Genomic DNA, 144,179 nt, shown 5'->3' on the forward strand with positions numbered 1-144,179 from the left:
CTGGGGAGCTACATTTTCTGCAAAGGCTCCCTGATCTTCCTCAGTCCTGCAAATATTTTGTCATAATACCTGAGGTGATCAGATACACAAAGAGTCTGAAAATGTTGTGTTTGTCCAGGAACAAACTTAACACCTCCCAGAGGTAATCCTGGTCTATTTTTTAAAGCTTTTTAAAATTTTCTTTTTCCTTTTGAAGACTAATGCTTTCTTATGAAAATATTTTAGCAAGATATGTTTTTTAAAAAAAGTTATTACGGAGACCATGAAGATGCACTTTAATAATTGCATTCTGGAAGGTATTTGAATACTCTTTTAAGGAAGCTAAGGATGTGGAGACTTAAATTGACATATGCATCCTATAAAACTCAAAATATGAATAAAACCTCAGCAGTATAAATAGGTAATAGTTCATTGTTACATCCTAATAAGGCTCCATTGAGCTGGGAAAGAGCAGGGGAAAAAACTTCTCAGTAAGGGTGACAGACACTGGAACAGGCTGCCCAGGGAGGTTGTGGAGTCTCCTTCTCTGGAGACACTCAAAACCCACCTGGACATGTTCCTGTGCGACCTCCCCTAGGCGTTCCTGCTCCAGCAGGGGGATTGGACTAGATGATCTTTTGAGGTCCCTTCCAATCCCAAACATACTGTGATACTGTGATACTGTGAAGGGACAAAAGATGGCATATCTAATGAAGAACCATTTAGTGTTGGAACACTAAAATCCAAAAGCAAAATAGGGAATGTTATTGCTGACTGGGGATACCTGAATAAAATGCACTAAAATATCCAGGCTAAGAACAGTGAGTCGAGAGAGAATACAAGTGTGAGGTCTGGAATAGCTATAGAAGCAGCCAAACAGAGAGGTGGCAAACTAAGCTAGTAGCCTGTTTTCCAGAGACAAAACACAGCTGGATTGTGTGTGACTCCGTGGGGTCTGTTGTTATGCTAAAACATGTTTCTGAAAGGGGGAAGAAAGGAAGGCAGGTATTTGCTACTTTTTCTAGCTCATAATTTACTTAGCAATATGAAAAATATCAATATGCATTTTTGTCTTATTTCTGTGTGTCTTTACACCTCATGTGCTTCTGAAGAATTATGCTGTACAACAAGCTGCCTCACATGTTTGGGGTTTGATGAGCTCCTGGGAGGAGAGAGCTGCTTTGTAGTTTCACTGGGAGCCTTCGTTGCACCTTCATCACTCATTGGCAGAACTGCAGGTTACATTAATGGATTTTAAAAACTTCATTTACTCTCTGATACATTTATCAGTATTTGACACTGGTTTATGCCACTGGTTTAGTTATAGTATTTGCTGTCTGCTTGATCTGCTGCTTGAGTAGGTTATCCATCTGCTTCTGAACATTTTACCACAGTTTTTGCAGACAGCTGCAGACTGGAAGTCAACATGGGGATCTCTGAGAAACCTAACATGGGACAAGAAGCTTGAGAACATAATGAAAGAATACTTTAAATCCAACTTAAACTGTGTAAAAACAATAATGGAACGATTCTTAAGGAAAATTACTGTGCTGATATTCCAAACCTTTATATTTTAGTTTCTATGTTTTAGTTGTGACAATCAAGTAAAAGTTTTGTTTGTTTGTTTTTAGTAGAGAAGAAACTGGATTTCACACTTCTGATAGTTCATTTAGGTTTTGCAGATTCTGTTATTTCTAAAAGAACAGTAGCTTTCCACCACATAACAAATGGTATTTCCCCTCTAGTGCAAGGACACACTACAAAAATTATGATAAAGTTCTTTTTCTAGTTTTATCATTTGGAGTTTCTAATATATTTTGTGAAATATCCTTGATGCTGTGTGTAGGAGTAGAGCTGTTTGTTTTATTTAATTTTTAAAAGTGCCTTTAATGATGGGGCTCTTGAGGGAGGATAGGAAGGATACAGATTGCTTTCCTGAATTAGGTAAAAATTGAACTGAGACATCTGGGCACTATGTGGGTGTATTCAAAAAACTGTATTTAAAATCTGCATATGAATATGTCTTCTACGTTGTAGGGTATGCGCTGATTTGACCCTCATGACAGCCCATTTGAAAAAAACTACTTAGCTACAGAGTTTCTGCACTGGAGCTGAAAGTTTGTGGACTGTTGCAGACCTAGGACATCACTGGACATAAAAAGAAATGTGGAATAGCTTGTGTGACTGGAGTGATGCACTGGTTGGATAGAGGCTCTTTAAGAAGGAGAGGCTGGGAAGGTGAGGAGGAGAGGTCTAGCTTGGCTGTGGGACAGGTGACAGATCAAAGGGGTGGCCTGTGTGGGGCACACTGTGGTGGGTGCCTGCCCCACCAATTGACATATTTTTACTGATTTTAATAATAGTTGAGCTTTTGCATAGTTTGAGTTCCATGGCCAACTCCAGAGACTTAATCTAAAAGTAAGACAAAGCAGGCTAAATTTGAAAACTGTTGCTTAGTTAGTACACTTGATTATGTAGTCTCCATTAAAACCTGTGTATTGAACTTAGCATCTTTTCCATGTAAGGTTTGCTTATGTATTTTAAGGACACACAAGGTAGACTATTTGTACAACATGTTTACTGGAGAGCTAGAAATTGTCAAACTCAGCCCATGTAAAACCCAAAAGACAATCAGAATATCTGAGATTAACATGCCTCACCGCGATATGTATCATATCACAAAGCAAAGATGTTTAATGCTTTATTTGCCTCTATCTTCAACACTGGAGATGGGCTCTGGGACCTTCACAGCCCTGGGTTGGAGAACCATGGCTGTGAGAATGATAAACTCCTAATCAACCCTGAACTTGTGTGGGATTTGCTAATCCAGCTAGATCCCAATAAGCTAATGTGGCCTGATGGGATTTATCGAAGGGTACTGTCTGATGTCATAGCAAGACCACTTTCTGTGATTTTTCAATGCTCTTGAGAATCTGGAGAGGTCCCAGTTGATTCGGAGCTGGTAAACGTTGTCCCGATCTTCAAGAAGAGCAACAGAGATGACCCTGATAATGACAGGCCTATCAGCCTCACTTCTGTGCCTGGCAAAATTATGGAGAAGATTATTCTGGGAGTTATTGAAAAACACCTGAATGACAATGCAGTCATTGGTCCCATCCAGCACAGGTTCATGAGGGGAAAGTCCTGCTTAACAAACGTAACTTTTTTCTATGACAAGGTTCCCCACCTAGCTGACCAAGGGAAGCCTGTCGATGTGATCTTTTTGGATTTCAGCAAAGCTTTTGAGACTGTCTCCCACAGTATTCTCCTGGACAAGATGTCCAGCACACAGCTGGGTAAACACACAATGCAGTGGGTGAGCAAATGGCTGATGGGCCGGGCTCAAAGGGTTCTAGTAAAAGGGCTAATGTTGGACTGGCAACCAGGCACTAGTGGGTTCTGCAGGGATCTATCTTAGGGCCAGCTCTCTTCAATGTCTTCATAAAAGACCTGGACACAAGACTTGAGGTAATACTAAATAAGTTCGCCAATGACACAAAACTGGGAGGAGCTGTCGACACTCCTGAGGGCAGAGAGGCCCTGCAGAGGGATCTAGACAAACTGGAGAACTGAACAATCACCAACCTCATGAAGTTCAACAAGGGCAAGTGCTGGATTTTGCACCTGGGACACAGCAACCCTGGCTGTACATACAGACTGGGGAAAGAGATGCTAGAAAGCAGCTCTGCGAAGAGGGATCTGGGGGTTCTGGTTGACGGCAAGTTGAACATGAGCCAACAGTGTCCCTGGCAGCCAAGAGGGCAACCATGTCCTGGGTGCATCCAGCACAGCATTGCCAGCCGGGCAGGGAGGTGATTGTCCCACCCTGCTCTGCACTGGTGCGGCCTCACCTGGAGCACTGGGTCCAGTTCTGGGCACCACAGGATAAAAAAGATATAAAGCTACTGGAGAATGTCCGGAAGAGGGCTATGGAGTTGGTGAAGGGTTTAGAGGAGAAGCCGTATGAGGAATGGCTAAAGTCACTTAGCTTGTTCAGCCTGGAAGAGACTGAGAGGAGACCTCATCATGGTCTACAGCTTCCTCACAAGGGGAGGAGGAGGGGCAGGCGCTGAACTCTTCAGTGACCAATGACTGAACCTGAGGGAATGTCAGGAAGATGTGCCAGGGGAGGTTCAGGTTGGACATTAGGAAAAGGTTCTTCACCCAGAGGGTGGTGGAGCACTGGAACAGGCTCCTCAGGGAGGTGTCACGGCCCCAAGCCTGACAGTGTTCAAGAAGAGACTGGACAACGCCCTCAGACGTATGGTGTGAACTGTGGGGTTGTCACATGCAGGGACAGGAGTTGGACTTGATGTTCCTTGTGGGTCCCTTCCGACTCAGGGCATTCTATGGTTCCTATGAAACTATGATTATGTATGTCACTCATCTGCTCATGGGTATATTAAAAATATATATATATTCCACATATTTTGTACTTCTTTCTTTTCATTTTATTTTCTAAAGTAAAACAGTAGTTAATAAAATTTCTGGAGTCAGTGCTGAACATACCACTAGCACACAAAGCACATGACATTCTGTTTGTTCAATTAATGACTTCAAAGGTAGTTTAACCAAGTGTTTGAAGTACGGTATACTGTACACCAAGATTAGATATATGTATTAAATATACTTTACTTTTTAACTCTTAAGTATAATAACTTGTTTTTAAAATAGGACAAGGTGGTGTAAAGTGGGGTTGGAATGTGAGTCTGCAAGTTGGGCAAAAAATCTTGACAAGGTTATCAGTGGCCTTGAAAACATGCATTGTTATAAAACTGACCAGGTACCTTCCAACAGCTGATTTGCAAAATGTCAAAATTTAATCACACTTTTCTAAAATTCAGTGCAAAACAGATGAGTAAATACAAAGCATGTTTTTCTTAAAATATTTTAGTTTTGAAGGGATCTCTGATGGTCTTCATGACTGACATCCAGCTCAAAGTAGCATTAACTCCAGATCAGATTATTTTATCTTTCACTTTATGTGTATAGTTCTTCTTTATCTGAAAAAAGGGGAGGAAAGGCTGCAGAGAACTCTGGAGATGGGGACAAGAGAGAAATGCTTGTCGTGTCTGTCTGCTTCCAGCTGCAGTTCCCTTGTTCCCGTGAGCTGACTGGTCAAAGGGGCCACACTTATCAAAAGTCCTCTAGCTGAGGGTTTCCTCAGGTTGAGCTGAGTTTTGCGGCTTCTTCAGGTTCAGCCTCCTAGGTCATAGCGACAGAGATGTTTGTTTGGGGTTTTCTGCCAGCTGACAGATGACAACAGCATTAAAGGTATTTCTGGTCATTCAGCCTATTTACAATTTGGTGTGTTGTATTCAGTATGATTAACTTACTTCATGTTTATTCCATTAGATAAGTCTTCCATTCTTATCCTTAGCTGTGCATTTCTCATATGAGCTATCATACTTAGGGCTTTTCAGGCAGATTGTCTTATTGGAAAATAGTTCAGTATCGCTGTGCCCAACTGCAGTCTCTTTTCTGCTGAGGCTGGGAACTGTTGGAGTTGTTACTGAAGAACTTCACCTGTTTGTCCTGAGTTCTTGCTGGAGACTCCTGGAGCTCTCACCTGTATACCACAGAAGTTTTGAACACAGCCCATGCAAAGAGGTCTTCTTAACACATTTGGGCAGACGGTGAGCAAGACACCTTTCATTTTCCACTTGAAGTTCAGTTTATTATTTTTTGTTGTGTTTCCAATGATCTTCTTATGATTGTACCTCCCTCCAATTTAGTGGCAACCACACATCTCATTAAAGCATTTTTTACTTCTTGCATCTCATTAAATGAATGTTGTGTAAGACTGGCCTGGACAGCAGTAATGGACTGTGTCACACAGCATTAGCTGTCTCACTCAGCAGATGCCTTGTCCTTTTGTAATTCACCCTGAGTCCATCTACGCCACAGAGCACCAGTCCCAACAAGTATGGAGTGTTCCTGGTGGACTGTGTTATGTGGCATCAAATACTTTGTTGATTGGACATAAACTACCCCAATTATTACAGAGAAGTAAATAATTTCATAAAGCCTTTCACCTCTTTCAAAAGTACTTTTCCATCTCAGAGTAAGTAATGTTTTCTCTGCACGTGCAGTTCTTAACTGCCCCTGCTGTGACTGCCAGTAAGAGTCACAAGCATATGATGATTTCTTTCAAAATCTGGAATCCATCCATGAGTATCTGGACTCAGGCCAGGGAGCTAATGTCAAATGGTTTGCAGTAACAACTCTCAATTATTACTCATAGAATACATAATGAAAAGAGTGACTTGGAAATGGAAGGTCCTAAATTCCGTTGCCATCTCCCTCAGCCATCCAGTCCTCAAGACACGCTTTTCATATATATTTACTTTCTGATAATCCTAGATTTTCCCTAGATCCTCTTAAAGTTATAGAGTTTTGGGAGTAAACGATTCGTGTGTTGGATAATGAACTTTCAACCCTATATTAAATGATGTAATGCAGTTAAAAACTGCTCTTGAAAGGGACTGCAGTGGATATGCCTCATTCCAAATGTGTGTGACTTAAAAGATCCCATTATGAAAAAATAAATGCAGCTTCATAGCCATAATTACTTTAGCTGGCATGTTTAGCTGAGTGGCAATAAAACGTACATCATCTTAATATGTATTGTTAATCTTGCCAATGATTTATACCATGCAAGCTAAAATTACCTCACCAGGTTAGATAGAATGAAGCCAGTGAAAAGCAGCTAAGCTTGATAATTAAGTGAAACAAATTGGCAAGTAGTTTTTTTTACTGCTTAATATATGTTATTGTAATTTTTTAAGTACTAAAACACAACATGAAATTCCTTTCTTTTAGCTATTATTTGTCCTTATCCTGCAGATGTGTTCAAAAACCCAGATATTTCAGATATTTCATAACAGTAAATACACAAGGTTTTAATTCATTTGGAAAGCTGCATTGGAATGTACTGAGATTTTAGGTTAAGAAATACCTCCAGCCTTGAAATTCTTCTGATAGCTCATGGAAACAAAGCAACAAACAAGATAACTTGACTGTTTGTCAGGAGGGTTTTTTAATACCTTTCTATCTGTACTGCTTGGAAGAGGACTTTTTTGTTTAGGCATATTTCTTGCTACCTTTTCTCATCAGAGGAAAGTCGGTGTGGTGGTGACAGGAACCTACAAATCTTTGTAATAACAGAAAAATAAAATTGTGTGTTCATCTATCTTTTCCGTTTGAAAAATATTATTTAGATAAGACGTACAGCACTTGTACTTATATACTTTCAGTCACATTAACATAAAATGAGATAATTATATTTCATTAGCCAACAATAGCTTTCTTTTCAATTTGGCCTTCAAGATATTTTTTGTAGCATCATTGTGCAAGACGAGCTTGTCAGTTAGTTAATTTTTTTTAAAGCATTCTATAATGGAAATCAGATGAGCAATTTAATTTAAAAAATAGCAGCAGTAATTCAAACCTAAAATTTGGAGAAAAATTAAATCTACATGTTTTTAAATTTTTTGTCATTGTTGTTTGACATTCTGTAACAACTTGGAGCAGTATCTTAGTCCAAGATTCCGAACAGAACACTGATTTTTAGTCATGGCTATGCATTCACTTAAGGGCACTAGCACTTAAGTTTGGTATGCCAGTGAATACAGGAAAAGACAAATGTCTTCAAAATAAAGGCCTGATTTGATAACCTATTTGAAATTACTCTTGGTTTTTGTTTATGACTGAGTTGTAAAGGATGTGCTCTTATGCAAGCCAAATTTTTATGAGGGGTTGTGAATTAATGGTTGTTCTTTCTATGCTGTTAGTTGAACACAGGTGCACCTTTGTGCTTGTTATACAGGCCACTGATTTGCTATGGTAGATGAGATCATAGAGGTTAAATGTTTTGTCTGTAATGTTATGAATCATACAACAGGGAAGAGGATTGTGTTACGTGTGGATGTGGGATGAGAAATTGAGATGGAATTGTAAATCTCCAGGAAGCATTTGGATGTGCAACACTGAGAAACAGCAAATCCTGGACATGTACTGCTCAGCATGAACATACATTTCTATGGAAGTAAATGACTTTTAAAGTGGCCAAAGTATTTGGACTTAAAGCTCTGTTATTTTTCTGGTTCTGGATGATCCTAGATAAGAGCACTTACAGTACTTTTTGTTGAAGAACTTAATATTTGGTTGCTTTCTTACACAGTTGCCTAATCAAAGGCCTTGTTCTGTTTCATGATTCGTACATTCATAAAGCATTTTTAAGACACTAGATATGATTTAAGTCTCAATGTAGGCGATGGAAATGAATGCTGGACATGGTCAACACTTTGGAAAACCAAATCTCTTAAGAGGCATTTGGAGTGGAACCGTTCCCAGCCAACAGTAATAGTTGGATTTCACAACAGCTTAAACAGAATCCCAGCTGGATGTTGCTTCTGCTCCTATTTCTGTAGGCACAGTTAACATTACAAACAAAGAGTGAGAAACTTGAGGATCATTTTACTCCACCTCTATAGTGCTTACCTCATTGTTGCCTGCAAGTAATCAATTTCATGGAGCTGGAGAATCACAGGATGGGAGGGATGTCCTGAGATGATCCAGTGTAACCCCCTCCACAGGCAATCGAAATCTCTTGATATGTTAGCTATGGATAGAAATTGAATTAGGTTTTTAAAGATGTTAAACTGAATGCTGAATTGGGAGTAGTATTAGCAGTATATTGAATTTTGAAGTGAGGAGTTACTAGTCTGCTGGATGCGTTGCACAGCTGGACCTTGATGGGGAAAGCAGGCTGCCCACTGCCAGGAGTCACGGTCATCTTTTTCTGTTCCCACTCCGTCTGTTTGTCTGTCTGTCCTGTCTCTGCAGTGTTAGACTGTTCAGGACTGAAACTGCATCTAGTTATTGTGGCAGTCAGTCCTTGGCTGTGAGGCCAAGTGGCTCAGACTGGCTGCTGTCTGTGTTGCTCTTCACAGCAGCCTGTCTGACATGGTGTGGCACAGAGTTGGCTTTGGCGCTTTGCTGGACCCTGTGTGGTGTGCCCATGGCTCTAAGAAACAGCCATTATTTTTCGTGTGCACCTCTCTTTTTAAAGTCTCTGAAAGAAACGGAGGGCAGTTTGTCCAGCTCAGCAGGGCAACATTTTTATAGAATGGAAGTGAGGGTATGTATGCACATGCTAGAGGGCAGCATGAGGATTTTTAGGGGTTTGTGAAGATGGATATGGTATTGAAGGACTAGGTATGCAGAAAAAGACAGAACTGATGTAATCTTATCCATAACGCCTTTTGGATGTGTGTTTTTTGAGCAAACCCTCCTCTGAATTTTGCTCAGTTACTTGGAGCAGCTCAAAAGATCCAAGGAGGATGCAAAAAATGAAGCAGAGTGGACACTGAAGAGTTCAATGCATATATTCATTTTCTGTCCCTCAGTTACTTATTGGTGTGGATGTTTTCTGTGAAGTCCAATATTAGTACTTTAGTGCTGTACTAATAATAAACTAATTCTTTTTTCCTAAATTGAAAATAATCTAAGTTGCTTTTGTTGTCTCAGAAAATTTTTGTTTTCTGCAACAGTATTACTGTCTTCTCTCTCTGTTTTGCATATGACACAGAAGATAACAGTGGTCCCCTTTAAATCTAAATATTATTCTTGAAGACAAAATCTGAGTTTGAATTGTGCCCTTAGAAGCCTTTGTGCCTTTTAAACCAGGTCTTTACAAGATGTTTGACAAAAGAGGAGTTCACCAGTATTCGTGGTACAGATTTGTGGAAAGTGATTTTGAAATATTTGTGTTACAGGTTCAATAAAGTATGTACGAGAAGTATGCACAGCATCTCTTGTTTTCAGAAGAAAATGAAAATAATGTACATTTGCTCCCTGTAGGGATGTTGCTGAGCTACTGTGCAGGGTAGTGATGGACTGGTTGCTGGTTGCTGTGCCACAGAGCAAGCAAGGAATGCACTCAGTAGATCAATCAGATTGCTCTCTTTGGTATTGTTTACAATAATTGTTAACTAGTTTCCTAGCATAGTACCTCATTTGTGGTCAAAATAAAATGTACACCAGATGGAGAGAAAATTAATTCCGAAGTAGTAATCTGCTCGTATACATATTCCTAGTAACACTCTAATGGTGGTGTTTTTGGCTGTTTAAACTCCAGCAAGACATGGATCAAGCAGATGACATCGCTTAAGCATTATTCACGGTTTTATTGGGTAAACCATAAACAATTGATATTGTGATTACTTTTTGAACGGCTTCTTCCACGTGTTGTAATTTGATATTGTGACTAACAATTTTTTTGTTTAGAGACTTTGAGTTCAAGTTTTAAAGTTGCAGAAAATGTTTGGCTGTGCATAAACTGTTACTTCTAATATGTTTCAGCATTTTCATTCTATGTCCTATTTTTCCTAAGTTTTGAAATTGGCTTTTAATATTTGGTGTATAGATATTGTAATATAGAAATATAAATATCTTAAAAATGAAAATATCAGATTTGAAGTGTTTGGAGTTACAGTTTGTTGTTGTTGTTTTTTTAGAACGACTTTAAACTTAAATATGTTCTTATACCTCATGGAAAACATTGAGAAAGCATGACTTTATCTTTAGAAATTCTGTATTTATACTCTGCCTTTGTTTTTATTCCTATGGATGATTTCATGTGGAAGCAAGATTATTGTTACTTTATTTTATGCTAAGAATCTGATTATTCATGCCATTCCTCTCTCTCCTGAAATTACAGTTGTTTGTTATTTCTCACCCTTTTGAAATGATCATGATGTTACAAAGACAAAGCTGATTCAGGAAACATATTCCTAAACATAAGTACAGAATTAGTCAGTAATTTCAGTGGGATTCTCAATGTGCTTGAATTTAAGGATGTGCTTACTGAGATTCTTCCGGTGATCCCAAGTTACTTCTTTTGAAATAATTCTACGAAATCTGCTACTCCTATAGTAGCTACTTGTAAAGCTTAAGAATAAGTAAATAAAAGCTCCTCAAAGAGGTGTAGATTTTTTCTCCAGGTTTTCTGTTTAGAATAAAGAATCATTGGAATGCAAATATTTCTGGAGACTTTTGGCTTTGTGACAGAGTCGATGGTGACTTTTGACATGATCTTTTCACTTTGAAAAATTAAAATGGCTGAGATGATGAACAACTTCTATGGTGCTGTGCAAAACGTGAGGGGTATTTCGGTGGTACTCTAAATATTCTGACACCTTCCTGAATTGAACATTTCTGCAAGAGGGTAGTTTAAAAGCACTTTGTTCTTTTCTGATTTTGAAGTAGAATAAATGTGTACACAGGTCATACTAAATTAATAGCCTTATTACATTAAAAGGATATTAAGAAGGCTATGGGACATGCGTAAATGTATGGAAATGGCAAAACCAAAGTGGGTCACGGGACACCTTAGTTGTGCTTTCCCCTCAAAGTTTTTAGAGAGCAATGTTTTATGCGCAATCAGATCAAATTTCCAAATACAAGAAGACCACAGTCAGACTATTTTGATATCTTACTAGTCTAAGAGAAAACTTTATCTATTATATAAAAATCAATTATTTCAAAAGTTTAAAGAAAAACTATAGATATATATCTATTTTTTTTTCAACTAAATTATAGAATGTATGCAGTGCCTTTCCTTTGGGTAGGGAATAAATCAAAATCCAGTTATGATGAGGAGAAAAATATATTACTGAAGTTTACACAAGTGCTGTCACAGAGCAAATGTCTGTGTGGGCACTTGCACAATATGTCTTCATTTAGGGAGACATCCATACATACAGAAACCTTTGGAAAAATATATATACATAGAGACTTTTGTAGAACTTTTAGAATTCCGTGTTGTTTTTATTAAAAAAAAAAAAAAAAAAAAAGCCCTATCTTGTACAGGCTTTATTGTTAAACGTAGATTTCTAATTCACACAGAAATGTTTGTCCCATTTTCTTTTCCAAAACCAGCTTCCTGATAGCATCAAGTTTCAGTGTTTCCTGTATGATGCTACACTGACATTGTTTAAAGCTGTTGTCTCGTTAAATAACACACTTTACAAATAAACATACAAATTCAAATAAGGTAATATCAAAATGGTAGGTATTAATTATACATGCAGATAAAACAAGTATTTTATGGCAGACAGGGCCCTCATTTATCAGACACCAGGGTCTGAGATAGTTGGAGGCAGCAAGAGGTGAAAGTACAACTGAAAAATGAAGTTGTGGTGTAGTAATGTGGGTACCAGCTCTAACAGCTGCCCAAACCTTAAGTTTCTGAGTGTCGGTCCCCTTCACTTCTTTTCAGTTCTTTCCAACCTGTGTAAAGGAAGGTCGCTGGACTTCTTTCTGCTTTCCCTTCTTGACACCTTCTCTGTACCTGGTAACTAGGTTTTCTGTAGAAATTTTCCTTAAATGTGTTTTAAAGAGAGATATTTTTTATAATTATTGTCTCTTGAAGAAAGCTTCCCCTTTCTCTAGTGAAATCCTATTCCAATTTCAGCTTTGGCAAAGTTAACTCAAAGTCATTACAGCTTGAAAGAGCAAATCTGTGCTGTATATGCCTTATTTTATACACTGTTCTGCCTAATATCTAACTTACAAATATTGCAAATTATTGAATGAAAGCTTCATTTGAGGGAAGTAATTCTAAACTAGGAAAGTGCAAAAGCGATCTGTGATAGAAAAAAATCAGTAAATAATTGCATCAATGCATTTAAGCACACGGGACAAATTTTAATGGCATAAATGTAAAATGCCGGCATGGAATGTGAGAGTCAGAACACAAAAATCTTGCATAAAAGGAGGAAAATGAATTGTAAACAAGTGGAAAGAAGGCAAAATCAACACTAAAAAGTCTAAATTTCAAAAGTCGCAAGAGAAAAGGAATTATGAGTGGAAAATGCAAAAGAAAACAGTTTGTGTCATTTGCAAAAATAAGGAACTAAACAAAAGCAACTGCTAAACACCTGAATCAGCAAACTATTCAGCCATATGCTCAAGTGCATTTTTATTTAACAAAGCACTCCATAGTCAATTAAGCAATCAGTGGGGTCAGGAGAAATCTTTCCATAGCTGCTGTGAGAATTAAATTAATCTCTTAGGCTTTTTTAAAAAAAAATAATTCAGTGAGACATAGGTTTTGTGTTTCCATTGTTTATGGGATTACAGAAAAAGATAAAAAAGGATGTTTATATGTAAAATTTTAAATGCATATACAATGAAAACCACAATTTGAACAATTTGCATATAAAAAATCAATGGTATATTGTTTTGGCAATACATCTTAAAAATACAGGTTTAAAATGATGTAGGAGGGAGAACTGGCATGGGGTGATCTCTGTTGTCTGTGCTCCCTCAGCATGACAAAGGAGAGTGACCATTTCATTTGAGCTGCAGCTGTCTAGGGTAGATAGTGATTATTTTGGAAAACAACTGAAGTTCTGCAACGGTTGTCCAGAAACAGTGATGTATTTCTCTTCCCCTGATGAGCATGTTTCAAACAAACTTTTCAACCATCTTCAAAGTGTGATTTAATTAAAGTTTGCACAATTCAGTCATGATAATGAAATAACCATTTATTTTTAGTGGAGTATGGGTGAAGGGCTTCTCCTTTCTCCTGACTCACTCAAGCAGGACAGAACCTTGTACACCTCAGCAATGCTGAGCACATTTTCTCATCTTTGTTGGTAGTTCTCCACCCTCTGGTTGGTGCCATTATCATATTCCTAGGAAAAATGACACATACTTTTTTATGTGATGTAGATAATTTCCCTAGAATCCCAGGAAAGGAATAATATTTCAAAGCCATTAAGCGTTAGTAAGACTACCTAATTTACTACTATTTAATTTTCAATTTTCTAATCTGAGTAATAGACAATACTTAAGAAAGTATCAAAACTACAGCCTTTTGTTAACCTATGAGGTCACTAGCAATTGAGTATATCTTAATAAGCATGTGAAGAAGAGGTACAAAGACAAAATGCATTGCTCAAGACCACCTAAACCAGATTTTTCTGCAGTAATTATAGACCAGTAACAACTGGGGCAAAAATGCCCAAATGATGGATTCCAGGCCATGCAAGTCTCATTATACATGGAATTACTTTTCCACATAATCTGCTGTATGAAAAGTATATGGTTGCATAAAATGCACAAGTAGCTGCATTTGGCTGGGTTGTTACCTCACTTATTCTGCATTTTTAATGCAAATTAAAAAGGACTGTGCCTTGGGAATAGGGGAACATGCACCTGTGTAGTGGGAGCTTTGAATAAAATATATGGACTTGTCTGGATGGTGCCTCTAAAGGACCAATCTCTTTTTTTAAAAAAAAATACATATTTTCATGGTTACTTAAGGACCTGGCATGCTGTGTCACTGTGTTCTGAGTTACTGTACACAGACTGGTTGTTTTTGTTGCTGACACTTTGGAAGAAAGTGCTGTAGAGGTAACAACAAGGTTCCTGATTTCAGAGCAGTTGGCAAGTATACCCAGAGGTCTAGTTTGACTCATTTCTAAACTGTTAGAATTTGGACTTTTTTTTTTTTTTTTTTTTTTTTTAATAAGCTGTGGATGCATGTGTGGGGTAGTTTAAAACACTTTCTTTCAAACTTAAACATTTTGTGTGTGTCTAGTTCACTAAGTCTTAAGGAAGGCTGAGATTTTTAATTGTAGTAAGCAAGATAGTTCAGTGCAACTGTTTGTTGTGTCAGATTTCTGAGGTTACTGTATTTTTTGGGTGGTAAAGTTGTTTAGAAAAGTAGTGTTCTTATACACCTCTATAGACCTTTCAGGCTTATTTCTGGAACCACTAAAAATTGATGTTACAGTTCAGACAACTATACACATAGAAGTTTTTGTCTTCTCTCTAACTTCCTAGCTATGAAGGTAGCTTTGTGTACGATCCATTGGATTTTCATGGTTACTTTCCAATGATTACTGAGTCAGTTTGGCAAACAACTATTTGGGGGAGGGAAAGTATTTAAGTCTTTTTGGACTCATGTTTGAAAGGTAACTCCTTTTCATTTAGTACACAGCGTACATTCCTCATGTGAAACTTTCAGTAAAGTATGTGCACAACAAGGTAGTAGTCTCATGAAATATCTTTTCAGATATTTTAAATTAAAATGAAGGAACAAAGGACCATGTGAATTTGTTAATGTGTTTAGATGGGATTTTTCAAGAACTGTTTCAGCTTTCCCACAGACTTGCTTGGCTATGGCCCTGGAATTCCATCAATTAGCTGTCTCTGAGGGCAGCAAGATACTAACTATTTAAATACTAAACTGTAATTATTACTTTTCATAGCCTTTCCTTTTTGAATGACCATATTTTCTGTCATGTGTCATAAAATCTGTTACCACTGTAATTTGTATTATGACAGCCTACAGATCTGGATGAATATGTTGGTTTATAAATACACTTTTAACTTGGTTTCCTCAGTAAGGTGATTAAGTATCCATTTCAGCTGGTTGACATTAAGCCTGTGAGTAAAGTATATGGACACTCTAAAATTGCAGGTTTTTCTAACCAACACTTGCACTGAATGATGTGTGTCTATAAAAGAGCAGCAACACAGTGCACAGTAAGAGTGGGTAGAAACAAGAAACAAGAGGCTTTCACACAGAGCAAAAGGAGTGTGATTACATTATCAAGGGATTTTATCTGCTGAAGGACCTGAAGGCAAGGTTTTGCTGATTATTCATATAGTGGTATCTTTTCTCTGTAAGAGTGTCAGAACAGAAACTTATTATTGAAGGAAGACCATGTAAATTTGGATAATCTCCAATTTAGCATACATTCCTCTGCCATAAGATGATGTAGTGCTCAAGAGAGAGAACGTGAAAAACTTTCTGCATTGCCCACAGTGTTTAATGTAGTATATGTTTTTGGGAAGAAATGGTAACTCAGAAGATGCTGCAAGAATGTGATTATTTCTGCGCCACTTTCAAAGCAAAAGAATAGTGATATCACACTTCAGCATCCTTTTCCTCCTACTTGAAATTTGTTTTATTGATCTATTATATGGCTATTAAAACTATTATTTTTCATGATCCTGATGGTAGCTAAGTTTTCCTGTTTTCAACATACAGGCAGTAGAGTTACTGAGGCACAGGGGTGGCTTTCTTTTTCATTACACATTGCTACTGCTCCAATAGAGTGAAGTTTGTTTCACTTACCTTTAATATACTTTTTGTGTCTGAAGGCTTGGAATCAACTTATGTTGTCTACCAATAAAATTTTCTAATAAGACTGCCTTATTTTATCAGTCCACTTGAAAGTGCAGTTAACTGAAGCATGGGACACTTGTGTCTGAGGAAGAATAGGAAGGAAGGTAATAGAGAAAACTGAACCAGCCTGTTGTCAGAGCTGTGTAGAAGGACGAGGGCAGTGCTCATGAGCAGTAGAAGGGACATTCTAATTGAATACATAGCGGGGGGAAAATGCAATGAGGGGAAGTAAGCGCAAGAACAGTTTGTCCCCAGAGATCTCCATCCTTGGAGATTTGCAAAATGCCCCTGTGCAAGGTCCTGAGCAATGTGATCTGGCTTTGAAGTTATCCCTTCTTTGAGGAACTGTTTGGATGAGTTGAACTTTAGAGATTCCTCCGCTCTTAAATTATTCTATGATTCTAAGGTTATCTGGAGATAAAATTATTCAGGAATGCTTGTTTCATGATAGTTGTTCCCAAATCTTTCTCTCATTAGATAAACTAGATAAATTAGATAATCAGTGAGCACCTAAATGTTCTGTAGTTAATGAGAACATTGTGTTTATTCAGGTAAAAAGTAACTTGACATATGAACACTTCGGTGGCTTGGGAACAGCAGGTTGCACTTTTTGAACATAGTTACATTTTAGACCTACCTGCTGTTTGTCTAACTTGCCAAACAGTTGCACCTGAATTCCAGGAAAAATGAGACTCTGTCATGGGAGCTGAGGTTTGGTCTTCACAGCTGCATTAAGGCCTCAGTGTCCCACAGCATTTGGTGGGCCAGGTCTCAGCACTATTGTCCACATATTGGGTCTCAGATGCAAGGATGGATACTTCTTCCAGGTGTGTTTAAATGCTCAGCGCCCACTGATTTGAAATGATGGAGATTTGGTGTGAGCAGAGGTTCTGAACAGGTTCTGAAACTCGTTCTCTGGTGGTCGAGGCTAGAATCAAAACTGGTTTCAGCTCTCCCATAGGCTTCATGGAATTTGCTTGGCTACGGCCCTGGAATTCCATCGATTAGCTGTCTCTGACGGCAGCAAGATACTAGCTATTTAAATACTAAATTGTAATTATTACTTTTCATAGCCTTTCCTTTTTGAAGCAACTACAGTTGCTTCTGCTGTGCAGCTGCTCCACATGTGCTGAACGCCCACCAGCCCATAAGGAACGCAAGGGAAGGGGATCACTTGAGTTTGGATCTGTTGGTTTCTGAAGTTAAAATGGTCTCCTTTCACTGAATGACTTACAGGCTGGTTTGCGCACTCAGTGGTCAGAAAATCTGGTTTATGCACTCTGCCTTAACATTTGGATAAGCAAAATAATAAAAAGAAACAGATGCTTATTGTTTAGATGTTTTTTCAACATACATTTTTGATGTTGGGACCTTAAACAGTATCTCTCTTGAACACATGAATCTGTCAAGGCTAAGGTTTATCACAAAATATTTCTGCATTTAATGTCAGTGTATATGCATTTATGTATTTTGTCTATGAAGATGTGTTCTGAAGTGTACAAATTCATTAATCTGATTTTCCAGCCCATTCTGTGACACTTATCTCTAGTTTATAAAAAAAAAAACATAAACATTTTTTTTACTAATTTGAAGGTAAGCTGACCTTCGAACAGCTGTTAGAAACAATCTTTAAAAAGAATGAAAATATGAGATTTTCTTTACACATTTTTCCCTAGGAAAAGGACACTGTTAGGTTTCTTATGGTCATTTTTGGTGTGCTGAAATAATGTTATATGATTTCCCAATAATTTTAATTTTTTTGTGTGTTTATTAATTACCAACTGCATGATGATTTATTAGCAGGCACCTGTAAATATCATAACAAGAACAGAATTTGAGAGGATGGTTGCATGATCAGATTTTTTTTGTCTGTACTGCACTTATATTTCTTATTCATTAGATGAACTGAGAACACACTGTACTGGAGTGTTAGCCTCCTATGGTTTAGTACATTGTTAATCTATCAGTCAACCTCCTGTCTTGAATTTCTGACCACTAAATACATTTGAAATGTAGCGAATAAACCTTTTACTGATGCTACACATCTCTGACTTTTTAACATACTGTGTTATTAAACGATGCAGTTAACATTAGCCAGTTCAAAACCCATCATGTCACGGGGCAGTGGCAGACCCAGAAAGTGCTCTCGGACCCTGCAATAGCAGAAGAAAAATACCAAGTGAAGCCACTGGATGCCAGTGTTGCCTCACACAGTTTGGTGCAGCTCAGCATCAGCGACGGTGCTGAAACCCCCATTTGAGGAGAAGATGTTAAAGATGAGCCCAAGCAATTTGAGTCAGGGTCCGACTTCTGTGTTGCCTGGATTTTCACCTTTATTTTGTGATAATTCTGGTTACTCTATGGTAAAGGAGGTATTAGTATCAAGCCATAGTGGCTTCTGAACATCCTGTATGATGAAAAGATTGAGATTTTAGCTTAATCTGTTTTGTGAAAGGCAAGAATCACATATTTTTCAATTTAAGTCCACATTTAAGTATTTTATGACTGAAATTGGGAGTGCTTTTAAAGTTAGGTGTTACTGAAAATAAATACGTTGCATCCAGTTTTGAAAGATGTATTGGAAAGTTTCAGAGTTTGTGACTTATGTTTGATTTTGGTGTACCAGAATTTCAGAGGGGAAAGTTCCTTCAATTTCAGTAACAAATAATTTGCATACATGAAAGTATGCAGATTCTGTGGCCTAGTTTAATATTTTATGTAATAGATATGATCAATAACTTAGTTTTATACAAATTCTCAAAGTTCAGTAATGTTTTGTGGAAAAGTGGATTTCTGTCACTGCTTTTGTGTTGTTCTATTTTTTGTCACCCTCTTATCAATTCAGTACCTTGTATAATATTCTCATGTGCTGTGTTCTGTGATGTGTGAACAACACAGATTGGTCTGTTTCTAGTAGTACCTTTCAATCTGACTTTTATTCCCATCCAACTGTGTTTTGTCAAACATACATGGAATTATTAATATGATTTCTCTTGGAACTTTAACCGTCTTTATAAAGACACAATCTTTGTGTGACCAAGGTTTTTGCCTGTCTTTTTTCTCAAGTCTTTCATCTAGTATCCTCTGAATCTTTTAGCCATTTTTATCTGTATTTGGAAGAAAGATAGCAGTAACAAAACTGAGTTCATAGAAATCATTGGTCAGGACAGCGGACAAGGATGAATGGAAATTTGTTGCACCAAAGGCTTAGGAGAGCTCAGTCATTATAATATATTCAGTTGGACAGCCACCAGCCAGCCAGGAAGATTCATGTAGCTTTGGATTAGTGACAGCATGTACTTTCATTTGCCCCATCAGGGTTTATGAGGGAACATGGAGAGCTGACTTGGATGAACTGGATGTTCTTCTGGAACAAATGATATAAATCTGTAGGAATACAGCAACGTGAAACCAAGCTCTCTGGTGCAGTCATCACACTGGAGGGAAGAGATACCATCCAGAGGGACACTGACAGGCTTGAGACATGGGCCCATGTGAGCATCATGAAGTTCAACAAGGCCAAGTGCAAGGTCCTGCACGCGGGTCGGGGCAATCACAAACATTGATTGGATTGAGAGCAGCCCCAAGGAGAGGGACTTGGGGGACTTGGGGTGGATGAAAACCTGGGCAATGTGCTCTTGCAACCCAGATAGCCAGCCATATCCTGGACCACATCAAAAGAAGCATGGCCAGCAGGCTAAGGGAGGTTATTCTCCTGCTCTGCTCTGTGTTGCTGAGGCCCTACCGGGAGTTCTGCATCCAGCTCTGGAGCTCTCAGTACAGGGAAGACATGGACCTGTTGGAGAGGGTCCAGAGGAGGCCATAAAAATGATCAGGGGCTGTAGCAACTCTCCTGTGAGGAAAGGATGAAGTAGTTTGCGTTGTTTAGCTAAGAGAGGAGAAAGCTCTGGCGAGACCTTATAGTGGCCTTCCAGTACCTAAAAGGGGCCTACAAGAAAGTTGGAAAGGGGCTTTTTACAAGGGCATACAGTGACAGGAGAAGGGGTAATGGCTTTAAACTGAAAGAGGGTAGATTTAGATTAGATATAAGGAAAAAATTTTTCACCATGAGGGTGGTGAGACACTGGAAGAGGCTGCCCAGAGATGTTGTGGATATTCCATCCCTGGAAGAGTTCCAAGTCAGGCTGAACGGGGCTTTGAGCAACCTGTTCTAGTGGAAGGTGTTCCCGCCCATGGCAGAGGGGTTGGAGCTAGATGACCTATAAAGGTCCCTTCCAACCCAAATTATTCTGTGGTTCTATGGATCTATGAATACAGATTTAGTTAGTCCAAATGGGTTTAGTATTGGATGTTTGCAGATACTTAATAAGAAATCAGTTTTCCTGAGGAAAATTGCAAAGAAAATGTTATATTATTTCCATCATGGCATCCATGTCTGCCTAAGGTATGAATAACTTCAATTAACTGTAACCGTGAACATATGTAAACATAATCATTGTTCTTGAAGTCTAGTGAAGTGGGCATTAGGACTTTTATCACAGAGTTTGCCAGAAAATTTTCTTTTTGAGGACTAGGTTGGTTTAATGCTTTTGTTTTGTTTTGTTTTGTTTTGTTTTAAATTTTAATCTTTTGAGGCCAGAGAAGAAAATCAAACCTCCTAATTCTACGTAACCCCCAGGTATACAAATATCCAATGTATGTAAATATTAGAGGAGCTGATGAAAATATAGACTCTCCTCACAGAGGTTACCTCATTTTTCAGTGAACATATTATAAACCAAGTCTGAAAAACGCACCAGATCTGATCTATGGCGCAATAATTCTTTCCTTTGATGTACTTTCTGTATTCTAAATTTTGACTTATGGCAGTTACCTTTTTAGCATTGTACTTATGTACACTTTTAGAGTCATACTATTGGGTATTTTCCAGGAAAAAAACACAAAGGCTTTACTTATATAAGTGCATCAAAAGAGCTAATTGTAATCTATCTACCTTACAACTGTTTGTGTGAGAATACACTGACTTAAATGCATAAAACCAGAGGTTCCTCATGCTTATCCTATGCTGTTCCAGAAAGCTAAGTTTCATACACCTGTGTCATACACTTGCACATCATGATACAGTTTGAAGTGTGACAAGCTTGCATAGTTTAGGGAGTTTATAAATTGTAGGTTTATAGGTTAATGAAAGCCACCTGATGGGAGAGTGTTTAAACATCACGTGTAGGATATGGTATGTGTTTCAGTTAGGATACTGTGTTTTAGGAAAGTGTTTTCTGATTTATTTTTAAGATTCAAATGTTGGACTACTGTGTATTGAGATGTAGGTTTCCCTAAAAAATGTTTATTTCTTTGTCTGGGGGGTTGTAAATGATATGGTGTTTGTGTCATTGTTAACTAAGAGCACTTTATTATTTTCAAAGTTACAACAAGCAACAATTTTTTTCGAGACTAGTAACGACGTTTATCAACTCCAGATTTAAGGATGATGCAATATCTTTACTCATCAAAGTAATTGTTGGAGCAAAACAAAATTTCCACGCAAATCCCACATCAGCACAGACATCCCAAACACTTTGCATGTGTAATTCTGTCTGTGTCTAACCAGTAGGGCTTATTTTAAAGTATTAGTTGTAGGATGTTTACACTCATGCATACACATACAAACCCACAGAGAGAAACCGTCTGTTGTTACTGGTGATAGACAAAAGTATGTTGATATGGCTAATCCTAGGAGTTCAGATATTAATCTAGGATTGATGAAAACTGTCCAGATTTACTGACTCTGCAAATATAAGGTAGGAAAATCTCAATTACAGACTATTTCAAACAGTTCCAGCATTTCGATGTGAGAAGTTTGAAGAATCAAGAGTATGTCCTTGTGTGTTTACTGATGGTTCTTTGGTTTCATAATTTTTTGACTGTTTCAGTATATCCAGAGCTTCTAGTGAACCATGACCTTTTTTTTTTTTTTTTTTTTTTAATTGACTTAGTCTCTATTACACATGTACCTGAATTTGGGTACATTTATACATACATATTTATGTGTAGAAATGTATTTTGATTTTTTTCCCCAGTAAATGCTATTTAAGTTAGATGCACTTAACATTTTATCAAAACTAAGCAACCCCTAACAGCTGAGTAGCTCTCACTGTAGCTTGAAGGATTCCTGTCCACTTCTGACCACTGAAAGTAGGGAAAGGTCTGCGTTGTGAAGCACTCGGCAGCCTTAAAAGCCTTGATGATGAAGTCCTTGAACTGTACTTTCAAGCTAAAAGCAGGGACACACACACACACACACACACACACACACACACACACACAAAACCCAAACACAAAAATAAAAACCAAAATGAAACCAAACTAAGCCAAACAAACAAAAAAAAGTTGTTGCTAGAAGGTTTATTCTGGTGAACAGAAATAAGGTAAACATGCCTTGTACATTTTCTCTGTTCTTTAGAAGTTGTACATGGTTAAAGGATGGGCAGGACAAAGAATAAGTATGCCTGGAATAGTTAAGAATGAAGATCTGTCTGAAGCAGTCTTTTCCTGCTATTTCTTTTTTTCTTTTTTTCCCTTTGCACTTCTAAGGGACACAGCAGTGGACACCACCTGAATGTCACTCACTAGAATGAACTGTGGTGCATTTGGTCTTGTGCATTTCCTTCCTATTGCATTTGGAAAAAAAGTCTCATTTTCCTAAAGCTGTTTTGAGAGGACAACACTTCAGTTTTATTCATCTTAATCTAAACAATAAAATGCAAATAAATTTATATAAATGAAATTGAAATATTTAAAAATACTTTTATTTTTATTGCCTACTGCATAGTGATTGGGAATACTCTCACCCATGTGATGGATCTCACACTTTAACTTCAATTTCTTTGCCATCCAGGGATATAAAAAACTTAAAGAAGTGCCACTATGTCTTTGCTCCATATTGGGCAAGGCATTTAAATATTTTGACATTTAAGCCTCTTCTATGGTCTTGTCACTTTTTTTATCTGAGCACTTTGCATCATGCGCAAGGTGCATGAAATTATTGCAAGATCAGAAGTTACTTGGTGAACTGTTTTCACAAAGAGAGCCTTTACTGGGCAGACTCCCAAAAGCAGAAAGGGGTAGCTTTGGAGAATAATAATCATCACAAGCATTTTCAGCACATGCCACATGGATCTGATAGCTTGCAGTCCTTCACTGCACTTTGAACTTTCAACATTTTAGTCTGAGACTTCAGCCTCCAGAGAGAACCTGCGCATATTTTCAGCAGGACTTATTGCTACCTGATGTTCTGAACTTTCTACATAAATTAGCTTTTTAGTGTCATTTAGAAGACAAAACAGTGATACAGCAAAAATGAGTTGCTGGCACCAAGGTTACTGAGGACTTCATGCCCTTTGACCGCAGCCAGCAAAGCTCCCCCGGCAGAGCCAAGGCTGCTCTCCCAGGCTTGGCAGGGAGATGCTGGCTCTGCCGGGCACGTCCTGCTCAGATTAGCATAGCCCAGCCCGAGTCCCTCACACACCCACTAATACCTCATTTTGCCACGGGACTGAGGCCAAAAGCACAAGCATTACAGGGAATATAAAGCAGGAGCTTACTGGAAAGAATCACAAACTAACGTGAGACTAGACCAAATTTTTGCAAAGAGTAGAAAATGTAATCATTGGTATAAACAGTTCTTGCATTTCATGTAGCTGTTTATATAATTGAAGCATTTAATAAGTGGTTTTATTTAGTATCGTTAGAGAGCAGCTGCAGAAATCTTAATTGCTTCTGTTCATTTTCTTTTTTTTTTCTGTCTGTTATTTTGGAACTGCAAAATCTCAGAAGAAAACTGGAGACTGAAACAGACCAGGGTGATTCCTCAACTGTTCGCTTTTCTGAAAGAGGAACTGCTTTTGGGAGGTGGGAATGATGACAGGAGCAAAAAGGAAAAGAAGTGCAGTCTGGAGGAAGATCCAGGCTGTTCGCTCTGAAGATATCAAAGTCTGGTGTATGAGAAGGCTGCCCATCTTGAAATGGGCACCTGTCTACAACTGGAAGGAAAATTTGCTTCCTGACACGGTTTCTGGGGTGATGCTAGCCATTCAACAGGTGACTCAAGGTACAGTTAACTCATTTCAGATTCATATTTTGAAACCTAGTCATGCTGGATTGGTCTTCCTCCCGCTTCTTTTTAGTATTATCTTAAAGCTTTGCTAAAAAAAATATACATGCTTATATATCTAATGTTGATTTAATCAAAATAAAAATATAAGGAAAAAGTGTATAGTCTTAACTCATATAGTTAGTCTTAACTCTTATATGTATATAGTGGATGTGTAAATGTGGATAGATATGCTTTGTGTTATTGTAGCTAATCTCTGTGAGCTGCAAATCTACTATATACTCCATGCCTTTGACAATTTTTCAAAGGCTTAGTGTATGAGATAAGAAAGCAGTATCCCTATTCATGCTGCATTTCATTATGTTTTCTCAGTTGAATGACCACTTTTTCTTGTTTCAAAAGGAAAACAGTATATAATCCACATGATAATTATATTGTAAGACATTGTTCTGGAATAAACATTGGCATTATACTGTTACCTGTGGAAGCCCAGAGTGTAGCAGGAAAAATTAAAACTTTCTTTGCTTAAAGGGTGCTTCTGCCAGAGACATTACCCATGGAAAGTATCTGCCTGCATCCATGGCTTGCGTACTTCAGCTTCTGTGCTGATTTAATGCTGTGTTAAATTACCTACCATGTCTCTTTTCAGCATTACACAGCAGGGGTGGAGCTGGACTCCATTTGGCAGCTTAAAAAAAAAAAAAAAGAAGAAAAACAAGGAGAAAAAGAAAAAGGAAAAATTGCCCAACCCAAAAGCCTTCACAATGATGTGAAGAAACCTGAAGTCCCAGTTATCCAGGTTTATAGCATGATTGCTACTGAGAAATAAATGCTTTTGTCAGTTTTTGATGTGTCTTTGATAGTATCACCTTCTTTTGGCAATATTTTATACTCGTCTCAGGCAAATCACAGCTTCTTATCTGTCTCAGATGGACTTTAACTCCTTCCCTTACGTGAACTATATATACTCCTCAACAATTTTCCATATTAGCTATGCTTAGCTATCATTCATGTTGTTAAATTATAAGCACTCCTTTAACTGAATTATGCTGGAGCTGGAAACAACCAGTTCATATAAGTATTTATGCTTTTAAAGTAATTAGGAACATCTGCATTGGCATGATTTAACTTTAAGAATCTTAATACCATAACACTGTAAAGTATCTAATTTCATTGGTATGTGTGTATACAACAATTATAATTAAAATGCTGCTAGCAATTTCAATATGTTGAAATTCATCAAAAATATTAAGGTAAACAGCAGGTCAGCACTGCTGCAAGTTTTAGCTAGGATTTTCTTATTTTCTTGTTTGAGTCTTGCAGCAAGAAGTAATTTAATGTAACAGATAAATCTAAGAAGAACCAGTAAAGACAGAAAATATTTGTTTGCGTGTTTGTTTTTTTTTCACAGATTATTTTTATGTAATTTAGAAATAATTTTATCGTTATTTTATGCTGTTTAAAAACTGATCGTCTGTTTTTCCTTTCACTCTCCTCTCTGCTTCTCAAGATTTCAAAACAATTTTAGGGGATGGAAAAGGAGGAAAGTTAGATACCAAAGCATTTAATCACATTTGTGGTGCTTTAAGTTGAACACAGTGCATTTCTTTAGACCCTGCTTGCATTAGCTCTTTTCCTAGTGTTGTAAGCCTTCCAGTTACCTGGACTATCCTTCAAAGCTTTTATAGAGAGGGTTACATAAGAAAATTTGAAGTCCTACTTGCTATGTGGCATGAAGGGAAACGACCCCAAATTTTGAGAGGTCTTATTGTGTCTGTTTCCTTCTACCCACAAAATAAAACAGTAAGTTCTTTAATAAAATGAAAGACAGAATCACAGAATCACTGAATCACAGAATGTCAGGGATTGGAAGTGACCTCAAAAGATCATCTAGTCCAATGCCCCTGCTGGAGCAGGAACACCTAGATGAGGTTACACAGGAATGTGTCCAGATCGGTTTTGAATGTCTCCAGAGAAGGAGACTCCACAACCTCCCTGGCAGCCTGTTCCAGTGTTCTGTTGCCCTTACTGAGAAGAAGTTTCTTCTCAAACTTAAGTGGAACCTCTTGTGTTCCAGTTTGAACCCATTACCCCTTGTCCTATCATTGGTTGTCACTGAGAAGAGCCTGGCTCCATCCTCGTGACACTCACCCTTCATATATTTGTAAACATTAATGAGGTCACCCCTCAGTCTCCTCTTCTCCAAGCTAAAGACACCCAGCTCCCTCAGCATTTCCTGATAAGGGAGATGCTCCACTCCCTTAATCATCTTGGTTGTCCTGCGCTGGACTCTCTCCAGCAGTTCCCTGTCCTTCTGGAACTGAGGGGCCCAGAACTGGACACAATATTCCTGATGTGGTCTCACCAGGGCAGAGTAGAGGGGAAGGAGAACCTCTCTCGACCTACTAACCACTCCCCTTCTAATACACCCCAGGATGCCATTGGCCTTCCTGGCCACATGGGCACAGTGCTGGTTCATGGTCATCCTGCTGTCCACCAGGACCCCTAGGTCCCTTTCCCCTACACTGCTCTCTAATAGGTCATTCCCCAACTTATACTGGAACCTGGGGTTGTTCCTACCCAGATGCAAGAGTCTATACTTTCCCTTGTTATATTTCATTAAATTTTTCCCAGCCCAACTCTCCAGCCTGTCCAGGTCCCGCTGGATGGCAGCACAGCCTTCTGGCGTGTCATCCACTCCCCCCAGCTTGGTGTCATCAGCAAACTTGCTGATAGTACACTCTATTCCTTCGTCCAAATCATTGATGAATATATTGAATAATATAGGCCCCAGTACTGACCCCTGAGGCACTCCACTAGATACAGGCCTCCAACTGGACTCCGTCCCATTGACCACAACTCTCTGTTTTTTTTCCTTCAGCCAGTTCACAGTCCACCTCACTACCTGATCCTCCAGACCGCACTCTCTCGGTTTAGCTGTAAGGATGCTGTGGGAGACTCTGTCAAATGCCTTACTCAAGTCAAGGTAGACCACGTCCACTGCTCGGCCATCATCCATCCATCTTGTTATGTCCTCATAAAAGTCAGTGAGGTTGGTCAAGCATCACTTCCCCTTGGTGAAGCCATGTTGACTGCCCCTAATGACCCTCTTATCCTTGATACGCCTTGAGATGGCACCAAGGATAAGTCATTCCATTGCTTTCCCAGGGATGGAGGTGAGGCTGACCGGTCTATAGTTACCCGGGTCTTCCTTCTTGCCCTTTTTGAAGACTGAGGTGACATTAGCTTTCCTCCAGTCCTCAGAAAGGCAAACTCCTCCATTGTCCTGGCTTCCTCTGGGGCCTCAGCAGTACGGGGCTCCTCAGGACATCCTCCGGCAGAGTAGACAGAGACAAAGAAGGCACTCAGTAACTCTGCCTTCTCTGTATCTTCTGTCACCAGGGCATCCACCCCGTTCATCAGTGGGCCTACATTGCCTCTGGTGTTAGTTTTATCTGCCATGTATTTGAAAAAGCTCTTCCTGTTGTCCTTGACCCCTCTCACCAGGTTTAATTCTAAGGAGGTGTTAGCTTTCCTAGTTGCCTCCCTGCACCCTCTGACAACAACCTTATATTCTCCCCAAGTGGCCAGCCCCTCCTTCCATGATCTATAAACTCTCCTCTTCCACTTGAGGATACCCAGCAGTTCCTCATTTAACCACGCAGGTCTCCTGGCTCCCTTCCTTGACTTCCTATGTGTTGGGATGCTCTGATCTTGTGCCCGGTAGAAGCAGTCCTTGAACACTAACCAACTGTCTTGGGCCCCTTTGCCTTCAAGCAGCCTTGCCCACGGGATTTCCCCTAGCAATTGCCTGAAAAGGCTAAAGTTTGCCCTGCTGAAATCCAGGGTTGCAATTCTGCTTGCTATCCTGTTCCTGCCACATGAGATCCTGAACTCTACCATGTCACGGTCACTGCAACCAAGGCAGCCCTCAACCTTTACTGCTTCAACCAGATCCTCCTCGTTAGTGAGAATGAGGTCCACCAGTGCTCCTCTTCTAGTTGGCTCCTTCACCCTTTGCATCATAAAGTTATCGTCAAGGCACTGGAGGAACCTCCTAGACTGTGGCTGGCTGGTCAAGTAGTCCTTCTAACAAACATCAGGGTAGTTAAAATCCCTCACCGCAACCAGGTCCTGTGATTGTGATGGCAGGAAATAATTAGTAACCAGTGATAAGTGATGTGCAGAGCACAGTGTCATTTGGTGTTACGGCAGCATGTTTATGTAAATTCAAGCATATGGAAATAAACTTGAGTTATTGAAGTGTATGGAAAAATATGAAGTTGTATTTGTACACAACAGTTTTTCGAGTGATGAAGGCTGCGTGCTCCAGGGTAGAGTGCAGTCCAGTAGCTTGAGAATAATTAAGAAAAACCTTCCAACTGAGCTGTGTTTTTCATAATTTCCTACTGTGGGATTTCTCCCTCATCTGGCATTGGGCATGTCCAAGCTATTCAGGTTGGCAGATGCTCTGATCTGGGGAAATGTGTCCATGTTCCAACTTCTAACCTAAATTTTAGATGATATAGCTGGCTTTCCTGTGTAAAGGAAGGAAGGAAAGAAGAAAGTCTCTGTCAGTGTGTCATAGTGAATGCAACAAAGATAATGCTCATAACTGCTCCTCGCAGAATTTTCAGAATTTTTTTCACCTTCTGATTTTCAGGGTCCAAATGATTAGTTACTAAACGTGACTCAAGCCTTCAAACTCCTGTAAGAAACCTTCAACTCAGCTACTGGAAAACTGGAACACTTGAGCTCATCTATCTGTTTAGGTTTAAATTTCTTCCCACATTACACTCTTAAACTAGAAGTTATGTCCTGTGGTGGCAGAGTCCAGGAATGACGTACAAGAAAGGCATGCTATTTAATAGTTAAATTTAATTATTTTAATTAATTTAATAATTAAAGACTATTTCATAGTCTTTACTTGCATGTACAGTGTGGAAGAAATGGATCTTTAAGGCAAGGTGTCATCTTGCCTAACACTGAGCTAAGGTAAAACCGTATACCACTATGCCTAAGGTGTTATCCTTACTTTCTCACAGTGTTAATCAATAAAGCATATAATAATTATCAAAGAATCCATAAGAAATTATGTAATAATTTCCTGTAGAGAGTATATCTTCTGACATTGCTTTTCAAATACTTTTGAAATCTGTTTAAAACATGCCCAAGTCATATTTGACCATTGATCAGTAGCATTCAGTACAATGAATGGATCCAATACTGGGGTGAGGGAGAGGACACTGAGGAGCACAGGGAGATGGGAAGGAGAGGCCGGGGATTGTCATGATGTGCTGCTTGGCATTTATGATGAAAGAGTCATTGTTGAAACCAAGCAGGTATTCTCAAAGTGTTCCTATAGTTGTTTCATTGTCTGCTTAAAAACAGCAAGATAATCTGAATGGGTGCCAAGATTCACTGCTGAACTCTTCTGCTTCTGTCCTATTTACCTATTGAGACAACACGTGGATGGTATCTGTGTATGTCCTCTAATTTTAGAGTCCATTAGCTAATTCCACAGAAGATGGAAAAAGAAGTGTCAAAGATAATTATATTTCTACAAATCTTATGAGAATAGCCAGTGGAAACAGATCCTACAGGTTCTAAAATGTGATAATAGAAGCTCATACCTTGTTAAGCACTAGATAATGCGTTTCAAAAAAAAACCCCAAAACATCACTTTCAAATGCACCAATTGCTGGAAAGATTCACTTGGAGCTTGCACTGTCTCAGACTGCAAACTCAGTCAACCATGAGCAAAAACCAGCAAAAGAAACTAGACTTCATTAGTTCCAGCTATCATTTAAAATTAGTTCCAACTATCATTTAATAACACAAAGGCCAACACCTTATTTTTCAGACACAGAATCCTTATTCTTACTCTGATACCTAAGGTTGATAAATAACCTTGGAGTCTAAAATGAACTTCGTCATCCAGTCTTGAAGTTTGCTATATGCTTGCACAGACAGTTAAGAAATTTGAGCTTTCATCATTCGGTAAATGCTACCTAATTTGTCCATGTTTCTCAAAAACATTTTGTTATTGATAGACTAGAGCAAGACATCTATAATTTAACAAATAAATCCTTAATTTGCTTCCAGGACTAGCACTTAATTGCTCTCTTCCCTTTCCCTTTCAAACTTCTTAATACTCCATCAACAGTCTTCACATGAATATATTTCTGTCTGTTTCATTCTTTGTTACTTACCCATACACACAAATTTAAATACTAGGTCCGTGTAGATGTCTCATAAGTGCCTAATCTGTTTTTTTCTCTCTACATTGAAACTGTACTATTAAAACAAAGGTATCTATTATACTTTTCAGCAAACCACTCTTGCATTCTTTACTAGTCAATGGAGATCTATTATAGTTGATAATAGTTAGTGAAATTTATGGTGTTCAATCTGCCTGTGGGAGGTGGTGGATGACTGCCTTTACATTGTTTTTTTTTCATTTTCTTTTGTTCACTTACTAAACTGTCTTTACCTTGACCCACAAGTTTTCTCACTTTTGGTCTTCTGATTCTGTCCCCCATCCTTTCAGGGGGAGTGAGGGAGTGACTGGGTGGGTTCTTAGCTGCTGGCCAGGATCAGCTTATCATAGGTGTGATTCATCTGAATAAACCTAATAATCTACTTTTAAAAAGTTGATTGATTATATTGGTAAGATTTCCACTGAGTGTAACAGGAGACTGGCTCAGGTGGAAACACTGATGATGTAGACATCAAAATGTAGGTGAGATGTATCTCAGCCATTCTATCTGTGGCACTGTGGGTAATAAATGTCTCATGTGCAATATAGTTAAAGGCAGATCTTACTGTCTTTCCTGTAACTCATCCATTTACCTGTCCATAATACAAAAAATTTGTGTTGTTTTCACGTGACCTGGACACCACATACTTGTATGAAAAGTATACTTTGATCAAGCTGCATCTGATTTTTTGTTTCCTTGCATGACACTATTAAGATGCATTGTGATGTAATATTTCTGTGTAGCTAAATCTCATAAAGCTGTCATAATGCTTTGTTTGTTTGTTTCTCTGTATCCTGCTGAACGCATGTTATAGCCCCTTCATTTCTCTTCAGAATGTGGCTGCTTAGCTCATTTTCATAGTCTGTGTTAACTTTTTACTGCACCAAGTGTATTGTTCATCTTTATTTTCAAGGCCTTTCATAGCTGATCTTTCCTGGCAGCATTTATTAATTATGAAGCTGTTGATCCACCTCTCATTAATCCATTTTGGTAGCCTTCTTCATCTGATCTTGTCTTTTCAAACAAATAGCTTTGTGCCTTCTCTCAGGATTTAAATTACTCAACATACACTGGTCGGTACATCATGTCTCAGTATTTACTTTTTGATTGTTATTTAGAATGTGTTTCTTTGTTTGTTTGTTTGTTTGGGTGTTTTTTTTCTGGGTAAAACTATGCATACTGTCCACAAAGACTAGCATCTAGAAGCCCGGTATGTAATCCTGCAACCCATCAGTAAGATTCTCTGACTGTCATTGACTGTAAAAAAAGTAAGTCTCACTTTGTTTGAAAAAGTCTATAGAAATATACACTCTGTTGTGCAGCTGAGTTCTTCTCCAGAGAAATTATCCACAAAGTTGGTCTGCTTGAATGTGTATAGTTATGTAACACAAATGTACCTGAAATATTTTGGTTAGGTCATTCTATAATGGGAAAATTAAGTGCTCTGCTTAACACCTGAAGTTGCTTTACTCTTTCTGGATGTAAATTCCTAATGTAGGCACCTAACTTCAGACAATGTCAACCCTCCTATTCAAGCTTCTTGTAAGACCTTGCTTGAGGTTTTGATAATCATAATCCTCTTCTGTAAGCCGTTAATGACCAGAGAGGCTACTTCTTAGACAAATACATGATTTAATTTCTGTTTTGTGATTCACTAAGTGATAATAACACTTGCATCATGCACTTTTCGTTATAGCATCTTAGAGGTATTTACACTGTCCAGTAACAGGAAAGTATATGGGGAGGGAAATCAGAAACACAGAAGTGGTTTTGCTTGAAGCACAGAAATGACTCATGCAATACGTATTGACAGTTTATGGTGCAAAGAGTACAGGTTTCAATTGTTTGAGACTAATATGAATGTCCAACATCACAATTGAGTTAGACCCTTCAAAAAAACCCAAACCTACATGTTTTTTTTCAGCCTTAGCAAAAAAGGACAAAACAAAGACATGGTACTTTCTGCTTGAGTATTTGGTCTAAACTGAAACCTCAGGACAAAATTAGTACTTTGTCTCAGTTTTCCTGAAGGATAATGACTTTGCCCATGTGGGAAATGGTCAAGTGCTTGGTTATGTAACTGACATTAAAGACAAAAAATAAAACACTCTCAGATCAAGGTCTGAGATGGGTAATCATCATCTCAGAAGTGTGAAAGAATAGGTAAGTGATGTTGAAGATCCAGTAGCAAGTACCCTTGATGTTTCTCTCAAATTTGGAACGGTATTCTATGATGGTAGCATACTGAGTGTAGTGTTGTATCCAAGATACAAGTCTGCATTGCAGGTGAAAGACTGGACCAGATGTAAGCAATGGAAGTGGATTTTGCTTTAATTATAATAAAATAATATTTGCATGTTTAGCAATAAAGGATACCAGAAAGATTGATTCTGCTACCCAATTCTGAAGCAAGGCTCTAGGTCAGCTAGTAGGTTTTGCTTCAGTTATGTATGCATTCTAAAGATAAATCTGCTGATGCTTTCGGTTGGGGTAGTTTTAATGATCTGCTGAAAAACAATTAGCCAATTTGAAAAAAATGGATTGTTAGGTGAGTCAGGAGCTGCAGTGAAGCTGATGACCACAGGTAATGCTGACTGTTGATGCATTGTCTGGAATATAGTGTGTCATCTTGGTTGCCTCAGTTCATGGAAGATTATTTCAAACTTCAGTAGGAGAAGAAAAGGCTAGGAGAAGGATCAGAAAAACAAAGATTCTATTTGGGGGAAGACTTAAATGGCTTGGACAGGCTAATTAAAACCTAAGAAGGATTTTCCCTTCTCAGGAAAGACATTAAGTAAAAGACAGTTGCAGCACATGAACAAATTAGTATAGAGTAGCATGATTCTGTTCAGACTTAAAATTGGATCCAGTTCTAAAAATATTCCATTATAATATTGGGATGAGAAGATGTAACTCCTCACATAATTCCATTCATGGATATACTAAATTACATGTTTGCCTGTCATACGAGGGAACGGAACACAGGGCACAAGTGGTTTCCTTCACAAGTTGATGTTTCCTTTCAATATCTGCTGTTGCTCAAAAGAAAATGGGAAGTTTTCAGCTAAGGTGTATCTATTAATAAGTTAAGACAAATACGTGGGGTTTTTTAAAACTAAAATACTGTCATTGTATTTCTGGATTCAATCTTATCTTGCAAAGTTCCTGGTATTTGGCTGGATTAATTAACATTATGCTGTTTGTTTTGAAACAAATATCTGTTCCTGTGCTATACTGCATATACTCCAAAGTTGCCCATGTGGAAGCATGATGGTATAAGATTTGGACTTTCAAATTTATCAGATTTGGGACTATGGTAGTGTTCTTTTATTTTTTTTTTGTTTTAATATTTTTTTGTAGTCAGCTAGCACATGGATATACTTCATATAGAATTTATATGTAGTGTTATATATTTGGTGCCTTTTCTATGACCTATCATGAACAAGAAATGCTTTGGCTCAAGCAGGTTTTGGTGGGCTGATTTTTAGGGGGTGGAGGGCCCTTGAGATGTAGATGGCATCTGATGAAATCAGTATTGTTATTCTTGCCAACTTCTTTTTCATTCTGCAAGCCAAATAATAACTCATTGATAATTGGTCTGTTTTGTATGTTTTAATTAAAGTTAATTTAATCTTGAGCTGGATTTATTATTGAACAACTAATTCCTTAATACTGGCTGGAGACCTTGCTATTAAAAATATGAACTATACTGCCTTTATGCATTCCAGAACTGGTGCCCAGTGTTTCGGAAGGCATGATGCCAAGAACGTACATATATATATATGTATATATATATTTAGCTTTTCATGGAGGAACTCCAACTGTATCTTCTCAAGAGTGATGGTTGCCAAGGATTTTTTTCAGGCTCTGACCATAAATGTAGACATAAATATACTCTCAGCAGACTTACTGGAGCTAATAATTTTATTAAGGGGTAGAGCTGTCTTGTAAATATACATCTGGCATACAAATAGCATGTGTAGATGAAATTGAATAAGCATATTCAGAAACAGAGCCAGAAAAATCTCTTAGAGAATGCATTGGAGAATCCATGTAATTCATAAATGTTTTGTAGAAGAGAGTGTCCAGCTGAGCTCTGTTATAGATTTCCCATATAAAGAATAATGATGTAAGCTGATCATGAAAGGTAACATGTTAGTGAGTAAATGTGGGGCAATGTTTAATATTTATACAGCTTTGTGTCAGAGGAGAAAGGCACTGATGCTGCTGTCCATGCAATATTTCATTTCTTATATCTATTGAAATTCTTTCAAGTTACACGTGCTCTAATACAGACCTGTCTGACAGACTGCTAGAAATGTGAATTCAGCTTCTGGACCACCTCTGGATCCTTTGGAGCCTCATGTCCAGGTATGCTTGTCTTAGCGTGACCAGATGAGCTTCACAGATGAGTGACCCCGTGCCTGGGACTACCTGAGCACCATGGACAGAGCCCAGCAAGCCTGGGAAATCTGGATTCCCTCCAGATGAAGAAATGACTTCACTGATAGTCTTACAGGTTCAGAGAGATCAGCAAAACTCGCAGTACTGAGATTCTTGGCCAGTGGTCTGTCAAAATGGGTGTCCTTTTCATAGATTTCAAAAAGTCTAGTTCATATTGGTTAAGGGCTGTCATCAGTGTGTCCAGTTCTGGGCTCCCCAGTTCAAGGAAGACAAGAAACTATTGGAGAGTTCAGCAGAGGGCTACAAACAAGATGAGGGGACCAGAGCATCTTTCTTATGAGGCTGAGAGACCTGAGTCTGTTTTGCCTTGAGAAGATAAGATTGAGAGGGGATATTATCAATGTTTACAAATATTTTAAGGATGAGTGCCAAGAGGATGGGATCAGACTCTTTTCAGTGGTGCCTAATGACAGGACAAAGGCAAAAGGGTGCAAACTGAACACAAGAAGTTCCATCTGAATATGAGGAGAAACTATTCACTTTGAGGGTGACAGAGCACTGGAACAGGCTGTCCAGAGAGGTTGTGGAGTCTCCTTCTCTGGAGATAGTAAAAACTGACCTGGATGTGCTTCTCTGCAACCTGCTCTAGGTGAACCTTCTTTAGCAAAAGGGTTGGACTAGATGATCTCCAGAGGTCCTTTCCAATCCCAACCATTCTGTGATTCTGAGATTCTGTGATCAGTCATGACTGGTCTTTGTTTCTCCACAGAGTTGATGCTTCTCAAAAGACTACCTCACAATTGCCTGCTTGCCAGAAGTCATTATGGCTTTCATTCTCTGTTTGTTCTTACTAACATGCAGAGGAATTTCCCTAAAGAGGTCTAAATATTTAATCTCTGATTGTCTGTCAGGAGTCATAGCTTTTTTTGAAGGAGCTCCATTAAAAGAAAAGAAAGTACCAGATTTTTTTTTTTTTGTCTGTTTTTGGGTGCATTTAAGTTTGTTTTTATATACAGATGGTACAGTGGGAGAGCTGCATTTCAGATACTGTGAAATACTGTGAATTCAAGTACTATGACTAATACAGCTGAGGTGCTTCATTCTCACCAAACTGAAGGAGACAGTTGCATGGGAAAGAACTGCACAGAAGCATCCTTCAAAAAAGAAGGAGTGGTTGCTAACTGAACATTGTGTGGGATCTGAAAGATTTATGGTACATTTTTCAGAATCTCCCATCTTGCATTTACATTCTTCATTTCTCTCAGGCTTTGAATGACAGAAGAACTAACGTATTTTTTTAAGTTCTTGGTACTTTATCTTTAAATAAGTCAGAAGGTACAATCCAATTGTGTAGCCCCAGCAAACAGTGCCATTAGAAAAGAGAGATCTTGCAAGCATAAGATGTATATGTGTGTACCATTGAGAGAAATGATACTGAGCTTTCCAGTTTTGGAGGTAAATGACGATATTTCCAAAGGATCTTTTTGCGTTAATAGTTTTTTACAAGTTGGTGTCAAAGAATCTGACAGAACTGTAGGTTTGTATAGGAAAATTGTTATGAAATATAACATTAAAAATGTTTTCATGTTTTTTTTTCCTTCAGTAAAATGTACCTATCCTGAAGTTAGAAATTAAAGCCCGTGATAGGAATCATTAAGTGTTTGATTTGTTGTTTTCCCAAGAAGGATTGATATGTGTTAACTCTACATTTTAGGGCATCTACAGGGAATATCTTACTACATAATTCCGATTGTGAACAAAGGGTGAAGTTGTCTTATTGAAGCATCAGAGAGTGACCACAACTACAGGTAGCATTTTTAGTGAGATAAGATATATTAGTGTCAGTTTGAGTTCTCTAAACTTGGGGTCTGACCATCTTAATATAGTCACATTTAAGACTAAAAGGTTAAAATAACAAAAAGTTGTTTGAATACATGCACTACCAGAAAAACTTTTAAATTTATAGCTTGTCACAGTAAGTAGTAAATGATACAAATTTTGAAACTCCTCAAATTAATTATAGGCTTACTACTTTTCCTGCCTCTTCAAATAAATTTTTGGTTTTGATATCATATTTCGAAAGGACGTTGTGTAGCTTTCCTCAGAACATGTGTATGTATCATGAGAATATTTCCAGATGCAGAAAACTGTTAACTAGATGACCACACTCTGACAATTCATAGCTTTTTATATGGAAAATATTTTTATTGCCATAGTTTTGGCACTAACCTAATTAGCAGAAACTATAAATTTAGACTAAGACCTTTCTCCTGTGGTAGGACATGGGCTTGTTTCTATTAGTATCAAGCCTGTTATTTTGTACTTATCTGCATTTGACATTTACCAACAGTGATGCAACATCTCTTTCTTTTCAGTGTGGTGTGCAAGAGGGTTGTTATGCATCTGGTGCTAGTCAGAGAGCACAGTTTTCAGTGAAACTGTGTCGCACAATGTTATCTTATGATAAGGAGTTAGTTAAAACAAAGAACAGTATTAATGTACTGTATCTGAACTTACTGTTCATTCTTTGTTTGCATTTCTTTCCATGGAATTTATATTCTTATTTGAAAACTGTAATGTCACTGCCACAGAGGCTTCTGTGTATTACCAGTGAAGATAATGGGGGATGCTTGTTTTATGATCTATTTGAGTAGTATTACTGTTTGGAATGAAAAAAAAAAAAAAATCCTGCCTTTTGACTAGTTCTTGGGCATATGGAATGCATTGTAGCAAAGCTTAATACAAAAATTAATGAAGTGAGCTGAGACCTATTACTGTTTGTATCTTTTAAAGTCTTGGGATCTTTGAACACTCTATGCCTAATCAGAAAGCCTGAAGCCCTTACTCATTCCGTTTTATAATGCCCCTCTGCTCTTGCACACAATTGACATACTTCAGTCATGGGGGCAAAAAGCTAACAAACAGAGCCAGGACTAGACTTGAACGCTGGTAATTTTAGTTCTGTCCTGACTGCCATGACCTCACCATGAAAATAATGAGACACTGCTTCTAGAAATTTAATGCAAAAAGATTTTGAACGGGAAAAAAACAAGGGCTGGATTTACATTTAGATTATCTGCTCGTAAACAACAGACATTTCTCAGTGGCAAGTCTGTAAGTAAAGCAAAATTTGTGATTGATGCTGGGGGTTTGCTGGGCTACTTTGCCCAGCTTGCACCTTTTCCACAGTTTAACAAGACTGATGTCAGATTTCTGTCAGCCAGTTCTTCTGGCCATAAGGGTTCATTCAGGTTGTGCCTCTCTGTTCCCCTCAGTCCTGTTCAGAGAGCTGAACTGAAATCTTAACAGGGTTTCTGTTTGTGTGATCTAGGGGCTGGGTTGAGCTTTTTGTGCTGTGCCCACAACATGTACAGTTTATGCTGGATCAAACACAGTTTTGCCATAATTGTTAAATGTTTCAGATTGGGAAGGTTTTAGGAAACATAATAAACCAAAGTAAACACATGCTGAGACGAGATAATCGGATTTTACAACTAGATGGTGACAGATTATTTTGTGGTAGCTAAACCATTGTTTTCCTTGTAAATGTTTAGAGGAAAGAACAATGTATACTGCTCTTAATCCTGAATTTATTGGACATATTGAATAATAAAAGAGTTAGTAGCCCCTATTCTGGAAACATTTTAGCTTGTCCTGCAGTGTATTACTGCACTCTTAAGTTTTGTTTTGTTTAGCTTCTAAACTAATCTCCTCTTGAAATAAGTGATAAAGTTACTCAGGGTGAAAAACCTATTCAAAGTGAACCATGTAGATTTTAGAAGGAAAACATCCAGATCCAAAATTAACACTATTGAAGCACAGACTTAAAAATTACATTAACATAATCTGTTTTCTGCAAAATGAGCTTAATATTTCAAAATATATCTTTCAACTTTGCTAACCTTTCCTAGCAAAAAGGGATTTTTTGTGCTTCCCATATAATAACCGATGGAGTCCAAATATTTGGAAAAAAAATGTGAGAGAGAGAGCATGCAAAGGAACTCACTGAGGCAAGTTCTCTATGCATAATGCAGCTGTTCTGCAGCATTTGAATAGGAATTTTTTGAAATAAGAATGTTTTCAGATGAAAATGTTCTTTATTTGTAATTCTTTGGTTCAATGTTAAATAATTCCTTTCTTTTAATGAGTGAGTAACTTAAACATAGAGTATTTTGCAGGTCATCTTAAGCAGGATTTATAGACCTCTTCCCAATAGTACCTGTGAAGTACATACCTGGCTCAGCATTCAGTATAAAGTCTTGTGTATTTCTCTTATGTTTGTCCACACAGAGAGGTCACTTAATTTCAGTTATGTTGCTATAATTGAAGTGTGGCTCAAGTTATACTGATTTTTCTGATTCCTTTACTTTTTGGAGAGTAAAATAAATTAGCCTTGCATAACGCTTTTTTTTTTGCAAAACTTGGAATGTCTGTATTTTTGATTTTGTTCATAAAATGGTTATAATGGAAGAGTTTTCCAGTGTTGATCAACCATTTAAAAGTATCTTTCTCCTTTTCTCTATTTTTTTTCCCCCATGCTTACTTTTGTCTGTAATAGGGTCATGCAGTTCTGCCTTGTACTGCTGTTATTCTGCCCAGGCACACCCCTCTGTGTTGCTCTGGGCCGGAATCTTCTTCCCCATCTATTGATCATGTGAACACGGATGTAGAACTACAATTTCAGTGATCTTTCTGGTTCATGATTGTGGTGTCCTAAGAGAAAAAAGCAGAAGTGATGACTGGCAGATGTGCTAATTAAAAGGCAAAAGAGCTATGAAATCCTTTTCTGTTTAAAAGAAGGCATCAATATCTCCTCTTCCAAGTCTTAACTGATAGTGTTACTTGGTTGAGCACAGTGTGTATGAAGGTGATCCCTGTAAGATGCATGTTAGCAAAATCTTCACCTTGATGTTTTTCTAAGAACAGGTGAACTGCTAGGCTGCATGTGCTTCACGAGAAACTTGACACTTCTGGCATTTTGGCATTTTATTGTCTCCCCACACCATGTGTTCTTTTTAACAGACTCAAATGCAAATTCAAGAAAGGAGCTCTTGATTCAAAATGTTATGAATTCCCACTGAAAGCCTATAAACAAAGGTACTCTTGGTACTCTCTACATTATTTAAACCCCCTACAACAACGTTTCAGGTAAAAATGCTTTCTGGAAGAGCCAGGAAAGCTATGTGAAAACAATTAAGCCTAAACATTTAATTTTCCTTGGAGTTTTCAAAAGTACACAGAAGGCAACTCCATTTCATAGATCTGAATCACCTCTGTCACAGATCGTGCACGGTCATTCTGGCAATACAAACACATATACACAAGCTTAGACTGGTCACTCAGGTCAAAGGTGGACTTCAGAAAGGCACCTTGTGTTTTACACAAGCCATTCCCATCTTCCCTACTGCACAACAAGGTATTCACCAAGATTTACAGAGTAACTCTGCCAGGCAATTTCTCCTATTCTTAGTTTCTAGGAGTAAAAACTGTGAAATGGTGGTAGAGGCTGATGATCAGAAGCATCATCTGGGGAGTTTCTCTTTTTGCTGACTTGCAAGAAGTCGATGCAGACTTGCTTACTCTCTTAGGTATCTAAAGATGAACATCAACCAAAGCTGCTGCCTTGCAGGAATATCTCTGTTAAAAGATGATTTCTTGGCATATTCTGAGTCTTTCTAAGAAAAAGATGGATGCTATCCTCTATAGCTAAGCAAATAAGTTAACTAGTAATCCTGCAAAGTTAAATCCTAACCAATTCAGTTCATTCTCCACCTCAACATAAAAGTCAAATACTTTCTGTTTCTGGACTGACAGATTTATATAATGAAAAAAAGTGTTCATATCTAAAGGACTAAAATACCCAGGCACCTAAAGACAATGAACTCTGGACTATTTTATTTTTTTCAAGAAATTAGAAGAAAGCAGACTGAAGGGGCTCTATCCAAACCAAAATTATAGGTTTTGAGCTGTTTCTAAGAAATAACCATCTGACTGCCTGGAGCCTTGGCAGTCTCAAACCCACATTTGTGAGGGTGGGGGTGAGACAATGCTGCCTCCTCCTGAGAGGATTGTCTATTAAAAAAATATTTGGAACCACTGATGGAGACAACCTGGAAAGATGGTAGCTGGGGCCATAGGTTGTATCTGTAATCCATTTGTTTCTGCTGGTGACCAAGAATCAGAAGAAAGTGTGAGGATTCTGATGACAGGCAATAAATGAAAGACCTTCCACAGTTCTTCCTGATTCTCATTGTGCCCTGGCTGGCTTATGGTCTAGGTTTTTGTAAATGAAAGTGGTTTTTTTCCTGCTCTTAATAAAGACTTAAATGTTTCCTCATTTAAAAAAAAAAAAAGATTGCAGAACAGTTTTATCTTCATATAGTGAAGTAATTCCTTTTAACTTTCTATAGGTTTGGCCTTTGCAGTTTTGTCTTCAGTCCATCCAGTTTTTGGTTTATATGGCTCTTTTTTCCCTGTCATTATTTATGCCATATTTGGAATGGGACGTCATGTTGTGACAGGTAAGTGTCTATTTGTAAAAACATTTTCAGAAATAAAGAATGGGAAACTGAACTTTTTTGTTGTTGTTGTAAGATCAATGGAAGGAAAATTATCCAAGACTAAACAGAAAAAAGATGTTTTTGTGCTTCTTTTTACAACTATTTTTTTTGCCAGATTAAGTACTTTAAAGAGCCTCATTAAGAATATATTGGAGTTACTCCTGCCATTATAATTTTATATTGTATTGACACTTCCTTTATAAACATAGTTTAGGGCTTTTGCATTTTCAATCTACTTTAGAAATCTGCTTCAGGCTAAGATTTTAACAAAGGGCTCAGCTAATAAGATATGTGCAAACAGGAATGAAAAAGGCTCTACTGCTTCTTAAACGATGGAAAGCATACATTACTTCCCACCTGTCTAAAACATAAACCCTGCATTTCTCAGAAAAACAGCTTTCTGTGCCTATTACCTGATATTGTATCAAAGCTAGAGATTCTCTGAATAAGTTCAGTTTGACTCCTGTCCATTTACAGAGTAATTAGGTAGGCAGCGAAAGGTGTTCCCTGGGTACTCTGCTAGTAGTTATGAGTTACTTGTTTACCCTCAGCAGAGCCAACAACAGCTGCAGGAGTTTAAGGTCTTTAATCTCCTAACAGGTTGGTAAATACTTTGTTTTTAACTCCAAAGAAACCAAATTATGGTTTTTGGAAATACTACTCATGAGATTGAACCACAAATTCTTTGGTGCGCAGAAGTGGGAACTTGGTGTCCTCTGAAGTTTGCAGGAAGGATGAGACAGGTGCATTGGTAAAGCACAGTAGGGCTGGGTAGAGGGAAGCAGCCTCTGTGGTTGTCAGAAATGTTAAGCGGGGAGGAATATGTTTTTCTTGTAGAGGAGAAAAACTCCTGAAAGGAGGAAAGATGGTTCTCGGTAATCACACAGAAAATGAACTCTGAAGAATCTAATTGTGCGCATATATGTACCTGTGTGCAATCTCTTAGTTAGAAGTTAGCCACATATTTTAAGCACCTTTTTTGTTCAAAAATAGTCAGTTAAATTATTAAAAATTGCTGAAGAGTTGTAAATTGTCTTAGAGCAAAAGGAAAGCCAAAAGAAAGATCTGTGGATGCTGTTAGTAACCTTATGCTGTAATAAGTGATAGAATGTACTCAGCTCACGTTAAAAACCAGAAGATTTGAAAAAAAGTGAAAATTTAGAATTAAGAAAATAATTTTGAATCTTGAGTATAGATTGAGATAGATTAGTACACTTATTAAAACATTAATCTTTATTTAAAAACTGTTTCAAAATGGAGTAATTTAGCAGTATATTGTCAGCAGTTTATTGCTGTAAGATTATTAGAAAGATAAGAATCTATCATAGGATCATGTGTAGGAAAGTAGATAAATAAGTATCTGGCTGACATAAATTCTAGTAAGGAAAACAGATGATAAAATAAGTAAGTATAAGCTGTTAAATCTGATGTTTTATCCTTGGGAAGTATACTGTACAGAGAATGATTTACTCAGTCCCACAGCTCCATGGCTGTGGATTCCAGCACAGTCCTTGGCATGAAAACCTATTCCTTTCACAGGTGTCTGTTCCAGAACTTAATCTTGAGAAAAAAAGGCAACAAAACAGTGCTCTTGCAGTCATGAAGATTTTTGTTTCAATAAGTGTGTGTGACATATGCTGTTGATCCTTTCAGTAGAAACATCTCATGCACTCATCCCACCAGCCTGGGTTAAGACGTTATGGCGTGCAGCCTGAACTGGAGCTGTACTGCCTGCCTCATGTCCCCAAATGCTCTGTAATTCCTCATGTACGTCAGTGACAATCTCTTCACCTACCAGCATTTTCTGTAAGGTCAGCAGGGCTCTCCATACGTATACGGGTTATAAAGGTGCCCTTTGTTAGTGAAGTCAGTCATGTCATCATGAAATGGAAAATTCATCAATGGCCAGTTCTGTCAACTTTTACTCATTTTGAAATGTCTCTTCCATGAGACAGTTAATCTACTTTAAAAGATTATTTACCTGAACAACTAAATGCTATACTTTTTTCTTGTCTGTTTTTGGTATATGTTATCTTGGAGAATCCCCTGAGACAGCTTCATCTGTCATAATACCACATATAGATCCTTCATTTCAGATAAAATTTTACATAAACTGTTTTCAAATCCAATTTTAAGGCTCTTGTTTTGTTTTGTTTTTATTTTGTTTGATTTTTAAACAAAAATGAGAGAACAGATTTAAAAGAAAAAAGAACAATCTGAAAAGCAAAATGCCTACAACTATCCTGAGCATTGCTTGAAAAGAAAGTATTACAGGCCCAGATAAAAGGAGTAACATGTTTCAAAAAACAAAATGTGATTAAAAAACCCCTTCATGACTCAACAGGACAATGAAGAGGACTGTCATAGGGAAGAGTTTGCACTTGTAAAATGGGAAACTTGGCAGAATAAGGTGAGCAGGAATACTATGAAGTGTGGCAGGTCAAACGTGCAGGAAGTTTAGAAGGCTAAAAGAAGGAATTTGAAGAATGCCATGGAAAGGATAATCAATCTGGTAGTTAAATGTTCTTTAAACACATCAGAATCAGGATGCCAGGAAGGAAACTGGTGGGACACCGTTCTGACAAAGATGTAACAGGACATTCTGTGACAAAGGCCACAGGATTGTCAAGTTACCAATGTGAGTAATTTCACTGTCAGAAAGGCTCTGGAGGGAATCCTAGGAAATGCAGACCTGTCTATAATAAAAATAAGAATACTGAAAGATATGTATAATCAGAGTTTGTTGGAGAGGAGTTAATATGACTCCTGCAAAGGAAAATCCTACCTCATTAACCTCCTAGAGTACTGTGTGAGTGTTAGTTAGCACATGGAAAAAGGAAACTCTTTGAATATGAGATATCAGAGTGGTCAAACAGCTACTGATAAGGTTCCACACCAAAGAGTACTAAAGAAAATAGGTTGCCCTTGTGATAGAAGAAAAGGCCTTCTATTAATTATTAGTGGGTTAAAGGATAAGAAGCAAAAGGTCAGACTTAGTGGCCGTTTCTCAATGTCCCTGGTAAGTTCCTAAAGAATTCAAGTTGCAAGGTTTAATTTATGAAGGCCAAGATGAAGGTAGAACTCTGTTCACCAGGTTCTACAACAGTAGAAATAAAGGCACATCAGTGAAACTGGTGAGAGATCAATTTAAAATACTTTAAAAATATAGATTAAAGAAAATACTACAGCAAATGGTGAAGTTCTGGAACCTGCTCCCAGACGATATTGTGGAGGCAGAAAATACAAGCAGGTACAAACAAGGCTTTGACAAATTCATCAGTACTAGTCCATAAACAAAATCTAGAAGGGCCAGATAAAGATGTACTTCCCTAACACAACAGGTATGGATGCTGGCAGATTATGAGAGGAATGGCCGGGCTTGTGTGCTTTCCCTGGGTAACAATGTCGATTGCCACAGCTGGAAGAAAAGTACTGTGCAAGACAGACTGACAGATTAGACCATCTCTTATGCTCTTAGAGCTCTGCATGAATGTTCATGTGCTTTTTAAAACTGGATTATCATCCTTATTTGTGTGTCATTAAAATTGTTTTACCTCTCAGCAAATAAATATTTATCTCTTAATCTGCCTGCATTTATTAGAGCATAAATTGTTGAGGTTTTGCATCTACACATCTGCTAACTACAATGGGCTAGGAACTGTATACATAGCTTGAATTAATTGCCCTAGAAATTTGAATGGTGAACATTTGGGATTCCCAAACAAAAAGCTGTTTCGTCACATCCAGGGTGACTTAAAAACACTTCTGATAACTTGATATCATCATTGTGAATTGTTGTGTTTGAACCTCTTTTGTTAACATGCTAAATGAATATGTTCACACAAAAATTACATTTTATCTGCCTGTACAAATGGTATTTTACTTGAAGAAATGTGTGTTACATAAAAAGTTCACCTTAAAAATTGTTCTTATCATGACAGGAATGCACAAAATAGCACTTTTACTCCTAAGGGACAAATTTTGAAAAAGAGACTATGAGTGATGAGTACAGTCAGATATAGAATTATTGGTGACTAATATGTGGCTCTTTTTATAGGAACTTTTGCTTTAACTTCTTTAATATCTGCCAACGCAGTCGAGCGACTTGTTCCTTCAGCCAGTGCTAATTTCACTACAAACAATAATTCTGGAATTTTGAGCCTGTCAGAATTTGAAATGCAGCGAATTGGAGTTGCAGCAGCAGTTTCATTTCTAGGTGGAATCATTCAGGTCAGTGGTGAACACATACTCTGTATGCTACAAATGCATTGCGTTTGTGACAGCTACGACTTTTGTAATACACTTCTTTTTTTTTTCCACTTCTCTGAGGAAAACTGACCATGTGTCTGGTCTGATGTTCATGTATGATGAAATTTATGTGTTTTAAGAATTTGCTGCTCCTTTGCTGAGATGTAATAATTGTCTACACGTGCCCCTAGGGTCTTCAAATATGAAGTAAATCCAGCTGCTGTTGGTGCTCTCTTTCATTCTCTTTCAGAAAAAACAAACTAACAAAAACCAAAACAAAACAAATGAAAACATCCCCCCCCCCCAAAAAAAAAACCTACCAAACAAAACCCCAAACAAACAAACAAACAAACAAAAAGTTGTATTTTCTTCAGAACCACAGTACTACAGACTTTAGTTGTGCTGCTCTCCTCTAAATGAGAAATGGCTGTTTATTGAATTCCACTCTTCTACATTTTTACTGGTAAGTTTTTCAGCTACTGTATTTTAAATAATTACATGTAAGTAGCTGCTGATGTATAGTACTGGAAAGAAAAAATGTTTCTTGTTATCTGATGAACAAATTCACATGGTCTATTATTAGTTTGCTTAATAATGAAGGAGCACATTTGAATAAAAAGTGTATTTTTGTAAGGCTAGTATTCTTGTCCAAAGCTTTGTTTCCCTGTGGGGAAAATTGTGGTGCCTTATTCTATGCTATACATAGCTATTAATGAAGTATAAACATGAGTCTTTATTACACAGTGGCAATTGGGAAAAGAGTTCCTTTTTCTTTCACAGTAGAAATAACTTCTGCAGGCTCATGTTCGACATTTTGAAAATGAAAACTAGGCTGGGTGGGAGTCCTGGTTCTCGCTTTTACAGTACATCATGCTATGTATTAGTCCAGAAGGACCCCAGAAAGATGTATTTTGCAGGTCCTGGAGTGAGGAAAGCTCACTCCATACACCATTAGAAGCTACAAAACACTCTCAAAACACCCACTATGAACTTAAGAGCTGGACATTATAATGTCCATTGAAATAGGCCAAGTAGAGTTTTGAGTTGATGACTCAGTCAATCTGAACTGTCCGTGTCTGTTTTCTCCAGATGGTCCATAGATGCCTTCAGTTTTGCAGCCTCTGATTTTGATATAATCAACACAACATACTAAATGAGAGGCTCACAGTCTGTACTGTTTCCTTCCAAGAGATATTCCCTGTGGCTGACCTTATCTTCTTAGCCCATGCAACAAATGATCAGAAAGAGCACCACCACTTCTTGTTTGGTTTAATGGTGAAAAAAAGCTGCACTTTCCAGAACATGGAGTTTTGGGTGGTTTAAAATTCATTCTCAGAAACTGTATTCATGCATCAGGTAACATGATATCAGCCTTTTGATTACTGTGGAGAGAAATATTGAGATTAATGATTTCCAAAGTTCTGGTTATGTGATAAAAATTTTTACTGGCCATAAAGTTAGATTGACTACACAGTGAGAGTGGAATTTTAACAATAGTACACTGAGCACGTTGTCATGGGAAGAAAGTATTGAAAGTGGACAAGAACCAAAAGGGTTTGAATTAATGAAATTGAGAGCTTTACTTTTTGCAGTTACGCATTTCTCTTCTTTTGGCTAAATCCCCATTCTCCTGTACTACATGTCAGGGTAAAACTGTGGAGCAGTAAAGACAGCTGCAAGGTAAGGTTCCCATTGCATTATCATTCTTGTATCCTCAATTTTAGTTTTAATTTTTTCTATTTTTTTTTTTCACAAGTCCCACTTTCCATCTCTTCCATCTCATCACTTGTTTTTATAATTTGTTTCTATGATCTCTTCTCCTTTACTGTGCATTAGCTCAAGGCTGCTTTCCCCCACTTTCCCCTGTGTTGTTTTTTTTTTCCTTTCTCTGACAGCTCCTAATTTCATTCATATGAATTTAATCAAGACTGTATAACTGGTGAAAGCAAAATTTATTTCAAGAAAGTTACTCTTTAAGGAACCTTTTAACATAGTATGGTGTACTGAAATAGCTGCACAAAGAAACTATAGCCATGTACCTCTTAAACCACATTTTCTAGTGTGATCTTACTCTCTCTAAAATATTCTTCCAGGCCCTAGGACCTAAATATTGATAATTCTGGAGACAATCCTAAAATATGTGAAAATTCTGTTCCTTTTACAGTGTAGGAAAAACCTGGTATTAGTACAAATAATCAAAAGTTATTTACCTTTGGCATTTTTTTTGTACTTTATGTTTTTTGCTGTTCTGACTTCAGTTTTCCCTGTAGTTTTTCTACGTCAAGAAGGAAGAAAAATAATACAATAAATAAAAAAACAACATGGGAAATCTACATTATGACCACAGCAAGAAAATTACACCCACCTTCCTGATGTTTTCTGTTCTGGTTGCTTCATTGTTAGATCTTCACCATGGAAGATATATAGCTGCACATTATATTTATTTAGCTACGATGCCAATAAAGAGTAGGATGTACATGCTGATGTAGCATTGCCATTGTTTCTGGAAGTCCTGAGCTCCCTTCTGCAGTGAGTGATGGGGGACCAGCACAGGCTGCTGCTTGTTTACCTGAGTGGCTGCAGAAATTGTCTACCCCAAACCATACTCATGGTTTGGATGTATTTTACATAAACAGTAAAAAGTATGTTTGAAATGTGACCTTTTAGTTACTACCTGTGAAGTAAGGTCACAACCTCCACAAACACAAGATTTAAAGTAAAAAAAATTGCAGTTAAAAAAAAAAAGCAAATATGAGAGCAATGCTGAAGTTGCTAAGTTCTGCAGTCGTGACACCATTTCCCCATAATCCACCATAATAACTTTCTTTGAAATGCTAATATTAACTGGTGTTGCTCTGTGATATTATGTACTTCACACTATTGTCTCTGTGGTTTTGAATCCACAGCTAAATAAACATTCATCTAATTCTCTGGAAACTCAGCTATTACACAGTTAGAAATTTCATATCCATACAATAGAAACGGATCTTAGAAGACAAACCAGAATTCTCCAGGGAATGGAGAATTTGTTTCCTATTGAACTTTACTACTGTGAACATTGTTTAAATACATGAATAGGCACACTGTTAGAACAAACAGCTAAACAAAATATCTGAAGTTAGTAATTATTGATTTTAGGCCTGACTAAATAAATTACTGCTCACTGAGGGTATAACGGTAATTATCATTACTGGGGTCTAATATTGAATGGCAATCAATATGCTGATTGTAGTGCAGAGCCATTCACATGCTATTAGTGGGAAATTGAGAAAAAAATCTCAGATTTAATCTCTCAAATGGAAGAGGGAATTGCTCACTAGAGGTTTCTGCGGTAAATTAAAAGCCACTCACTTGGGTATTTTTGTTTCTTTTGTGCTATTGAACCTGTAGCTTGCTGAATATAGGTCAGATTTATGCTGAAAAAATAAATGGTGTTTAGGCATAAAGGTTGATAACATTTGAAAATTATTCTTTTAGCTTCAGAACAAAACAAAATAAAGCAAAAGAGACTGTGAGATATTCAGGATGGATGATATTCAGTATGGTAAACACAAAATAGTCCTCTTAGAAAGTATTATAACAAACAACTCTGTGCCAAGAGCATGTAACTTTTTCAGGCAGTAGAATAACAAATGCAAAAGATTATAGAAGTAAGGAACTGCTTTTTTATCTATTGAATCTTCAGAATTTATTGTAAGGGGATATAATTTAAATGTAACTTAATATCTTAATGTGGATCAGAAAAGGATTAAGTGTTATGCTAACCACAGTAGTATCTATAGGTGTATAACAAACTTGTCCAAAGAACTAAAGGCTGTCAAATCTCTTTCTTTAGAGGAAAAGTGTGATTGCAGTCTGGGATAAGGGGAGAAAACACAGTAGTAGAGAATAGTACTTTGAATACTTGTCCTATATTCCTATGAAGTATCTACAATATTGGTAGATTCAGATGTAGTCCAGATTCCTTGATTAGAGAGAAATATTATTTTTTCATTATATGTCTATAGACTGAAATAAGTTCTGTAAAAATTGCAAAAAAGCTGAAATAGTCTTCAAGGTCAAATATAGCTGAGCCAAAGTCTACTCTATCTTCTAGCAGAGAAATCCAGCTTGTATACGGAATTGTGTTTATGAAATTAGGTGTTGAATTTCTCTTCCTGTTTTAGAATTTCTGATTATATACACATATTCTACTTTAAGTTAGTTCAAGTATTTCTCAGATACACAGAATGCAGATTTTAAATGTCCTTGAAATGGTTTCCTTTTAATATAAGTTTATGAAGTTTGTTCAAACAGAACACATAACTGCACAAACATCCTTGTTTCTCTGTAAAGAACATCAGTATTTTTATATCCTCCATCATCTGAGGCAACCTCTGGAGCTCCCTTACTGGAATACCTGAAAACCAGAGACCTCAGTGTATGAAGCTGATGTACTATAACTAGAGGTAGTGGACTGGCAATACTTGATGTATTTGCTGTTACAATAATGTAGCATGAAAGCACCAAGTATCATGGTATATTGAAACATATGCATGGGGTCACTGGGATATCAGGAGGCAAAGGGTCCACGGGAGGAGCAAAGCAGTTGTGTGACTGGGTGGGAAGGGAAAACTGATGGCACAGAAACTTGGAGCAGGACAGGGCTGGGCTGCACAGGATGATGGGGCTTTCACCATGAGACTCATATCCTCGTAGCTTAGCACCTAATAAATTTGGTAACTGTTGAAATCACTAAGGTTGGAATCCTGATATAATCAAATTGGCAATCGGTAAGCTGGACCAAGATACAGCCCTTTTACTCAGGGAGAATATCAGTGGAGTAGGAAGGAGTTTTAGTACCACCCTCGCTGTCTGATTTAATTTACTTCATGTTGCTATGTTGAACTTTTATGGTTTTTATTGTGCTCATGTATTTGAGCAGGAGAGAATAATAAGCATTGCATGCAGACAGTTTCCCTGAGCCTGCTTTTCTTACTAAAATAATATTAGAGTCTGGTGAACTAGTGATGGGAGTAAAACAATGCAGGTAAACCCACATGGCTTCAGTGGGTTCCACTTTCAGCTAGACACATCCTTCATAGAATCATAGAATCATTTCAGTTGGAAGAGACCCTCAGGATCATCAAGTCCAACCATAACATAACCTAACTCTAGCAGCAAACCATGTCGCTAAGAACCTCATCTAAACACCTTTTAAACACCTCCAGGGATGGTGACTCCACCACTGCCCTAGGCAACCTGTTCCAATGCCTGACAACCCTTTCTGTTAAAGTTTTTTTCCTAATATCCAATCTGAACCTTCCCTGGCACAACTTGAGGCCATTTCCTCTTGTCCTATCACTTGTTACCTGGGAGAAGAGACCAACACCCTGCAACCTACAACCTGCTTTCAGGTAGTTGTAGACGGTGATAAGGTCTCCCCTCAGCCTCCTTTTCTCCAGGATAAACAGCGCCAGTTCCCTCAGCCATTCCTTGTAAGACTTGTGCTACGGGCCCAAAGGACTTCTGCTTTTCATCTTTGTCTCACTTATCTTACAGTTTATTAAAAGGACCCTGGCTCATTGTCATATCATCAGGAACCTGCATAATTGCTGATACACATACCTTTGTCTTTTAGGTAGCAATGTTTATGCTGCAATTGGGTAGTGCCACCTTCTTGTTAACAGAACCAGTGATAAGTGCGATGACAACAGGAGCAGCTACACACGTTGTGACTTCCCAAGTGAAGTATCTGCTGGGAATGAAAATGCCATATATATCGGGACCACTTGGCTTTTTTCATGTGAGTTCAATAAAAGAGATGGTTTATTCCACTAGCCAACATTTTCTTAAATAATTGCACTATTTGGCTATATATAAGTGTAAGAAATTTCTTATGGATGCGTGTAAGTGAACCAAAGATGTACTACCAAAACCTTCATCTTGCTCTGTCTGTTTATAAGAAGAGGTTAGGAAAACCTGATGAAGGATCAGCAGGAATGTGTCTTATTTTGAAAGAATACAGTAATCAATTTAAGATATGTGCATTACACCATCAGTAATTCCATTCCTTAACCTGAGCAATTACACACTTGTACAGGGGGGGTTAACTCTTTCTGTACCAGCATGTGGGAAGGATATAGCATTATATATTCCAAATCTCATTCTCAACATATTTTCTTCATATCTTGCTGAACAAAACCTGATGATCGTTGTGGTAAAAGGAACATGACCCATGGTTTGTGGATCTGCCATGTCAAAATTACTCTACTGCTTTATGATGTGGTCTTACTTTGCCATAAACACAGCAAGTATATAACTTTAAGGTAATTTTTATCAAATGCACACAGCTTTTTCATATAGTGTCATGGTCATTCCCTTTGGAAAGTAGATATTGTTGGCTGAAACCTTAAAGGACAAAGTTGTATAATCTTATTGCATAAAAGAGAGAAGAACATATTATTTAAGGTAACTTATTCCAGCAAACCCTTAGTTCAGGTGCTTTGAGCATAATCTCTTGGCAGAAACATTAATAGTATTACTAGAGTATCTGTCAAAATTATATTTTGCTCATAATAAAGCTTAATTTACTTACTGAGGTGATATTTACATTGCACTGATAGCAGTTAATGAATTGATTACCAGATGAAGTTAGGCTTCATCTGGTTCGCCACTATACTTTCTTGCTCTGTTTTGCTCTTTATTTTTTCTCATTATTTTGGGAAATGTGTTGTTGTGAACTTTGTGATAAGATGATGTCACTTTTTAGAATGTTATTTCATATTATTTTATAAATTTGACAAAATTTCATATGGATAAACCATAGGTAAGTTTTTTTTACAGGACCAATTTATTAATGAGAATTAGGGGCATGTAATAAACATGAGTAGTTTGCCTTGTAAATATGTAACTAAAAGTGTCATAGCCAGTTGTGAGACTGTTACAAATGATTCATCGTATATTAAAATGTTTTTTAATTCTTTAAAAACATTTTCATAAATACCACTTAATATAAAATGTGACTAGCCTCTTTTTCATGGTGTTTCCATGGAGACTATACTTACACATAGGAATTCTGTCAAGTTGTAGAGACGACTGGTCTTAAATACCAGAGCCAAGGCATAATCAGAACATACATTATGAGCAATAATAAAGAACAGCAGTGACACGAAGAAATGTTTCCATGGTGGTGTGCTGATGATATCATAAATGAGGTCACTCAAATGCTTTGAAAGAAATTCAATTCCCTTATCCCTTGTATTTTTTAATGTATCTGAAACAAGTTCCTTGCCCTTCATTTCACTTTTGAAATCAACCCCCTTTTTACATCTTCCAAATGAAAATTTTCTTCTTTTTTTTTTTTTTGAGGTTCTGAATTGTGTGTAGAATTGTGTGAAAACAAATGAACAAACAAAAAAATTCTCTATACAACTTAATAGAAAAATAAAATGTCTCCATATTTAGAATGGACAATTTTACCATACAAGTAAGTTTCTGATAGCTGTTCAGACTTATGGATTACTTTAAGAAGGTCCAGTATCTCAGTCATAACCACAGATTTAGATTTTAACAAATTTTTTTTTTTAATGTGGTGGTAGTTTTATATTAAAATTATACTAATTAGATATATGTTAGTGTGCACATGTAACCAGAGAGTGAAAGGCAAATTTGTCATGTGTCTCCAGACGTGCGCTCTTTACTGCAAATGCTTGAGACCTAACAACGGGTATTTTTGCTTATATTCTTTTTCTTTTTCCATTCCAAAACACCTCCCACTCACAAAGCCAATTGCTTTGCTTCAGGCAGCCTCTGGATTCGCAAAACAAGAATAGGAATGTTTAGTAAAGTGTGATAGGAGGATTGAAAGTAAAGAAGGCCAGTGAAATGGATTCTTTATAGCAAGTGAGATCATGATTAAATGTGTAAAAATGAATTTTGCATATGGAGAACAAATCTGCTACAGTGGTGTTGAGCCTATGGGAGTTTTGTGTTTACACATAGTTTATGTAATTTATTAAATTTCGTTTTCCCTGTACATGGTTTGTAACACTTCAATTGAGCTGCACATTGGAGCATTGATTTGTATTGTATAAATGGAAATGGTAAGATGAAAGTGAAGAAGAAAAATAGTGAGGAAGGACTACCTGTAAAGAACTAATTTTTACAAGGGACGAAAAAAGTGTCATCAAGTTTTATGTAGTATCTGAAAACATAAAAACATATACATATTTGCCCTTTATCCATGTGTAGATATATTTATCCTTCCACAAGTTTCTGAGAAAATGCAGCACTGCAAAATATACTCCTGCAACAGAACAAACCTACTTTGCAAAATGGGGTCTTTTGTGGTTGTGTGGTTGTGTTGCAAGTCTGTCGCAAAATCCTTGTGGTGCTGCTGCACCTAGCTGAAGAAAACATACAGATTCCCACTATCAGACCTTTTCCCCCCCCCGCCTCCAGTTTGTTCCCTATACAGTTCACTATAGTTGTCTGTACGTTTTTCCTACAGTGTATTGTCTTTGTCTAGCAAAAATCAGAATGGAATATTTTTGAAAATGTAATTAGGTCATCTATTGTTAAGCTGTATTAAGTGTTTTAACTAATATGCTCTTGTTTTGTTCGCTTCAGCCTCTATACTAATTTTAAAATTAATCTTTTGGGTTTTCATGTGTACCTTAAAAAAAAAAAAAAGAGCTCAGAGGATTTCATTGTTACATCAGAATACAAGTTATTTCTAGAAGGTAAACCATTACAATGTCCATTATTACCCTATGGAAGTATGCAAAAATATAATGGACATCAAAGCCATTCATTTTCCATGAGAACAGGGACATTCAGTGTCTATTTATATGTATGTGCAACATTAGAATATTGTTTTTTCACTTATGTGCAAATTTACATTGCCAAAATATTCATTGATTCCTCATAATATTGTCAGATCATTTCCATTAAAAAGATTTATGCAAAACTTACAATAAAAATAGAAAACAAGAGGCAAACAGCTCAATTAATATATGATTGCTGTATTTTAAAATTTTGTTAAATATATAATAACACAAAAAATTTCTTCATACACTCCAATATCAATCTAAATTGTGCTACAGAATTTTTAAATTATTTCAGTAAGTGCAGCATCAAACTACGTAAAATACTGGATTCATAATTATGTTTGTGATGAAAATATTTATGAATATTTCTTTTAAATAAAATGTCAGCGTTATTACAAGTTTGAGCTTTAGGTGCTTACATTTAGGATTTACGCTTTCCCCTCAGATGAGTACAGTGACTGATTGGACAGTATAACTTGTGTACTGTAGAGTGTAGAGAGATAGTTGTAGTATATGTTAAGCGCATTCATGTTAGGAGCCACATGCTCTTTTTTTTCCCTGAAAAGCCTGTGAGTGCTTTGTGTAATGGTCTCCTGGCTTTGTCAGTCTATCATGAAATGGGTGTTTTTAGTTTTTCAGAGAACGAGTATCTGGGAACAGATTGGTCAACGGAAGCTCTTTAGTCTGATGTAGTAATTGATTTAATATTTATGTATTACTGTGCAATTATTTCAGTGTACTACAGACACTTTTGACACAGGACTGTCAGTGCTATTGAACTACTACAAATTATGAAGCATTGGTAATCCTATTCTTTTTCATTTATTGGCTGATATAGACAACATACTGAAGGCTACAATTTGAAGAGAAACAGCAAAGAGTACACTAGGTGGTTCATACAAACTGTTTGTCACAAATTCTGAAAAAGTTGTGACAAAGGTCGACAATATTTGGCTATGTATTTAAAGATTAAATGGAAGCTTTTTAGCCAGTTTGTAAAGACAGAAATTCTAAAAGCTTATGCATATTTATTTGTAATCCTTCATTAAAATTATATTTATTCATCCAATCTTACGTCTCACTTTGGCTAGGAAAATGAAGTTAAACACCATTAATACAAGTAGCTAATGCTGACTCTTCAGTAGACACTTCAGAACAATCCCACACCTCTTTACCTTTGACAATTAGGAATCAATCAATTTCTTCCCTTCTCAGCCTTTGCTGAGTTTGTGGGTACAGTTTGCAACAGAGTTTTCCAGATTGCCTCCTTTTGTCCTAATTAATCACAGGTTCTGCTTAGGCGCTGAACCAAGTCCAGTGCTCTCTTGAAAACGCATTCTAGGAAAATTCTGGGTACAGAGACTAGTCCCAAGCCACACAAGACACAATCCACATATTGTCTGATTACTGTGGGGCAATAAGTGTTTAAAAACTGTGGTTTGATTAACATTCTTTAGATTTATGACATATGTAGATCATATTATTTAACAAGTTGATTTTAAAATGTTTTCCTGACTTTTGACAAACATTTGTGTTGAGTTATGCTGTGCATCCTTAACCAAAAGACCAAGGGCTAAATTTCAAAGGACTGGACTATTTTTTCCTTTTTGTGAGGAAAATTACATTTTGTCTCTTTTTCTGTAACTATTTTTTTCCCCCTTATAGATTATGAAAATATTATTAGAAAAGATGAGAGGGGAAAAAATGGGACGGTATTTTAATTTACTCATTCTTCAAGATGAATATAATCTCTTCAAGGAGTGACAGAATCAGAACAGTGGCAAAAAATGTTATCATCATCTTGACCACCTTTCTGCTGGAACAGGGTTCTTTCCTAAGAAAATTTTTTCTAGTACTTTTCCCTGTCCAGTATAAATATATGTATTTAAGCTCCAAATTGTCAAACCTTGTTAGCATTATGTTAGCATTATGTTATTGTCAAACCATGTTAGCATCTCTGAGGCAGAAAATTACTAATATTTTTTTTGATAAAACTGCAAAACTACAAGTGTCACTTTTCATTTATTTTAGTGGTCTTCTTTGATGTTGCCAGAGAAAATCATTTATTTGCTTGTATTATTAGTGCATTGTTTGATTTTATTATTCTTAATGTTGTGGTTTAAAAAGAAGTTGTGATGCAGTCTTAATCTACATCCTGGATTTTAACTTTTTGTTCTCTCTGTGGTTTACGTTTCAGCTACACAATAGTTCACAGAATATAAATGCAGAATCCAAGGGACTGAACCAGACCTGTTTTTCTGCCCCCTCTGCAGCTGTAATAAGCATGTGTATTATATTCATTTGCATTCGTCTTGTTGATCCAGTCAATAGACTATTGCTTTTATTTATGAGGCCTGAAAATAACTTGCGATAAGGATCGGATTATTTCTTTGTTTATTGGGACAGAAGTTCCCTCTAACTTTCTTCAGCGCTTCTAACCATTCCAGTAAACTTGTAAAATTTTTCACTACTTTCTGTTAATCTGTTATCATACTGATTTATGTCTCATTTTCTGGACCCTTAAATTCAGAGTGGAACTGACATTACAGTTCACTGTGTCATCTGTGCTGGTATGAAGACAAGTGCATTCTTTTGAGTCTGTTACTTACAACATTGTATTCATCACCAGAGATCCCTGCTGATCATCACCACTGGTCATTCTAGGCCTATTCCACATTTCTGTTCTATTTGTTCCTTATATTTAGCACCATATTGCCTTTCTTCATCATAGACCCAACTATATTTTTCTAACCATGTTTTAGAGCATGGTGCACACCTTAACATTTGGAAAGCCGAGTGCCTCCCATTTGCAGCTCCATAGCACTGTTCTGGTCTTCTTTTTCTAACACTGCAGTCTGACTCTCACTTGCAGTGACATAGCCAGAGCCTGCTGTGGCAGGACTTTGAACCTCATGGTCCAGTGCATCCCATCCCTTACAGCCTTGCATCAGCAATTTCTATACCCTGCCATGCAGAGTTTTCCCTGGAAAGCACTTGCCACTAATGTGTGAATCACCCCATCTTGCCCTTCCCTCTTTTTACATCTTGCTTTGCAGCTTTTAACTTGTAAGTTTATGCTAGGGAAAGAAACAGGACTTAGGAGATAATTTTAGTTATTTAAATAGCCAATAACATGTGTACACAAAGCCTGACAGCTAATTAGTGTTTGCAGTGTCTGGACCTGATCAAATTGCGTTCCATGGAGCACTCTGTAATGGGAAAGAGCAACCAACAACAAGACTGAGTGCACCCTGCTGAAGAAATGCAGCTACTCTGGAAAAATATTTGGATGGATCACCTTGTGCACTGGAGAGGATGTCCTGAAGAACATGTGCAGCTAGGAAGATTCCTGTTGTCCTCTCCTCTCCTCTCCTCTCCTCTCCTCTCCTCTCCTCTCCTCTCCTCTCCTCTCCTCTCCTCTCCTCTCCTCTCCTCTCCTCTCCTCTCCTCTCCTCTCCTCTCCTCTCCTCTCCTCTCCTCTCCTCTCCTCTCCTCTCCTCTCCTCTCCTCTCCTCTCCTCTCCTCTCCTCTCCTCTCCTCTTTCTCATCCAGCCACTACTGTATTTTCTTTCCCTTTTTGTTCTTCCTCTGTCTCCTCCTCTTTCCCTCCCCTTCCCCCTTTCTGATTTTTAAAATTCTTCCTCAGAAATAACTTTTACTATTAGAATTGATGGATGTTATGAACTGAGGACACTGAAAATAAATCTTTGTACATGTAAGCATCTCTCAACATTTTTGTGCAACACTCATTTATCTCACTGAATTTAATGAGACTGAATATGAAAAGCATACATATTGTATTTGCTGGAATTTTCTTGTTTGCTTCTAACAAAAGAAATATGTGAATACATCTATATAAATATTTTCCACATATTTTTGAGTTTTCAAATGCCCATTATATTTTAGCAATCATAAATTGATGATATTCTTCCTTGCAAAAGCTTAAATTAAGGCCAGCTTGTCAGGTGGCTCATCTCCTGCAGTATTGATTCAGCTCTTGTGGATACTTTGAATTGTTTGAAGTTGCAGAGAATATGTGACCCAGAATGACATATATTTTAATCTGTGATTTTTATTTGTTGCCCACTGTAGATTTATGCCTACATATTTGAGAATATTGGATCAGTTCAGCTGGAGACTTTACTCCTCTCCTTGCTGAGCATTGTGGTGCTTGTTCTTGTTAAAGAACTGAATGAGAAATTTCAGAGAAACATTAAAGTTGTTCTTCCCGTTGATCTACTTTTGGTAAGTACAAAATCAGACTTTTTGCTTTACAAAGCTTTCAGTGGTACAACTAATCTGTTACAGTTTACTGTGTTGTCTATAGTTACCCACAGCCACACCTGCCACCTATTATATGAATAGCTGTTTTTCATGGCTGTATGTTGAATGTAAGAACAGGAAACAGTCTGGCTAAACAATTAAGAAAGAAATGACATATGCTCCCAATTTGTATAATATTTTTCATGTGTTTACAAGTTTTTACACAATCACAAGAAAATGAACTCTAGAATGTTAAAGTGTAAGAAGTTTGATATGGAAAATGAAACGTAGCTTGCACATTGAAACTCCAGGCAAGTCTTATGCTAGGGAGTTGTGGCTCAGATGTTGTTTGTTATTTATGTACTACAAAGTTAAATATCTATGCTATTGCTTTCTGTAATTTTCCTTACAGTTTTCCTTTCACATGGCATGGACTAAATTGAAATTAGCTATTGCATTATAAATCCCTACTTTAAGGTTTAAGCAAATAAGCAGATCTTAGTTTATTTTGCCGCTCCTTCACATTTGCAAAAATTTGTGGAATATACTTCCCTGTCTTACTGGATTGACGTATGAAGAAATTGTATGAACACTGTCATGTGTTTATGTATGGCAATAATAGGGACCATGTGAGAAGCTAAAAGCAACAGAAATATAACATTTTATTCTGTATTGAATCAACAGATAATTGCTACATCCGTTGCCTGCTACTATGCTGACATGGAATACGTCTATGGGCTAGAAGTTGTGGGACATATTCCTGATGGGTAATGTGTTTTTTATTAGCTTGTGGCTTTTAAATATGTTTACTTCCGAGAACAGTCTCTGAAGAGGACAAAGTAGTTTTCTGAAATAAGAAATGGCAAAAATCTATTATGTTCATTTCCAACCTCCTCAAATACTCTCTCACAATTCAACCCCATGTTAACAAGCTATATCTGTATGCAGATTTTCTTGTACATTTTCATAGCTTTTTTTTACTTTATGGAATAAAAAGCAGGTACTAAGTACGTGGTGATGGCTAATGGATCTATATAGCAGGAGGGCAGAGCATTCTCGATGAGATTGTTGCAACCTGCTTTTGAGGGTTGCCGTGGGTTATTGTAGCAGAAAGGACTTGCCATGAGATAAGGTTTGTAGATTACTACACTTCGTTCTTCTCCACTCACTTATGTAGTAATTTTAGAAACTGTGACTTCTGAGGAAAAGTGGAGGATTTAGATATGCTTAATCTAGAAAAGAACACTCTGACTGCAGATAGAGATACCTTTTTCTCCATGGCCTTGGAGATAAGGAAAACATGTATTCACTATAATCAGATGGAAAGAGAAGTTAGATTAGATATTGGAAGGTATGTTGAAACTCTAAGGGTTGTTAAGGAATACCGTGTATAAGAAAACTAGGGAATGCTTGCTAATTATCTTTCAGTGTGAGAGTTATTTTGTAAGGATCCCTTCATAATTTCTCCAATTGAAGTTTGCAAATGGAAGACTCCATCTGAAATAGTTTCATATTCCCATACAAATTCTCCCCTGCACTTCCCCACAGACTGAGATTTTATTAATCTAGAATATTGAAAAAATGTCACTTCACAAGTATTTAAAAAATTAGCAGTACTTGGAAAGATTGTTTCTCTTTTATTTTCATAAATTGCAGGTATATCAAGGCTATGTACCAGGCTTTGCAAAAAGGACTGTCTTTATTTTTTGTAGGATACCATCACCAAAAGCACCACCCATTAATGTCCTGCCTGAAGTAGTCACTGAAGCTTTTGGAGTAGCACTGGTGGGTTATGTAGCATCATTAGCTCTAGCCCAAGGCTCTGCTAAAAAGTTCAAATACACTGTGGATGACAACCAGGTAAAACTCTTTCTCCTTAGCCTCAGTAATCCTTGAAATTGTTTCGCCATTCTGGAAATATAGATGAATATCCATTAGGAAAGGGTAAGTTCTATATGCATTCTGAGACCTTTGAGTGATTACAGTAAAACCCGAATCTAGTTCGCATCAGCTCTGCAGAATGCCCCACTTGGTTAAGTTGCTCCTTTTGGGGAAGCACGTCCTTCAGGATAATCTTATAATTTGGTGCATTTGGGTGTTAATGTGTTTTCTAGTGCTCTAAGACGGGACAGCTTCTCCTCTGGCAGCTGAGCTCTCGAAGACCAGTTAAGATGTTAAATCAACCATTGACTAAAGAAACAAAGTAGTTCTAAAAATAAACCAGATACTTATAGCATCAGGACATACCTGATTTTATAAAATGAAGTTATGCAAAGTAGAAATCTCATTTGAAATAAAGGTTTATTTGTACAAAAGGAGCAGGGTGAGTTCAGAAAGTGCTGCCAAATTTGCAGCCGTAGGAGAGTGCAGAGTTCCACATTACAGTGGACATGCTGGAACAAAAGTGGTATGTTACTTTCTGTACTACCCCACCACTGGTCATGGCGGGTGGGTGGGTAACACCAAGCTAACTGGAAATCCATTGAGTCAATAATTTAAGCACTGTTGTAAGAAATGCTCAATTTTAGATAACTGGCAATAGTGCTGTGTGATGAAAATGCTGTCCCTGCCTTTGTCTTAAGTGATTTGGAATAAATGATGTAAGGTTGAAAGAAGAACAGTTAGTTTTGCAGCTGGAGGTCTCTGAACACCCTAGCTAGACAGGTCAGTCTTGCTACCTCAGTTTACAACTCTTATGTCATTGGAAAATATGGTGGTAATGTTCTTGTCTACTCAAGTCTCTCAGATACTTTTCAGAATGAATATATTTGGTCATGAATTTCTGTTGACGCTTCAGAGTCATGTTTTCTATGTAGCAGAGGGAAAATGTTTTGAGCTTAATACAGGCCAGGCTTTAGGGCAAAATGTTGCATTGTCTCAAGGGTGCTAAATGCAGCACCGCAACCTGCATGTCTTTCTGCACCTTTGGAAAACTTATAGCCTGCACAGCTTAATTACCAAGGTGTTGGAAACTACATGTATGCCTGCATCATATAATGGAGCAAAAGAGCAAAACCTCCATGACAACAGAGGGCAGTGGTCTGGTGCAGCTGTGTTGCATTCAGGGGCCAGGCACAGGAATCTGCCTGGTGGCATGTGGATGTGCAGCGATATCTGGGGAGCTTTAAGGTGGTGCTCTCCTGTGCTCTGAAGCCAATGTTATAATGAGGTGTTGCCCTGGCTGGATACAATGCCGTTTGTGTCCTAAGCACTTCTAGCAGTACTGACGTCTTGTCTTGGACGTTGCCCTCAGCAGATGAATGAACTCCTTGTATTTTGGGCAGCCAGGTTAGGGCGCTTGCTTAGAAAATGCTGTTCAGCTCAGGCTGCAGATACAAGGTGGCTTCCCCACTTTTTCTTCTTTTCCTTTCTGTTCAGACATGACTGCATTTTGACTCTGGATAAACACCAAATATATTTGTAAGGAAAGACAGCATACCGATAGTATTGCCACCATACTTCACTTTCACTAAAGCATGCTCAAAAGAAAAAAAAATCACTGGCTGTCTTTTTCCAATAGAGTCGTAAGCCAGAAACAACCTGGGCACTGTCCAGATCCCACTACTTGAGACTCTGGCCTGTTAAAAAGCAGATGTGGATCAAGATGTAGATATTTTGGCTGAATTTCATCTTCAAAACTTAGCAATACCATTTATTCTGTGAACAAAATGTGCCTCTTCCTTTTGATGAATCTGGTTCAGCAGCTCTATCATTCAACTTGGTTCCGATATGTTAGAAGATATATTATGTTGGGACATCTTTTATCATGTATATATATGTGATTTTTTTCCCCTGAAAAATATGGCCATCCATTGTCATCGTTAATATTTACATTGGGGACTCCTTTGTTGGCAAGAAGGGTTGAAATGACAGAACAATAGGAAAAAAACCCATATTTTATTTAACAACTTTGCAGGAATTTTTGGCTCATGGCCTCAGCAACGTGATTCCTTCATTTTTCTTTTGCATACCAAGTGCTGCAGCGATGGGACGGACGGCACTTTTATACAGTACTGGTGCCAAAACACAGGTAATGGGTTAAAGTATGTAGTGGAATTAAGGCTAAGATACTTCTCACTGGAACTTCTACTGACTTATCCATTGTATTTTCCTATTCTCCCTTTTCCTCTGTCCTGGGAAATGACTCTGATCTGTCATTTTTAACAATCTGCATGGAATTGCATTTGACAAGCAACTGTCTTATGAGAAAAGCTAATGGTTCCACTTGTTCATTTTTGCCTATTTGATTCAATATAAACTCTAAAGTCTGTGCCAGTTAGGAGGTTAGGAATTGTGTTTTCAGACTGTCGGAAACTACATACAAGACCCTTCAGATTTATGTGAATTTGTCAGCACTGTAACAAAACTGCCCTCTAATGGTGTTTAATAGATTTAATGGTACAGGTGAAATGGAAGTTTTAGCAAAACTCAGATTTAATTTAGTGCTTCTATCTGATTTTCAAAATAAAGTGAAAGTAACCCTAAGAGCTGCTTTTCAGGAAAACAAACAAACAAAAAAAGCAAAACAAAATTAAAAACAGGCTCCCAACTTCTGCCTTGCGACATGGTATACTTGTCCTGTCCCACGGTATACCTTGAGCCCATAGAGATGACACTGTGTTTTTTTTAGGAGTTTTTGGGCTGTTTCCTACTTTTGGAAATGAAGCCCACAAGTTCTCCTTGCAGTAGGTCAGAAAACAGGGAACTGCAACTGATGAAAATTATAATTGGGACCTTGTGAGTCTGTTACCTGTCAAAATCATGCCCATGAACAAGAGATGTAGCAAACTCCTCTTCTGTGACCCTTGTATATGGTGGCACCTCATGGGCCATGGAAACAGGGACATTAGTGGGGCATCCCCCTAAGCACTGCATCTCCCTCTTTCCTCTGAAACTCAAGTGTCCATTGGTGGCATCCTGCCATATAAATGTTGTGTCCTTTGGAGTTTGTTGTTTGTTTGTCTTTTTATAACTGTTGCTCTTCCCTATGTAAAGGTCATTAATTATGAGGAAAAGCGTAATGAGGTACAACTGACATGCCTAAGTACAGCTAAGAGGTGCTGTTTCTTCTTGACCATGTCCTGCAATTATTTCTCATGCAGACACCACAATACTTAGAAATGATACAGGGCTTTGTTTCAAAACTTTACATATTAATTACCTGCTAATTAGGCTAATTACTCTGAACTTGATTAATCATACTGAATAATTTATCCAATAATGATCTTTAAAAAACATTTATATGCAAATAGCTTAGCTACCAGTTTGCTATTAGCTATTTCGTATCTTTGACTTGGATTCAATGTCATACCAGGTGTCCTCGTCCTCACAGGCATCCTCTTCTGTTACTTGTTTACATATTGTCTGTACAATTTGCAGTTATACTGCATCATGGCTTTTCCAAGGAAGATGTAAGGTAACCTCAAGACCTATACTTGAAGGCCTATAACGTGAAGGCATGTAGGATATCTGAGCACTTTGGCTCTGGTACATGTAGGTAAAGGCCCCAGTAGAAGGTTATTAAATACATGAAATGGAAAAAGAAACCACCATAGTTTGATTTCAAGTTAGGAAGTACGTGTTAAAAATAACAAGGCTCTGCTTGGTTTTATCCATTGGTTTTACAGTGTAGCAGAGCCTTAATTCAAAAGAGTATGTCCACATGTTATCATTATGAGAGTATTTTAATAAACATAAAACTCTCTCTCCTACCTTTTTTGGGGCTGTCTGAGTAGAATGAAGACATGAGAACACCACTAATAAATGTTGGTCAGATCATAGGCAAAAAGAAGAGCAAGGGGTTGCTTTGACTACATAAAGAGAAGTCAGTTTACTCTGGCACATGTAATGGAAGAAATGCAAGGAGCATTTCAGGGGCTCAAAGCAGCCCCTTTTTCTCCAACAGTTATACCTGGGATTCAGTGATGTCATTTGTTCTTCAGTGTTGTCATTTATTCTTCAGTGTTATCTTGTTCTGGGAGAAAACAGAAGCGAGGGACTGTATCATGAGCTAGAAGTGTCCTTGTGTCCTTCAAGCATAATCAACACCTTTTTCACCTTTTTATTATTTTTTTTTTCCTTTTTGGGAAGGCAGAAAGAGGGAAAAGTTCCCTGTGGCTTTACCAGCAGATTTGGTGTCTCTTTTCCTGTAAACACTCTGTCTGTGCTTCTTGATGGTATTTTTAAGTACGCCATGGCTTTAATTTTCTAGTGTTTTAACAACTTGTCTGGTTTTGTTTTTAACAACTTGTCTCTTAAAATGATACCTAATTATTTTAGTAAAGAAACATATTATCAATATAAAAATAAAGCAAGCATCTGTCTACTTATCGTCAAAAACCTTCTGTGAATCTGGACTGTATCTTAATGAAAGCAGAAGTACTCTGCTTTTTGAGCAGCCAGAGTGGAGTAGGAGGCTGCAATTTTATTGTAGTTTTCCATCAGATTAATACTACACAATACTAATTTTTAGACCATATATTTGTCTGGATTCATGTCACCTGCATTAATTATAATTTTTAATATACTAAAAAAAAATGTTCCTACATTTTCTAAAGTAAAGCTCACTGATATTAACATGAAATCATTGGTGGTTTCTGACTTAACATAATAATTTCCTTTTAGTGTTGATCCCAATAAAAGAAGTTAGAAATCTTCTCTTGCGCAAAAATGATGACACAGTTCTCTGTATATAATTTTGGTCAGTGCTATGGCAGATCTGTTATTTGGTGCAATATAGGGCGCATGACCATAAATATGACACAGAATGACAGTGGGTGCTGTGAAACTTCTGGGATGAGATATTGCACACACGCTCCATTGAACAGCTGAGAGTGTAAGTGATGCCGTGGTTGGTGTCTGTGTGTGTCAGCAGGGTCTAGCATGGGTGTTGAGATCCCTTACTGATGAGTAAGCCTTTTCATAGGTTTTAATATTGTTTTATTGTTAGACTGAATGATCCGCTTTTTTATTGTTTTAGGTGGCTTGCCTTATCTCTTGTGTATTAATTCTTGTGGTGATCTATGCCATTGGACCTATGCTGTACTGGCTGCCTATGGTACAGTACTTATCTTCTTTTTTAAAGATTATATTAAATGTTTTCTAATTACTTAATTTTTTTCAGTGAAAAACAGTACTACTTTTAAATGAGTTCTGTTTAATTTCAATGGGAGAAAGAATAGTAAGGGCATAGCAAGTCTCAAAATCATAAAATACAGAGGTGACAGTATAATATATGTAGATTTTACACATATGTATTTGCATATATAGGCTATCACATAAGTATATAAGAAAGCATTTCTCTTCGACGTAATTTTGGCACATAGTTTATGAAAAGAATACATGCAGATTGCTGTGGATTTGTAAATTGACAAAATGCAGTAGAAATTAAAAAAGATCCACAATTTTTCTCTAGTTATGTATATGATGTATACTTCGCTTTTCAAATAGATGTGACACAAATTTTTGTAGATAGTGATCTAACCTGAATTGCAGAAAGATTATGAGATATTCTTTTATCTCTGTCATGGAATACATCTTCAACACTAAGACTCTGTAAAGCGACATGGTGTGTTTTCACATAAGCTATATCTAGCTTTTGGTATTACAAATTAATATTTAATTTTAATTAGAGGCATGCCAAAGATATAAAATATAGCTCCAAAGTTATCCATAATTCTTTCATGTTTGTATATGAAATTTTTGCTCAACTGTATTTTACATTTACTTTGTGCTATTGTTTACAATATCAAATGAAGTTTTTCACTTTTCAAAACCACAGATCCTTTTATAGCTTATTTTAACCATGCAAAGTAAGGGCACTTAAAGAGTGATGAACAATATGCCATTTTTTTCATCATACTGCTTTCTTCCCTTCATTTTTTTTGTATGAATTATATGTAAATTTTGACTGGTTTCCTATAGGCTTTTTTGCCTAAATTAAAAAAAAAAAAATCATATGTTTTTTATATTTTATTTCTTTTCTATGATTTTTTTTCAGCCTCCCTCTCCACCTGTGCACTGCAAGTCCTTTGCTTTTTACTCCATATTTTTTGGCTTCAAATGATTTCTTCAACCATTTCCTCCCGCTTTCTGATTTAGAGAATAATATATTATTTTGTTTGCCTCAAAGTTAATGGATTTTTTGCTCTAGAGACCTTGTCTAGGTGATGAAGAAGGGGAATTGAAATTCTTCACTGTGTAAAAGTTGAGTACTGATTTGCTTCTGAGTTCTCCAGACTCATTGGTCTGCTGACACATAGAGAGTCTAGGGACATCCTGAAGTTTCTGACATTTTCCTCACAGTCAGGTGGCCTATAGATTGCCTGCAGGACAGAAAAAATAGGCTTGATACTGTTACATTTATGCCACAAAGAAAGCAGTGCTTATCCTGTTTTTGAAACACTAACTTCATTTTTTTTTATATAATTTAATCATGATATTGACTGCTAAATTGAAGAAAGAACATTTGTTTTCATTATGAATTCTGCAAAAGTCTTTTGTTTCTTATTTCATTGCAGTGTGTACTAGCAAGCATTATTGTTGTGGGCTTGAAGGGAATGCTAATGCAGTTCCGTGACTTAAAAAAATATTGGAATGTGGATAAAATAGACTGGGTAAGTGAAACAATCTAAGGAGGTTTTTCTGAGAACCTTTAACTAATATCTAACCAAACTTTAATAATTCTGTTGCCTTAGAAGAGACAAGTGCAAGCTATTATTATTAGGGTTTTTGTGTGCTGTTGGTGTATTTTCTATCTCAGAATCACAGCATCTGTAATGTTAGTTGTATTTAAAAGAATCAGAATTTTAGTAAATGATAAAGAATCATTCCTAATTTAATGCTAAAGATAAGTATACAGACAGATCAGGTTAAACTGAGGAGAAGTGTGTCTAATTTTCTGTGCCCTCTCAAGCTGGTTAGCTTGCTTTTGTTATTGTAGTATTATCAAAGAGATCTCAGTATCTTTGTCCTCTGGGGATATGGAATGACTGTACAGGACAAACAGAACCATAAACACTAGAGATGCAGAAAGATATATGTCCTAGAGTTCTGTAGGTAAATTGCCTTAACTCTTTCAGATTTTGCAAAGAGGATATCTATTGTTTGATCATAATGAAAGACTCTAGTATGAGAGGAGGAACACATCAGAAAAAGCAGATAGATGGAAAGAGACATAGTATGAAAATCCAGTTTAATACAAAGTCTGAATAGTCTGACTTACATTTGCACAGAATTCCTAGCAAGCACTAATTATGAGTCCCTGTTTAGAAGACTCCTAGTTTTCTCTTCTGTGGAAGTTTTTGAATGTATTGGGCAATTAGTGGAACCAAGAGCACCAACCACTTACATAAATACATATTGACATTCCATAAAGCTTTTGGAATTTCTGTTTATGCAGCTTCAGTTAACAAATATTCAGAAAGGTATTTTGGTCATATTGTCCTCCACTGTGGTGGGAGATATAGGTTACTGGAGGTAATATCTGATTTAATATTCTACAGCAGTAATGGTAAGTCTAGACTGAATAAAACATATTTTATAGAACACTTGATTTCAGTATGGAAAGCAGAACTGAGTAAATAACATCATTTGGCTATGTGAGATTTTTCACATTTTGTCACAAAAGTCTGGGATTTTGATTTTATTTAATCATTCAAAAGAAGAGCTCTATCTTTCATGACATCTTATGTTCCTCAAGTAGTAAAATTCCGAAAATATTTTCTACCACCTGTAGTGTATATGGTTTTCATCATAACCTAGATTTCCGGGGTCCCAAGGGGTAGATGATGTGAATCAAGAATTATTTTGGAGACAGCCAGCTCAAGAAAATTGGTAGTTATGGGAGAGAGATATGGCTTCTCTATCAGTGCATTGAGGTAGAAAGTATTTAAGTTTTCCAGTAGGATATTCTGGAAGCTCTTTAAAGTTGATGAATCTTGATAGATAGACTAGCCTGACTGATTTTGCTTTAGTGTTTTTGGCAGAAAGGATGGATAAGGAGTTGATTATTATACCTCTGACATCTGTCATTATTTCTAAGGATGGTTATAGAGAAGAAGAAAGGTTGTAGAGAGAGAGAGTTTGCTGGGCTTATCTGTTTAACTGGACGTACTTGAACGATGATTTATTTTCAAATAGTTGTACCATCAGTCCTTAGTCTGACAGGGTAAATCATCTTGCTTTAAATGCCACAATCTGAAGTAAGGCTATAAACGTTCATCTTACATTGCTGCCTGGTCTGAGGAGCCTCACCAAGCCCAGTGGTTTGAATAAACACAATACTGTCGACTTTGACCTGAAAAAATTCACCCCAGCAACTGACGACACATTAGAAATGAATCAGTCCCATTACCCAGGTTATCCAAAGTGTTTTGAAGATAGAAACTCTTAAAAAAAACCATTTTGAAATAATTAGCAGCTGTCCTTTCTGGAACTGGTTCTTTGAAGGGCGTGTGTCATGTAACATAGAAGTCAGGTTTGTTATGCTCACAGGTCTGACAAAACTTTTTGTGCGTAGAAACAGGATATTATGGCTTTTGTTACCTTGTTCCTTTGCATTTCTTTAAGATTCTCATTGAATACAAATAAGAAGAGTAATATTTATCTGTTGATTAGTTCTTTATAAAACATAATTCCGTTAAATGTAAAAGGTACAGCCTGAAAGGTACAGCTCAGGAGTTTAACTCCTCATGGGTCCCTTCCAACTGAAGGTATTCTGTGAGTCCATGAAATCTCTCCTTTCAGCCGTGGATTGCTTTTTCTTGAAGATTTAATGTTTAGGAACAGCTGAGTCCAAAGTAACAGATAGGCTGACAGACCTGGGTAGCTAATACTCAATATTATTAGCTGAATATTATTATGTATATTTGTTTAAATTTTCTTTCAACTTGTTCTTTATTAGCCCTCGGGAATGTCTTGTTTTTACATCCCACCTCTCAAATTTCTTTCCAGCAGGAACCTCACTGCCCTTACTCCAAAGAACCCTTTCCTGCCATTCACAATACTTGTATGAAATTCAAAAGTCTCTTGCTTCACTTAAGGTCTCTGACAGTCTCTGTACCTTCTTGCATGATTTCAATAATTTCAGATTAATAATTGCTCTTTTCCACTAGATATGTTAAATACATAACTGTATGAATAACAGTATTTGTCCTCTCTTTGCTGTCCTCATCTTTTGGCTGTTTCTAGGGTGTTGATTCCTGTGTTATCTGTGTTTTGTACATTAACTTGACAATGACTTGTCTTGAATGTTTGCCTGTTTTGGGGAACTACAAGGAAGATGATCTGGAATTCTTCTGTGAGTGCATATCACTTTTCAGGTCCTCGGTGTTATGCCAGCCTACTTCTTGACTAACTTCCCTTTTTATTCTCCTGCTTGACAGTGCATTTTCCTAGTGTCAACAAAAAGGCCCATGAAGTTCTTGTTAACTCTTGTTTTTAAGGCTGAGCATCCCAGATGAGCTGCAGCCATTTAAACTAGGCAAAGGCTACTGCCTGGTAATGGACTGCTGAAGAAAAATGTTTTATTTGCTGTTAACAGTTGGACTTGAAAGTGATGGGGAAAAAAATATTTGAGAATGTGACCCTCTAAGTGAAAAATGACAATAGAGTAAGAATTATTTTCATGCATGAATTATACAATGGGGATTTAATGTGTTCAACAGAAAAACACTATGGTATTTAAAGAGAAAAGAATGTTAAAAATTGTATAAATGACTTAAACAGGAAATGACTACAGATGGAGCAGAGCTAAGTTGTACGCCTGACTTCTAAAATAGAAAGAATGGCAACAATTTATAGTAAAAAACCACATTCCCTGCATGGTGCCATGATGGGAAATGTAGTTATGGATGTTTGAATTGTAAATAATATAAGGATATAAAGAATGTTACCAATTCAGCAAGTAGATCCAACCAGGAGGGTCTCACTTTAGACAAGTGTCCTCCAAGATCTTGCCAGTGTGAGTTTCTAAGTCATCAAATCATCACCCTGTCAATCCATTTTGTCAAAATAAGCTGGAGGAGAGGGCCCAGGGAGGGCCTTCCATGGAATTTTGGAGCTCACTGGTGCAATTTAATGTATTTTTAGAACTTTTAAACATACTATATCATCAGGAGGGAGATGAACTTTTAGTTTTGTTCAGGTATTCATCAAATAGGTACCCTGATTCATGAAAGAGTACTGAGGGCTTTGCTATATAAAACATTTTCCAAAAAGTAGCAAGCTGTCTTTTCTAATTATTATCTAATTTTACACAAATGGTTCCAGCTTATGACATCCTAGGGAGATTTTCTATCCTTCCCACATTAGTGAATGTGCTACCCTGATTTATATTAGTTTTGCTGTAGTTAGTCCCAGTGGGGTGGGAAGGAATTTGCAAATGCTTAATCTGTTGAAAGTGTGATTGCCATATAAAATCTTTTTAAAGAATAATATTTATATCAGTCCATCTGTCTCCAGAGAAGTCTGTGCAAACAAATACCTTCTCAAGCATTGTGTGTGGAACGCTTGTGAAAAATTATATTAAAGAACTACCATACCACTTTACTGTTAAACAGTTCCTGATTTATGGCTGTAGTGGTTTTCACTTCAGTATTTGAATTGTAAAGTTTGATGAAGGGTGCCCTGAGGACACAGGCATGCATCAGTAGTGTCTGCAGAAGGATGGGGATGCATGGGCATGCTGTGCAGCCTCCCTGGAGCCAGAGCTTCCTCCTGGACTCCAGCATCTTCTCTGCCAAGGCATCCCCTGAACAAACAGGACTTTTATAGGTTTCTCCCTCTGGCTATGTGCTAGTGACTGCAGCAAGGGCTCTTCATCTGAGCAAGTCATCACAGCCTTGCACTATAGACAGTACAGAGCTGATCAGTCAAGTCCAGTTAGGGCATGATTCATCTCTTCCTGAAGTACGCGGCAGTGTAATCAGGCAGGAGTCAGGTGAAACATCTCCTAAACTCCCCCCACTCTGATAACCAGATCTCCATTGATTATGGTGGGAATCTAGACAGCTCCTCCAGCTGTAGACATCTGCGCAGTAGGTGGTAAATGCTGAGTGAAATGAACTCTACCCACACAGGCAATAGCTGATCATCTCAGTTTGCAACAGAAAGGATTATTTGTAATCTGTTTCCAAAGTGGTACAGAAACATTCAGTGTCACAGTATGTTAATATTTAATTGTTTAGCCATTGCCTCAGAGAGTATGCTCTCACTTCTCTTACTTATATGCTTTTTATTCCCACCAAGTTCCCATTTCACACTCCCCTCAGTGGTAGATGAGTAGACCTCATGAAATTAAGAGGTCTACATGGAAACACTGTCCACAGAGTTTCAGAGGCAGCTTCTGCATATGCAGTCACAGTACCTCTCAGTGCTTCCGATACCTTCTGATATATGCAGAATTCAACATAAGTCCATATGTCCTGATTACTTTCTCACTCTTTAGGATTTTTTTTTTTTAAATTAATACAGTACCAGCATATTTTGAAGTTGGATTTTGTTTTGACTTATTAGAAAAACGTGCCTACAATACATTATTGCTAAGATTTGAAGAATGATTAAATTCTATCTGTCCTGGAATATACTATAACCATGTTGCATAATTGGCCAAAGAAAACTTTGATATTTTTATGACTTCTTTGCTGAACCTTGTGACAACCCATTAATTAAAAAAAGTCTGTCAGATCAACATAACTTCTTTCTACAAGTTTGATACTACCCTACGTAAAAATAACTGACTCCAGGCCAATAAAAAGCACTGAAAGGGTGAGTGACAAATGAGAATATGATTGTTTTGGCTCATTCTCTCAAAAATAGCAGTCTCTGGTTACAGTTCAGATGTAAGATACTAGGCTGCTGAAGAGGCACTCAACTAGCTTTCTCAGTGCTCAGCAGCACTTGAACATATTTTGCTTTCATTCTACCTATGTAGACTTCGTGTTGGGTTTTCATGCTTTCTGTTTTCTTCTGAGAGAAAATGATTTTACAAGTCTTGCAGCAGTGATTTAATTAGATGCCTCTGGTCTGCAGCTGAGGTGGATTACTTGATCTCAGGTGTTGTCAAGGGTTCAGCCTTATGAGGATGGGCCAATTCCTGATCCGCCGTGAATTTAATGTGTGTACTACTTCGATTAGCCCATTCGCATCCAGCAACCTTCTTTATAAATTTATGTTGGATTTGTAACTGTTACAATTACTTTCTCTCTGATTAACCAGAACTCAATATTTGTTGCTCATAAAGGTATTCTTTGCAAATATATACACAACAATTTGTATAAGATCCAATTTTAAAATATACCTGGAGACTGAGCATGGCAGCTGTGCCACTGAAGAAACTGCAAAACCTTCTGTGGTAGTTTAGAACTTCGAAGATGAGGGAGGAAAAGGTTTCTCTTTAGAGTCAAGGAACACTCCGTCCTTTGTATAAATCATTATGGCATGACTTACATTTTATAATTCATAAAATAACAGCTCTGAAATCTACTCAAGGAAAACTCCTGTACTTAGTCTGAAAGTATTCTGTTGTCTCTGGCTTTCCTGAGCTAAGTGAAAGCATCAGAAAGTATAATTTTAACACTGATTATGACATTGTAATGTGATCTTTTCCTCTGCAAACATTAACAAGAACCTCTGTAATTGTTGAAATAGGCACATGTGAAGATCCGTACATTCAGAAGACTGAAAATACTTTCCATTTTTCTTTAACATTTTTTATACAAAGATTAGGTGGCAGTCTTTGCTTAAGGCTCCCTCAAGTAAAGAAATATGTGCTGATATTAGGTTGCTGTGAGAAATCAAGTAATTTGTACTTGTGACCATTTAATTGTGAAATCTGAATATCTCTCTGTGGTATAAATCATTGCACTATGGAAATATGAAGGATCATTCCTTTTCAGAAAATAATGAAGGAAAAAAATTGAAATGTAAAAATCTTTGGGTTTTTTAATATTTTAAGTTCAAAATGACTTCCCCCCCCCCCCAATATGCTTTTATTTTTTTTCCTTTTAAATTTGTGTTTAAATTGCACCCAAAGTTTTATTAATCAGATATTGACAGATGGGGAAGTAATCTGAAATCTCACCATTCACATGTGAAGAAATTAATTCCCCAACAATTTTTTTGTTATAGAGTTGGTTTAGTCAGTCGTACTCTGATAAATGCCACTTTTAATTAACCTCTTCACAAATTATAATTCTCACATATTAGTGGGAGGAGAGCTCCCTGTATGTGATCTTTAGGGTTCCTTGTTGTGTAAAAGGAAAGGAGGATTTTAAGTGTGTGCAGTGAAGGAGGTGACAAAAACTTACAATGTGAAAAATAAGCTACAGGTTTTGAGAAACAACTGAGTTAATTCTGAATTATGCTGTTAACATAACTACATGTGCTATTTTAAGTAAGTCTGAAAGGAACGTCCGTGAGCATTGGGATGAGTAGTGTCATGTCATACGAGTTCTCCCATGGGTAGACATTATTTTAATCACTAACAGAGTCTTCAATATCCCATTCAAAGTACCAAATGTTCACTTCTGAGAAAGTAGTTTAATTTTAAAAATCTTTGAGTCATAGAAGGCAAATTGTTACAAAAATTAAAATTAACAATCTCTTTCTGTTTCCCTCCTTAAAGAGTATATGGATTAGTACCTACTTGTTTACAATATGCTTTGCTGCTAACGTGGGACTATTGTATGGCGTTGTCTGCACTATAGTAATTGTGATTTTCCGCTTTCCCAGGTGAGAAATAAGCTATTGAAATTTTCTAGTAGCACATCTTTATGTGTTCTTTCTGGCACATTTCTCTACTGTCAGTGCTGACATACAGTATACTAAATTTCACAATGAAACTTCAGTTCTCTAGTTGCAGAAATTTACAAGATAAGACAATGCAAAAGTCACACCTGTGCACTTACAGTAGGCTAAGGATCTCTAAACCATTTCACACTATGGCAGTATTTTATAATTTCTGTTAGTATTACACATCTCTATGGCTCATTAGGTGAAGGTAGCGCAAGATCAACAGAAAAATCAATAAAAACTTCTTTGACAGAGTATTGCACATGATACATGTTATGTATCAGAGTGTATTAAAACCAGCAGCAGCTACAGCTCAATTTATGCAAACAGGAGAGAACAGCTGACTTTTGCAAGCCTCATTTAGCTAACACCAGTACCTGCAAACACTCCCTGCACACTGATGCATCTATTAAATGCTGGATTCTGGGAATATTTCCATTGCCTAGCTTTAGGCACAGAGCTCAGATGGCAGCTGGTTTCATAGTCTTCTTGTTCTGCAGGTAAAGGCATTTCTGCAAGTGAAGTGTTGAAGCAGAAGGTTGTGCACTGAGCCGCCTTCTCAAGGAAACTTTTTTTCCCAGTGACCACGTAGAGAGCACAGGGATTCTGGCTTTTCCAGTTAAGTTTCCCACTTTGATAGCTGGAGTGCAACATTCTGCTTCACTATACAGAGATACATCAAATTTGATAAATAAAACACCCTTAGTTTCCATGACCCATAGCTATTCACTATATATATATTTTTTCCTTTCCTTACACTATAATTTTGCAGGTAAAAAAAACTAATTAAATCTCTGTACTTTTGAAGTTGTACATTCTATATTAACTACCTTCACTTGAGAATAGCTCTCTGGCCAGCTATAAAAGAGTAATGAAACTTAAAATTAATAATTTATTTACCCGAAATTTCCATTATACTTATTCGAATAAAAAATAATCATGTCAATTTTTCAAAGTGATATACTATAATTTTAATACGTGCTTTTTACTCTTTTAACTGGATCTTTATCACAAAAAATAAGCCTTATTTGCATAAAGATGTGTATGGATTTAAACTTCTATGCTGCAGTTTTGGGGTGTGCCTCTTCCTGTTTTTGTTCACGACGACTGATGCCATGCCTTACAGATTTTCCCTGTGTATTGATTACAGAACAAAGACACTGAATTTGAAAAATGTTAAAGAAGAGGAATATAAATACAAACCAGAAGATAATTGTGTAAGTAAATTATCTTTCGTGAGTGTGTGTGTTCCACTAATTCAGATTTGTTTATTTTCTCTAGTTGGTTACCAGAGCGTAATCAGTGAGTCAAGAGAACATTTTTATAAAATGACCGCTTGAAATCTAAAACCAGTATGACATAGTAAATTAAAAAATAGTCTAGGCATCAGAAATTGGAATATGTTCTTGGTTCTGCTTCTGGTCTGCAAGGTTAGGCAAGTCTTGTTAGATTAATCTATCTTAGCTTATTTGTTACTTTTAAGTTTGCTCTTTGTAAAATTTTCCTAATTCTTAAGTCTAAGGAAATATCTTGGCAGCAAGGGCAGGAGCCATCTGAGCAGACAAGAGCTGTCTCTGTATTTTTATCAGACCTCCTCATTTCCCGAAAGTCCTTTGATAACTCTCATCCTCCGCAATCTCTTTTCTCTCCCCGTTTCTGTCCCCAGCCCCTTATGACTGGCCTGTCCCAGTGGACACCGAGTGTCACTGGGGAAGGAGGGACAGCAGCATGAAGTTGTCACAAACTACTTCACACATCTCACTACCCTGTACTCAAACACAGGTACCTTCACATGAAAAATGGATGGAAGAACCTCTGAAAGACCATGTTTTTAAATTTTGGCTTCTTACAAACTTAAAGCTACCAGTTGGAGATTTAAAGTTCTTTTGGTTATTTTCACTGCAATTATAATCAGAGTTCTTTGTGGTCAGGCCTGTGGTAAGAAAAGAGGGGTAATGGCCCAGAGAGGTGAACTCCTTTCTCTGAGATGAGCTGGAAGGTCAGCAGTCAAGAAAGAAGTAGAACCATGTGTCCTTTCAGCACAGAGTCCCATCACTAGGACATCCTGCCTTCTTCCACTGTGGCAGTTACTACCACATCTTCTTTTCTAATGCTTGTGAAAGGTCTTAGGCACCAGTAAGTGACATGCTCAGCAGGTATTACCTCAGCATTAAGAAGCTCTCCTCTAAAGCATTTGTTTTTTCAGGCAAATGTTTTCCATTAGAGCTATCTTGGGCTCAAAATTTGAACTTGGCTCAGGGGGGTTTACTGTTTTGGCATGCTGAACAATGCTGGAATGTGAAAGGTACATGAGAATAGGGAGGACTCTGAAGCACAAATTAAAAACACTGTTGTTGAGGCTGGCCCAGCTGTCAATTATTATATCAGTTTTCATTCTTAATAAAAATGTTGGTGTAAACTTTGTCAGGGAAGGATAACCAGAATTTGATTTCCTACTATTTTTTCATATCAATTCATAAGACATTTTGCACAAATCCCTATGAGTATTTTTTTTTTTTTTAAGTTAACTTCTCCCCTGCTTTTTTCCTTAATCATTAAGATTAATGCCAGCAACCAAGTAATAACAAACTAGTGTCTGCAGACAGTGTGGAAAACAACGTTTTGTTAAGAAAGCAAATTGCTCAAGAGTTTATTACACAAAACAAAGAAGGAAAATATTTTTAAGATTTAGAAAATGCCCTTAATTGAATTTAGAGTCACTGGGTTACAGCAGGCATTTGGGGTAATTTTTAATGTATGAATGTTAGGCTGATCCAAGTTCCCCTGGTAAATAACAGCTTAGACGTAAACAACAGGACTTTCAAACATAAAAATATGCAAGCTTAATCATCAACCCTGCCATTAAGGTCTGTGGATTTATAGGGGTTATTTCATCAACAAGAGAAAAAACATTCTAATGTGGAAAAAATCAACAGGGTATTTAGAACCTTATGTGAAACACTTTGCATCACAGGCATTCACTGAACTGAACTCTTACCCAGTCATAGACTTGACTATGCAGAGAGAACAGGGCAATTGATGGTATCTGACAGCAGGAATAGGCCGCCTGAGATAATTTTCCTTCTTTCTTAGCAAGGTCATGATAACAGGAAGTCCATTTTTCTCAGAACAGTTCTCATTAAGAAAGCAGCTAGAAGAAACCAGAGCCAGGAATAACTAAGCCAAATTTGGCACAGTTGTCCTTGCCCATCCTGGACAAAAGACTATACCTAAGTCTGTCATCTGCTTGATTCCGCCTTAGGGTTTGAGCCTTTTGGGTTTTCTACCTCATATTTTTGGAAGCTAATTAGCTTCATGATCTCACAGGCTTTGATTTTTGCACATCAGTCTTCCTTTTTCTTAGTTTTCATCTTCCACTTTGCCAGTTCTGGTATGGCACCACATTCCCCACTTATCTCCCCACCAAGCTGTGTATAGCACCTTTTTTAATGGGAATTTGTTTGCTGTTGGAGTATTCATCCATTCAAGCATATATTGCCCTCTGTCTTGCCCTTGCTTTAGAGCTTTGTTTCATAAGATCTTAGCCATTTTAACTGCAAGTTAGGCTTTGCCACTTGATTGACCGAGGCATGTTGGTGATGTGATATGTACCACAATCACACTCGTTAGGTAAATCGCGCAAAGTCCCTATGCATAATCTGGGGTTCATTGCTTCAATTTTGTGTGTTTGAAATGCTTCCCTAGTCAATACAATGGTTGCTGTGGTGGTGTCTGAGAGATTGTCTGGTTCCCAGAAGTCTGAACAGCAGTCTGCAATGAGGAGGTAGTTTGTGTGGTTTGTGGTAAAGATTTCCATTCCTGTTTTACTAGAAGTCTGTTGGTAAAACTGTGTATCTTCAATTCAATCCTACGCTTTTTTGAACTACTTAAAAAATGGTCTGTCAGCTCCTCTTGTGTTCGAGTGTGACCTTGTTGCATCTCTGAGTTTTGTCAGTAAGAATGGAGGCTTTTTGAATCTTTATCGTGAGTTCTTGGGTTTTGCTTCCTGTTACCCATTGCCATAAGTAATTCATTTCTGAGAGCTGATATTCACATAAATCAAGTATTTGGTTTCAGTAGTAAATGGAAATTTTCTGTATCCAGACCCCTTTTTGCACTTAATGATACTATATTTTATTGCATATAGCACTCTTGTGAACTAGAGTCCTTTTTGGAGAACTTCTTGGAATCAGATCTGTTGATCTGCCTTCACAATCTGCTGCTGACCTGCTGAGGTGTTGTCAGCGGCAGTATTTGTGCATCAAAATCAGCAGAATGGTGTCTCTCATCCTGTCTCATTCTTCCAAAATGGGCAGTTTTTTATGAGTTGTGCATGAAGACAGACCAAGACAGTTATCTGTTAAGTCATGTCACAATCCAAAGCTGCTTTTAGGTTGATTTAGTAGAATTTTCAGTATTTTAAAAGAAGTTAGATTGGTTTTTAGTCTCAAAACCCAAGATAATATTTTCAGCATTATTTTTATTTAATTCCACAGGAATCATTAAACCAGGTAAAGATAGTTTCAGTCAACAACCCATTAGTCTTTCTGAATGCCAGGAAATTTCATGCTGACCTGATAAAGATAATCCAAAAGGACAGCACGAACAGCCAGGCATATGAAGATGCAAACAAGGTAGGATGTGCTATACACTTCAGTAAACACGATGACAGTGTTGAAGATCACAACTGCTTTCTTTGCATTTCTTAGGGAATGTAATCAGATACTGAAATAGTTATAAAAAAGTAATATTACAAATAGTTAATTTAGAATAGAATAAAGTTAATCCTTATCTTAACCAGATTCAGTAAGGATTATTTCCTTATTATTGTTTGAAAATAATATCTACTATTTATGTATATGATCCTTTAAGAGAAATCAAAGCATTGATGAAAAGCTCTTCGAAATTTCTGTCAGAACTTACATAACCTCAGGCAATATAAGGTTGTGATTATATACAGACAACAAGTAGCTACAAATCTACTTGAACAAAGTGCAATTTTTTTTTGCTGGAGGTGAGTCCAGGAGGGATAGACACTTTATTTCTGTTTCTAACTATAAATAATTCCAGGAGAATTAGGAAGAAGGTGCAAACTTGCTAAAGTTTTTCTCGAAGGTAGTGTTTCTTTTTGGTTTTCTGCACTGATTGTCTTGGAAAAATAAACAGTATACAAATTATGTATAACTCAGTTTTGCAGAAGATCTTAGTAAGTATTGTATTTTTTAAGTTTATCTGTACATAACTACTGTAAATTCCTATAAAAGACCCCAAAAGGGAATAAAACCCCATTTATTTTTCTGTCATTGCAATTAAGATATTCTAATACCGTGCAGTGCTTACTGTAAGAAATTTAATCTAGTTTGAAAAAATGGGCTGAGAAAATCACAGTCATTTCTTAGATGAGTTGTTAAGACAGTGTCCAGCAATGTGTATCTACCACCTCTTCTGTCTTATGACAAAGACTTGGCTACCCATACTTGTTTTGATGACTGGCTTCTCCTCATTGTTCAGAAATTCAACTCAGAAATTGTGCTGCTTTTTCCCCTGGTTCTGCTAGGCTGACTGATATTGATATGATAACAACCCCCAAACCAGAAACATATTACTTAGGATTTGCATGGAATTAATTGATGAGCTAATTTAATAAGTGTAGCAAGTTAATAAGTTAGTTTAATAAATTAATTCATAAGTTACTTAGGAGGGAGATTTTATCCTGTGTCTCTTCTGTAAGGTACTTGGCAGAACAGCTGCCTGAAATATTGTGCATATTTTTTTTCATGGAATAAACATATTTCTGCAGCACATAATACGGGCGAAAAAAATTGCACTTTGGATTTTGTTTCTGTGCTGTATTTTGGGGTTTAAGTCATACTTCTACTGAGATATTAGCATTCATATTGAAATAATTGTAAAAATTTTTCTCCAGATAAAAGTAATTATTTAATAAATTTACATATTAAAAAAGTTCTCACTAAAATATTAGCATAGCAGGTGGGATTGCAGCAAGTAGAAAGCTGATCTTATAAAATCACTGACTAGAATTGATCTTTTCAAGAACATCTTCCCCATATTTTGTCCACTTCTTAACCAACCCCTGCTTCCCCAAAAGCATCATTATCATAATATGCTTCCTAGTGGATCCAAACATGTTGGTTGAGTCATCTAAGAAGAAAAGCAGAATATCAGTTTGGTATAACTTTAGAGGAATACAGAGAGACATACTAAGTATTATTTATCCAACAGGCTGTTGCACACATGATTTTGGAGAGAAGGAGTTAACTTCAATACCGGGAAGCAGAATTCTTATGTATTGCATTGATTTTCTCTGGTTACTATGCATTGGACTAGTTTTCTTTGGTATGTTAATGGTTTATTGCTTTTATTTCAGTGTGAGCAGAACACATTGCTCTGTTCATTTTCCAATGGAAGCTGTCGTGGTGAGTTTATTATCTATAAATGATATTAAAACCAAGATGGATATATGTGCAAAATGGCTCCTAAATTTTCTATTTATTTCTAGGTGAACTCAAGGTGCCTGGAGACTAATATTTGTAATCAGATCAAACATTCAATTAAGCATGAGTGCTAAACAATGTTAAAATCTGTTAACCTTTGCCTAATGGGTCCTATTTTTCTTCTCTTCTTGGCTGACTGTTTAGGATTTCAAAAGCAGGGATCCAATGAAAATACTGATTCTGCAGGAGTCCCTGCTTATTTCACAGGCATCGCTGTGTTCATACAGAGACAGGGATGCAGTGGGGGCAACCACTTCCCATGTTATAGCCTGGATGGGTTTTCAGGCAAAGGCCTAAGAGGCTGTTTTGCTGTGCTCTGGTCTTGGGTTTTTTTTGCATTCACAGTGGGACTTAAATATTAGTATGCAAAAGTAAAAAAAGGATAAAATTAGAGCCATGTTAAATCTTTGTGATCTTTAAAGCCACATAGGAGAAAATCTCAGAAAACCTCAACTGAACCACCATTAACACTCTGGCCACTTTTGTTCTGTATATCAGTAGAGGACAGAATAAAGAAAAAAACCTAAGGGTTTGCTTTCAGTTAAGGATTAAGCTGGATAATTCTACTCTTCCCACATTTTATAACACTTAAATCAAAACAGAGTACATGCATTCCCATGGGAGAGCTACAGCAATCTTTTGCAGAAGATACTTTATACAGATGACTTCATTGTGGATGGAATTAAAATTTTGTGTTTATTTAAAACACTTAGAAGCATTAAGGCCGCAGCAAAGAATCCAATTTGGGGGCTGTTGTCTGAATGTTTACATTTATTAACTAGACTCATGACATTTTATGATACCACAGTGTTCAGTTTACTTGGGAGTGATGGAGTGTTCTGCTCTAAGACAGCGACACAATTATAATGGCTACTGAAGATTATACAGGGTTATATTGTAAAATACTCCAAGAGTGCAAAGTGCTTCATATTATGGAAGGTCTTGGCAGTATATATTTTAGTCTTCTTCTGGATGAGCTGGTTTCTCATGTTACTGAAGTGACGGAGAGCACAAGACTTATTTTCTGATTGCTTAAATCCTGCCTTGAGAACTTCAATGCTCTGTTGTTCCTTTTACCAACCAGTCTATGATGACTTTTCATGGGAGCCTTGAAATAAAAAACAGAGAGAAAAAAAAAATAAAAACTCCTATAAAAAGGGAAACAAAATGTGGGGCTTAAATTTTTAGGAAGGAGGAGAACAGGAAGACATAATCCTCAACCCTTATGGCAGTTGTCCTGGAATGCATGGTGATGTACATCTTTGTCAAAATCTTTATCTTCTCTCTCTTGGGGATTCCAATTTGCCATTGGTCTGTATCAGCATCAAATTAAATGACTGCTTTTAGTGTTGACACTGATTCAGAGAGGGCACAGGTCTGCCCCTACCCCCAGTTCAGAAGCCAGGCAGCATCTACTGCAGCTGGGGGGAAGATAACAGGAGTCAGTAACAGGGAGAAAGACTAAGTTCTTTTGTTTCAGAGACAGAGGAGGTGCATAGAAAAGATTACAGTGAGCAGCCTATCAGATCTCATAAATCCTTCCTGGGTTCCCACCACTGCAATGTCAGGCAGGAGGTTTCCTTTGAAATTTTGTATTTTTGTTTGAAATGTATCTGTTAATGTACATTGGACAGTACAAAGGCAGTAAATCTCTGGAGGTGTGAGTCCAAAAGGCTCTGGCTCTCAGACTACTGTCAGAAATGAATTAGCTCCAATACAAATCTACACCATGGAGAAATTCTAAGTCCTCTCAAGAGTTTAAAATCTTTTCTTCTGCTCTGTCAAAACCATTTAGCTTAACCCATCTTTACATTCAGAATTCTTTTCCTTCATCTTTTGCTTTTGAGTTTTGTGCATTATGGTAACTGACATTTGTTCATAGAGCAATGTAAGTAAGATGTGCATTATTTTCTAGTTTTCCCTTGGTCAAAACCAGGAATCATTATCTATGTGCTAGTTCAGGATGCGTTTAGTACAAAGTGTGCTTAGTTTAAGCACAAAATGACCTGAGGTTGAAGAATGAGTTTAAGACCTGTGTAAATCTTACCAAAATATCTTTTTTTTTCCCCAGCATCAATACAAGATAGTACATGAAAAATTAACCAAACAAAAAACAACATAGTAAACCCTTAGGAAAATGAAACACTGCACTTTACATACTTTTGTTCCTTATGGGATGATATTAATTAAGTCAACAGATATTTAGGTACTACAAAAGGGAGTATCTTATCAGAATTTGAAAGAGAGATATATTCTCTTTGTAACACATGCAAAATCATCCACACAAATCGAGAATTATCCTGACTTATTTAGAAGTTCAAATCTGAAGAAACATTTCTTTAATCCTTGAGATGATTCCTGTCTAAAACATCTTACTAACAATATGTTCTGCCTGTCATCACTTCACCCCATTTCTCTGAAGGTCCTTCATTTGTGCTTCTATAATATGCCATTTGCTTAATTGATGTCCCAGTCCACAATAGTAAAATATTTATTGTGATAATTTAGACTTATTTTGTTGAAGTATCATCATTCTTATATTACTTTCTTGACCATCTCGTTTTTAATTAAAGTTTTTCATTTTCCAAATGTGCAGGTGAGTCATTGCAGTCATGTCACAGTGAGCGACATGTTTTGATATTAGACTGCAGTGGACTGAATTTGTTTGACTACACTGGAGTCTCAGTGCTGCTTCAGGTATTCATAACATCACGCAAATCCTGTACATAGAAATATAATTACACATACAATTTATTGGGACCTGCTAGTCATAATCACATCTTTATAAGTACATAAACATGTCACTTGTGGAAAAGATGAACACAGATTTTATATTAAACTGCATTTTGTTTATATATAAAATTATATAAAAATAATTCTAAAGATGAATGACATTCTGTGCAAATATAAGTATCTGTAAGTAATGGTGATTAGCTTCTGAACTGTTTTTTTTAAAGCTGTTTTAGGTCATATTGGACCCTGTCATAGCAGTTGTGTCAGTTGCAGTGGAGCTATGTGTGGATTTGCTCCTTTAAAATTTCAGCTTTTAGTTCTGCGATTTTATCTGTATGTCCTGCTTTCCACTAAGCCAGAGGTCTTAATGATCTCCCTTTTTTCTCCTGTGGGTTACATGCCTGGCAGGCTGGGCTCCTCAGGCATTGCAGGAGCTCCAGGAAGCTCCCAGGAGACCAAAACTGGTAACCACAAAATAAGCAGTTCTGTATGGTGGATGAAAAGTTATATTCAAAAGCTATTTCTTATGTTTGATTTGGTCTGGCATTTAATAGCTGTGTAGTGGGTACAGATTTAAATGAGTATCCAAGGTTTGGTTCATATAAGTTTTCTGAGTAAGTCAGAAGACCAAATTTGAACTTGGGTCTCAGCCCAGGCCTTTTCTTATCCAAATCGTTTTCTCCATTTACTACAAGAATTAAGCAATGAAGTGTTGCCTTAAAAATATTAAATTAAAACTGTCTACAGATGGGGATATAGTAAAAAATAAAACCAGAAAAATTAAATGAAGGGAGTAGGAGTTATTCTTTATTACGTCTCACCTCAAAATGTAGAGTGTTTAATAAAACAAGTAGATAAAGCATTAATTAAAAAAAAAAAAAAAAAGTGACGCTGATGTTCTAAAGTTTTTAAAGACCTCAGGACTGCACATTATATCAAAGAAGTGTTAGACAAATTTGGGAGAGGTAAGTCCATCATGGGCTGTGAAATGAGCAGGTTGGGAGTGCAGCCTCTGACTGAATGACCAGTCCATACCTGGGTTACCCCAAGGAGAAGCACACTCAATGTGTCTGCTTCATTACACTCCCCCCCAAAATACCCTCACAGCTGTTTGAGTTAGAGGGGTTTTTAGTTGAGTCAGGCGTCTGGTTTATTATTAAAAATGGGATGTTCTGATGTGGTTATTAATGAATCTCTTCTCTTAGAATTGTTCCACTTTACACAAGTTATTTAAACATTTTTTGAAGCAAGGACTGCTTTGGATCCTCATCTGCCAGAAAAGGCCCTACTCTGGTTCTAGAGCCATTTTCACTTTATTATTATTATTTATTGGTTTTTTTTTTACTTTCTAGCTAATTCAATAATTAGTCTGTGTGAATCTGAATGTGGAGAGGAGACAGGGAAACTTGCTAAAAAAGGAGAACTGAAAAAAAAAAGCAAAACTACAAAATACAATAAAAAACTGTTAATCAAATTCGCGTTTAATTCTCAGCAAAGCCACCGAGTACTTCGGGGGAAGGAAATTAGTGTGGTTTTGTGGTGTTTGCGTTATAGAAGGGCTCGCCCTGGTGGCTGCTGGCAGCATAGCCTCAATAGCAGCATCCCTGCACCATGCCTGCTTTGATTAAGTTCTTTTCATGTATTTTATTCTCTGTTGGTATTTTATTTTATTTTTTTTAATTTCATGTTTTCACACATATAGATTTACATGGACTGTAAAAACAGGCACATCGATGTGTTGCTAGCACACTGCAAAGGCAAGTATCAGCTTCCAGCAAAATTTTTAACATGATGGTGTATATACCCACACTACCTTATCAGTGCTCATGTGTTTGTTTCATTACAGATTCCTTGATAAAAGCAATGCAGTACGGTGGAAATCTTGAGTCTGAAAATCCTGTCTTCTTTGAATCTATTTCTTCAGCAATTGATGCCATTCATATTCACAGGGTGAGACTTACAGGAGGGGTGGGTGAAGTCTGGAGGGTTTCTTGGAGGCTCACAGCAACTTGTTAAAGTCTGAGGAAATCTTATTTGCTCAATGAAACTTTTGTACAGAAATCTTTTATCTGCCTATTCTCTGCAACTAGTCCTCAGCCTCTGGACTGCAGTCAACGAGTGTTTCCTGCTAGCATTGTCTTCCCGTCACTGTCTCTCCTGTAGCAAAACTTCTCGGTCTTCTATGCTAGATCCAGAGTTGCTGTGCTGTGGTGCATTAATCTGGGTGCATTCTCCATGGGAAAGCATAACATCATCTAGAAACACCTAAAGTATCTTCTTGGTGAGGCAAATTAACTCACACCCTGTTCTGCTTTACTGAATATACGCACCCCCAATCCTCAGCCTGGATTGCTTGAAGCTACTTTGCACAGCACTGCTCTGTTCTGACCGAAATGCTTCTGGATCCTTAGCAGGCTTGTTTCGCACTAATAAACTTGCCTCTCCCCTGCACTGTGATGTCCGTGTTGGCTCACTGGGTGGGCAGAGGGGAGGGGAATTGCATGAGCTAGAAGAGAGCGCTAGCGGGAGAGTGAAGAAAAAGGGTTGGCTCAGAAATTGAGGTTTGAGGCTTCAATATGCATCTGCTTGAACATGTATTTACTTGCTCAATAATGATTCTTACATTCCTTGTTAAGAGTCTGTAAACCTGAGCTTTCCTCATAAACCCTGTGAGCCTTTTCCAGTGTAATCCCAGCATAGCTGAGCTTCCATTACAAGCAGCGTGCTTTCCCATGGTTTTAGTTATGATTCCAAAGATGGCTTGAGCTTGGCTCAGAGCCTTCTCCAAGAGACATTAAACTCATTGTGGTCTGTGGTTTGATTTTTTTTTTTCTTCACTTTGTATTTTACTAATTAAATCAGAGTTGCCTATGGACAAAATCACTTTCCATTGATTTATCCAGATAAGGTGGGTTGGCACTGTTGGTCTAGTGGATTGACCAGAAAAATATTTTCTCTTCAGAGCTTTACTATATTTTGATCTTGTTGCAAAAAAAATTTTACTGAAATGGTAACTGCGGGGCAAAAATAATGGGGATGACTACTGTATATATTTTGTCTGGATCTGTTTAGATTAATTTGAATTATTGTTCTGATATAAAATATCTGTATTCTTTATAGAAATTAATTAATCTTCCTAACTGTCTTTTAAGATAGTTATGTATTAGCATTCCCATTTTATGGAAATGGGACATGGAAAGACCAGGACAAATGTCCAAAGTCACCAGGATGAGTTAGAACTCAGAAACCCACTTTCCTAGGAACTGATCCCATGTTTCCACCAGAGCTGCTAGACAAATCAAAACTCTGAATAGTGGCTTAACAGATTAGTCTGAAAGGCTTACACACAGCCCTAAATATTAAATGTAATTATGAACAGTGTATATATGCTGCTGGTGCCACTTCAGAGTACTCCAAGTATGTGATTTGGTGTTTTTTATGTGTTCATTGCGTTTAACATCTGAAGGTAAGAGAAGATGAACAGGAGTAAAAAGGCAGTGTGACAGCAATAGCAGCACCACACTATAAACAACACAGTCCATGTTCTCTCACTGTGCCTTTTTAAAATGCTAGATCAGGAGGAATTTTAAGTGTTTACATGAAGGAAAAATTATGGGATGGGATGGGATGGGATGGGATGGGATGGGATGGGATGGGATGGGGTGGAAAAGAATAGGAGGAAGGAGCTGGAGACTTTGTGAAATGGAAAGTGATTTGTTCCGATTTACATTTCCGCTTCCCCCTTAGCAAGTGATAGTCATTCACTGACAGAAAGGTAAAGGCAAGAGGGCATCATGGTTTCTTTTCCTCTCTACTGCTGTTTGGCAAGGCAAAGGTGCTCTTACCTAAATCCTGCAAGGATAATGCGTTGTAATTCTAATTTTATGTTAATAAGTTGATGAGAGACTCACCTGTTGCTTTATGAAGTTAATTCTCACGATAAATTACTTTTTGATTTATTAGTCTTTATAATGAGGGTATTTTCAAGTTAGCACTGCTTCATCTGCTAATTTTACATTATATTCTAGGAAATCATTATAATACATTTTTTTCTGCTTCTCACAATTCAGAATTACAGCAAGTTCAGTGACCAGAGTGAAGTGTGATGTCAACCCATTGAATATGGCTGGTCTAGTCTGCCCATATGCAGAAAGAGAGCTCCCCCACAGTTTCTTCTTAGTGTTCTCCAGGGGATCTCACAGATGATCTTTTGTATGCCATATATATTTACTACATTTAGTAATGACAAATCTGCCATTCATTAAAAAAAATTTTCAGCTGCCATTACTCGGAGAATGTTCATACAATTGTTCTGTACTGGTTTTATATAATATTTTTATACACATTTAGACACAAATTATTAGAAAGCAGACATGAGGTACTGTGTTTAACAGTAAGTTATATTCTTTTAGATATCTTCTATTGTAACGTTAGTTGTAATACGCATCTGTAGTTTTGTGCATGAAATAATGAGACATTATGAATGCTTAAAACCAGTTTGTTTTAATTGATACTGTATATGCAGGAAGCCATGCAGCAGTGCATATTCTGTTTCTAATGGATTTATTTCCTTTCTTCTGCTCAAAACAACCATTTGCAATAAGAGCATCATATCACAGCAAACGTATTCTTCCATTTCTTGTAGATGGTTTTGTATGCTTTTTAAGGTCTGCCAAGGTCAGTGTGGGCAGTGTATATTCAGACAAGGCAGATGTATGTTGACTAAGTGCACCGGATTTTCTCCCCTCTAGTAATTGCCATGAGTTATTATTATGGCTCGTTACATTTTCAAAGCCACAGGTATTCTTTATTTCATATCAAAGAGGAAAAACCGGTAGTAATTTTCCAAAACATGTTCTTGTTTCCAGCATAGAGTAGTCAGCATTTCCAGGTTGAGCTGTGATTTTTTTTTGCTGGAATTTTCAGCTTGTGGCAGCTGAGAGATGACAGTGGGGAGGCACTTAAGGTGCATGCCACAATTCAGCCCTGATTCTGATGTGTAGTACTGTGTGCAAGCACACAAATGGGATGGAGGAATTAATGGGCTGATTATTTGGCTTGTAATTATGGATTCCCTTCGATCATATCAGATTATGCTGTCGTATCAGTATCATGTTGTGTGGCAACATGTGTGCCTTTTTTCTTCTTGTCTTTGTTGCCATACGTGAACTCTAGAGGGAAAATGTGAGGTGAGTAAAAAGCAATCAAAAAAAGATGAAGACAAGGAAGTAACTCACTAACTTAAAAAAAGCTATGGAAGCTAAAAGCTGAATTAATATGGCATAGCCATAATGGCCATTGTAGTACTACAGAGAGAAGTATTAAAACAAGAGTGCTTTATGCAGCTCTAGTGTATAGGCAAAATCTAATGCTAGGCATCCTCTTTCCAGCATTGGTTACATACATATGTTTGTCTGGACTCTTCTTGCTCTCTGTGGCCAAAGCAGCTGCCTGCAGTAGATGAGGTGCCTCAGGAAGTGGTTTTCATGTCTCTGCACACTTATGTTAATGCATCGATAGGTTTTTCTTCTGGTCTTGGTGATTCTGCACTGCTAGAAGACGATAGGAGAGAACCATGGGGTTTTTTACCCTTTCAGTTATAGGTGACTCCTGAAATTATTCCCCATTTGGTCCCACAAATGACAAGAAGTGTTCTGTACATGTTTTTCTGAAACTGCTTTCATAAATACTATGTAAAGGGTTGATTAGTAACTGTGAGAAGCTTGTTATACACAGGAGAAATAAGTTCTATACATTGTCCCAAGCGCATTCATTTCAGATGCTGTAATCGAATGCAAATGACTCATTACACCCTCGGACTCAATAACAGGCTATAACATTTGACTAATAATTTCCTCAAACAGTTTTAGTAATTTATGAACAGTTTAGAAACTATTTACATTGTACTTTAAATGTAGAAGTATCAATTTTATGTCACAGCTGAATGGAGATCTCTACTTAACTGTAAACTTAATAAATGAATAAATCTTATCTTTTCTACTAAGTTCAGTATTTGATAAACTCTTTTTCTGAAAATTTACAGGTAAGTCCATTAATAAAATTGTCAAAAATAGGGTCTTTAGCAAAGATAGCATCTAACGGGAGACGTTTGGTTTTGTTCTGAATGATCTTGTAAATGGAACAACTCAGATGGTTTTAAAGTTGTTTATAGTGTTAGTCCTTGTGAAATCCTCTGCATCTCTGCACCAAATTAACCATTTGTAGTGCTAATCAAAATGGTTTCCAATTTCCACTGCTTTCAATGGGAATAATTTTTCCACAGCTACATGGCTGGTTTGACATGGACATTTATCTCTTGTTAGCTCAAAGACCTTCAGTGTCATTTTTAAAAGTGCTTCATCAGTGTAAGACTTCAAATTCAAAACGCCTTAATGCTGTGATTGCTGCTTGATTGTCTCTTGGGGCAGAATCAGGGATGAAATACATTTCTTCCCTTAAACGTTTAATCATAACTCTGAATTTCCTAACCTTCTGACACTGGGCTTTGGGATACTTGTAATACTCCTGTAATGTATTTTACCTTATAAAATTCACCTAAATTTCTTCCTATTTCTGAGAATATACATTGTTAATTAGATTCCCATGGTACCACTTAGGGTAGCTTTTCCTCAGCAGAACTGAGTGTTCAAAGGACCCATGAGGACAGCTGCCTTTTCAACCACTTCTAAAACACCTGTACTGAGTTTAAGCTCTGTCAGGCCAGAACTGGTTTACAGAACCATGGTGAGTGGGAGAGGAAAGGTCATTTCTTTCTTACTGTTGGCCTAGAAGGGCAAAATACTCCATTGCCAGTGTAGTTGCTGTTTCTGCACCACAACCCCTGTAAACTATTGAATGTTTACTAAAACTAGCGATTGCATGTTGTATATCTTCAAGTGACCAGGATGACATGCCATCAGATTTCATCCACTGCTTTTGGACCACCAGGATATCACTGGTTGCTCTGTTGGTGGGCTGTGCATTGCTTAAGATCTTGCCTGAGTTGGTCTCTGCAATTCTCTGGTGAGGGTGCATTTGCTTCTCTTGCAGAGACAACTGACAAACAACTGTTCACTTATTTGGTTAAGATTGAATGAAACATCCTAAACATTCTAGATTAAGTTTTGAAGTTTACTATTAATTTCAACTCTTTACTCAGTGATTCTTTGTATAGACTGTCCACTGGCTTCCCTCTGGCTCTCAGGAAGAATTCCTGTGTAAATATATACATTCCAATTAGCTTCACCAGAATGAATAGAATAGAATAGAATAGAATAGAATAGAATAGAATAGAATAGAATAGAATAGACTTAGTTCAGTTGAAAAGGACTGACAATGATAATCTTGTTCAACTACAATTATTATAAATTAATAGACTATTATAGAGTAAAATAAACAGTATTTATTCTTCTGATTCAGAAGGACAAAGTGAGCCAAACACCCTGTAGCAAAGAGACTGCACAAAATCTGTGTCTCCTTACAAGGACGCAGGCTCTGGTCTCACTATCTAACAGAGGTAAATTACAGCCAGTAAGAAAAAGTGTTTTAGTTACGGTGCCCTCCTGAGACAGACATTCATCTCAATACCTTCCTGCCTTATTTACCTGAACATCCCTAGGGAGTTTTCAGCATAATGCAAAGTTTTATTAACTGTGCCTGCATAGGTCAGCTTGTGCAGTGTTAGCAACAAGGACAGAGTCCTGCAAAATGCTGAGGCCTCTCTGTTTCTATTGATGTTTAAGGGTGTGAGAGAAAGACTGTACCCTCCTGCAGAAGGTCGAGGAAGTGTCTTGTTTACTAGCAGTTTTCAGCTAATGAAACCAATGAGTTTACTGCTCTGAGTAGTAAGCAATTCTGCAAATCTAGCCACTCACTTTGATTCCTATATGTACACTTAGATGCTCAGATTTTACATGCGTAAATTCAAATCATCTGCCATATGAAAACCAAAGCTTTAATTTTGTACACTTTGGTGTATTCTGTACTTCACAGGAAAACAATAGAAGGTTGTTTTCGAGAGATGGCCCAATATTTTCAGAGATGTTTTATTTGCCTGATGTGTTTAGGAATTTTTAGTTATTTCTAGGAATTAATTCTAAATGTCAGATAATACATTATGTTAATGAAGAGTTTTTTGCAATATTTAAGATGTTCTAATCACAGTATGTTGAAATGGGGATCTGATCATATGCTTCCTAGAGAATTTGTGTTTCACACATTTCAAAACAAAGTGAGCAATAAGAAAAAAAATGGAGTGCAAACTGATGCTAAGAAATTAATATAGTGACAATTATAAATTAGGCATAAAATATGTAATAAGGAAAAGACTGTTAACATTATATTTATGCAAATTAAATGTTTCTAATTCTCGTCATATGTCTTGCATTTTAAAGGTTATTTGCCCTGATTCTATGATTCAAGTGTCACAAGGTCTGACTTTAGCTGCTTTAACATAATTTATTTGACAGCTCTGTGTGTCATAAATATATAATGTAACAAGGAAAGGTATCTTCACTGTTGAATGAACACATTAATGCGTCAATACTGTGTATGAATACCGCTTGACATTTACCAGTTACAAAAATAAAGTATACAGTATGCCTTGAAAATATGGCACTCCTATTTTTGGAAAATTCTTTCTTTGTCTACAGAAAGTAGTGTCTCATAAATAAATGAAGGAGTGCAGTTCCAGAGTGGGTGCTAAATGGTACTTTCATCATTAAGATGGATTTTTAGTAAAGATCACATAATCTGTGTGTTTCCATATGTTTTACAATGCATTTAATAATTTTTTCTTGTTTCAATTCTGTATATAAGCATATGTAACAATAAATTTACATGGAAATAAATTGAAATATGAGACAATTTACATGTAGAAGGAGGAAAATGCCCTCATTATTTCAATACTTAGCAGCTTTTTTTTTTTTTCACATTCTGTGCTAACCAGTCTGTAATGAGATATGTTGCCTTCTTCAACCTCAAAATGTATTAAATCTTAATAATGAAAGAGGAGAAATTGCATTACATTCAGAAGTTTTACTTCCCCACAGTTCTTAGGGGAGTGTGGCATCTAACAGATGTTTTTACCTTTGTGAGAGTTATAGAAATCTTGGGCAAATTTTTCCAATGTTACCTCTATGGACTCACAGTCATATGAAGATATCTTTTTAAATTTTCATTAGCATTTACAGGTGCCACACCTCATACCCAATTTGTGCATATTGCTGGCCTCCTTATATAAAGTCTGTGGCTTACCCCAATAGAGAGAAAATAATGGGTAAAGCTTCCCACTAACCCAATAACTGTGATGGCATTAATGGAAAACAGATTGACATATCTTTAAAAATTTGGCCTTGAAAGCAGCAGCTTAATTTTTCAAGCCTGATAGTTTATGAAAGTATTTGCTTTTACCAAAATTAATGCTATCCCTACACTTTTTATTTTAAACTGTTTTGCAAAATATAAACATCTTGCAGTGCCATAAACACCCAGTTGCCATACAGCTAAATATTCTTAATGATTAAGGCCAATTTTAAAGCTATGCTTCTCAATTACACTCAGACAATGCCAAGGAAACCACTTTGGAGTGAGTTGGCTGAGCAACCTCATTCCTTCCCAGAAGTGGAGCATAGAAGTCCAATATCAGCTTTCACCGAGGACTTGAAAGGTAGCTTGGGGGACAAACCCTTCACTAAGGGGAATGCCCTGACTCCACAGCACTTCAGGGGCGCATGACATGCAAAAGCAGGGAAACGGTTGTTCAGTTAACTTTTTTCTTATGTGCTTTCCCATGATAAAGAGATATTTTGTGATGAATAAATTCAGGTGATCAAGGATTGAGAAGAACTGAGGGAGTGGCTCACAGCGCTGCACAGGTTGTCATAAATGATTTTTAGCCCCATTGTGCCTTGACTGTGCTGCTGTCACAGTTCAAAAATATAGTAAAATCTCAGGTATTCTTAAATCCCCTCTAATTGGATATACTGTTGTATTCCATTTGAGAGACAAAATCATTTTATCCCTTAAATTGTTACTTACAATTAATAGATGTAAGCTTTTGGCAAAGGCATGTTTTGCACATTTTTTGCTTTGTTGAGACTTTTATATAAACAAATCAATCAGCAAATATGAAACTTCACGCTGTCATTTGTAGACCAAGGTAGTATAGCTAAAAGTGCTTGCTGCTTGTCAGTTCAGGAGATAAGGTCTCTGTTAGTCCACAGCCAAAGTGGCAGAGTGTCACAGAGTGATACACAGCATCCTTTGGATGGCTTCATATTTGTACAACTTGCAGCTTCTATGGTGGTGACTCAACCAGTAAACTGATAGAAAAGGTATATGATTTTAGAAACAGAGTACTGGAAAGGACCTGTTCCATTGTAAATTGTATTTTCTATGGGATCTGGTAACCATGTTTTATAATCTCAAAGAATGATCTTTAAACCAAACTCATGATTGTTTGGGACTTGACTTGTTATTTCAAACTTTGAAAGCCTCAACAGGCTATAGTAATCATAGAAACAATTCATTCATGGTAGTTTGCAGATAGAGAGCATTTTCAGAAATGGAAAGTGGTGTTATCCAAGGTGCAATTGTACAGCCCACCCTGACATACTTCACACAACTCCACTGTTGATTACCTACCCTATTCCTGACTGACTTTCATACACAGAGGTTCTTTATGCAACCTTGTCAGTCTCTAAACTGCTGGTACAGACTGTAAATCCCCCTATGATCTGGGAGAACAAGATCCCTGTCCTTTGTTATCCTGAACAGAAGCAGGAAGGAGCAGACAATATTTGTTAATTCAGTCTTGAGAACAAAGTCGTTGGCAGATAATACCCATCCTGCATGCTCTCTGTGAAAAAGAGAGAAGTGAAGTGTTGTTAGTCCTGTAGTTTTGAGGACTGTCTATTTCTATACATCACACATCTGACACTGAGCATCTCAACTGCCTTCGGATCCAGCTCATCTTTGCTGTCAGTGGTATTAGAGTATTTTGCTGGTAATGTCAATAGCTGATTTTCCATTCTGCCTCTGTGGACTTGCTGTGTTTACATCTCTATTAGTAAAGTCCTTCTAAAATATGTTTTAAAATAACATCATGACATTTTCTGTCTAAGGGAATTTAGTAATCACAGAATTGGGATTGTCAGTTGATAGTCTGTGTTGTTAGTTTATACCCCAGTACAAACGAATAATTTCAAACACTCTTTACTTCAGGTTCCTTTTTCTCTTTGCTCCCTCTGTGATTGTTTTTAAATCTCTGGAACTTCATTCCTGTCTGTTTTAGCTTTGTTCCTACAGCCAAATTCTTTACTCAGAGTACCTCCATAAAGGCAGACATGTTTTGAAAGAATGAGAGCAATCCTAACTGATAAGAAAAAAACTGCACTTTTTCGGTCTTGAAGTGTTTCCAGATTTGAAGCAGGTTTTAGAATACTACATTTGCAATCTGAAATTTGTGATCATCTCCATTTTATTTTCAGTAGTAAAATTGTGTTAAAATCTGCCAGTCACAGCTCAGGTTCAGTGCTGGTCTGGCTCCACTGTTGCCCCTGTTTCACATATCTCCAGTATGCCCCTTCAGTTCCCATCCCTGTGAAACAGAGATGGTGACCTGTAGGGGACCTGTGATGCTCTGCAGACCAGGCGATTGCTTGCTTTGCTCCTTCCTGTCTCTCCTATTGGGAGACAGTCTGCTCCACAGACTGCACAACACAGGTGCTGATGGGTGCAGTAAGTAACTCAACTCCATGTGAAATGGTGCAGGTGCGAAGCTGGAGACCAGGGTTAAGATGCTGGTGGGCTGTGAGGCTGTGGTGCACAGGACTGGGAGCAGAAAGGCACTGGGGTGGGCAGTGGAGTGTGGGAAGAGAGTGTATGGGAGGAAGAAATCTCAAGAGAATGAGACTGTGCGATATTGTGCATGGATGAAAAAGCTGAAGAGCACAGGGTGCAGCCAAGATCTGAGGCTGCATAGGGATGCTGGATGGAGGAGAGGTAGACCACAAAAACTTGAAACTATCATCAGGCCCTTGATCAGCATGTGAGGAGATTTTCTTCAGAAGTGCAGTTTGCCTCACACAAGGATATTTTTTTTCCACACTGCCATTGATTCTGCTAATACGGTTTCAACAACATTTCAATTACTTCATAGCAATAAAAAGAAGTGTGGGTTTTTTTCCTAGATTAAGACTTTTTCAGACAAAATGGAGTGTTTATAGGTGTTCCATCCATATAAGCATGAATTGCATGTATAAGCAAATTCACATCTGCCTCTTTTCAGCCTCACAGACTACACCTTTTCAGAGAGACAGGTGGTCCATAAGGAGGAACAGGTGTATCCTGAGCATTACCACCTTCATGTTATGGACAGTCATTGCAAACAGTAGGCTGAAAGCACTTCAATCATTGCTTCATCAATGTCACCACTTAGATACATCAACAGGAACCAGCAAGGGTAGTGGCAGCTCTGTTCATGACATGCATCCAAGAAAATTTAGGATAGGCCTGGAAGGGTGTTAACCAAAAGAGAGAAAGAAAAAGAGGAAGTACTTTCAGTCAAAAGATTCATTCAAAGCTAGGATAATAGTTTTAGAATAGCCAGTCAGTTAGGACTAGTCAAGTTAGCTATGAATGAGGTTTCTTGGGGACATGGCACCCAGTCCTTGAAGTGTGCTGCCACGCAGCCCACACAGGGTAGTACTGAACCAGGCATTGCAGTAGAGAGATGTCTTGATTACCCTCCCTGCACCCCCTCAGCAGTGCTGCGGCACCCCCAGAGATGTACAGGCACTACACAGGGGACTAGTGTGACCCACTTAGCACAGGGCAACCAAGTGTTCATGTAGCCAGAGGCATTATTGCACCGTTTATTGGGAGATATCTGTTTGGGTTTGGACAGCTGCTGAATCTGCCTTCTACACTACCTTCAGCTTAGAAAGGTAACATCCTGCCTACTTGGGCTGTGTGAACCAAGGTGTGGTCTGAGAACTTAAGTGGACCAATGTCAGATCAAAGAAATCTACTGTGGCCAGGTCTGAGCTTCCCAGTAGAAGAGATATGGCCATATTGAAGTGAGTCCAGCAAAAGACATGAAGCTTGAGATAGGAGGAGATAGAGCTATCTTGAGATAGAGATATCTTGAGATAGAGCTGGGGTAGTTCAGCCTGGAGAACACAAAGCACAGGATGATCTTATCCATGTGTATACACACCTGATGGGGGGAGTAAAGGAGACAGAATCAGATCCTTCTCAGTGGTGCCCAGGAACAGAACAAGAAACAATAGGAACAAACTGAAGTACAAGAAATTCCACTCAAAATTACTTTTACTGTGAGGCTGGTCAAATACTAGAGCAGGTTGCTCAGAGAGGCTGTGGAATCTCCATCTTTGGAGATATTCAAAACCCAGCAGAACATGGCCCTGAGCAACCTGCTTAGCAAGCTTGGACCAGAGACCTCCAGAGGTATCTTCCTATCCCAGGAACTCTCTGACTCTGTATGCTTGGGGGCCCACAACAAATATGGCCAATTAAAGTGGACCTTTTTGCTACGTGTGCTGACCTTTCTGATATGTGCGCTGGCCTTTCTGCTCCGTGTACTGGCTGCCACCCTGCTCCTCACGAGCTCTTGTACATAGACCCGCATGGCAACACTCTCCCTGTCCAGAGAGGCAGCAAAGGCTGATGCATCTGATACCGCTAGTCTTAAGCACTGGCTATTAGCCAGGATGGAAATAAGCACATAGGCATATGGGGTCTGGACAGTCTTATGTGAATGTTGCTCCATTATAAAACACATCCTGGGTTGCAGAAACCACAGTGCAGTAGTTCCCATCTCCCAGCCCCAACTTCATGAAGGTAGGTATTGAGGACTTTTCTTCTAACAGAGTAAAAAGTCCTCTCTCTTTCTTTTTCAAAACACAGATGGAGGAAGGTTTAGGCTTTCTGTGCCCCTTTACATGTTATCACGGTTCAAACAACCTCCTGAGAGCTGAGGTGTCCAGATTTAATCAGTGTTTCTGGCTGCATGTTCTCAGCCATACATTTCCTGTTCCTCCCTCAGAAAGATCCCTTAACTTTTCTGTGATTTCTCCTTCCTATGAATGTTATCCTGCTGCACAGAAAATAAGGCAACAAGATTCACTGATCTTCATAATGGTGGTTTGACATTAACTACATAAATTGTGCAGGGAAGAGGGATCAGTGTCCAGGATCTCCACACTCTTTTGACATTCCCAGGCACTGAAACAGAGTTGATCTTTTGCCCAGACTGCCCATTTCAGGCTTGAACTCTTTGTAGCATAGCTTTGATGGAAGATATCCTCACCCATTGGTGGGCAGAGTCTTCCCCTGATGGTAAAATGTTAGATTTGAATCTTAGCTGCCTGAGAAGGAGGTTGTTTGTAGATTTCCCATCTTGTATGGTGAAACTGGACTATTGTATTGAAGGAACTGCCCTACCTTATGTCTGAAATGAGTGTCACAACTATGTTGTGTTAGCTCTATGCTGTCAAAATGGTAGAAATACTGAATGATTGAGAGGGAGCATCTTCATATTTCTGCAAGGAGTAAAGGAAGTGCTTTGCTGCTTGGCCTGGTCAGTGATGTGACAACAAAGGTGACACCAAAGCCAGCTGAAAACAAAGAAAGTGTTCTAATACTGCAGCACCAACCAAAGTCAGGAGCAACTGCCAAAACCTTTACCAGGCATTAGAGGTGCTACCTCTGTCTGTGCAGTTGTCAAAAAGGATCTTTCCAGGGAAATACTTTTTCCTTTGGCAAGTACCAGGAAAAAAGAAAAAGGAGAAAAAAAAGTGATGTTTAATTCTGTGGTATGTAAGGCATGTCTACATCAGTGGTCTCTTCCCCATGGAAAACAGCAGGTAAGTTTTGTTGGGAGTCAAGCTTAGGTTTGTTGGTTTGGGTTTTTTTCTTATTCCACTCAACTTTCCTGGCATTTGTAAATTTAAAATAGGTCCTTAGTGTTATATTAACATAGATTTTTATGTGTCAATTAACACATAAATTCATTATGAAAACTCATTTAGGAAAGGGCTGACACCAGACAAAGCCTTGAGGCAGCTGTGGAGTGCTGGGATGCAACATCTGCTCCATCAAATTGCAGTCAGATGCTTCCATTCCTCAGCTGTTCACCGCTGTTCTGCTGCATCTCAAGCAGATACTTACTTCCTCAGGACATACAAGTTTGAACACAGACTCACAAAGGCCAAATGTCTCCATTAATTCTCTCAGGCATGACCAGCTAAAGCAAGTTGTCAAGATACACAACACTCTGACACGGCGAAAGAAAGAAGTCTTTACAAGCTGCATGCTATGTTTATTTGTCATGTGAAATTCGCTTTTGTTGATTTATTTGTTCAATATTGAATTTGACATCCATCTGAAATATTGAATCTACCTTTGGAGCCCACCTATTTGGTATGTTATGAACCTCATTTGGTAATCTAGCTAATGTAAAAATGTCTTCCATTACTAGCAGTGGTGCTTCTCATGACATAACAGATACTGACTCAGAAAGCAGCATATGCTGTTATCACCCATAATAGACCAGCCACATCGCAAAGATTGGAAGCCAAAATTACCATTTGGCATGTCTGTAAATTCAAATATACCATCTGTCCCAAGTTGAAAATTAAAGGAATTTTATCTATTTTATATATATATCAAAGGCTTTGCTTTCACTACTGCCATAAAAGATTTTTCATTTAGTATTTGTATTATAGTATCTCTCCATGGGTGTTTAATGTTGTTGCAGAGCTCATCAGGCTGCGATTTGTAAAACACATCCCCTTCTGCTTCTCTGCAGACTCTCTCCTCTGCATCAGGGTTCAGTGCTTCCAGAAACGCAGAGCTGGGAGAAGGACCCTGAGAGACTGTTTGATCATCTCTCTGTCTCAAGGCAGGACCCTCTAAACCATTCCCAAGGGATACTTGCTAGCAAAGTCGTAGAGTCATAGAATGGTTTGGGTCGGAAAGGACCGTAGAGATCATTTAGTCCCAACCCCGCTGCCATGGGCAGGGACACCTTCTACTAGATCAGGTTCCTCAAAGCCCCATCCAGCCTGGTCTTGAACACTTCCAGGAATGGTCATCCACAGCTTTCCTAGGCAGCCTGTTCCAGTGCCTCACCAACCTCATGGTGAAGAATTTCTTCCTTATATCTAGTCTAGATCTATCCTCTTTCAGTTTAAAGCCATTACCCCTGTCCTATCACTACATGGCCTTGTCAAAAGTCCCTCTCCAGCTTTCTTGTAGACACCCTTTAGGTACTTGAAGGCTGCTGAAAGGTCTTCCCAGAGTCTTCTTTTCTCCAGGATGAACAATCCCAACTTTCTCACATGTCTTCATAGGAGAGGTGCTCTGGCTGATTGAACATCTTCATGGCCTTCCTCTGGACTTGTTCCAACTGGTCCACGTCCTTATTATGTTGAGGGCCCTAGAGCTGAATTAAGTACTCCAGGTGGTGTCTCATCAGAGCAGAGTAGAGGGGAAGAATCACCTCCTGCAACCTACTGGCCACGTTCCTCTTGATGCAGGCTGGAATACAGTTGGCTTTCTGGGCTGCAAGTGAATGTTGCTGGACTGTGTTGAGCTTCTCAGCAACCAACACCCCGAAGTCCTTCTTCTCAAGGCCGCTCTCAATCCATTCTCTGCCCAGCCTGTATTTTTGCTTGAGATTGCCCCAGCCCATGTACAGGACCTTGCACTTGGCCTTGTTGAACTTCATGAGATTCGCACAGGCCCATCTCTCAAGCCTGCCGAAGTCCCTCTGGATGGCATCCCTTCCCTTCAGTGTGTTGATTGCAAACTTGCTGAGGGTGCACTCAGTCCTACTGTCCATGTTGCTGACAAAGACATTAAACAGTGCCGGTCCCAATGCCAAACCCTAAGGAATGTCACTTTCTTTGGTCTCCAATTTAGAGACAAGGATGTTGTGTGGGACAGTGTCAAATACTTTGCATAAGTCCAGGTAGATGATATCAGTTGCTGTTCCCTTATCCACTAGTGCTGTAACCCCATCCTAGAAGGCCACCAAATTTGTCAGGCATGATTTCCCCTTAGTGAAGCCATATTGGCTGTCACCAGTAACCTCCTTATTTTCCATGTGCCTTAGCATCGTTTCCAGGAGGAAATGAAAGGAAATAATAAAACATTATACATATATATGTATACACATCTCTCCATACATGTGTAATGTGTGTCAAAAATTCCTCCACGTGGTCTGGCATTATTTACCTTTTGTTTTGAAGAACCTATAATTCAGAAATGGAGAATTACTGAGGAGAAACCTTATCTGTACACTTTCTGAACAGAAAACTCCTTGAGAGCAGGGCAGTTTTCCACGCATACACATGGCAGGTTCAGATCTTTCATGGGTAGCTCACTTCTGTACCTGTAGTTGTGGTTCATTTTCAGCCAGCACACAAACTCCTTTTGAGGGTATGTGATGGGTGTTTTTGCCCAATTGAATTCACAGACATTTTTCAGGAAGCCTCTGCCACTCAAATGTTTTTGATGAAGGCTTCTTTTCGACAGCTACAGTTTCTGAAAGGGACAAATTATGCGTCCACTCCTGCAAGCCTGCTTGCAATGTACGCCTTTAGAAATCAGTGGAGCTTTCACATGGCAGATGGCTCCCTAGGATTGAGCTCTACATAATTTTGTGATATTTTAGCTGGGGATATTTTAGTGGCTTTTTCCCTATGCATGACAGCATGATTTGCTGGCTGCTATAAAATGTCATCAGACCCTTTTGCATTCTGCAGTCAAACCTTTGAATTTTCTTTGAACAAGCAAAAATGTTTTCTTTTCCTCTTGTATGGGACACTCCTATCTGATGAAACATACTTCCAGATAAAACCAGAGACAATAGAAGGACTGAAGGGCAAAATAGCCATGTTATGATTCAAAATAGACGTAAAGCCAAAAGAAGGAGGGAAAGGTTTTTCTAAAAGCCTTTGATCAGATGTCCTACTATTGAAAATACTTCTGTCCCTTAAAATCCTTGTGGAGGAGTGTCTCATGTTTGTATTCGGGATGTCATCTGATTTCTCCTACAATGTAATAAATGCAAAAATGTGATAAATTCACCAGGTTGAGGTTTTTTGCATTCCCTCTAAATAGGTAGTTGCTTAAGTTAAATTCAATTGTTACTTCAGATCAGCCCACAGCCAGCCTGCTGCCTACAAAAACACAGCAAAAGAAAAAGAATCAGTGCAAATCTCTCTCTGGTTTGCCAGCATTTGTCTCAGTCCTGGAAAGAATTAGTTCATTATCCCTGGTCAGACCTATATCTGCATGTAGAGGTTGCAACAGATTACTTTGCACTGGTTTTGTCAACAGACTTCTCAGTGCAGATATTTCTCCTTGAAGTTGGTCACACAACCGGTTAGTGGTAACAAGACATATTCTGACCAATTACTCTAGTGCTTCAAATGGACTTGCATGACCAACAGGAGTTCAAGTTCAAGTAACTTGTCAGTGAGTGAAGCAAAGGCTGTCTGGCTCGTTGGGCAGCCTATAGAATGATGTAGGAGCCCTATTCAGACAGTTTAAATTTCCCAATGTGTCATTCCTGCAGAATGTATATAGAAGCATGACTTAGCATCTCTGCCTTGTGAGATTGATTCTGTCACCAGTTTTCTTGAAGGCATGTATAATTCTATGCATCTATGTCTGTACTATAGACCAAAATATGTAGTCTGAATACATCTCCGTCCTCCCTAGTCTTAGTAGTCTGTAATATCACTTGCAACACACACACATACATAACCCCTTTTGTAATTTATTTTTTTTTCATTTTGATCTTGTGAATATTTTTTCCTGTCCAATGTTTCCACTGGCATTCATTCTTATTGACCCTTCTCTATGATGGGTATTAGACAAAACTAAAACTAATGTGACTTCCTAATTTCCTTCTTTGTACAACGGTGTAATGAGTAACATCAATTAGTCTCTGGAGACAGAAACTGCTAGTCAACCTTCCTTGCCATTCTTGTTTGAACAGTTACCTGCTTTTGCAGGGCATAAGACATAAATTACAGAAAAGTAGTAGCTATCCTTAAAAATGTGGTGCTACAATAGTGATTTTAACAGCAGGATGTTTTGATTCATTGTTCACATTCATTGTTCACAGAACAAACTCTTCAGGATTTGTGCCTGGGCTACTGAAGAGGATTTTTTTGTTTAAAATACTTCTTAACAATTGGACCCATGATACTCTGAGACAGACACTAGATCAGAAAGGTCTGGAGGCTTGAGGGAGTATTCAAAATTCTACCTGAGATCTCCATGGAAATGTACTGCCATGCCTGAGCCTGGAAATACAGATGGGAAAAAAACTCCCGAAAAATACAGTAGCAGGCATGATAGGGGATCAGTCTTTCCTTTGCAGGGTGATACTGTATCAAACAGACAAGAGAATGTTATAAGAAAGGAGAGTGCATTACAATGTTTTTTTGCGTCTGGTAACAACACAGCCAGGGAGGGAGAGTGCTCATTACTGCACCAGTGACAAGAAGTCAGTACAAGAAGAGTTAGTAAGCCCACATTTAGAAAATTAGGGAAATGAGACCTTGAAGAAGCACTCTAAGGCATAACATGCAAAGCCATTTTTGCTAATCAAAGAAGCGTTGCAAACTTGGCTGACTTGGCTTTAATGAAAGACTTTCACTGCTGTCCAGCTCCTCCACAGAGTTCAGATTAGCTGAACTCCAAATTGTCTAATGTTTTGTGTTGAAGGACTGGACTTATTTGCCAACAGAGAAATCAATAGATTATGAGTTTCCATTTTTCAGACTCTGTCCAGCCAGTGTGAGTGACTTCTTGCTTACATTTATGGACTTGTAGATCTAACTTAGTTCATGAGGATGAAAAGGGAATTTATTTTGTTATAGGATTAATACATCAGAATTAGCATTCGTTGCACAAACTTACTGAACTGGACTAGTAAGTTCCTCAATACATTTCACTTCAAAATGCCCACCATTTCCTAAATACACAAGCACTATCCTCAATATTTGGAGGAGGCTGTTTTTTGACATCTTAACATGTTGTTGTCTAAATAGTAACTTTCACATACACATGTGCTAAGCAATTCTCCAGAAAAGAGGCAGTCTCTTAATCTCTTTTTATATTCCAAAAACTGAGTTCCATATTAATCATAACACGAAAACTGAAATAACCATTAAAGATACTCTCTGCCAGGGGTCCTTAAAAAGTTCAGTTCTGGAATAAAGGCAACGGTGCCGTCTTTTCCAGTCTGGGATTTGAGGCAAATGAGTCCTTGCAGTGGCAGAAAAGACAGAGCATCCCTAAGACACAAGGAATCAGTTTGTTGGCCATCAAAAATATAGTAGAAGAAGCACCGGATTCATGGATTGACCCCTGAAGGAGAGTTGACGTGCCTGAGATATTCCCTGCCCTGACCAGAGGGTGAATTCTGACAGTACCCAGAAGCATTATAAAACAGAGATAGCTAAAGAGAGGATAAGTATGTCAGAATAAATTAATTCTTATGTTTTATTCTGAAAACAATGTTTTCATTCTTTTAGGATGATTTGGGGAGGGGAAATAAGTTGTTTTGATGAAACAAAACAAAACAAAACAAAACAAAACAAAACAAAACAAAACAAAAACCAGCTTCTTCCACCAGTTACATTGATTTGGTGACTAAAACATGAAAGTAAAGTGCTTTTTGTACACATGTAGGCAGAAAATATATCTAGATTTTCCGTTTGAATTTCTGTACCATTAATTAAAAATATGAACATTTTTGAAGTATTTTAGTAAAACTTTGATGTTAATTGCAAAATCGTTTTTCACGGGGGAAAACATTTTGAAAGAAAACTGCCAGTTTAGCCTGATGTAAATGAGAATGACATCCTTCCATTTTGGTGGAGAGTAACAGTGATGTAAATGAAATTACAATCCACTGGGGAAAAGCAAGTTTAATTTGTGGGAGGCAAGAGCCTCAGTGGCTGTTCAGCTGAAAATCTATAACTTCCTTCCAAAGGCTCAGTCTGAGTTGCATTTGATGTTTTAGCTGCTTACAAGATCCAGACTTTAATTCAGAAGACTGAGCTGTTTTGACCAAAACTTTTGAGGTGTCATGTTTACGAGTTGTTACCCATTCCAGGAGATGGTAACACAGGCAGACTGTGAAGGGTTAACACCTTCCAATACTTTGGTGATGCTCCAGGAACATTAACTGAGCTGGGATGATCTTTTTTTTTTTTTTTTCCCTTCTTCTAACTATGATAAACAGAAAATCCAGTTAATCAGTCTATGTATTTCGTGGATTGTCAGTATTTAAAAAAGATGAGTTTTGGTCAATATTTTGTATCTAATTCTTGCTAACATTTGAACAACAGACCTCTACAGATGCTCTGCTTCATTCCTAGTGAGTTTGAAGTACTCACAGCTGTGCTTGTACACTGTTTCTAAGAATTAAATTAAAAATACTCAATCTAAGCACAGAAACAGATTCTTATAACAATAACATTGATTATACAATTCATGTATTATTATACTATTGTAGTTCATATTATTGATTCAATTAATTTGTTGGTATTAAGTAGACTTCTGCTGAAAACTGTTTGCACTTGATTTGTGTTTGAAAATGTTTAAAAAAACTGAACTAGAACTGAATAACAAACTCTCTTGGAATTTCACTGACTAACCAGTTTTGTGACTTGCTATCTAAGAGTAACACTGCCTGAAAACAATTTTACAGAACAGCTTCCTCGTAAAAGTACAGTTTCAATATCTTAAAAATATTTGATCTGTTGACTTTGAGAAAATGTACCATTAAAAAAAAGTTAAAACAAAATTTATTGCTTTTTTAATTGGTTTAATTTACTATCCTATTAACATGCCTTGAATATTGTATTACATGTAATCAACATTTTATTATAAAGTCTAAACAAAACATCAAAAAGTGATAACTGGAAACTCAAAATTCTTACAATTGTAAGTTAAGGGATTTTTATGTTGTTAGAATGATGTTATTGAGGTCAGAATAAAATAATACCAGATAGATTGCTGAAATAGATTGCTTCAATGAATGTGTCCTAAAATTTTCTGGAATTTTTATTCCATGAGAAACTTTGGAATTTCAGCACAAAATTACATTTAATTCAGAGAACAGAAAAAGGAAAAAAATACTTAAAATTGAATGGTGCTTCACAATAAATGGAATTAAAAACTATGAGAAAAGAAGATGGAAAATCTTGGTCTGTGAGGTTGCACTTATATGTATAAGGACTAACATTGCTTATTATATTAACTAATATGCATATGACAATTAAAATATTCAGAGGTTCATCCTCTGTATTGCCTTGGCTTGTAGTGTATACTTATCACTTTTATGAGGACACATAATTTATACTTACTTTTCACTTGACCCAAGCCACTAAAGTAAATGGATTATTGTCAGTTCAAGTCAGTTTATACAAAGACTCTTTTCACTGACAATACTCTGCTCCAGCACAATAACCTAACAAAGGCCCCACATAAAAGACTTTGTAGTGTATTTTTAGGATATTTTGTATAATTTTGATCCACTTCAGTATACTTTGCATACCTTCTCTGGGTTTATAATATTTGAGTTTTAACTACAATGGGCTTTGTATGAAACTACAGAGGAACCAAAGAGGGAATTAAAGAAACATAAAGAAAAATCCCTTCTATGCTTTCATTTTGTGGTCAGTCACCACTGTATTCCCTCTCATTTCTTTGGAGATTTGTAGCCAAGAACAGATCTACGGCCATCTGTTTTTAATCTGCTATTCAGGATGATAGTCTGTGGATCAATGAACTCTAGCCATAGTCTATAGAGAAACTGCAAATCTTTTTGCAATAATTTCCAGAGGATAGTAAGATTCACAAGAGACTTCTTTTGCCTGCCTTATCTCCAACTACAGTTTTTCATAAAAGAATGGCATCATAGCTGCCTATTCCAACAATTGCTTCTGTCATGATGCATTATTGCCAGCGAGCTAAACAATTGAAGTCATAAATCTTTGAGCTTTTAACTATGCTACCGCTGCCCAAAGGAGATTTTGTGAGACGGCAGTGAGCTAAAGAGAGTCAAGTGACTAAATGCAAGAGGGTAAAATGGAACAGACAAGCTTTCCTTCTAAAGTATGGTTTGAATTTTCTTGCAAGATGAATGTAGCATGAAATAAGGTTCCTTGGCAAGACTGAAATTAAGCAGGGTACACTTGCTTCAGTTAATACTCAAAAGACACTAACCATACTGACATAAATGAGTAATTCTACTGACTGTACATTATGCTGAGAAATGCATTTCAACAGGAAACAAAAACTACTGCTTGCTGTCCTGGTGCCCACTGACTTGGCATCTGCTTAGGATAAAATGCACAAATGCTTACGGTAAGAAGTGCTAATGTCCCTGGCTATCGCACAGCTCACCCAATTAGCACCCCCCTACACACACACTTCTGTGCACGACCTGCAGCCGTCTTGCCAAAGCCAAAAAATACGTGGCTTAGTAAACCAGTGAGGGAGGTCTGAGATGCTGCTGCTTCTTCTTCCTTCCCTGTCCTGAACATAAAAAAAAAGTGAGGAGAATATTTTGAACTGAAGGAGATGCAGATTCTCTGTTCCCAAATTGAATTCAGTACAATACTGCTGGACAACACAGTGCTCTTCCCAGAGCTGGCTGAAATACCTTGGCCCTAAAGGATGCTTATTACCGCACGTACATTGCCATTCCTTGCAGAGGGCATGAAGGCAGGACACATCAGCCTACTAAGCTGCTCAAAATAAATATGCAGCAGTCCTTAACCCTTAGTTTTCCCAACACGTTTTGTTATTTCTTTCAGAAATATGTCCAAAATTAAACCAGCCTAATCTCAGGAACATTTTCTTATCTGAAATGTAGGCCTTCTGTCCAAATTGTGTCACCGCGCTTAAAAATCTCTGTTCATGTGAATACCCATCGTTTCAGATCTTATTGTTGCATACCTTATGTAAGCTCCAGCATCCTCATGTCTCTTGAGAAAAACCTAAGCTGACCATTCTTTCAGATTCTTGCATTATTTAAGCATATTGAAATTCTGCATTTTAAATATGAACAGCTCAATTCTCCCCTTAGATATATAAATGCAATTCCCACTGAAATCAATTAAAGCTGTCTTGAAACCTCACAGAGTACACTAAGCTTTATATCCATTTATATCTTGGAAATAATTGGAGATATATCATGTGAATTGTCTAATGGAATGATGAATGGCCCCCATTTCACTATCTGGAAGGAGAATTTGGAGAATTTGGATACTTGATCCACAGCTTTTCACTTGCTGTAAATTTTCAGAACCACAGCTTCTCTGTACTCCTCTATTTTTATAAATAATTTCAACTTCATGGTGCTAATTGTCTTAATAGTTTTTTGTTTTGTTTTTCTTTTTTTACTTTTCTTTTTTTTTTAGCCTTATATGGATTTCCTGCCAAGAAAAAAACTGTATTTTACGTTTGAACTGAAGCAACTCATATATAAAATATTTCTACTCTATAATGTTATGAAGGCCTTCTTACAGCAAAACAGATTTTATACAGAAATCAGAAAGTTTATGATTTTAACCTGGAAAGTATTTGCCAGGGAAATAACTACAATAAAGGAAATTCAAATTGTTGGACACTGTGTTTGCACCATTCAAATTGACAGAGGTTTTGACACTGATTTTTGTGCTGGGTAGGATTTTACTCTGCTCAAGGGGTGAAATTTCCCACTTGCCAGTGGAATCTTTAGAGCACCTGAGAAGAAATAGAATAGAAATATCTTTCAAAATATTATTTCAAGAAACACTGATAAGCTTGTTGCTTATTCTAACAAAGAATTTTTTACTTCCAAGATATCTCTATTTTTTTATTAAAAATAGCAGGTATTTTAATCTTACAAAAATATTCCGAAGTAATTACGAAATATTTTGTCAGAACTAATTTCTGAGCTGCTACTTTCATTGTCTTTCTACATTTTTCTGTTGTTGTTTAGTAGTTTTAATTTAAATTGAAGCAAAGTTAGTTGGGGGTGGAAAATCCATTTTAAAAGACAAACCTTGTAGATAAACAGTGCAAAGCATATTTGTTGAGAATGGGAGTGTGAGGAGTTGTATAAGCAGGAGGTAGCACCCAGGGACAGGGGAAAGAAGCTTTTCCACCTTCCTTTCTTTTCTATCACAGAGTACCTTTCATTTCTGCCACTAGTTAGCTTCAGCTTTACATAAGAAATTGCCTTCCCAGACATACTTTTACTAAAACAGCTATAAACTTTAAATAAAGAGATAAACTGAATGAAACAGAATATTTTCATAGAGTAATAGTCTCCTGCTGTCAGACAGTCAAGGGATTTACTGAAATGAGATTTATCTTCAGAGCAGAAGATATTGATCATGTGCTGTTACAGTAACAGTATTATTTCTTTTACCAGGTGATTGATGGTGATGGAATGATTTTGATTAATGGACGTCAGTACACAGTGCTTTAATGTGAAGTTACTCAATAGCAAATCTCTGGATAGTTTAAATCTTAATTGTACCTTCTGGGGGCCAGAAAACTAGAAAATTTTCAGAAAAGAGTAGGTATTTCTTCCATAAAACAGATTTTCCATTAAAAATATTATATGATTAGGATACTTCTTAATCAATGGGCTCATAAGTACTTAATTACAATAATTTCTAATTCTTTCAATAATTGTTTCCTAGCAATGAAACAATGTTACTAATAGAGTATAATAAAGAATAAAGAATATTTTTTTACATTCATCCTCAGACTTTCATCCAAGATTTATGAAGTGTTTCTATGAACACAGAATGCACCTGCTGCAGTCACGCAGTTGTGTATTTTGGGGAGAGACTTCATTTGTCTACGAATTTCCTACTGGGGTTTCTGGTGCCCCTCATCTGGGGGTATGAGAATCTCAATTATCTCTTAATATCAGTGAGGAATTGTTCATGTGTCTATGAGGTGGGGGTAGACACTCTCCCTCCTGGTCACCACCCAGGGCATAGCCCTGCCTAATCTTACTTGTGTCGTCCATTTCCCTCTTAAAAAAACATTCACAGTTCATTCATCCTTTCTTGACATATACAAAAAATATAAGAAAATATACTCCTTTTTTAGACAAGTAGGAAGAAAACATCACCTCTCATGCTGGCCAGTTTGTGCTGAAAACTGTAAGCAGGATATCCTTTTCAGTAAAAATTGAAAGAACTCCAGCTATGGTTTCCTTTCTTTTTTTCAATTTATTTTATGTCTTGTTCCTGAGGACTTGGTATATCTCATGGACCACTGAATCTACCCTAAGTATTGTGATTTATTGGTTTTCCGAAGTTTTGGGGCCTTTCTGCCTTGAACAAAACAATACAATGATATCAGGTAAAAGTTCTTAAGCATTTTTATCTTTATTTCTACTTCTTTAATTAATTTGCTGGGGATTTAGCAGCTGTGGAAAACTGTTCATTTCCTATAGCTTGTTAGATATTATGGAGGTTACAGGAAAAATAAGAAATGGTACTCATTTTTATTTTCACAGCTTTATTTTGTTGACTCCAAATCCTCTGTACTTTCAAAGGAAAAATAGATATAAACATGAATAAAGCATTTTTAAGTTTAAAACCAATCTTTTGCAAAAGATGGAGCATGACAGATCTGGCACTGCCTGCCAAATATAGAACCATAGTGTGGGTACCTAATGAAACAGTCCTGCTAAACTCAGTGCTTGTATTCCCTAAACAGGTGACCAAGAGAGGTAAGGGGCTTTGAAGATCTCCAGAGGCAGAATTTTTCTGGCAAGTTGAGATATCTAATGAGCCAACCGCTTCCCCTCTTGGGGCCTTAAAATGAATCTAGGGTTTCCTATTCATTATTCAGAATATAGCTTAAACCAGACAGACTATGGCAAAGTTTGGGTAGCCATCTTTAGTGACCCTCGTGAACAAATATTGTATCTCTCCTTCTCCTGCTGTGAGGAGAGAAGGACAGGATGCATGAACTCGAGTTCTGGTTTTCACCAAGTGTTTTCTTGGCACACATCTTCTTGCTCTCTCTGTCTACTCTGGTATTGACCCCAGTGAGTGTGGGCTTGTGTTCTCACATAATAGCTATGCTGTAGGGAGCTATAGGGATGTGCTGCAGCTTAGGCATGAAATGAGGAACTAGGATACAAGTGACAATTAATACAGGGCTTCCCTTCTGTTTTTAAACCTATCTTTGTTCTCTTGCTGGGTAGGACTGAACAATCTTGGTGTTTCAGAACCTCAAAGAGCTGCATGTTTTACCCCCCCCCTGCCCGGCTCCCTGGGCTCTCCCCCACAGCATCAATGAGAATGTTGCCAGCCTGCAATGGAGTTCGGGCAGCTGCCTGTCCCTGGAGTCCCACAGCCACCAACCCTGTCCTGCTCTTTTCATCCATAGGGGAAAACCAAAACAGGCAGCTCCATGGCCTTGGCGGGTGATGAAGGCAAGCCCCCTCCCCTCTTCTGTCCAGGCAGGGGCCCTCGCCGCTCCTACCATGCTGCTGTCTGGGAGCAGCAAGGGCCTGTGGAGGCCATGGTCTGGCTGCCTGGGAGCCAGGAGGGCTCTGGGGGGCCACTGGCCCCTGTGTGGGGCACAAATGCTTCCTGGCACCCCGTCGTTCCTGTCTCCATCAGCGCCTGCCCCTCCCCAGCCTCTCCCCAGCTCACGCTGCAGGCGCAGCCTGTCCTTCATTTGAATAAAACCATCATCAAAACCATTCGGTTGAGTCAGCTATTAAACCACTTAATTCCAAAATCCATACCATGGGTGATTTAGAAAGGACAATTAAAAATCCAGAGAACAGTCTCTATGGTTTTTTTACTGTGAACTTCATCAGCCTGAAGTGCCGCTTGCCATCCGCTCTGCTAATAAAAGTCTTGATACACAAATTGAAATAGTGTTTTATAGGTGCCTGCTTTGCTTCCCCTCCTCTACCCCAGTCTGTCAGAAAATGCTTCCTTGTATATAAATCACTCTTTTATTTTATTTTATTTTGTTCTGACTGCAGATTTAGGGCTAGATTAAGAGTGGCCGTGACATAGCCAACAGAGAGAGAAAGGCAATGAATCACCCAGCGGGAGCTATGCAGGTCTTTGTAGCTGAGTGCAAGACCAGCCATGGCTGTGTTGGAAGCTTAACGCTCTTCTCCTGGTCAAGTGAAGCTGCAGCGGGGCTTGGGAATGAGCCCGTTCCATCAAAGTTCTCCTATTGCAACAGCAACACCTGAACACAACACGTCCTCAGAGTTCAACCTCACCCTTGCCAGTCAAAGGCAAAGAAGATAGGACTTATATCTGCAATTAAAGCAGGAAAAATTCTACTTTAATATCTATTCATTCCAGAGCAACAAAGCTAAGAAGAGAATGATTCAAACAAGAGAGTCACAGAAGGATTAATCCAAAATTAATTTTTATTCTCATGTTGTCCTTCTGGCTGCTCAAGAAAAAGCTAATATCATGCTAATGTTCCTTTTCATAGACACTGCATGAAGCTTGCCTGTTCACATCATGCAGTGTCTGAACAAGAACCTGGCCCAGATCATATGTTCTGTGTCTCCATCTGTTCGGGTGGGTCAAGCTGCTCTGTGAAAAGAGCTCTCCTATCACTCCTCGTATTCAGCTAAACCATCGAGAATCTGAAGTGCCAGGAATTTGAACTGAACTTGGCTTTCCTTTTGCTTAAAAAATCCAGACAAACACACAACTAAAACCCTTACCCTCTTTTCTCAGGCAAAAAGGAGGGTGAGTTGGAGCAGTAAGTGGGAAGGGCTTTGCCCTCTGCTGGAGCAGAACAGTGGGATGATGCTGGAGCAGAGTGGTGGGATGGTGGTGGAGCAGATGGAGTGGTAGCTGCCTCTCGCGCCAGGAGTGAAACTTAGCAGACAGAAGTCCCCAAAAAGAGCTAATCTAGCCCAAAACAGAGATCCCTGACTGTGCTGTGTCCAGTGCATGGGCCTTTGTGAGACACTTTCTCTCACGTTCTTCTCTTTGACAATTTGCCACCCCAGACAATTGCCGAGGCAATGCCCCTCTCTGGATAGCATTAGTGGAGATGTGTTTCCTTGCAGTTTCTGCAACAGTCTGGTTTTCTACTTCTCTCCCTCTTTCCGTTTCCTGTTGGCACTGCATCCTAAACTCCTAACCTCTTACACACATGCACATTGCTTTTTCACTTGCTGGGAGGTGCTGCACAATGAGATCCATGTAGTGAGAGTTCAGTTGCTATATGTCACAGCACCACATATGCTAGCCAGTTTTCTCACCCACACCCCTCTCCGTGGGATTTCTCAGCACACTTGCTTCCCAGCTCCTGCTCTCAACATGTGGCGCAAAGTGTAGTGGAATATCCGGGTCTGAGGCCCTGCAGCGTACAGGAGGACTCTTCCTGACTTGTATTAATATTGCTGCCAGTGAAATCTGTGGCATTTTGATTGCTTTGGAGCTCCGGTGCCGAAACGTGTTTCTTTCTGCTTACCCATATGACTCTCCTTTCAGCTTTTTGTCTTCACATGAAAGAGAGGGCAAAAAAATTCTTTTGATGTTTTTGAGAATATTGCAAGATAGTCTGAAGAAAACACCATTTCATTTGCTCAGGCTCTTGTTCATACAGGCTTTCATGACTTCCAGGATTGACTATTTTAATTTGTTCCTGGTGGTGTTCCAGATTGTTTGCTAAACTGGCTGCAGATGGTTTTGAATGTTGCTGCTGCCAGAATTGTTACTAGGACTTGATCTACAGATCATATTTCTCCAGTCTCATGTTTCCTCTACCCTGGTGCCTGTTAAGCAGCATATGGCTTGAAAATTCTTTTACTGACTTATAAAGCTTGCAGTGGCCCTGATTCTCTTTGCCTTCCTGACCTTTTAACTCTTTAGGCTTTGGCTTAGGCTCATTGCTTATCTAGTGTAATGTTCACTGACAGTTCAGAACCAGTATCCAGAAACTGGTGTCAAGTGCAGCTTTGGTATTTGCTCCTTGTCGTGCTTTTCTGTAACCTTAGTGAAGGGAGTGGGTTGTCTTTTTGCATTTGTTGCCTAGTATTCAAACAGTTATCCTAAGCTTTTCTACATAGATTTACACACAGACACAGGCACACACAAAGTCAACATTTAAATGGCACACTTCTCCTTTAAAATTAAAAAATGCAAACAAAAGCAGTTTGATTCCCAGATGATGTACAAGAGAACTGATCTGATAAATTCTGGAGAGTCACTTCCTAGCTATACCAGGTGAACAAGGAGAGGTCCTTCTGTGTGCATGGCATGAAAAAAAATGGAAACACCACCTTCTTTCACTTATGTGCCCTTCAAATACTCTGATTATGGAAAGCTCGGGAGTGTAACTCTTAGCTTTCTGTCAACATTGTGTCATCTCTGCTGAAAAGCATGTATGCAAAAACACTATCTTGCCTGGGTATATTTTGTCACACAGTATTTTGTTCCCCCCTCACTAGCTAGACAGTGCTGCTGGTTTTTATCCCTGCCAAATGCAGAACAAAGGGCAACAGAAGGGAACTGGGTTATTTTCACCTGTAACTGACCGTGCTTATAGAACTTCTCTTAACAATAGTACAGCATAAATGTATAGTGGCTGAAATTTACTGAAATCTATGGGAATTTTGTTGATTTATTTGTTATAGTCGAGGCTTTAAGGAATGAGGTTTAGTAGCAGCTTGGATTGCTGAGGTTGGCAACTCCATGGAAAGAGTTCTTGCTGTTTGTGACCTAAGTTGGGTTTGCTCTGAGAGGCACGGAGATGTAATCAGGGGTGTCACAGCTTCAGAGTCCTTTTCCAGGGAAGAGCCAATCTGCAACCCTAATTGCTGGCATTTAGTATTCAAGGGTTAGTTTAGGGTACATTCCTGTCCTCATGCTAGCCTTGAGCCCCTCTTCAGCACTGGGATTTTTGTCTCTATCTGGAAAGAATTCCAAGGAATTCTGCTCCCACCTCAATCTGCAAAACCAGACCAGCAGCCCCAAAGCATTCCACTCCCCTGCCTTCACTGTCAGCAATTCAGCTATTTCTGAGAAGATACATAAGAGTTTCTTTCTTCTGAGTAGCTCTGATGTGACAAATCTCTTCTACTTCTTATTCTTCTCAGACTGATTCTCTTGGTGACCTCCTGTATCTTTTGTTCTTATTCCTTGTTATTCTGCCCTTCTACAAGCTCTCTTAGTCTATTTTCCTTATGGAAAACCATCCCCACCTTTTTGCTTCTCTCAGAGTTTATCATATATACATTTATTATACATATAATATACATATTATATTATCCTGTAGACATTTTTTGAAAATGGAAAATTAAAACTAGGAAAAAAAGAGGAGACAAAAGGAGAAAAAAAGGAAAAAACTGAAAAGATCAAAAACTTCTCTCCACTGTCCTGTAATCTGACTTCATTCTAGCTATTTCATTTTGGCTGTTTTGCATTTGTATTGTTCTGTCAAAAAATGGGTAGAAGAGGGAAGAAAGAATGGAGACATCAACATTTCTTCATAAAATCCCTCTCTCAAGAGCATTGTATATTTTATGGAGAAGTCACTTTCAGATTAGTTTTTGGAGCATGGAATATATTAAGTTTATTCCTGTATGGTAAATTCATCAAGGGAGAATTGTAGTATTCTATAAAAAGTTAGAATGCCCTAGTAGAGTTTACGAAGTATGTGGAAAGGAACTGTAGATACAAGGCAGAGAACATAAGACATAGGACATGGAAACTCATTACAGCTCATGAAAATTGACTGCGGTGATGTTGAGGCCAGATGACTCATGAAGTCCCCAGGTACACAAACAGGTCAGTGATAAGTAGGAAATAGAAGTTAGTTCCCTCCTGTGTGTACGCTGCAAGACTCATAAGAGAACATAGCACATGGATCTATGGTCAGGTTTTTAAACAAGATGTTGAGCTGCTGGAAAAAAAAAAAAAAAAGGAAAGGAAAATGAGGATAAAGAGCAAAAAAATTTATCTGAGAGCTAGTGAAGTTATTCTACCTTCACAAACTTGAAACTCAATGTGTTTATTCAAGTGAAAAGATGGATGTTGAAATAATCTTTAATCAAACAAGTATGACCAACAAGAAGAGTTATGGCTGGAAGCTCTGGCCAGATGAAATCAAAAGAAAACATAACATATACCCTGAGCATTAAGGGCAAGTAATCTCTTGCCATGGTTTAACTCAAGATGGCAACTAAGCACCATGCAGCTGCTTTCTCACTCCCTCACATTGGGTTGGGGAAGAGAATTGGAAGAGTAAAAGTGAGAAAACTCATGGGTTGAGATAAAGACAGTTTAATAAGAAAAGTAAAAGCCACACACAAGCAAAGCAAAACAAGGAATTAATCCACTGCTTCCCATGGGCAGGCAGGTGTTCAGCCATCTCCAGAAAAGCTGGGCACCATCATGCATAATGGTTACTTGGGAAGAAAAACACCATCACTCCAAACGTACCTCCTTTCCTTCTTCTTCCCACCTGTTGTATATGCTGAGCATGATGTCATACAGTATGGAATAACCCTGTGATCAGCTGAGGTCAGCTGTCCCAACTGTGCTGCCTCCCAACTCCTTGCCCACCCCCAGCCCACTCACTGGTGGGGTGGTGTGAGAAGCAGAAAAGGCCTTGACACTGTGCAAACCCTGCTCAGCAGTAATTAAAACATCCCTGCGTTATCAACACTGTTTCCAGTACAATCTAAAACACAGCCCCATACTATCTGCTATGAAGAAAATTAACTCTATCCCAGCCAAAACCAACACACTGCTGCAACACAATGCCAAAAAAACTCACAAACAACAGTAGCATTGCCTAAACAGGTCTGAATGCTTTTCTGGAAGACTCATGTTTACCCAACACAAGGTTTACTTTAGTCACATGTATTACTGTGCTCACTCAGTATATGAAGACTGGATAAAATGTTAATCTAGGATGTGCAGGAAAAAAGACTGAAGAGATGTTGGTTCTTCCTGGCCTTAAGCTTTAGCAACCTGGGAGATGACTGACTGGGTCAGGCCAGGTTTTTTTATCCCTTGCTTTATGTGTAAAGATGTAACAGCAACCCTGAGGGATTATTTTTCTTTGCTTTTAAAAGTGGAAAATAATAAATATAAACTTTTTAACGTAACTAGTTAAGAAGTATTTCAACAGATCCTTTCAGTTCTTTTGGCTAAAGTTAAATGCCTTAACATTTAAAACCAAAAATATGTAATTTTCCTTTGGTGACTTGAACATTTTAGTTCAGGAGTCAGAGAGACTTTGATTATTCATGAGAACTGTAGTTCAAATGCAATGTTCCCATTTTTCACCTGTGATTTGGGGTCTCCAGCTGAACTGGATCTTGTTTGATGTTTCAGCTTCAGGAATGTCTATGGCATAGTGCAGTCAAGGAAGCTTTTGCAAAAAGAAGAACTGAAGTATGCATTGCCTGAACCAAACTCCCATGAGGCATTGCTATGACTTTTGAGGTGACCATGAGGTAAAGTCTAACTGATCTGGTCTGAAGTGTTTCAACTAACCAAAATATTTCCCTTGGAGTCAGTGTTGCCTGGTGAAGATTCAGAAAGTTCAAGGACTATTATTAATATTTCCTCCTGGTAAAGTTCAGTTTTGCAGAAAATGAGAAAGCATTCATGGGAATTTCCTGACTAGTTTTATTTAAGAACTAGAGAACCAGCTCTTAATTGAAAGGGGGAGAGTGCCAAATAGTAACACCTCCAGGGACAGCAAAACTGATTAAATACGTGTCTAATGTTCTGGTTTTAATCCAAGGAAAACTGCATCAGAGCTATACATGTTGGTTTAAGTTTTTTCATTTTTATGAAGAAAAGTATAAGTAAAAAAGCATGTTCTTTATGCTGGAGTCCCGTTCCCTTGGGTTACTCTCACCGTGCTCACACCACACAAGCACTGCTCTTTTCTCTGAGTGAGCAGACGTGCCAGCAGCGTGAGGGCTGGAAGCAACAATGAAGAAAACACTGAAGTGGTCCTTGTGTGTGCCTGCCTGACTGCTAGGTCATGAGCTGTGCTGATTCGGAAACCTGAGCTCTCTGACACAGGCACGGTTATTTTTTCCATTGACTTCCCATGCACTGCTCACTTTTACCCTCTTGCAGGGCTGGCTGTGGCAGTGAAATGTTCATGCCATGCCGAGGCCACAAAAAGACAATTGTCTTCAGTGACTTGTCCCTTCCTGAAGCTACAGCGGTTATGAACAGCCCCACTTGATGACTAAAATGGATTATGTGGGATTCTAAAAATGGCAATGTCTTGCTGCTGAAAAATCCAGATTTTCTCAGAATCACAGATTGGCTGATGTTGGAAGGGACCTCTGGAGGCCACTTGGCCCAACCCCTCTGCTCAACTAGGGCCACACAGAACGAGATTTCCAGGGCCATGTGCAGGCAGCTTTTGACTATCTCCAAGGACAGAGACTTCACAGCCTTTTTGGGCAACCTGTGCCAGTGCTTGTTCACCCTCACAGTAAAGAATTTTTTCCAGATGTTTGGAGGGAAACACATCCTGGTTTTGCATTTGTGCCCATTGCCTCTTGTCCTGTCACTTGGCACCACTAGAAAGAGCCTGGTTCTCCTTCACACTCTCCTTTCAGGTATTTGGACACTTTCATAAGATCTTCCTGGGTGTTCTCTTCTCCAGACTAAACAGTTCCAGTTCTCTCAGCCTTTCCTCATATAAGAGATGCTCCAGTGACCTAATCATCTTCGTGGCCCATCGTTGGATCTCTTCCATTATGTCTATGTCTCTCCTGCATTGGAGAGCCCAGAACTGAACGCAGAACTCCAGATGTGGCCTGACCAGTGCTAAGTTGAGGGGAATCATTCTGATCTTCTATCAACACTTACTGCTTACATATTCACCAACAGCACTATCAGAATCATTAAAATATCTTACCTCCTGCTGTACCGGATCCACTTTTTCCAGAAGATGTGCATACCATTGATCAATATACTCTAGCAGTGATGAAAATCTAAAAATATGGAGCTATTGAGACTACCCTTAACACTGAAATAACATTACCAAAGCTTTCAAATCTCTGTTGACAAAAGGAGGAAGCAAACATCTTTTTTATCCCTTGACTCACTACCATTGCTGCACATGCTGAGAGACACAATGTACCATCTCCAAAAGCAAATCCACATCTCTCTAGTACAGACCTTTGCCTTACTGACAGTGATCAGATGGTCTAGTGCAATACAGCCGGGTGACTGAAAGGGGTACAGATCACACTCAGGATTGCCTTAGTGGCTCTAGTTTCTCAATGCTTTTAAATTTGTAAGATGGCTTATAGCAATGCTATTGCAATAACTGTAATATCAGCTGTCTTAGCACTCAATAAACTACATCAAACTGCATGATTTTTCTTGAAATATATTGCATATTTTTATGTGTGTGTGCATATGCAGTTTTTTAAAATTAAATTTGCAAAATGGCCAGCTGACATAAATCTAGGTACAGCCCCACACTCTTCACTGGTTCTTATTTCCTGGAAAGGCTTATGGATTATTGTAACTCTGGCAAATATATTTGCTTAGGTGACTCTAAGGCTGAAAGCCATCTTCTTTATGATGTTAAACGTTAAATACCTTTCAAGAAAAAATTGTCTCATCTAAAATTCACATACATTGTGAGGTGCAGGCAAAGGTTAAATCTGAACCATTTTTACAGCTCAGAAATACGGAGCTGAAGTCACATTAAAACCACAATCCAATTCTGTAGACAACATCGCTAGAAAAAACAGAAATTCTGAGAAAAACTCATCCATCCATAAAAAGCAGGTTCTTCTCATCAGTAAGCACAAAACCAGAGAAGCAGAAAGCACTGGCAAAGCATTAGTTTACTTTTATCACTAATTTGTGGATGACTATTGGAGGGCACACTGTGCCAGCGTGCAACAAATGCTCAGTGTTTATATCAAGTAGTCCAGTGAAATGGTCAAAGACAAGCCAAATAATTTACAAGAGGCTTTCAATGTGGCAAAGGGTTTCAGAGCAGCTTTGCCAATACACAGCTAAGCTCTATTGGAGACTTGGAGTGGAACTGATTCTCAGCACCTGATCCTGGTCTCCACGTACAACAGTAGTGACCATGTCTGTCTGCATAAAAGCATTATGTTTCTGGCTGCTGTTGTCTCTCAAATGATCAAGAACGTGGAGTTAGAAACCCCCCTGGGAATGCCAAATACATTCGCTAACAATTAGATGCATTAAGTATCTCCTTTCGTAAAGTCACTTTTAAAATATGATATAAAGCTAATAAATCTCGAAGTCACTATAAATTAAAAACAGGAAAAGGAAAGAAATGTCTTGAATGGCAACATTAGAAGGAAGAAAAACATAACAATTCAGTGTGATATGGACAGGTAGGACTTCTCTGATCTGCAATGCCAAAGTCGTGCCTCAGGGAGGAAGTGGAAGAGCTGCAGTGACTGGCATTTGTTTCCAGATCTGCTCCTGGATTTGTTTAGGACTGCCATATCTGTGACAAGGGTTTCCTGGCCAGAAATATGTGTGCAGGCACCCCCCCAGATGGCCTACACATGGGCTGGAAGTGCATCTCAACCTCAGCATGTCTGATGTACTGTGCACGTGCTATGCAGCTGTGCATGCAGCGTCAGTCAGATGGACCCAGTGCACATGGCATTTACACTGTTATCTGTACAGTCTATAAACTACCAGGGGAGTCAGACATATGGCACATGTACACAGTATAGGATTTCTGGTTGCTTTTGGACCTCCTACATCCTAAGATTCAGCACGGGAATAAAAAAAGGACATGCCTGAGACAACCCAGACAAACAGGGAGCATTCTTTCTTACATATAATTTACCCGAAGGGTGATTTTGTAGAAGTTGGAAGGTATCTGACGTGTATTTATGGACTGTGACACAGTCAGCATGAGCAAAACCAATGCTTTGTTCATCCAATGAAAGAAAGTGTTTAATACATGACTCCTGGACCAAGCTGAGAATGAAATAATATCAAAGCAAAAATGCACTGTTCAAGCAATGCAACATAGCTCCCAGATGCATAAACCTTTGGAGTAAAATAAAACCACATGATCCCTATTCATAAAAGCAGCCTTTGGTGGCATTTGCTCTGCCTTTGACTTGCAAACATTCAAGTGTGAAAGCTTTTGTTCATGAGGATATCTGCAGGACTGTGAACACTCCTACATGTACACCAATGGTATTAAAAAGTATACATGTATGCAAACTGCTGTGTAAATAGGCATCTAGTATAGTGACAATCTTGAATGCTTCTCTTCATTTTGGGAGTCAGTAAGCAAGAGGTATATGGCTTTGATGAGTAAATACAGGGCTGGAAAAACAGAGCAGATAAGCAATTCATGTAAACTACTATTATGCAGAATTATTTGAAGAAAAGAGTGAAAATCAATTCTGGACATTGGTAAAGCACTCTCTAGGAAAGGGAACATCATGGAGATGATACTTTGCTCATAGTGATAGGTGTGTAGTTTTCAGCGGTGTGTAAGTTAAAATTTTATTGTGCACAGGGAGAGATGCTTGAAAGATTTATAGAAAGGAAATTCACAATAAAAATGCAGTGAGCATTTTTGCCAATAACAGAACCTCTTGCAGTATGCTTCTTTCCCTTGTCATTTCAGTTCCAGCCTAAATGTTATTCACTGACACGCAAACTAACAATGACATTTTAAAGCTTGCACAGTGCACGTGCATTCAGCTCCCCTAGGAAAAGTCAGGAAAACACCTGATGCCTGCTGGGAATTTAGCTGTGGGTGCCAGACAGCTGCTGCCCATCAGTGTTTCCAGGTGTGCTTGTTCGGCTGGGAGGTCGCTCCAGCTGCAACCACAGTCATAGCAGGGACACAGGCAGGCTGGAGAGGCAGAGGACATGCTCAGATTTTGCTGCTTGGGCTGCCTTGGTTTTGCCCTGATTTAGAGCACCTGGCGTGTTGCAGGATGCAGATGTTTGCTCTGTTGCCCAAGAACCAGCACTTCATTCCCTTTACAATGAGCACTGTGACCTGGGGGAGTTATTAAATCTCTGGTTCAAAAGAGTCTAGTTTTCCTCTGTTTTTGTTTCTCAGCTGACAGTCTAAAGTTCACAAACAGATTAGTGGAAGGAGTATGTGGAAATTAAAAACTTAATTTTCAAACTCCTCTGAGTCAAATATAATTGACAATTTGAATCATTGCCTGCGTTGTTCTTAATTTCATTTTTCTTTGGGGAAATCCCTAGTTATAGTTTTGCTTTGTCCTTTGCTATAAATTTACAAGCCTATATTTAAAAATTATTCTGAAGCAACTTCTAGAATCTGAAGCAATTTTAGGACAACTGCAGTGCTGGTGTGAGACCAGGCAATATTCAAAATTGAAGAGATTATACCTTACTCAGGAGAATAGGTACCTTTTTTAAGACCATCAATTTAATTAAAAAATACAGGCGCTATATTAACAGCAAGCTTATGTATCACCATATGCCAGTCAAACATAATGAAATTGATGCAAATTTTAAATGGCATATTCTTTTGTCTCTAAAATTAACAATTCCAGTGAGCACTCTGCATGTCGGCGGTAGAGGGGATTTACTTATTTATTTGGGTTTATATTAAAAAAATGCCTATCCAAGTGTGTACCTTTTGAATGTTAAGAAAGGTTATAAATAATTGGCAACATTGGCAGCAATGTTTTCTTTATAGTTTATAGTTTGGCATTTGCACCTCCATCATGTTTCCATCCTGCACAGCACTGACATCAAGTCAAGATGCCCCTTTTTCTATAAACATGTTTTTTGCCTTTGGAGTTTATTTGCATTGATGGGGGGAAAAAGTAATGAAATTGAAGCCCTGGAGAAAATCACTTATGTTCAAGAAACACATTTCAACCTTTCTGTCTGAACAGGTTTGTTTTCTTTTCCAACTTCAGGCTTCATCATTGTTACCCATCCACTTGGCCACTTGTATTAGGGAAGTCAGGGGACAGGAGGACATTTACTCTTTGTATTGCTCCTACCATCAAACACTGCAGCGAAACCTGGAGAGCCATGATGTAACAGATCCCGTGACTATGTGTCTGTGGGAATTTCAATAAAAGTAAACAAAATTAAAGGGGCAATCTCACAACTGAAGAATATGCAAATAGCACAACACATGTGGAGAAAAAAATCCAGAGTGCAAGTCTGATGTGAGGAAAACTACAGACATAACCTTTCTGATTTATACAGCTGAAAAAAAAGTAGGGTCTTAAGACAAGTTCTTAAGGATGACACCAGTTTATTCATTAAGTTTATGCCAAGGGGAAGGAATTCTGCAGTTATTTTCTCCTATGGAAATATGATTTTTATTCTATTGCAAGGTTTTTGTGGAGCTCTGTTGGCATAATTTTTGTTACATTATCTTAAATGGTCACAAGTCTGTCTGAAGATACTATTTCTGTCAGTACAGGATCATCAGAAGTTTCATAATGATGAAAGTAATACAGTTTAAAAGGGTCTCATATGAGGAAATTACCTTTTAAATCAATATATCAGATTTATTTTTTTTTTCATGAATATGACTGTTCCTCACTTAATTATTACAATTGCTAGTGCTCTCATCTGGAGATGTCATCATATTCTGATTAAGGTCTATTCCTTCAAATACATTCTGCTAACAATGGCAATCAAAGTATTTCTTAAGATGACAAGTCCTAAAGGTGTTTATGAAAAAAAGGGGTAGATTCTAGGTCTGATATGACTTTGTTTTTCAAAAAACACTTCTCACATCAGTTTTAAGATTATTATTATTACCTAAATTATTTTACATTATTCTTATTTATTTTAAAATAGAGTTATTCTATTTTGATTAGCATGAAACTAAAAATAAAATGTTATATTTAGTAAATATCTGCAATCCTAAATATCTGTAATCCTAAATGTACAGAAAGCTTATTGCACTTGTAAAGTACTGTTTGGGGCTATGTAATAAATAATTTTTTCATAGCAAAAATTTGGATTGTTCTTGTTAAGTTATTTAGAAAAGGAGAAATTACATCCAAGAAAGAGTAACGATAAAATATACACTTTTCCTACAGTTGAACCACAGGATGTCACTGTTTCTCTTTGACAAGAAACAAGCCTCAGATGTAAAAGTAGACCAGGTTCTTTTTAACATGACAGAAATGACATTAAAAGCACAGAAATTAAGTCAGACATTTCCTTTTGTATGTGTGAGTCAACCTAGGCAATGTGTTGCCTATGTAGAATAACAATTTAATATTCAATTCACTTTCATAACGTACCAAGATTGATATATTTTTGGTACATCCCTCCAGACAGAACTGACACATATCAATATGTCCCATATTGCATAAAGAGTCAGGCAGAGCTGAATAGAGTTCAAGAGAAAGTTAATGTAAGACATTAAAACTTCTTGTAACCTTCCCTATTTAACACTGAATTTCTAAAATTTAGCACTCTTCACTACCACAAAGCTGGATCTTGACAAACACATGCTACTTCGGGAGATTTAATAAGATCCCTCTACAAGTCCTTTGTTTGCCTTCATAGCTAGGGTTGCCCCATCCTAAATGCCCCAGTGGGATGTTGGAAACTAACTTAGAGAGGCTTTAAGACATTGATGTGCTTCAGTCAGTATTTTTCAGAAGTCTCCAAGGGCATTGTAGAATAAAGTCCTTTTCACATGGTCATCTTGATACATCCTTTTACACATGGAATTCTTCCCTCATTTCAGTACATAAAGGAACTCACTCACTCTTTCCAGATCTCCTTCCAAAGTGCCTTGTCCACAACTCCAGTAATATCAATCTGCCACTTCACACAAACCAAAATGCTGTTCATTTATTTACTGTTGGCCGTTGATTCCACTTTTAGATTTCTTGGGGTTTCTTGGGCAGTGGTCTTGTTCTTTCTGAATTTCTTTTCTGTCCTGAGCACACTGCTCACACATGATAAATAATAAAAGTATTGCACTAGTGTAATGGATTTTTCTCATACTATAAGGTCTAGTGGCACAGGCTTTAAGAAATATTGTGTGTGAGAGACTGCTGCTCCCTGAATTTTCTGGAATGTCTTGTGTAAAATGGAGGCTTTCTGGCACACTTTACTCACCTTTCTTATTTCTATCTTATTTTTCCTCACAGATTCAGTAAAAGAGATTCTTCTATTTTCATCCCTTTTGTGGGATGACATGTGGAATATGTGGAAAATGTGTAGGAAGATCTTTCACAATCGCCAATTTCATCCCTGCAACCTGCTGAGATCTTGAACTGAATCACACCCCATCTTCCACATGTCTGAAATAATTCCCATGCTATTCTTTAAAATTGCCTCCAGGAGTCAGTGAGAGGTGGGTGCAGTGACATGAAACAGAAGAGACTGTGTTACCTGCAGAAACCTTTTTTTCTGAAGTCAAGGACTATGTCATCTGGCATCCCTCTCTGAAGTCTAAAATTTATCACTGAGGAGCTCCTAAAAATAATTATGCTTTTAATCTTAATTATAAACAATTTAGAGTACTTTGCATGAATCAGTCTCACTAGTTCTCTTCCAAAAAAGAGAGGAGTTAGCAGTTTAGGGTGAGGGATTGTGTGGTGGTTAGCGAGACATATGGTGTGCAGCATAAGGACCATACTGGATGCAACTGAAGGCAGTAGCAAAATTCCTACCCACATCAGCAGATCCAACCTGGCCCATAAACACTTTCTTAATTTGACAAATCATAGTATAAATGACTTTCCATTTTATAAATGGAATTTAAAGAGGAATTATGAATGCCATCAAGCTCTCCCATGTCAATGGCAGCCTCGTTGCCATAGGAACACACGCACTTGAAAGGTGAGACAGATACATGGAGATTAAGGAGGGCTTGTAGGACAGGTACGTAAATCAAAGATGTGATGACAAGCTGTTCCTACAAAAATTTTCCCAGTTCTGGGGAATATTGAGCTTAATTAGGCAGAGGCATCCATAGGCTGGAAGATAGCATTGTCGTACTTTGCTAATATGCGTTGTCTGGGTGACACATTTGTTTCTTGAATCAGCTGGTTTCTACAAACTGCAATGAAAACTGCCTCCAGACATCAAATCTGTGCTCCCACTGCATCAGCTGGTATTGCTGTCACAGGGTAACTGGGGGTCTGACAGCCGTGTGGACAGACACATCTTCAACAGCCTCAGCCAGGCAATGACACGAAGCAGCAGAAAGGAAGGTGCAGCAGCGTGGATATCTGCACAGGCCACCAGCTAAGCAATCTTCTTGTAGGACAAAATGTAACTCATGGTCTTTACTACAAGATTACCGGGTCTGGTCAAAACACAGCGCCTTTGCTGCAGTCAAACCTCTGGGTGCAGTGGTAAGTTGCTCTGTGACAGTACTTTTGTTGGAGGTTCTCTCTACAATGTACTCATCTCAACAATGTACTGTACAATGTACTGTACAATGAACGCTCATGCACTGCTGGTAGAATATGCAAACAAACACACCAACAACCCTAATTCACGCCAGACAGTGGAGTTATGGTAGTAATAATTTTTTGTGTCAAATTGTACTTTGCTGTGAATGAAAGGAGAATGTTCTTCAGAATAAAAGATAGAGGAGATCTTATTAGGTAAAAGACAGGACACTGTAGGAAGAGTGAGGGGGTTACAAAGCTCTCTGGCGTCTTCTTTTTACTTGTATTGATTTTTTTTCTAATTTCTATTTCATTTTAAATGAATAAAAATGGTTTGTAGGCCTTAGGACCCTCAGGGATACTGAAGCCTGCAGCAAGTTTAAGCATACTTATCTCTTCAAAGTGAACTGGGCTTTCTCTTACAGCAGGTTGGTTAGCATTTCGTGGGGAAAAAATCCAGGATATTTCTCACCAGCGAAGAGTTTGAAGGAAATGTACTTGACTTCCAGCAAATATAAGGTGGTTTTGAAATGCTACCTTTTTATATAGGGCTGCTCTCTTTCATATCTTCTCATTCTTCTGTTGTCTAGACAGTCATAGCTTCAGTCAATACTGAGCTGCAACATCCAAAATCTCACAAATTTGGGCAGATGGACGCTGAGGGCTTTCAGATCTGATTACTTCTCCTTTTGGTAATTTTAGGCATTTGTGGAAAGCTGTTCTGATTTGAAGGAACTATTATTATAGGGTTTTTTAATGTGTTATGACTGCACTAGCAGATCCCAGCAGAGATCTGTGCCCAACTGTGCCACGTATCTGTCTGTGGGGCCAGATGATAGTATATGTGAGGTCATCATAAGTAAGAGAGTGTCTGAAGCCATGTATTTAGTGCTTTCTGCATCGTTTACATATTGTTTTGACGTTGAAGCAAATTAAGAGCTTGGATGGAAAACCCTAAATTTAACTCATATTAAATGAGAGTGATGACTGGAAAAAAAAAATTCATGGGGTTTTAAGTGGCAGAAATTGGAGGGCCAACCCCCGTTTTGTGCAGCTGGAGCAGTGGTATCAGTCCATGGAGGCCACAGGTGCTTGATTGCTGCCTCCTTAGGAAGTTCTGCCAGAACTTAAGAGACAGAAAATCTATTTGGCACTGACAGTATGTCTACAATTCCCACTGTCAGACACTTAGTAACCTAGGTACTTCAGGCACCTCCAGGATAAAGCAGCAACTGAGGGGAGTAAGTCTAAAGGAGCAGTGATAACTGATTATAACTATGACTCTGCCTATAACCGAAAATTTCACTTTTTTTCCTAGCTGCTTTTTTTCCAATATCAAGAGTATGTTGGATCGGTAAGTGTTGCCTTAAAAAAACAAAAACACAAACAGCAATAACAACAACAATAACAACTAATTCCTGTTTCAATCTGTCTGAATAGCTGAACAATGCCATTTCTGTTGTGCTGAATTAGATAAGTTCTAAACCAGGGACAACTGGCAATGAGAACACAGTGAAGACCTTGGTTCATTTCAAAAGCCATGGTGAAGCCACATCATGTTTCTCATATTTCTCTCCACTCAGAAGTACACAGGCTACAGTTCTGAAGATCAGAACTTCACAGGCTTCCTGAAATTAATGGAGTGCAGAAGAGAAGGGGAAAAAATGGGTGGCTGGAGACTAATGTCCTTCTTGCTTAAGCTAGCAGGTCTCATTATGATTTTGCATAATTTTCAGCTAACTCTGAACAAAGTCCTGCACTCAGTGATATTGTGCTCATTTATTTTATGGGCTAGACCCCTATGGACTCATAAAACAAGGACTGGATAATGCTTATTCTTAGATTTATTATATTTCATTTTCTATTATAAATGTTAAAAAAATACATCTAGTACTCCAGGCTTCTTTGGAATAAATCTTAAATAAAATCAACCTAAAACACAACTGATTTCAAACATCAGCAAAACATATCTTTCATTCATCTTACCAAGGCCTTCTCTGCAACAACCCCCAAGTCTTTAAAAGCAAACAATGCACTGGGAAGAACATTAACACCTCACCCATCATTCCTTTTTTTTTGACCAAGTGGAGGACAAGTTCAAAGGAGAAGGCTTCCCACAGACAACAAATTATTCTGTGAATAGCTGAAGTACCGGAGTCAGATTTTCTACTAATCTGTGTCTTGAGACTCACTTTGGTTTCTGAGAAGGTGCTATTTAGATTGATCTTTGGGGAAAAATTGTTTTTTGTCACCTTCTGTCCCCATCTCTTTTTTTTTCCCCCTGTAGCAAGAGAATAATGAAATCTCTCTCCAGAGCAGAGTCTTTGGTTGCTTGCTTGTGTCTTGTAGGGTCTTTCTCTCCTTAACTGCTCATATGTTTATGAGCAGTTTATGTTTAAATATGTTAATTACCTTCAAAACCTCTGCATCTGTGTCAAATTTGATTGAATCTGATCCAGCAGGGTGAAAAACCTTTGCATCTGTGTGGGAAGCTGGACTTGCAAAATACCTACAGACTCTAATGCAGGAATTGTGGTTCTTTGATAATCTCCTTTTATAAGTGATAAGGGCTGACCAGTCTCTGCTGACCATACCTATGGCAGAATCCCACAAGAGTGGGATCCCCGCTGTACAACAAACATGGTATGGCTGTGTCGTAGCTTGGATGAGCTATCCTGATACAAAATGAGAGGTAAATTGCAAGTAGGATCATTTTACACAGGAAGCCAAGTTTGCTGTCACTCATATCTAATCTCTTTGCCCTGTTGTGGTACCAAATCTGACTTCAAAGGTAGATCTGTCAGGGATCCCATCACCAGAGCTTCCCTGGATTAAATGGTTTCCTTTACCATGAGGCAAACCACTGAGTGACTGTGCAACATCCTTCCTTGTCACATACAGATGTTGCCTTCCCTTTACAACTGCCTCAAGACCACCTTTTTGAAAAAAACTACTGACTTTCCAAACAGCCAAGCAGAAGCCTTCTTTCCACTTTCCAACCTCCCCTGCCCAAATGTCTGTTTTAGGAATCTAGCAGCAAGGTTGGTCCAGAGACAGGTGCCACCACCTGGCTTACGACTGGTGGTTAGAATTTGACATCTTGTGAGATCCAGTGGTTTATTTTTGTGTGAGAAACAGGAAAAAATTGAAAAAATGGCAAATGGGCAAACAGAAGGAGGAGGTGAACTCCAGAGGGATCACCTCAGGGCTGAGCCTAGCAATGCCCTGCTCTTAAAACTGCATCCAGCCCAGAGTGACTTGTTTTGAAGCACTTAAAAATGCAACGGAGTGGAAACTGCTGAACAAAACATGCTATAAAGAGCGTGAGCGTTTCACTGAAGTGAGAGACATGTTGCACTCTATTTTGTCTACTGACTAATGCCACAGTCTAAGGGACAGGCATCACATCAAACAGATGAGAACAAGAAAACCCGGTGGCAACCCCCACTCACCCCAGCTGTGCTCTCTTGGGTCCAAATTGAACATGGTGATAATAAGCTGGCAGAGCTGTTGTAGAAAACAAAGTCTGGAACATTTAAAAACATTTTTGAGTGAATTCTGTTTATGAAATACCACTGAGACCTTTTATATTAATTTTCAGTCCTTTCAATAACTTGTTTTCCAACAGCACTAAATCACCCACCTCTTCTTCAGATCTTAATTAGGCTGTCAATTAGGTAAACCACATCTGTTTGTCCTTTTCACCACACTTGCCCATGTACAGTAGCTCTGGATATTTTAGAGTATATATCCATGTTGGCAAGGAGAGATTGGCATTGCTCCCACTGCTATTGCCACCCACCCTCTGTTTTCGCAAGGGTACATGCAGATGCAGCAGGGTTGAGGATCACTTCTGCTTCAAATGAGTTGGTTTTTAACAAGGGAGTTACTCTTGGCTGAAAACCCCTTAGTATATGCAAGTATAAACAAAATCAGCAATAAACGTGATCGGTTTGCATGACTGTGTACTTAGACTAATGATGAAATAGTTGCCTGGGCTTAAACGGCTGCCAACTGCTGTCACTCTGCATATTCCATGTTGTGTACAACTTTTCCATAGCATGGAGGAGCAGGCGCTGTTTCAAAGAGGATGCAGGTGTAGACTCACACCTGGCACATTAGGAAGATTTACCTCCTTCACTCCACAGGCCTAGCATAGTGCTGGCAGATGAAGTGTCATGAACAACTCCTTCTGGCTTCTTAATCACACACTCTGTGTACAGGGTGCTGGGGACATCCCTGCAGAGCAGGCACTCGGTCCTGCCCACAGCCCTGCTGCAACTTGCTTTGGATGCTGTTGGGGACTCCCAACCTCTTACCTCCCTTGTTCATGGTGGAGCTGAGCCCAGCCAGGATGCTTCATCAGTCTGGTAGTCTGGACCAGGTTTATGTTTTGTGTCTTAAATTCTTGTTGATGTAGACATATAAAAAAATCCTGTATCCTCCTGGACTGAATCTCTCTTACTCATCAGATGGCTTTCACTTCAGTATCTGCAAATTCAAGTTTCTTATGTTACTGGACACAACTGAGGAAAGAACATTTAAGTGGATGGAAGTTGCAAAATATGGCTCTGAGGTTATAGGTCCCAACTCTTCTGAGTTCCTTGCAGAGTCATTGCCACTAAGAAAACATAAGTATGGAGTGGATGTAAAATACAACTCAGAACTTCCCCCTCAGAAAGAAATATAGTTTTTGAAGTTCCTACACTTAGAAATTATTCACCTAACATGAAAGGCAGTGTATAATTGGTCCTTCATAGTTAATTTGTTTGTGGAACATGATAATATTATATATACTACTGAAGAAGGCAGTTTTTACAAGTAGTGCTTTAACAATTTAAAACAGTTGGATGAGACATTTTAAAACTACACTACACTTTTCAAAATAAAAAAAATATATTTCAAACTTTATCCTTCAAAATTTAAAAGTTACTGTATTAGATTGTATCTAAGACTACGTTGCTGCTATATGTGTGCACTTTGAAGCAGACTACTTATATGAACTTACAAATTTTCTGCTACACCCATCTCATTTGATGAACAGGATCAGATACCCTGGTGTACAGTTATGATGCTGTAGTGAAGGAAGGTGTTGTTAGCTAGAGGATACCTGCATAATTTGTTAAAGAATTTGGGTATCTGATTCAGTGGATTGCAGGCAAAGAAATTATTCTATCATTAGTTTAATGAAATGCAAGTTTAGAGGGCTGGATCCCAAATCTATGGCACAGGATTTCTCTGTGATGCTAGACAAGTCACATAAAACCTTCCTCTCCTCTGAGGCTCACTAATCTGTCTGCTTCTTGTTTTCAGGACTCTAAGTGAAAGTTTCTGAAGGCCAGGTTAACAGAAATAGCAAGTGCTCATGAAGGTAGGACTGGTGGATGAAAGAACTTACTATGGCCTAAAAATTGTTGAGTCCTGTGGAATATTGGAACTTCACCATCTCTGGTGATGGAGCTTGAAGCATCTCTGGAAGGAGCTTGAACTCGTCTGTGAATCAGTTTCTTAAGGGTTAAATGGTTTGTGTGGCAGGGATACCATATAACTGAGACTGGTAATGTCTGTGGAAGAACCAGAAAGAAGAGTCCTGTGAGAATTCAAACTGTATTCAGTATCTAATTTGAATGATATCTGCTAAAGTAGTCCTGGGAGTGCCTGGTTATGTGTGGGATGGGAAATGCTGAAGGTACTTAATGGTATCCTCCAGAGTAAAAATGATGTGTCTGCTTCATTAGAGTGCTAAACCTGCACAGCTGGTCTGCAGAGAGGAACATCACACCTTCATGGGAAAGATAGACACCCCTGGTGCTCCCCTGGGCAAGATCCACACCCCAAATTCGTCTGACAATAAGTTAGGAAATATGTAAGTCTCTACCCAGTTTCTCTTTCTGAAGTAAAAGACTGACGAACATACAAATGCTAATCACATTACCCCATCATCTTCTGGAAAGCAGCAGGAGATACTACAATGAGAGAATGAGCTCCACTGGGTGCTCCAGTACACTAATGATCCCAGGGCTCCTGGTAGCATAATTTTACCAATTAATTCCTCTCTGATTTTCTTCCATGTTTTCTGCCTTATTGATCACCAGCATCCAGTCCTCCTACTCTTCTTTTGTGATGGAATGGATCACAGGAGCAAAAATCACACGCAATGGGCAAGCTACCACCATACGATATCAAAAGTACTCCTATCCCCAGAACAGGCCTCTCCTGGTGCCATTTAACATAGCATTTTTAAGGAAGCACTAATAGTTTTAAAGCTTTCCACCTTCTTCCTCCTAGCTTCTCATCTTCCTCTCTGCCCCGTTGCCCTCACTTGTGCTGATACAATGGACCTGGGAGTGTGATGTCAAACACATCAGGAGAAGGATTCAGGACAAAACACACACACACAAAACTTCCTTAAAGGACTTTTAAAACTCAAATTATTCCTGCGTACCCCAAGCTGGGAACAGTGACTTCAGCATAATCAGTGTCACAACCACAGAGATGTTGCTTTCTGTATTGCCATAAAGTAGACTCTGCTATCCTCAACCATTAATTACGCTCTTGTGCTCATGTATGCTACAAGCTCCTCCAAGAATTATCAGTTCCATCTAGTATTAAAAAACTCTACAGTAATAATGGGAAAAATCAGGGCTATACACAATATGCACAGAAGTGCTGCAGTATGTTTTAACACCCTTTCTTCACTAATTGTATGCCCAAGTCTTTTTCAGCCCATGCCTTAGTATTCACTGTACTTTCCAAATGCTAGAAGTTACAAGTTGCACAAAACCAAAATGTTTCTCCAGCCCAGCTGCTTGAATTCTCCAGAGGTTTTTTTCCTGGCGTTTCTCAGCTGCAGAAGGGAAGGCTGCCTCTTCTTTAAATTCCCAGATGAGTCATGGTAAAAACAGTGTGGCACTTGTATTCATACTAATGCACCTGCAGGATCATCTGTCTCCCAGCTATGAGGCTGCAAATTTCTGTACTTATCTGTGCGTAAGTTAAAATGCTTCTAACTCTCTGCCAGCATAAAACATGCTTGCAACTCTGCAAGCTCTGCAGAAACTGTGCAAAAAGACAGGAGAAAGTGTATGTCCTGAACAGTCCTGGGTGACAGGAAATACATACAACATTATACAAGTTGTTTAGATTCACAGGATTAGATTTATATTTAAAATCATCATGTAATTTAAAACTTTTTAGGCCCATCTCAAAAATATTTTTATACTCACACAATGTTTCTTCCACAGTAATGAATTAATTTCAGCTTATTTTGATTTGTTTGCAACTACTTTGTTTTAGATCTTATTTGTCAGTGCTAGTTCTATTTTTATTTCTGATAAAAATATTTAAGTATAATTTTTATAACATTTAAAATGAATTTTCAGTTCACTGTACCACAGTAAGACATCAACACTGAATATGTTTTTTTAAAATTAATAAACACATAATTGCTGAATTTTGTATTTGGTTTGATTCAGTCTACTCAGTGATACCACTGAACATCATTCTTGTCCTCCCATCCCTGCAGGACTCAGCCTGCTGCTTGCGGTTCTGGTTTGGTTCTGACAGCTCAGTGCAGCTCCTTCCCTGGGACCATTAGCAAACTGTATAACAGCTTTGGTTTCTAACACAGGGCTTTTGTTTCTGATGCCAGTTCTTCCTAACTTAAATGACCTGCTGGTTCTGAGACATATTCTGAGGACATTTGCAAAACCACTTGTCATGGTTTAAGCCCAGCCAGCAACTAAGCTGCTCGCTTGCTTTCCCCTGACGTGATGGAGGAGAGAAACAGAAAAGTGAGAAAACTCAAGGGTTTAGATAAAGATGGTTTAATAGGTAAAGCAAAAGCCACACACACAAGCAAAGCAAAACAAGGAATTCATTCACCACTCCCCATGGGCAGGCAGGTGTTCAGCCATATCCAGGAAAGCTGGGCTCCATCACGCATAACTGTTACAAACACCATCACTCTGAATGTCCTCCCCTTCTTTCTTCTTCTCCCAGATTTCGTACTAAGCACGATGTCATATGGTATGGAATATATGGAATATATGGAACACCATATACTTTGGCCGGTTTGGGTCAGCTGTCCTGGCCGTGCCCCCTCCCAGTTTCTTGTGCATCTGGCATGACTGAAAAGCTGAAAAGTCCTTGACTACTTAGCAACAACTAAAATATAAGTATGTTGTTAACATTATTCTCATTCTAGATAAAAACCAACATTGTAGATCAAAAACACAGCACTATACCCTCTACTAAGAAGAAAATTAACTCTACCCCAGCCAGAGCTAGTTACTTTGGAGACTAAACCTAGTGGAAAAAATAAAAGAGTTGGATGAATTAGAAAAGTCATTGCCTCCTTTATCTTTTCAGTAATCTCACTGTGTACTTCAATTTCTCATGTTCAGTTACTGAATCTTGATACATGCAGCATAAGTGGATGTGGAGAAACTCAACTGGTAGATTGAGCAAGTGGAGATCCTGCTTACATATGCAAAGGCTCAGGGGGAAACAAACAAATGAACAAACAAAAACACAGCAAAGAAACAAAAAAAGAAACCACAACCAAAAGCAGCCTTGGGGGCTCTTTAAATGTATGTCACAATCTCCTCCAAGATAACAAATTGTGTTTTAGAACTGTTTGGTAATTATTGCATTCATACCTCAGAAGTAAGACCTAGGCATTACGGTTGGTTGGAATTCATCTGAATAAACAGCAGTTTACCACATTCTTAACAAAAACATTATTCATTAGAACTATTACGTATTAGCAGCACTGAATAACATTTGGCAATTGCTTTGGGTATACATTACTAAAAGGTCCATAGACACATACAAATTGCTTGGTACGCTAATATAAAACAGGGCCAGTAATGAAATAGTAGAGTGAGTATTAAGCTCCAGGACTGCAGTTTTATTCTGCAAAATGTTCCTCTTGTAATTTGTAAACATCTTAGAAACTTGAATGTTTTTAAGCTATTTAATGGCTGTTAGTTGTAAGACTTTATTTGTATTTGCTGCAGGATCTGCCTGCCCCTTTCCTTCTGCAAAGGGCATTAGTCGCAGGCTGAGTTGGTCAAATGATTTTCAGGCATGACAGCAATAACCCCTAAGGTCTTCAGAGTTTTTTGAACATGGATTCCTGCAGGCAGTTGTCATAAAAAGATGCTTTGAAGAAAGTAGCCAAATGGGTGCTATGGCTAGTAGTGCTGACTGGTAGGGGAATAGGAAGTGCATAGATACAATGGGAGACTTGGCAGCTCCTTAAAAAGAAATGGCATCTCTTCAAATCTTGTATGACCTGCCTCTGCCCCTGTGCATGGCCCTGGATAGCAGGAAAATAAGAAGACACTTCTAATGAGCCAGTAAATGACTGCACTTACAAGAAGCTTACATTTTTCCCTGCTCAGAAGAGGTGTAACCAGGAAGAAAGCAGTTTTCTGTACATGCAAAATTTCTTTTATCATACACAAACATAGTGGCACAAGAAAGAAGGCTCTAACAAAAGAATTCCTGGGATCTCATTATAGTATCTGAATACTTCTGGACCTCTAAAGAATCTAATTATGAACGGTGCTGTAAGATGGTTCTACTGTCCCAAAGAGCAGAAAAAGCTAGACACACCTCCTCAAAAGCACTGGAAATGGTTAACTTCCATATCACTCTAAATTGCTTGCTCAAGGTCTTGCAGAAAGCCTCTGAACAAGCAAGAAGCTGAATTTTGTTATCTCAAGTTCTATTTTTATGGCTTATGACTCCAGTCCAACCACTGAAATCTGCACATAATCTATTAACCAAATAAAGCCTCCTTCCTTTATTGAAGTGCAAATGGTTTCCAAAGCATCTGCTTCCAGTTCTGTCAGCAATCTGGAAGATATGTCGCAGCTACTTTAAGGTAGAAATAAGGTTCAAGAGTCATAGGTTTGTATACATGTTACCCATCGCTGTGACAATGTATAGGAAATGAATCTGAAATGGACCCAACTTTAGAAGTTGAAAGGAACAATATATTTTCTATAAGGGAGAAGACTAGAGTTCTTCTTCATGTGATATCCATTTAGAAATATTTTATGGAAAGTTAAGACAACAGCAATCCTTAACCTGATCTATGAGTCTTTGGTATGAGATGATAATTTGAGTGGAGGGAAAGACTAAAAGAGGGAACATGGAAGGAAAGTGTAACCACAGCCAACAATTTCTTGTGTTCTGAGCGATAGTGTTCTACTGGCATGGACTTCTGGAAATACATTTGGAATAACAAAAATGCCAAGAAAGAAATCTAAACAGAGAGTGCTTTTTCTCTGGTGTTTGCAACAGTTTTCCCAATATGTTAGGAAGCTTACAGGACAGCCAGGATTTCCTTGGTCTTAAAAACAATGTCCCACTGGGGCTCTGGTGTCCCCAGGCCAGTTCAGAAGCATTCAGGCATCAGAAAGATTACATTTATCACAAAGGCTTCCACCTTTATATTGGAAGTTGTGATTTGCTTTTACTAGCAGTAGAATACATGGCAAATAAAATGTGTCCGTGTGCCTTGCTGTAATTCCGTGATGCACTGTCTTGCTTACTTGCTGTCAGCATTTTAGCAGAGTGTCTAACAGAATAAAAAAAATCACATTTCATAGCCAACACTTGATTTCTGTCAGGCCTAAGAAAGATTTTTACAAGGTTGCGGTAACAGAAGACACTTACTTAGCCTTGAGAGAAAACACATTAGTTCTGTAGCTGAGCAGTAATCATAAAAGGGATGAGGGTGTGATAGAGAGTTGTAATTTATTGCTGTTGAGCATCTACTGTGAACTGAAATTAGCACATTCTTATTATAGTTTCCAGTGATGAAGTATTTAATTACTGGGAATAGCATCACCTAACTCTATTTTAGAAATGGATGTAAACTTGCCTTCTGTGTTTAAATTATTTGAAAGACTTTTTACTTTCTAGCAGACAATTTAAATAGGAAGAATCTACAGTTAAAGGCTGGCCAGCTCAGTGCTTCACAGGAAAGCAGTAGCTTCAACTGAACTTTTATACTAACATAATTCAGAACTAATTCACATGCACAATATTATTCACTTTTTTATAGTTAGGCCATAGAATCAAAAAAACATGCCATGAACAGAATAACCTCACTGCTTCTTGAAAAGGAGACAGAAAGAGGATGACTGCTTGATCAGATGAGACCACCCTTCACTTTGAGGTGCTATTTGGAAAATGGGTGTGCAAGGCAAGTATGTGACACACAGAGCACGACTCTTGTTCCCTATAGTCTTGGGTAAGTAGGCTGGGAGAATCACAGAATCATAGAATCACAGAAAGTTAGGGATTGGAAGGGACCTCAAAAGATTCTATCTAGTCCAGTCCCCCTGCCGGAGCAGGAACACCTAGATGAGGTTACACAGGAATGTGTCCAGGTAGGTTTTGAATGTCTCCAGAGTAGGAGACTCCACAACCCCCCTGGGCAGCCTGTTCCAGTGCTCTGTCACCCTTACTGAGAAGAAGCTTCTTCTCAAATTTAAATGGAAGCTCTTGTGTTCCAATTTGAATCCTTTACCCCTTGTCCTACTGTTGATTGTCACCAAGAAGAGCCTGGCTTCATCCTCACCCTTTATATATTTGTAAACATTAATAAGGTCACCCCTCAGTCTCCTCCTTTCCAAGCGAAAGAGACCCAGCTCCCTCAGCCTTTCCTCATACGGGAGATGCTCCACTCCCTTAATCATCTCTGTTGCCCTGCGCTGGACTCTCTCCAGCAGTTCCCTGTCCTTCTTGAACTGATGGGCCCAGAACTGGACACAATATTCCAGGTGTAAGAAGCCCAGGTCAGAGCTGCTTTCAACAACAGCTGGCAAAGTCATGGCCGATCTTTTCTTAGCAGGGGCTAAGAGGCTACTCTGAGCAGGAGCTCATCCCTCCAAGCTTCTATCTCTCCCATGCAGTAGCACAAGGCGTGGGAAAATGGGAACCCTCCCTTCCTCTCCTCAATGGGTGTAAAAGTACAGTTGGGAAGGGGAGACCTTGGGCAGTAGAAATGGCAACAGGAGCATGTAGTTCTTCTGTCTGGTGAACATTGTCTGGGATCACTTCTTATATAAGGAATAAAAAAGTACCAAGAATATATGTTATTTATTATTAATATACTAGATATTATTTCTTTATTACACAACATTGTTAAAATGTTGGCATTGGAATTCATTTAACTGAAGTGTGGTCATTTAAAGAATGCTGAGAAACCTGTGGTTCCGCTTAAATAGTTGTAGTTATGTGCATCCATATATAGTAAACTTGCTGGTAAGCATATTCATAACATATACAGCATATCAATCACTGAAAGACTGGCACCCATGAACAAGCCCATCAGTATATTTTCTCTCACTGTACTGTGAAGCTAAACAAAGAGCATTGTGCTGCATTGACTAATTCTTGAAAAGACTCTGGGTTATATAATAAAAACTATATTTACTGAGTTTCAGGTTAACATGTGGCACCTGAAGAAAAGGATGATCATAGGCTTGCCTGTCTTTTATCTGTAGGTAAGAGGGCAGTGAAGAGAAGAAACTATTTATGCTTTTAGCTTGAGTATCATTGAACTTAATGAGAAATGAGGGGCTAAAATCTCACACACCACTTTGAAGATACAGGTGTCACTCTGTCTTCTTGTCTGTTGGAATGACTGATAAACCAGTCAGGGACTATATACAGATTTTGAAACAAGTAAATAAGTGAGCATGACAGTAACACTGGTATGTTTGGCCAAGTAAATAAAAACATTAGGGGAAATCAATTATGCAAAAATAGGGTGAGTTATAACTGACTAGATGACAGCTGAATTGAGCTACAATGAAACACTTTTGAAGACATCTCCATCAATTTACAAGATGACAATAAATAAAATGGCATAATTTAGCAAGATAGAAAAGCTAGCCTTTAATTAATTTCATGTAATGTTTGTTTAGGTGTAAATATATTAGAAAGTATCTATCTGAAGTGCCCTTTGATATTCAACTCACGGCACACAAATGATTACAAAGCTATAACAGGGATTAACTCAACACTTGGCAAAAACATAATGGTGCTGACCAATGAATAATTTCAGAACAAAATGTTCTGCCCACAGATTAGAGCTACCCATTTATCAGAGTCTACCCTTACCTTCTCACCTCCCATCTTCAACACTCTTCAGATGGCTATTTAACCTTCTTGGCTTTGCCTGGAAGCATTCCCAGAGGTCAAGAGACTCAAGATACTCAGTAGTTTGTAAACAAGGACAGTGTCAGCTGCTGTATTTAGGCTGGTTTTGCCTGGAGGAGGAACTTGGGACAGGAAAAGTGAGTTAAGAGACTCTAAATAGATATTTCCTGTGAAAATCATCTTCAGAACACACTGGTAAAGTGAATGAAAAGTTGACAAGGTTGATGGGCACTCTTATCTGGAAGAAGTTATTTGGTTTGTGATTTTATCCTATGAACATCTTTGTAAGCATTACTGTCACCTAGAACAGCCACCCAGTCTTGAACTACTGATTGGTTGGCACAATTCACTATCCTTCACCCCAAATCAGGGATTTGTATGGCCACTACCCCCTGAGGCTTTATTAGAACTTGACTCTCCAGATGAGTCCTTCAGCAAGAGAGTAGAAGTGTTGCTGCAGCCATGACAGTCCAAGGGAAGATAAGATTTCTAAGGAGACAGTTTTCTTTAGACAAACTGGTAAACTTGGAAAGATTAAACACTTTTGCTGTAGCAAAGGTCTTCCACTCTGAAGAAAACACATCTGGCCATTTGTGTGTATTGAGCTTGACAATTTTTACTCAATGCTTCTTTGAGTCTTGTCATTAATTACTATCCTAGCTTTGCAGAAGTAGCCATCAGCGTCTTAGGCCTGCATTATTGTTCATATGAGCATATTCTTGACCATAAAAAGGGTGGAGAGGGATTCACATTTATTGTGCCTGAGTGACTTGAATGATATTTTCTTAGATTAGAAGTGTCTCTACTTGCAGACTCAGCTTGGGATCTGAAAGTCAAGCTGTGCATTTTCTGTCTCATACAGCTTTGCCATTAAAACTTAATTACATCAAATTCTGCTCACAATTAAACATTTGCAAATAAATTGTCCTCCAAGTTTCCAAAGGAATAGTTGAGGAGGCAGCATTTGATCCTGGAATTGGAAATCATTTTGCAAATCTTTTGGTGATATATGAGCTAAAGCAAAAGTAAGCTTTTTCTCTCATACCTTTGTCAAGACTAAGAGGTGAAAGAAAAAAAATGTTGTAAAAATTTTAGTACTAAATACGTTGGATAAAAATGCAGACAGAGAATAGATCAACTGAATGAAAGGATGCATTTTTTGATACTTTCTTTTCACAATAAAGGCACTTTTTAAGAAAGATAAAGGTGTGTGTTGGAATAAAGGATTTTCTTTTATACGTGAAGGGATGAGTCAGACTATCTTGGGACTTCATTTGCTTAACTGACTGGCAGAAAACAGGATTCTGACTAGTACTGCAGCTTCTTTAGCTTCATATGGGAGTTAAAACTGAAAGTAATAATAAACTGTAATGTTAATCACCCCTTTATTAGAGCGGGGACTGAGGACCAAGGGACCTAACTTCTTTCTTTGTCTCTTTCATTGTAGCTGATCTGAAAAATATAATCTTAAATATCAGTTTGATATTCACAGATTGGTACTACTTGATCCTGACCCACAGTCTCAGGGACAGGCAGTTTCAGCTCCTGGGCTAGCAGCCCAACACAGCCAGCAAAACTGGTGTGTATACCCATACACAAATAGGGCACCTCTTCATATTAGTGCTCGCATAAGCACAATTCCCAGACATAAAGCTACTGTACAGAAAATGCAAAACACTATTTCAAAGCACATCCTGGTGCCTGGGAAAAATAACAGCCTCAGCCAGTCCCAAAATTTTTTCCTATGGTAGCATCTCTGTTTCCTCAAGAAATGTTTTCTGGATCAAATCTAATAGCCAGGACAAATTGCTGTACCATGCAGGGCACATGTCCCACATTGCAAAGGTGGTCTAACTTTCTTAGAAAGGCAAGGACTTCGTTCTCCTGGGATCCTAGAGACTGCAAGGCAACCCACATCACCGGGGACAGTGGCGAGCAACAGCAGGCTGAGAAAAAGTTTCTCTGTTACCGTTGTTTCCTGAGGCTGCAACAGCCGACACCACACGTTATGACTTCTTTCAGAACAAATCTTTTAGCTCAGCAAGAGTCCTAGTGTTGTTCATCCCCCTCAAAACTCCTTCCTAGCACTGACAGCTAAATTGGATACCCTATACCTGCGTCTCTGAAGAAGAAGCAGTCAGACTATCCAATACAGCTGCATTGCGGCTCCTGGAAAGTTGAGTGTGGTAGTATTGCCCTCTGCAAAATATATTGTCTCGTGCATTTTTTCCAGATTGTGCAATGGTTAGGGTGACCTACGTGATAACAAGATTTATAACGAAAGGAAAGAAAACAAAAATATTTCAGAGAAACAACTTAATTCTTTGTGCACCCAGCACTTATAAGCAATCTTTACTTATTCAAGCCCGCAAATGGGACCCTAAAATGTTCTTCAGGCATGATCCGAACTGAGACTTCAGAGGATGCCCATGTTTCAACTCACTTCCAATCACATGTCAGCCACCTGTGTTCCTCGAGTCTCTGTTAACCCAGCTGGATTTTTTTACTTTTTTTTTTTGACAGAGGATTTCAATGAAAAACAGATCTTCCATCTGATCCAAACTTTCTTGGGCAAACAAACGTTCACTCTGTTCCATCCACTTAGTTATAATATACCAAACCATCTCTAATGGAAATGATTTCATGAGCCATTTAGTAAAAATAAGGTCCCAGTTCTCCTAGAGAGACACTGATCCTGTGTGCTAATGCAGGACATAGTGGCAAGAGTCACTCTGCCCCAGTCAGTGCCTGTCCTTTCTCTGTGCTGTAGTGAGGTCGTCTTAGATGAGAAAAGAGCTTGGCAGAGATATTGGAAGCCAGAGAAAAGCCTTGGACTTTTGGACTCTGCTGTCCAAAATGTAGTGTAAATGTGAGGACCATGGAAGGAGATTGTGCGTGGAGATATTTGGAAGGGAACATGAAGCGCTATGGATCAACCATGCCAAAGAGTGGGGCCAGGGTAGCAAACAATAACAACAGGAGTATTTGGAGACAAAATGTGCTGAAGAACAACATTTTCCTACCTTGTTAGCAGACCACTCTTTTCCCCACCTCGGGCAGGGGAGCCAGATGTCCCCGAAAAACAATTCATTAAACTGATGTAAGAAAAGACAATTCACAGTGCCAACACTTGATACTGCCATTGGTTTTGTTCACATCACAGCCACCCTGTTCCATGGCATCAGAGGAATCTCAGAGATGACCAGTCAGGTGAAGAAGTAAATGCAGAGTCCCCAACACACTGTTCACAATATGATATGTTCAGGTGAATCCACTCTTATCTTTTGTCCCTTCAGCTCTCATAGTCACCTCAAGAAAGGGGTGATGATGTGCTGCTTCTGGCCAGGACCCAGCAATCAGGAAACTAACAAAACTGGGGTAACTGGGGGCTGTCTCTCTGGTCTGTGACTAGCAGACAATTATTGGGATGCTTTCACATGCACCTAGCCAAAATTATTTGGATATTAATAAAGAAATGTTCATTTTTTTAGGAAGAACATGACAGTCTATTGTGGAAAAAAAAAAAAATAATAATTATTCCAGTCCCCCTCAGCTGAGGAGACACTGTGACTTTCATGGCTGTCCCTGACATCAGTGCTCTTTAGTTTGAAACAGAGCTGACCATGGAATTTTTTCAGTAGACCTGTGAAAATATCTTTTATTCTCTTAGGCTTCCAACATAAACAGATTCTGCTTAACCATGTTTATATCACTCCATACAATGCAGAACTGAGAATCTTAGAAGACGATAGTAAATTCTTCTGGGCATCAAATGAAAATAATCTTATATAAAAAAAGAAAGGAGGAGGACATACACCTTTCACTGTGTTTCAAGTGTAGACAACTATAGTCCACTTGCTCTTGCTGGCATCTTATTTATTTTCAATATTTTAAAGGGCTTTTTAAGAGGTTTTGCAGACTTGTTGACTACTGGCAACAGCAGGAGTCAGAAAGGTAGTTGGAGCTGGAAATCCATGAACTTACACTCCAGGGAGGTAAAATACACCTGATCAACTTCAGTGGGAAGGGGCTGGGTGAACCTAAATAGATCCAGGAGATATTACTCTTTTTTTCAGCTCTTCACATTGCTCCCTCCCCAAGAATATATTTTAGAGCCTCACATGGACCTGATATGTACAAGACGCTATCCTGGTTAGTATGTATCTGATCCGAGGAATGGAAAATGGGATGACAGTTAGCTCGTCATGCATAATTCTGAGTGACAGTCAAGACCCAAGGTGCCTGTGGTGGGTCACAGGAGAATTTTACAGCAGAGAACCTTGACAAGAACAAGGTGAGGTAACAAGGGAAAAATAAGCTAGACTGTATGCAGGTTCTCAAGGAAGAAGTCTTGGAGGCACACAGGTGGTAGGGACCTCTTAGAGCAGCTAGGAATGGAGAAAAAAGCAGAGAACACCTTTATACACTTATATCCATCCTTGGAAGTAGCTCTTCCCCTCAACCCCTAGCTTCATCTTTGTCCCCTGCCTCCAGTGAGACACAGTAAAGCTCAGGGACCAGGAATGCGAGAGGGCACAGCCTCTGCACACTGCTCTGAAGGTCCTGAGCCCTGACATTTGCAATTTGTCCTCATGGACAGGCTGAGTATCCACTTTTCTGCCCTGTCCCCACTCCCAGAACTGCTCCATTAAAAGAGGCATTTGCTGTCTGCTGAAAGCACGTGAATTGATCTCTCTGCATGATATG

General features: G+C 38.2%; 1 protein-coding gene across 3 annotated transcripts; it reads left to right on the top strand.

Annotated features, from left to right (window-relative positions):
- Nucleotides 1-23,649: 23,649 nt before the first annotated feature.
- On the top strand, nucleotides 23,650-89,846 carry SLC26A7 (solute carrier family 26 member 7). 3 transcript variants are annotated; one of them, XM_065053959.1, is made up of 19 exons: nucleotides 23,650-23,769; nucleotides 23,978-24,254; nucleotides 41,332-41,442; nucleotides 45,539-45,711; nucleotides 51,350-51,514; nucleotides 58,632-58,784; nucleotides 59,487-59,569; nucleotides 60,515-60,662; nucleotides 62,719-62,832; nucleotides 65,782-65,859; nucleotides 67,322-67,417; nucleotides 74,428-74,534; nucleotides 75,721-75,811; nucleotides 79,091-79,228; nucleotides 80,983-81,031; nucleotides 83,706-83,806; nucleotides 85,545-85,599; nucleotides 85,689-85,792; nucleotides 87,913-88,094. In XM_065053959.1, the coding sequence occupies exons 2-19, from the start codon at nucleotides 24,062-24,064 to the stop codon at nucleotides 87,946-87,948; spliced, it is 1,995 nt and encodes a 664-aa protein (XP_064910031.1). In that variant the 5' UTR covers nucleotides 23,650-23,769; nucleotides 23,978-24,061; the 3' UTR covers nucleotides 87,949-88,094. The 3 variants fall into 3 exon arrangements, with proteins under 3 accessions (XP_064910031.1, XP_064910032.1, XP_005499513.3); XM_065053960.1 differs by having other exon boundaries at nucleotides 23,690-23,806; XM_005499456.3 differs by having other exon boundaries at nucleotides 23,691-23,769; nucleotides 75,745-75,811; nucleotides 87,913-89,846.
- Nucleotides 89,847-144,179: the final 54,333 nt, after the last annotated feature.

The sequence above is a fragment of the Columba livia genome, chromosome 2 (genome assembly GCF_036013475.1).
Source record: "Columba livia isolate bColLiv1 breed racing homer chromosome 2, bColLiv1.pat.W.v2, whole genome shotgun sequence".
Classification (NCBI taxonomy): domain Eukaryota; kingdom Metazoa; phylum Chordata; class Aves; order Columbiformes; family Columbidae; genus Columba; species Columba livia.

What these genes read in the sequence shown, in the direction of transcription:
- SLC26A7 (XM_065053959.1), top strand. Translation starts at nt 24,062, where the DNA reads ATGATGACAGGAGCAAAAAGGAAAAGAAGTGCAGTCTGGAGGAAGATC. An exon ending in GACCACTTGGCTTTTTTCAT is followed by an intron (nt 51,515 to 58,631) that starts GTGAGTTCAATA and finishes TGCCCACTGTAG; the next exon opens with ATTTATGCCTACATATTTGA. An exon ending in GTACTGGTGCCAAAACACAG is followed by an intron (nt 62,833 to 65,781) that starts GTAATGGGTTAA and finishes TTATTGTTTTAG; the next exon opens with GTGGCTTGCCTTATCTCTTG.